At 43.5% G+C, this 107729-nt stretch overlaps 1 protein-coding gene across 9 annotated transcripts; it reads right to left on the bottom strand.

The window, feature by feature from the left end:
• Positions 1 to 11347: 11347 nt before the first annotated feature.
• On the bottom strand, positions 11348 to 104721 carry LOC133419418 (protein shisa-6). 9 transcript variants are annotated; one of them, XM_061708583.1, is made up of 10 exons: positions 104594 to 104721; positions 103383 to 104262; positions 101302 to 101462; positions 88095 to 88196; positions 41411 to 41449; positions 23023 to 23085; positions 21981 to 22001; positions 17814 to 17966; positions 15663 to 15766; positions 11348 to 13381 (listed from the first exon to the last, which is right to left on the bottom strand). In XM_061708583.1, exons 2-10 carry the CDS (start codon positions 103901 to 103903, stop codon positions 12515 to 12517), a joined length of 2031 nt encoding a protein of 676 aa, XP_061564567.1. In that variant the 5' UTR covers positions 103904 to 104262; positions 104594 to 104721; the 3' UTR covers positions 11348 to 12514. The 9 variants fall into 9 exon arrangements, with proteins under 9 accessions (XP_061564567.1, XP_061564568.1, XP_061564573.1 ...); XM_061708584.1 differs by having other exon boundaries at positions 15663 to 15763; XM_061708589.1 differs by lacking the exon at positions 17814 to 17966 and having other exon boundaries at positions 15663 to 15763.
• Between the last annotated feature and the right edge of the window lie 3008 nt (positions 104722 to 107729).

The raw sequence follows: 107729 nt of genomic DNA, 5'->3' as shown, positions 1-107729 counted from the left end.
CAAGACATAGCCGTAACAATGGCTACGCCTGCGTCAGGAGAAGAAAGACAATCCGCTGAGTCGTCTGAGTCTGATAACGAGCCGGACTCGGAGCAGGGACTTTCACTAAATCCTTGGCCGTATCTTAACTCAATGTTAAGTACCTTTAAAAGCAAGTACTTTTCTACTCTTACTCGAGTAATATTTTGACTGAGCTACTTTTACTTGTAACGGAGTAAATTTTGACCAGTAGTATTTGTACTCTTACTCAAGTACTGGGGTCGAGTACTCTGTCCACCTCTGGAAGCAGGGAGACTGTGAAGTCCTGGGAGGAGCCGCTACTGACAGGGACGGCAACCAAAATTACAGTTGTGATCTTCAAGCCCGGCACACCCCCCCCCCCCCCCCCCCCCCCCCTGTCCCACAGGACTGTCCTGATTACAACAATGGCCTCTTTCCAGACTTTCATTCTTCACAATAAGGTTACGTTGATCTCCGGCATTAACGTTAGCCTTTCGTAATCCGCGCTGTTGCCGGCGGTCCCAGGAAGCTTTGAGATCAGATTGCTCAGATCACATTCAAACCCGCCGCTACCCACAGCGTTTATGATCCGGATCAGGAACGTCTGCATGTTTCTTTACACAGAGAAGAATGTGAAAGACATTTAGGACATTTCTGTGGGAAAGGTGTTCAGCTTTTACAGTATTAAGGAAATGTGTCCTATTCCATTGAGTTTATCCCAACAGGTCCCCGGATAGTTCTGGGGAAAAAAAGACCAAAATCCGTCTCCAAGGTCAGATTCAAGGCCGACTCAGCTCATGCCCGACCTGTTGATAAACAATCATCCTGCTTCAGGCCGGACCGCTCCGTGTGTTATTGTTAGAAAAGTAAAATGGCTTTAAAACGGCTCCTGGTGCAGGATTTGACTTGATTTACTCCAGCAGCCAAGTCCAGCTCAATCACAGCGCAAATGCTCCCCTGAACGTTCAGAACCCTGACCTGGGTAAGGGGGGTTGACACTTCCTAACACCCAGAAAACAAGCTGAAAACACTCCCAGCAAGTCCAAGGCTGCCGCCTGTGGCGCTCGGTTGAAGATGCTGCGCTGGAGTTTTGTTCATTCAGAGTATTTAAAACAGTTCACGAGGCAATTACTTACAGTTCACAGCAGCATCTTAGAGAGTGCTACTGTAGATTATCTCCCTTAGATCCAATTAATTCCTGCTATTATGTCCGGGGGCAGGACTGTAAATCCCCCTTCACTCAACTTTATTTGTGTTTCACGTTAAACAGATTTTTTTTGTATGCAGACAGCCTCTCTACCTTAACGATTAGGCTTAAAACGTTCCTTTTTATAAAGCTTATAGCCGGTGAGTCACCCTGAACTTTCCCTGTGGCTACGCTGCTATAGGGCTGGTCTTTTTCCTCACTTTATTCTCTGCTGCTATTGTATTTACTGTTAATGAAACGTTCAGATTTGCAGGTAATGTGACATCACAGACCAGAACCACGAGCAATGTCTCGCTTCCTCTTATCAAGGAGCTATACTTTCTCTGTGGTATTGAACGATAGTGTCAACAGGAAACAAAAGCATCCCAATCTATCTGTTTTTCATCCTCTCTTGACCCATGTGTCCTCTGTCCATCTCAGAAGAGACGGTGGACTGCTGAGTCGTCCCCTGAGCAGCTGGCTCCACAGGCATCTCTGGAGTTGTTTAAGTCGCATCTTATGAGCGTGAATCTCTGTATCAGTCAGTAACCACTCAAGAGGCCTTTTGGATCAGTGTGTAAATGTCCTTAAGAGCCAAACAAACTTGCATCTTTCTCAAGGTGTTTCGTTTTACCGAGACCTGGAAGACTCAGGAACCGCATCATCAAAAGCTCGTTCGCAGTAGTTTAAGTCATTTAAGCAGAGCAGCCTTCTGAGGTGAAGTTGCTCTGCAATGGAGAGACGTGGGACGACGAGCTCTTACCTGCACGCTGCAAAAATAAGCCTAATATTCCTTGACCTCCTCCATTTTTTTGCTATATTTTGAGAAAGAAAACTTTTCCAGACTAAACTAAAACCAGGAAAATAGTCTAGCCGCTGCACCAAAAGTATGACTCATTTTTAGAAAAAGTTTTACTTTCTTAGAAATGTACTTTAGCAGGATGGGGCCAAACCATTATGTGACTTTATTAGAGATGAGAAGACGTTTTTCTTGAGATAAATGAGACAAATGCATGGATCAGTTTTTCCAGATATCAGATATGTTTTTGTTTTAATATATGTAGTTAAGTTATTTATAATGCACAGTGTGTTTGTGGGAAAAATCCTGCTAAAAAGTGCGAGACACTACAAGAGGAGATGTTATCAGAAGTGTGAGGCCGGGGGAATATCATGGAATAATATAAATATATTACCATCTGATGACTTTCCAGACTCCGGCTGAGTTCCAGTCATTAACATCAGCTGCACATTTATCTCCATGCGCCGTTATATAATCAGGTCCCAATTGATCACGCACCGTATAGGCTCTGAGATGTGGGCAAATATTTTACATTCAATTTCTCCCTTTTTTTCAGCAAAGTAGGACAATAAAGATGCTTTATCTCACCATTCCAGATTGTACTTGCGGTTTTATTTTCATATACTCTTCAATACTCCCATTTTACTGCCAACGCGCAGTCATTTCCCCTATCTCCGGCTTCCAGCCCCCCAGTCCAGCCTCCTCGCTCCCAAATCTTTTGACCAACTTTCTCGTCACTCTTCTCTCCATTCCTCCTCCACATTTGAGAGTGGAACCCCCCCAGCCCCCCCCTCCCCACTTTCCCCCCACCCACAAAAAAACCCATCTCCAAAGCAGAAAGCGGTGACTCTCATGGTTCTATCTCTCAGAGATGTGCACACATGTGTCGCCCGGGTTTTCCTGGTGCCTCTTTCATCTGGTTGCTGGAAATGTTTAACTGTGTGCTCTGAGACGCAGAGGAGGGATGAGGAGAGGGTGAAAGATAATAGGAAAAGGAAAACAATGACACGGGGACGGACAATTTATGTTGATCTGCCAAGCAACAGCTTCAGGTGGAATTATGATCATGCAGCTGCAGCACGGCTCGTCACAGCTCAATTATTTTGGGCTGATGGCAACCGCGGTGCTAAAGCTATGTTCTGCATATCCACGTCATTTGATCGACATTTATTAATTATTATCAATTATTACATCTGTTTCTCTTTTGCTATATGTTTCAAACCGTCCATTCTGAGCGTTTTTTACACGGGTGTATAAACACATGCTGATATTGTTCAGCCGATGTCCACGATGTGAGCGGCCGGTTCCTCGGCTCTCTGCAGCTGCAGGTGAGCAGACCTTTTCCATCTGACTCATCTTCAGTTTCAACGGAACATCTCGAGGGAACTAAAAACTCGGATGGCCCTAAACTTCCTCCGTTTTAATGAAAAGAAGACGGAAACCAGATCATAAACGTGGGTTTTAAGACTGGGCAGTCAGAGCCGTGCCCCGGTGACATCCATCTAAGACAGTTGGCAAAGATTTAAAACAGGGATTCATTACAACTCAGCTGGAATAATAGTAATTCTTTGTGAGTTGGAGTTCAGATTCAGATTCAGATTTAGATGACTTTATTAATCCCTTTGGGAGGATCCCTCAGGGAAATTGACATCTCCATCTCACTCACACAGCACTGTCATATACAAAGCAAACACCCCAAAAACCAAACACCCATATAAAGATACAAAATTAAAAATAAAGGTAAAAATAAAAACAAATAGTGCAGTGCCATAAAACAGAATAATATGGATAGAAAAGAAATAGGTGTCGTGTAATATTGCACAAAGTTATTGCACTGTCCCGGTGTGAGCTGGTCCTCCCTGTCTGTCTTCAGCTGGACCCTGGAAGACGGAGGACATTACTCCAGTCTTATCCTCCCTTTAGACTCCACTTTAAAATTCTTATATTTGCTTTTAAACCTCCGAGCTGCTGCATTTGCACTTCCCATCACGGTCTCTCAGACCAGCTGACCAGCAGCTCCTGGATGCCAAGGACACTGCGGAGGCTCAGGTGGGACAGGGCTTTTGCCGTTGCAGCTCCCAAACCGCGGTATTTGTTGCTGTTACACATTAGACAGAGCTCTTCATCTGCTGTTTTTAAATCGGCTCTCAAGACCCACCTGACGTTGATTTTATTTTGATTTTACTGTTTGCATCTATTCCTTTATTTTCCTCTGTACTTATATTATCCTAAAGTCAACAACAACACATGGCAGAGATTTAAGGAGTAAGTTTAAGTAATGACAAATGAGAAAAGAGAAGTGGCCGCATCACACATTTGACTCCCTCTTCTCTGCAATGATGCTTCAGCTCTTGATGTTTGCACGCAAATATACCTGAATATATATATACACAGATCTATCTATCTATCTATCTATCTATCTATCTATCTATCTATCTATCTATCTATCTATCTATCTATCTATCTATCTATCTATCTATCTATCTATCTATCTATCTATCTATCTATCTACATATGTACTGTATATATTCTGTGTACCCCAGTCATCCCTTCACAGTGTAAAAGGTAGACTGGATAGCTGTAGGCTGAACGTTTTTGGGGTTATTATTTTTTCTTTATACAGTAGATTTGCAGTTCTAATGTTTCCCAGTTGATCTTGTTGGTTGGGCTAACTGAACACGATGTATTTTTTTAATTATCATCCCAACTGTAACTTAACCGTGGAGCTGTGAGGAGGAGGAGGATGGACGTGTCCTTAGTTTGACGGTCGTTAATGCCAAAAGAAGCAAAAATGTTCTCCAGAGTCTTCCAGCTGCAGAGCATCTGCCCTCCCTCCGGAGCCATGAGCCGGGTCTGTGGGGTACGGCTGATACGGACCTCTGTTCTCATGAGGACAGAAACTAGATCACACTTCCTGTTTCATTCAGACGGTTCTAGCGTTCTCGGCATCCTGCCAAGCGGAAGATACCGATGTCAAGCCAGGAGGCGAGGTATCTACCAGCAGAACCTTTTAATCATCTCCTTGTGTGAGACCTCAGGCAGTTGCTAGGTTACCAGACAGTCTAGTGAAACTGATGTGAATGACATAGCGATGCCACGGTGTGTATGATAGTTACGAGAGAGTTTCACTTTAAGTGAAATGTCACAATGTTATGGCAGGACAGAGTCGTGAGAATCACCCTGGAGAAGCATCTGAAGCAGTTTGTTCTGCTGCTGCACGTGCTGTCGTCTGCCTGGCATGTTCAAACCATCCCGGAAACCTGAGTAATTATACCTGACAGCTGGGCTAATCATCCAAACGGCCATTTGGAGAAACATTGCTAGCATATTTTGCAGGGAAAACAAGAAAAATGTCTAGAAAAGGAAACTGTAGAGGGAGAGAGAATATTAAAACCTTTTATACTTTTGTGGTGCTGAATGAGAAAACAAAGGTAAAAAGTTTTGTGTCAGCCTATGAATTTGTCTGAGCCCCTCTCGTCGCAGCTGTGGCAGGGCAGCATTTAGTCCTCTCCGCCTGCAGAGCTTCCCTGCAAACCTGCATGGGCTCTGCAGACCTGCAGCGGCTCTGCAGACCTGCACCGGCTCTGCAGACCTGCAGCGGCTCTGCAGACCTGCACCGGCTCTGCAGACCTGCAGCGACTCTGCAGACCTGCACCGGCTCTGCAGACCTGCAGCGGCTCTGCAGAGCTTCCCTGCAAACCTGCGCCGGCTCTGCAGACCTGCAGCGGCTCTGCAGACCTGCAGCGGCTCTGCAGACCTGCAGCGAGCAGAGCCGGATTTTGGCGATGGCTGGAGACTCCAGTAATTAGCTTTGACTTAGCTGATGAGTTGCTAATTAAATGCTTATCCGACTCCGGCATCTGCCGTAAAACAAATGTCTGCTAGCCAGCTGCAATCTGCGGATTATCACAAATAACGTGAGGTTAGGTCCTGCACGCGGGGAGATAAGCGAGGGGCGGCCAGCCGTACCGGGCGACAGCCTGAGCAGTCGGCCAGAAAGCAAACACAGCAGCACCTAAAGCACGCTTGTTAGGAGCTTAATGGGACTCATAATGACAATAATTATCCCTGTCCCCATTCAAGCTGGCACTTATGTACAAACATTGAACTTTTTGCAACAAAATGTGTTAACTCTTATTGATTTTGTCTGCTTGTGAATTTCTAGTCCATTGAGATCATTTGAAGCTGTGTAATCAGTCTTATTATGGACACACACACACACACGCACACACGCACACACACACGTGTGAAAATATTTAAACTGCCATTTAAATATTTCATTGAATAAGAAAAAAAAAGAGTTACTGGCTCCTCAGAGCAGTCATCAAAAATGACTGATAATTAAGCAATTTTGTTTCATCTGAACATTTTAACAAGATGTTCAAAGCTACCAACAAAACAGTCTATAGTGAAACTGCTAATAATCTTTTGCACAACATTTAGCAAAACAATGGCAGGCTTTCAAACCTTTCCTGGATCCACCGGGAAACTTTTCTGTTCGCTAGATGACGCTCGTCGGTTCCTAGTGGTCAAGGTTTTTTAAGATTTGCAAGACTTATTTATATATTTATTTATTTTACAGTTCCATTTCCATTCTCTGCCGATACTTTAAATCAGATTGTGTCAATTGTAATTCCAGGCAAGAAGTCTTTTATTTTGGTCTTTTGGTTTTGCACTTTGGGATGCTGCCCTGCCGGAAAACAACCAAAAACAAAACAAGACCTCCATCTACTGTCACCTAAATCAGGAGTGTTTAATTCCTCTCCTGAAGCCGTTCTGCAGGTTTTTACATTTTTCCTTGTTCAAACACACCTGATTGGATCACCGTCAGCTTGTCATCCGGGTCTACAAAGTCTGTCTATGGTCCACTAATTTTTCCCAGGTTTGTTGAAAAGAAAAAAAAAAATCATAGAAAATAAAGGACCCTCTTTCAAATAAGGTTTTATTTATCAGAATGTTAAAAAAAAAATCATAAATTAGGTCCTAAATGGTGAAAATACCTCAGATGAACAGAAACTGACATATTTAACATTTTACAATGTGTCAAAATGAAGAATAACTTGTGAAAAACGTCCACGCCAGGATTCAGTAGCTTAAGGAACCACCTTTTGCAGATGTTTTGCAGATGTGGGGATGTTTTCAGGATAATTGTGTGGCTACGTGACCTAATTTAAGACAGCCTTCAGACGTGGGACAAATGGTCCCACAATCGTGGTCGTTTCTTTGACTGCAACGTAACCGGGACCTGTGGCTGGAAGCGAGCCCAGACCATCACCCCTCCACCACCGTGCTGAGCTGTCTCCATAGTTACTGAAGTCCTGTGCTTTGTCCTGTTTGTTCAGAAGTAGCTTTGCAAGCTTAAGCCATGCTGCCATTATTGTTTTAGGGAGAAGGGCGTTGCTCTAGCAACCGTTGGTGTCCTCTGTCACGTTAAAGAAACTCTCTTAGATGGTAAGAAGTGTGCAAGAGTCCCGGTTCGGGTTCAGTTTAGTTCATTTAACATATATTCCACAAAAAAACCTTTCCTTATAAAAGTTTATTAAAATCCTGTCTTTTTAATTAATAAATAAAGTGAGAGCTCTGTTGAAAATGCATTTTTCCATCTTTATTATACGTGTTTGTTCATTCAGTTGGAAGGATTGTGTGTGATTCGGTGTTTGCAAGTGTTTTTGAGGCTACAAACGAATTCTTGTTAAGGGTGACCAACAGAGATGAGACACTACCTGTACTTCCTGGTGATTAATTGATCAGCTGCACTTGTTTTGCAGCTCGTTGCTGGTGCTTGTCCTCTAAATTCCTCAGGAAATAGTCGACGTACCACACTCTCCTTCTGCACTTTAGATGTATCCAACCATTTTGGAAGATTAGAAATACTTTGAGAGGAAAACTGAGGTCCAAAATGAAAAAGTCCACTAAGACAACCTCCTTTAGTGTTTTCAGGATGTTCAAAACTGACACTTTAACCAGGGAATTAGCCATCAAGCTGCAGATTATGTTTTCAATAAAGCAGAACAGACGGATAAATGAAGGACATCATCCCGGAAACGTGTTCCACATTTAACGTTGACAGACGAGTTGAAAGCAGTTTTTATTTTATTGTCAACACCTCCACTTAGAGCTGAATGTGGCCGTCCCAATCTATCGCCACCATCTTTTTATCTCACGCTTAAGCTGCTCTCCCATTCATAGATTTCTTTTGATTGCGTTCTCATATTTTCATTTAAATGCTGATGGGCTTGTGCATCAGCGTAAATCGGAAACCCATACTTACTGGTACTGGGTCCCCACCCCCCTTATTTTTTCTATTTCGTGTGTTTGTAGAGGAGTGCAGTTGGAGGCGCCGATGTTTGCTTTGGGAATTCACACTGACGGATTTCCATGAATGTAAAGAAGGGCTGGAATTGGACTGACCAGCATTAAAACCGAGTATGATAATTCAGATGTCAAACGGAGGCTCAGGCCGCCCAGCGCTGCAGATCGGCCTGAAATCACGGGTTAACATTCGAGACTGTTGTGTGCAACGAGGTGTGTGCCCCCCCAACCCCCCCCCCCCTGCCACCTCGGTACAATCCACTCACAACATTTGGTGGATCGGCCTGAAAATGACAGAAACATTTTAAGAAGCAGAGCTGCTCGAAGGCAGGAATAATTGTATTTTTTTATGCAACACCTCAGTGGGCAAGAGCATAAATGTTTTTTTTAAACGGCACAAGCTTCAAAAGTGGGAAATTCATTCCAAACTATCATGAAAGAGGCCTCGTTAGGTAGATTACAGCAGCAGCTGTTCGTTTGAGCCGCTGACAACAACCACTTTTTATGATCCGCAATAAATCAAATGTCCTCAGTTTTCTCAAGCAGGGAAAAATAAATTCACGACTGATGATGCTTCTGAGTAAAAGAGGAGACTGGTGTCCTTTCTGGTAACAACCAACGGGAACGTTTTCAGAGCTGACGAAGTCGGAGAAGTCAGGAAAACTGCGGTTTATTGTGTGGCCACTAGAGGCTGGGGGGGGGGTAGTGACCTTCACCTCTGGCTACGACTGAGACCCCCGTTTACACGTAGCAAAAACCTTGGTGTTTTTTTGCGTTTTGGCCGTTCGTTTACACGAAAATGAAGCTCAAAGTCACCAAAAACGATCATTCCTGAAAACTCCGGCCAAAGTGGACATTTGCAAAAACTGTCTTCACGTTTGCTTGTAAACAGAGGGAATCGGACATTTAGGCTTCAGAACGTCACATTATGCGACAGAAACGTCACCAGTGTCACGTGTGCGACCTGTGTTTACAATTTGTTTGGCCTCTGTAGTTACTCGTGTCATTTGTTGATGTTTTTTTCCAGGATTCTGATTGGCTAGCATGACTTTATGCTTCTCGTTCCACTGCCGCCTGCAGGTTTGGTGCTCATAGCACCTTAAAGGAGCTTGAGGCCGGATTGTGGCAGGATTTATGAAAAAAATCCGTATACATTTTAAGTTTTCTAGTAATAATGTCAGATGAAGCGTTCCAAACCCAAAAGAATGAGCCCTCTAGTGTATCTCTCCTTTGCCTTGAACAGGCTGTGTGCTGCAAAATGTGCTGCAATTCGGTCCCGAATTTCCCGCGCTGTCCTGCGGATGTGACGTCACATGACGCTGCATGTGCGTTCTCCCCGTTCTCCCGTGCCGGCTTCACTGTTGGCTGCAGTACCCCCAACGGCCGTCGTGGTGAAGGGTGGCGCTAGAGAGTCTCATTTCTTAAAAGGAGCCTCAAGCTCCTTTAACAGTGTATTTATGCAGGTTTGTGTAAATGATGGTATTTTTCAAAACGTAGAGGGGGAAATATTTGTTTTTTGTAAATACCCGGCTATGTGTAAACGTGGCCTGAGTCGTAGGTCGTCCACCAGTCCGTGTCTCGGCTCTGGAAGTACTCGGTTTGGTTGTTAAGGCCATAGTGACGTCTAGAATGAGGACGGATGGACAGATTTGGTCAGAGTGAATCTACGGTAACGCTAGCAAGCGAAGATAACTGACTTGTGGCAGCTGAACTAAGTAAGGATGGTGTTTTACAAACTAAAATCAGTTTTCTGCCACGGTCAGCATCACCAGCCTTCTGATCACCAGTCCTGACACTACAACTCCCAGCATTCCTCAGTTCTCCTCATCATGGACCGCACCTGTGCCCTCGTCACCTTCATCCGCTCCACCTGGTCTCGTGCCTATTGTACCCTGCACCGTCCCCGCCTCTCCCTGTAGTGTTGTTGGTCCACGTTTCTCATGAGTTCAGGTCACACGTGTGATTTATTATTAAACCTTACTTTAGTCACGTCTGCGCATGTGAGTCCGCCTGCTGCCTGAAAATCTGTCTGTTTCGAACCTCAGAAAACCTGCCACCGAATCTTTGTCCAGTTCTTTCTATTCAATCTGTGTTTAAATTTAAATGCTGGTAGTTTTTCTGCCGTAATGGCAGTTTTTTTTTGTTTTTTTCCCCCCCTCAAATGAATCATGAATCTATGGAAAATAGGACTGAGACAAGAAAACCAAATGTGTTTGGTTTTACTTATTTCTTCCCCACTTTTATATCGTGCTTATTTCACCTTAACCTTCCATCCATCATAAACTCTTTTGAACACATTTGAGGTGAGAATTAAAAACACAAGCAACAAAGACTCAAAGCCTTCCATTTTTCATGATTGTAAAGCTAAACAACAATGACGTAAAAACCCAAAGTCAGGCTTGAAGTGCTGATACTTTTACAATTATGAGAAAATGAGGAGCGTTAACTCTTATTAGAGATGATAGTCAAAGCAGGTCTGAGTGAGAAAGAAATGTGTTTGCAGCAAAATGACAATTATTAGTCCTGAGCCCAACCCGAATTGCCCACACGTGGGACAATAAAGTGTATTTTAATCTTAAATATGCTTCTGCACCGTCATAAATATAAGACAGGCCGAGAGTTGATTTAACTCTATAACTTTAATTTATTTTATATGTATATGAAGACCTTTTTTTATTGGTTATTGATCCATCTTAAATGATGTGTGTTATTTATCCCAGTTGAAGCTATGAGGACACTCTGAACCTCGAGTTCACTGCAACCATAACGGGGTCTGTAATAAATAAATTAATAAATAAATAAATGAAAAATAAATAAATAAAAGTCCAACCTTTAAGGTTCTTAGACTCTGCTTCTTGTCAGTTTGGACCTCATGAAACTATTCAGGCCTTACGACTCCAGGAAGTGACCGTAGTGCCAGAAATGACGGTTATGAAGAGTGTTTCAGATGTTTTCAATCAAACACACAAGACAAACATTTCTCATGGGGCCGTGATGCATGTTTAGAAAAATATGAATGGTTTATTTTTAGCCTACTTCGACAAGCATTATAATCCATTTCCATGAGACTCAAGCGTCCTGACGACGATGGAACACAGTCTACATCCAAATATGACCCAAGGGTTTCCTGCCGCCAGCAACGTGCGCCTTCACTTCTCGTCCAAACAGTTTTGCAAACAACACACACAGTATAGTATTAATTGATCCTGTCAAAATACTCGGTTAAGTGGGTTTCTATTCTGATCTCACGAAACAGTGATGATTAATAGTTGTGTTTTTAAAGAATCTATCGAAAACAGACAGTCTAATACAAAGTCCATCCAGTACAGACTTGTCCATGGTACTGCTTCTACTATAGCTTATTTACAATTGTCTACTGGAAAACAAAGAAAAGAAGAAGAATCTGCCGTTGTTTTCAGAACAAAACCAAGCTAGCCATCACTATTCAAACTCAATGATAAAACCAGAACAGAATATTTTGTATCGATTGTGCTTTGTAACCCACAGAACCACTTCGTATTGAGAAATGGGGACACACCTGCCAGAGGCACAAATACAGGTGCTGATAACATCCACGTCAGCTTCTCCCACCGAGATCACTACAGCTATGAGGAGGACGGGCGTACACAGAGCCGCTTGTTTTTTTTTTTGGTTTTTCCATTTGTATTTTTTTAAATCTTTATTTCTGTCATTTATATATTTATAAAGTTTATTACAGGCTCACTTGAGGTCATCACCTGCGGTAGAAGTCACAGAGTCAGTTCTTGTGTGTAACCATGCAAAGCCCTTTGAGATTCGCCACAAACGTCCCAGGACGGATCTGTGGGACGGAAACGGGGGCTAATAAAGGCTTAAACGGACACTATCGGTGTTTCCCACTAGAACGGACACGGAACCAGGCTGTGGACGGATAAAATTACCAAGACAATGGAAACAATATTAGGCAAGTTAGCTGGATAATACCCTCCACCACCTCCTCTGGCTGCGGGTGTCGCTGGGTCTGTGTATGCGGTTGTACAGTGTTGCTCGTTGTTCCGGTCTCACGGTAAGCTAGCGGATGAACTGTCCGGGAAAGTTCGCCGGAGTTTCAGTCAAAGAGGAAATGGAACCGCCGCTATCTACTCTGACGGATGGACAGCGTACCCAGCCACCGCACTCAAGCCCACCCTGGTGCACCCTGGTGCTCCTCCGCTGCAGTTCAGCAGCCCCGGCTGGCGCTACACAGTCACCTCGGTCTTGCTGCCTGTGCGGTAGTGCTGCGGCTGCGGCGGCGGCGGCTGCTGGTGGTGCGGCGGGACGTAGTGGAGCTGCTCCACGGTGTGAGTCCGTCTGGAGGCGAACGCCTGCCTCTTATTCACCGTGTGGTTCATGGCTAACGTGTTGGAGTGCACGGCGGCCGCTACCGTCCCGGGCACCCCGCTGCCTCCTCCTCCGCCGCCGCTGCCGTTGTTGGAGGCGCTGGGGTGGGAGTGCATTTTGGTCATCTTGTAGCGATCCATGATGGGAGTGGTGGGTATGAACACGTCCGTGTGTGAGATGGCGCGCGACATGGACTTGTCGCTGCCGCGGAAGCCGCCGGAGTAGCTGCTGACCATGCCGCGCTTCAGCGACATCACCAGCTTGTCCGGCGAAAGCAGAGGATCCTGGGACAGGAGGCGGTCCTGTGAGTACAGGCGGTCTTGTGAATAGAGGCGCTCTTGGGAATAATGGCGGTCTTTAGAGTACAGGTGGTCCTGCGACAGGAGCCGGTCCTTGGAGTACATCCGGTCCTTGGAGTACAGGCGGTCCTGGGAGGTGTGGCGGTCCTGCGGCAGGAGGCGCTCCTGGGAGCGGAGGCGCTCGGCCGACAGCAGCTGTTCGTCGGAGAGGATCCTGCCTCCGTACGGGGACATGTCATTGGAGGACATGCTGTAGTCCGGGTGGGGGGCGCTCTGAGGGGACAGGACTCGGTCCTGGGACATGGCCCTCTGGACGCGCCGGGGCCTCTGCCTCTGCTGGGAGTCCCGCTGCGAGGACTGCGAGGGGCCCTGGGAGATGGAGGACTGGGGGGGCTGGCTCTGGAGCTGCAGCTGCTTTTCCCGGTGCTGGAGAGCAGAAGATAAATGTGTTCAGTTTATTCACAGTCTGAGGAGTAATGGGCTCCTGCAGAGTCACACAAAACAGCAGCTGCACATGGGACTTCTAAGTAAAGTTGCTTTCGTCAACGAAAATTATGACTAAATATTCTCGTCAACGAACCTTTAACACCTGAAGAAAACGAGACGAGACGCAACGAAAATGCTGGTCATGTGACGATAACGATAATTAAATATATAATGCAATATCGTAGACGAATAAAAACCAGATTAAAATTTAGATTACAAAATAAAAATGTTGACCGAGACGACATGAAATGTTCTAACAAAGATCCTCAATCTTCATGTTTTCAGTAGTTTCCTCTGGTCTAGTTCTGCTGCTGGTTGACGTCACGTCCTCCATCCCAGTCGCGGCCCGCGGGGAATCAGATCCAGAAGATGCAGCTGCAGGTTAGAGGCTGATGCCGTTAACGCAGAGCTCTAGGTTCACGTCAATTAAAAACAAAGTTACATAGAGAAAGGGGCCGATGGGCGGCCACGCAGGGATCTGCTCTGGGGCTGGGAGAAGAAGAAGATCCATCTTTGGATACACTTTCCTACATAGACGTGGAAAAGAAAACCCAATGTGTCGTGGAAAAAGAAAAAGATGGGGAGAAATTCGGAAAAATAAATATGTTGTAAACTCAAATTAGAGTCTTCTGCAGGGGCGCCACTAGGCCCTTTTTGGGGGGGCTTGAGCCCCCCCAAAAGAAGTCTCAGCCCCCCCAAAAAAATAGAGACATTTTTTTTTTTTTTTTTTTTTTTTTTTTTTTTTTTTTTCCCCTCTGGTGGTCATTACTAGCAGTTTCTGATTCCACTCAATGCGCTGTGTGTGAGTTCCCCCCTCTATGTTCTTAGGGTGTGCTGACAAACATTTAGGGGGGTTCATCCCACCAAGGGGGCCCTGACTCAGCCCACCCGAAAAGTTTCTAGAACCGCTACTGCCAGGCGCTCCCTCCTCCATCTATGTGCCTAATCCCTTCACTTCACACAGGTCACACACACACACACACACACAACGAAGTAGCCTTTTACAGTCAACAATCATTCTCCCCAGTCCCCACTCATGATGAGACTGTGAGGTGAGCATTGAGCAGTCAGAGTCGTTAGTTACTCAATTAGCGCATATTGATGTGCAAATTAGCGCATACCGTTGTAGTAGCTAAACAAAATAACTTGTCATGTGCCTGCCAGACAGGTGACGATTGGCAAGGCTACCATGACACACCAAGCCAGCCAGCCATCATGCTAGCTCGCAGTAAAGCGGGTCTAAATGGATGCAATGTCTTTTGAGAAACAATATGGGCATAAGTGAAGAACATATTTTCAAACGGGTCTCTTGTTTTCTGAATGAAATTAAGCCCTTCAGAATCGCAAGTGGCTGCTTTTCAACTAGTTGACTGCAAACTCCTGCTTTAGCTTACAGTATATTATTATCTTGTCGGAATATTATTCCAGCCATTAAGTTAGGAAGTTCCATTTGATTTGATTTAATTTTACTTTTGCCTACAAAGCAAAATATTACTTTACTTGAGTCTCCCCTGAAGTGATTTTGGTATTATTTATGCAAGCAAAATTCTACCATAACCTGTATGCAGAATATATATAGAGAAACAATTATTTTTTCATCGCTGTAAAACCACAGAACAGTAAAGAAGATATTGATGTGTATAGGTCTTCATAGATCTAGTCTCTTCATTTTGACCTCAAAGTGCACCAGATTGATCCATTTTTACTTAAAATCTACAAATTTTTCTTCCGGGGGGGCATGCCCCCGGACCCCCCTAGGGGTTCTGTGGTCCATGAACTTTGGTAGGCTGAGCCCCCCCAAAGCTCTGATGCTAAAATCGCCCCTGGTCTTCTGTATCTGGAATGAATGTATTCTTGAGTTTATAAGGTGACAATAATATAATAATAAGATAACCTTGTTTGAATTGTAAAATGGGTTTGGCTAAATACAATCTTTGACTAAAACTAGACTAAAATGGTCCTGGACAATTCTGACTAAAATAAGACTAAAATGCTCAGACTTTTAGTCGACTGAAACTTGACACGACTAAAAGGAGTATGAACGTGACTAAAACTAATAAAAACTAAAATGATAACTTGACCCAAAGACTAGACTAAAAGTAAAATTGAAACAGGCTGACAAAAACAACACTACTTCTAACAGATTCAGATCTGGAAACGCGGAGCTCAAAACAGCAGGGAACATGACCTTGTGTTTGAAGCTCACTGAGATGGAACCCACCTGCTCTTGAGTGATTTTCAGAACATGCATGGGAAGAGTGCTTCGTGCCGCCAGGTCGGGCAGGTGGCGCTTACGACTGTAATGGTCATCGCCTTCTTTATCTGCTGCAGAAGAGAGGAGAAAAACAGGGGGGGAAAGAGGTGAAGAGGGGGTAAATGAAGCAAAGGAAAGGGAAGCGCTGGTAGGCGTTTGAACGGGAGGAGGAGGATCAGACCAAGAGGAAGCGGAGAACATTGCGCACAATGCAGAGAGAGCAGTGCTGGCGGAGCCCATCGGCGCCTCACCTTCCCAAGCTCGTGGAGGGGAATAGAAAACAGAGGGTCACGTATTACATGCTGGACACACGACATTCACACATCCAGACCTCATCGGAGATTCTACAGGAAGCTCTGGCTGTGGGGGCAAACTTTTCAAAGGTCACCTGGAAGTACAAGACAAAGATCCTCAGACACTGAGGAGGGAAGCACACATGCTCGAACTGGAAAATCATTCTTCAGAGCTGCATTCTTCCGAGCTTTCATTTCCTTCAGTGGATGCTTTACCCTTACTCAGAAAACATGCAGATTAAAAAGACAGGAATACACTTTCCGAGACGACACAGTGTAACGGGGAATGTGGAATCAAAGTCATGCCACGCAACACAAACACATGCAAAGGAGACTCGTCCTTGAATACATCATCACACGCAAAATGGCACACATTTATAAAAGCTGTGTCACACGTCTTGTCGGAAAGACAGACGCATAAATGAATAAAAGTGGAAAACATCCATCATTCTGTGAATCGGCGTCCGTGGGTGTCGGCGCAGCCGGTTTAACCCCCAGTGGACACCAAGTGTCATGCTGGAGATGAGGTTCGGAGAGAAGTCCTACACGACGGTTAAAGGTGAGGCCTGTCCTCTCCTCCGCTTGTGAACATGCCACCTGTAAAGATTTGACTTTGCCAAACCCCCCTCCTTCGGAAATCCATTCATCATGAGAGATAACAAAAACAAGATGTTTGTTTCTCAAGCTTAATAATCCTCCAGATCCGGGCAGGGCGATGCGAGCTCATCAAGCATATTATCGCGGAGTGAATGAATAACTCATGAACACACTGTTCTGCGTTGCAGCCGGCAAAGTGCTTTTTCTTCAGTCTGATTCCAATTTGCATTAATAAGCAGAAGCATTCTTCTCTTTTATTTTCTTAACAATGAACCGGCTGCTCCATCTTCCCTTCAGCACAATCCGACACGATCTATCAGTGTGCAGGAAGTAGTTGAGCAGCAACAACGCAAACAGCAAAGACCTTTCGGCTATTTGCTGCAACAAATAATTTGCTTTGAAAGCAGAAAGTCAGTTAAGAAGAATGAAGGACATGTGCTGCAGGATATTTGTACATACATTTGCGGTGGGCTTCAATAGCCGACGATTGAATTCATTTGGGTTTGTTTTACTGCCCATCAGAAGCTATTAAGTTAATTTCCACAAGTGTTCTTGATGTAGAAAGATGATAAATGGCTCTGCATCGCGCTAACCTCTTTCACTGTTCGCTGTGCTAACGGTGACAGGACGAGTTGTAGATCTTCGTCCTACACTTTGACTGCATGCCAGCGGTGAAGTGGACCAGCCATGATGAAATTACACAAGCCCTGAGCAATATTTGCATTTCACTTAGAAAATATCATGAGATGAGACCTCATTACGCAGCACAAATCCAGCTTAGCGCCCCTAAAATCAATACCAAGCAGGGACTGGAGCAAGAAGCCACTCAGTGCACTTATACGCTCCGAGAGAAATAGTGGCTGCAGTCCTTAAAAGTGGAGACGGAGACGCATGGAATATCAATGAGGCTTTGTTTCTGTGAGATGACTGATTTAATGAGAAATAGATGCTTGCTGATTTTGAGTCGAAGCTCCCTTGATCTGCCTAAATATTTATTCAATCGGGAGCTGCCAAATCTGCAGAATAATGTGTATGAATGCTTTCTCGTTTGATGTCCTCAGTGCAGCAATCAAATCACTTTCACAGCGGAAACACTGGAGCCCCTCAGTACGTCCCAGTCAGGAGTCGGGGAGGCACACGTGATGCAGTTTTAAAAATATTCTCTTTCATGCAGGGCGCCGGGGCAGGGATGCCGACTCTTGCACGAGTGCAGTGAACTAAGACCTACTGAGTTTCTTCAGGGATGAGAACCGGCTGATGTCGGCTTTGACGACCGCCTCGTAGGAGGGCGGCAGGTGTGACAGGCTCTGGAAGGAGCGCGAGAAAGACAGGTCGTAGGGCTCCGTCTGCGACGTCAGGATGCCGCTTATCCGATTGTTTTCTAAAGACACATACGCACATATACAGACACAGAAGAGGAAATAATGGGCAGGCTGGCTTCTCCTCGCCCCCTCAAACCCCCCCAGCCCTTCAAAGACACCTAACAAAGATGAGACCGTATGTATCCACCACATCGGACCACCTGCTGGACCGTAGAGAAGAAGAGTGAGCTGGAGCACAAGCTGGGGTTTTAGTTATACAAATATTTCCCGGAGGCAGAGGTGCTCTATTATAATCTCATCTGTATTAAGTAATAATTCATGGCTGGACTCAGGAGCGCTCAATTATAATCGTGCATGTTAATTCAGTTAAGTAAGGAATGGTTTTATAATTTATCACGGCTGCCAGGGCCATCCAGGGCAACGAGTGTCTCATATTAGCTCCAGGAAATTAAAGATTCTAACAAACAAACCTGGGAGATTGGTAGAAACTTGAATTTTTAATGGGTTTTATTGTTCACTCCGGCAAAGTTCAGCTCAATCTGATCCGTTCGTGACCTCCTGAGGATGGCGAGTGATGAATGAAAATCTGCTCTCGCCCGAAAACATAGACATGACATTCATCGGCGTCATCGACAGTCATACGTCCCAGTTTTGGGGTATCTGAAGGCTTTTGTGGCGTCCACAAAATGAGTTGGTTGAGCGTTGGAGAACTTCCCTGACAGCGACGTATAGGAAGTTATCGTTGCAGGACTAGACTGTACGAAAGGTCTGGACCCGAACCGGACGGATCCTCTGAGATCACTCAGGTTTTCTGAAGAGCGGTTTTGGGGTTCTGGTCGATGCCCGGTTGGAGGTAGCCGACTCTTCCTGATCCTGGTTACGGCCCCAGGATCAGGTTACTGCCGCCCCCGCAAAAAAAAAACAAATATGGACAAATCGATGCAACAAATGAGCTTAGAAGTTGGTGTGGCCGTTCCCATTTTACCTCGGTCACCACAAGCCACGTACTAAGCTCATGACAACCTATGCTAACAACCGGTCCTTTTAGTTTCATCGGTCTACACAAGCCTTCGCTGGAGCCACCGGACTCAGCTACCAACAGTTGGCCTTGGTTTTCGGAGCTGGCAGCCAGTGTTGGTAATAATGGCGTTAAAAATAGCGGCGTTAAAAATAGCGATGTTACTAACGCCATTATTTTTTCCCAGTAATGGGTAATCGAACTAATTACTATTTCAAACGTTACAACGCCATTACCGTTACTGACAGTGAAATGTGGCGTGTTACTATACACTGACATGATATCTAATTGCTGTTATCTGATCTGACTCATTCTGAGAGAGTCAGTTTGAGGTGAGTCTGGTGAGTAGGAATGGGCGATATTTTACCGTTTACGATAAACCGTCAAAAAAATTCCTCACGATAAGAATTTGTCATCTCGCGGTAAAAACGATAAATTCCCGTTGATTATGTTTTTGTGTAAAGCTGATTTTTGGAAGGAAGGAAGGAAGGAAGGAAGGAAGGAAGGAAGGAAGGAAGGAAGGAAGGAAGGAAGGAAGGAAGGAAGGAAGGAAGGAAGGAAGGAAGGAAGGAAGGAAGGAAGGAAGGAAGGAAGGAAGGAAGGAAGGAAGGAAGGAAGGAAGGAAGGAAGGAAGGAAGGAAGGAAGGAAGGAAGGAAGGAAGGAAGGAAGGAAGGAAGGAAGTAGATTACCCGTTACTGGGAAAAAATAGCGGTGTTACTAACGCCGCTATTTTTAACGCCGCTATTTTTAACGCTGTTATTCCCAACTCTGGCTGCCAGCTAATAAGCTACTGGCTGTCTGATTAGCCATCTACTGCCTAGAACCAGAAAACAGTCTGTGGTCCGAAGCCTAGGTGGCTGCAGGTAACGGCCCTAGCCGAGCCATCTCCACCTGCAGATCCTCGCAGACCCACCTAAGAAAAGAAAGATGCATTTCTGGACCACCGATGTGATGTAATCAATCTTCAACTTCACATGTCATTAAAACTCCATCATTGGGACATTGGCTTATTGAGAATAAGGTCAATAATTAGATTATTGTTGTCCATGTAAAAGTGGTTGCTGTCTGTTGTCCTGAAGTAGGTGTTGGTAGTGAAATGCATGCTCAGGTCCATCTTTTACCTGCCTTGTAACGTTTTCACAGATCAATAGGAGGTGGCACCCGGGCGTCGATACGATGGGCTTACCGCGGAAAAAGTAATTGAGGCTGTGAAACAGAAAACATCCCCTTGAGTCAAATTTTCCATTTAAAAAAAGGACTCGACTCCAACTCGGCAATCTGGGGAAGGTGCTTGAGTTACTATCAATAAGCATCAATAAGCAAATGAGCCACAGTTTTTTGTTGGTTTGCAGATTAGATTTGAGGTTTGTGAAACCCTCTGAGAGCCTTCTCAGTTCTTGTTTTCTAGTTTCTCTCTGAGTCGGTGTCTGTCCCTCGGAAATGGTGGCATATCTATAACCCCAGCTCGCTGGTGGCGGTGACGGAGCTGTAAGGGCCGACACGTCCGTGAGCGCTCGCTCTGGGACTGACTTGACAGGTGGTATGGTGCTTTGACATGGGGAAACAACGGACGAGGAAAGAAAAGGCAGCGTGAGAGGGAGGGTGGGGGGGGGACAAGACAAGACAAGACACCAAACAACAGCTGTGTGCTGGAGAGTGACCCTGCTCGTGACAGCGCCGTGATGCGATCTGGGACGGGGCAGGCACAAATGCCTGGACTGGCTGTTGTTGAGGCGATGTGATGTGATGCCTCATGGAGGCTCACGGGCCGAGTGGGGGGGTGTGAGGGGGGCACGGGAGGAATTAAGTCCTCTCTTATTCTCACTCTCCTCTTTATCTCTCTTCCTCACACATGCATGCTCACAAACATCCGGAGTCTGTCCCATTCATCTCCGTCTCCCTACTCTGTCAATCTTATCTCTCCCTCCATGCTGCCACCCACTTTCCCTCGCTTCTTAAATCTTTCTCGTTCACTCAGTTGTCCCTTCTCTCTCATTCTCCTTCTCATATGTGCTCTAGCCTGCGTTCCCCTGCGAGCCGAGGCAGTGCAGAGGGCCGGCGTGGGCGCGGCGCCGGCCTGCCATCGGCGGACAGACAGAAATAGGGCTTTGGTAGCTGCTGCAGGATGGAGAGTAGAAGGGGGGAGGAGATAAGATCATTTACAAGGGTACAAGAAAAGGAGTATTTAATAGAAGAAGGAAGGAAGGTAAGACTGAACGTGGAGAGAGGAGTCACCGAGTAGGAGGGTAGCGGCGGGGGTTGGTCGACCACAGGGGGTCCTGGGAGCTGCCGGGAAGGGTCTGAAGGAAGTGAAGTGACCTGTGAGGGTCTCTCAGCCATCCTGCATCAATAAAGGGGTTCAGACTACGGCATGCTGTTAGCTCGATAGCAAACACGTTTCAGTGCTTCATCACGACAGACACAACCACACAGACCTGGCACAGATACTCAGAGTTAAGACACAGCATGTTTTAGAGAGGCATACCAATGATATTGTATTTTTACTGCCAACAAATCCAATGACGGATCAAAAAAAAGGGGATCGACAAAAAACAGGGACTGTGGTGGGAGACTTGTTGTGACCAAAATCTCAGGGTTATGAAAAGCTAATTTCAAGCCGAACCATGGGATTTCCTTACCCAGATGTTACCTAAATTTGAAGTAAATTGTTGGTTTATTTCAGATCGCCAAGGTGGTAGATTTAACATCTCTGGAAAAACCAAGGCTTAGTTTTCAGGGTTTTGATTGTGAAAGCTGATCTTATTACAGACAGAATTCATTAAAGGTTTGTTGACAATAAGAAAGAAGAAGAAGAAAACTGAACTTTAATAATATTTCTGTCCACCACATTAGGAATCACAGACATCCCTTCACGTTTCTTGTGTTAATACAGTTCAAACACACTGAAATCAGGTCTGAAACCACGTCAGCAGTGTGAGAGAGAGGAAGGAAGACGGGAACGTGAGGGTTGGTTTGTGACATGTGTGCAAACGTGTGCTAAAATGCAACGTACAAGCACTCACATTAAACCGCAGACATGTGTGGATGACTTACCGCGTCTCAACGACCGGTGAGCTACCAAACCCAGGCGAAAAAAAGCAAAACAAAACAAAAACATTTCAGAAACATGTTGATGGCGAGAGAGAGAGAGAGAGAGAGAGAGAGAGAAAGAGAGAGAGAGAGAGAGAGAGAGAGAGAGCACACACTGCACGCACAGCTTCTCCACATCCAGCATGAGAAGTGGGAAATAAAACAACAACAACAAGAAAAAACAAAAAACAATTATTCAAATGAAATCTCTTTCACTTCCGGAGGCTTGTGACGTGCACATCTGTGTACGATTGCATGTGTTCTGCTTGTGTCATGGCCCGGGATCCCGGTTGTTTCAGCGGTGGTGAACGGGGAGGGTGGCGGCTCCGGGTTTTATCTAGAAAATACACGGCACGCTGCAATTTGAGGGATTTCAGGCAGACCGTGATCAAAGTCTCTGTGTTAGATGTGTTGTTGAAATGGATTTTTCATGTCGTCCATAGATCTCCAGGCATTTGCTTATCTGTGTGTGTGTGTGTGAGCCATATGGTCAATTATGTTCATAAAGAAAGATCCTCTCTGGCTCCAGAATTCATCTGCAGCTCCTCAGTGCCTGAAATGTAGCAAGTCATTATTCTTTCTTGTGAATGAAAATAGCAAACTAATCAAACACCATGATCAGGGGGATTTGATGAACATAAAAGGCATCGAATATTCAGCTCGTGGCTTCCTTTTCATTCCTTTTTATGTCCTTTTTTTTTTCCTATCTTTGCAGCCGCCACCTTACATCATTACACAACCGCTGCACCGACGCGTCTGCCAGCCTGTGACCCTCGGTCGTCCCGGCGTTTGCAGACTGGCAGATGTTCAATGTTGATGACATAAGTGAAAGTGAAAGTGAAAAGATTCTCAAGGGAGAAAATTGAATTCAGGACCATGTCGATGGGTTTTTTCACACATCCATATCAAGCAGCGTCTCCTTCTCAGATCCAGACTGCTTTTCCAAACACTGGACTTAGCTGTGAAGCCACTGAAATATTTCCTCTCTCACTGCGGGTTTTCTTACCATTCTTAGGCGTGCGTGTAGGACTACCTAAAGCCACGTGGTTATAGCTGTGCTGATGGGTACCTGCAATGACAAAAGCAGTGGAAGATCGTTTCAGTGTCCACGACAAAAACTCTGTCAGCTCACAGACAGACAGCAGAGTAAAAGTGACCATTAAAGAGATAATTCACAGTAAAATAATAACTGTAAACTTGATATTTTGGTTCCATTTACAAAATATTTCAAGACAGGGTACCAGATTAACATTGATGTTGATAATGGGTGAAATATCCCTTTAACTTGATCAAATCAACAAAATGGACGGAGAGAGACCACTGGATGGATGGAGTCTGCTGTGACGTCAGTTGTACCTCAGAAATGTTGTTTTCATCAAACATCCAGAAAGTAAGAGCAAATAGTTGGAACATTAAGGAAGAAAAGAAAGAGGGGGGAAAACACAAGGCAGAGCTGGTATACAATATTTATCAGATCCTGTCCTGGAACATGCAGGCACTCTCATTCCTGGGAAATTGTATTATTTAACAGCAAGAGTGAGCCAGACACAGAAACCCCATGAATCTATGCAGTTATCATTAAAAAAGATAACTGAGCTGCAGAAACCAAGAGCATATTAATGAAACAGGAAGACTTGTTCACCATTTTGTAAAATACAGACATTGTATTCAGTAAAAAAAAACAACAAAACAAAACAAAATAAACCAGCAACAACTGAGTAAAACACAGGAATAAATGAGAAACACACATCAAAGAAGAAATACATAAAATTGCACCAAATACAGGAAGTGACATCGCTGAGGGATGCTTACTAGGCAAAAATGTTTACAACGTTTTTTTGTTGTTGTAATTAATTCAAGCAAAAACTCGGACGGACACAATTAACTTCTACAAGCAGTAAACCAAAACACTGATTGGAAAGGAACATGAAACATGTAGGTGGCCCCAGAATTGTGTGTAATAACACTAATCAACACATTTCGTTGTAAATAAAGCTAATTATATAACATGTCATACATCCAACTAAACCAGAACTGGTTGAAATCTGGAAAACAAGAAATTTGACGCACAGACAGATGTGGATGTATTTTATGGCACATTTTCAAACACATGGACCTCATTGCATGACATCTCGGAACAAACAAAAGAAATTAAAGCGTCAGAAAAGTGCAGTTCATATATGTGTACATTTTTTTTAGATGCCTAAAATGTCCCACGTTTATCCATTCAAGCAATAAAACACAAGTATAAAGAACATGGGAGCAAATGCCTTCTGCTTCCCACATAACAAACAAAATGAAATGTCTTATAAATTTGCAGGCTAAAACCAGGTGAATAGTACTCACATTAAAAAAGATTCTTTACCACACACCAAGAAAAACCTTCTGTTCCAAAACCACCATAAAATCGCCAGATTACAGTTTGCAGCTGTGCATGAGGACAAAGATCTTATTTCTTTGTGACATATGTTGTGATCCCAGGAGCTAAAATTGTTTGATCATAAAGGGCATTACTATGTTTGGAGGAAGAAAAGAGGGAAGCTTTCATGTCTCTATCCAGACAACTGTGAATTATGGAGGTGGCAGCTTTGCATTTTGAGGCTGCCGTGTTGCAGGAGGGAATGGTGCAGCCCACAAAACAGAGAGCATCACAAGAAGATTCTGCAGATATACTGAAGCAACATCTTCAGACATAACCCAACCAGTAAAAGCTTGGGCATTGATGGGTCTTATATGGACAAAGACCACAAGCATGCTGGCATATACTGTATTTATATCCAATCAGAGGCCTCGTTGAGGGTACGTCTGGTAACCCTATCATCCCTCATCTTATATGAGCTGACAGCACACATTAACCCTTGTTTTGCACACACTGAATAGTAATAATACTCTGTGTGCATAAACACTCCCCGATTAGCAGAAACACTCTTTTTTTTTTCTCGCCATCTGATGGAGCAGAATAGTTTAAATTTTCAAGTCGGAGAGTAAACACTTTTCAGCCAATCATCCATCCGTCCTCCCAGGCCAGGAGTGTTTTGCGGATGACGGGATGCGATGCGGTGGCACGATGCTTGGCTGGGCACTGCACTGTGGAGGTGCTTTAGTTGAATGATGGGACCTTTACTGAGCCTATTGTACTGGGAGAGTTGATGAATGACAGCTATTCTCAGCAGTGTGTAGGAATGTGTGTGAGAGCGGCTGTTTGTGTATCGCCCGCGAGGAGGAGGAGGAGGCAGCGATAGATGGAGGCTCTGTCCTAGCGTCGCCGTCGCAACACGTTCATTTGCTGTCTGCTGCTGTGCCTGCTTAAAAATGCATTAGAGCCAACTGCTGAAACATCCATTTACATCTGTCACAGAAGTCAAGGAGGGGAGCGAGGCCTGACGCACTCCCATCATGGTTTTCCATATTTGCTCAAGCTATGGAGATAGATGGGATGTGTCTTCCCTCTGTTCCTCCTTTCTCTTCATTCCTATCTCTGCTTAACAGCAACTCTCACCGAAAACATAACTCAAGGGCGGTAAATCCGCAGACTTCAGGGGCTGTTTTCCCTGCATATATTTAGTGACTTGCATAAATATACATCTGTTTAGTTATTATCTGTGGGATAACAAGACTAACCGATAACCACAGGATCAGTGCCGTTTATGAGGAGCATTTCACATCTGTTGATCATTTTCTGACAACATTTCTGTTTCAAGACGAGTTTGAAATGTTGCAGTTTTGTAAACAATAATGTGATGCTTGAGAAAAAACAACAAATATGAAGGTCTGTGGCTCAAATCCCCGCTAGGCCCTTTCTGTGGCGAGTTTGCGTAATCTTCCTGTGCCTACGTGGGTTTTCTCCGGATACTCTGGCTTCCTCCCACTGTTGAAAACATGCACGCTACATGGATTTGTGATTCAAAACCAAACTGGAGGTGTGAGTATGAGTGTGCATGAATAAATAAATAAATGATGCAGTGAGTCACATTTTAAAAGTTTGATGAGAAAATGTGCTCATTTCCGCAGCCTTCTGAGGATTAGTTTGTCATTTTGGTTTAAGACCATTTGAATGTCGGGAAAAAAAGGGGGGAAAGTTCAGCTCATGCAAACGTTTGGCCACCGCAGGACATTTGAGCTCCCACAGCGAAAACTAACAGTTCAGTCTTTGCTAAACTCGTTAAACTCATCAAGAAAGGACAGGTGAAGCCATTTTTTTTTAGGTTTCACGGATACCTTAAAATCTAAAACCTTAATCAGTTCTGGGACCAGCTCTCTGACAATTAAAGCAGCTGATGCCTACAAAACGGCAGAAGGCTGCTGAGCCATTTGCTCGATTCATAATGAGGTTAAGAAATAACAGTTAACTTCACAATGGAGGTCAAGTTGATGTTTGAAAGATCAAGTAAACCAGCGGAGAGAGACGCTTGTAGGACTGTTAAATAGACCCATAAAGCCTCTGTTTGACTGCAGAAGGCCTTCAGGAAGATTTAGCATTCTGGAGAGGAGGCGCGGCGTTCTGCTGTGCAGCACAAACATGACCTTCACAGAAAAGTCATCAGGAGAAAACCTTCCCTCCGCTCTGGCTACACAATTTAGCTTCACAAGTTTGAACGTGAAGACGAGTCGAATGGATCTCCAAAAAAAGTCAACACTGAACACTGTTCAAGTTTGTATTGTTTTTCTTTCTGCTTTAGACCCAAAGCTTGAAAATGTATCTGCAGCGTGAAGATAGTACGACAATCTAGTGTTTCTGGGCTAAAATCACAAATATTTCCTCTCTGCTCAATGCAATTGCAAAGTATTTAATGCTACTGAATTCCAGGTAGCAGCAATCTGGTCCAGACTTACAGTACGATGTCAGGGTCAAGAGCTGGAGCGCCAAGTCATCATGAGGGTCGTAAAAGCATGCAACCAAACAATCATCAACGCAGAAAGAAATGGAAAAGTAAAACAACAAATTTATAAAAACATTCAAGCTGCTTCATTATCTTTACAAATAATAATAAACAACCCTCGCGTTTGAGAAGTCCCTGAATGTTATGAAGATGCTATCAAGTGGCCAATGAATAATTCAAATAGATCTGCTCTGCTGGTAATAAATATATTGGCAGCAACTATAAAATAGGTATTTTCCACTCGTCTGCAACTATCTTGTAGGTTTATGCTCATAAAAGGCTTGGTTTAAGTTTGCCATAACTGTAGCGCAGTGTAGTTTGAGGTTTCAAGTTTTTACATCATTATAACAAAGCTACGTTTTTTAAAAGCTATAACCATGAACACGTGTTCCCCAAACGTAAGAGTGGTCGTCTCGTTTCGTAGTGCAAGTTAAAAGCAGTTAATTTTCAAATAACTACAATGGCTTCATTTACAGGGTTGCCATTGGCACAAAATATTTCTTTAGCAGCATGCCCTGTGTTCAGTTGTGGGTGTGTCATCACCAGTCACGAATCGCCACGTCGTGTGCATTCATACATAAAACATAGAACTTCATGTTTATGGGAGGGGAGGTGGTTTGTAATCCTGAAACTTTCTTTCTTTCTTTTAGTTTCTTCGCAGCTACGAAAACTTCACAAAAATGAGGACGCACTAGCAAGTGAGCACCCCGTCTTTGACTTAAAAGTACATTTAAGTACATTTAATTAACCTGGAGCAAAGTTAGAGTGTTCTTTGACTTAAAAGTACATTTAAGTACATTTAATTAACTTTGGAGCAAAGTTAGAGTTTTCTTCTCAGACTGCTGGTTCTGCACTCAAAGCCCAGTCTGAAGGGTCCCGGGAGACGCGCCGAGCTGAACAGCCTGTTGAGAAGAATCAGAGGACCGAGGCTCATTAGGAGTCACGTTCAGTGATCCCATCATAATTTGTGGACTAATTAGACCAATTCAAGAAACTACAGCACTCCTACTCCCAAACTCTCAGTTTATCAGCTTTTAACACCCCTCCACAGCACTGAGCTAATGTCATCGTACCCTCTACACACTATGCTTCTCTGAGGCAGCCCAAGAAACCTTTTGGTCAAAGGATACTCTTGAAGACATGTGAGACCTCCTAGTAGACACTGCTGTCCATTAATTTGGAGCCTTCATCTCCTTAAATCGACATATCAGAGCAGATTCAAAGCCAGTGGTGCTTTCTAATAATATGTGACTGGCATGCCAGGGCCCCTGTTCAAATTGCTAAGTGGCCGTTCTGCTGCCAGGGTGTGGATGACGCAGCTGTGTGTTCATCAGATGATGTCAGTCAAATCTAATGGCCAAATCACCACTATACACATCTATGATCAGCAGGCTGATGATACCAGCAATGAGACGTTTTCCTCTGGATAGAATCGCCTCCAACTCTGCGGGAAGATTACTCACATTAAATTTCCCTTGCTTATACAGTAAGTGTTCTCAGGAGAATAGCTCCTTGGCCAGTTTGTATAATAGAATCCAGATGGCACACAAGTGAGTCAGTAATCTGACATTTGGTGTGGCATTTTGTTTCACATCACACTTTGCATCACATCCATATAAAGCACTCAGGGGAGGCAAGGGAAGGTAGGCCGAGCCAACTGTAAAATACCTTGAACCCCACGCCATGGGTAGAAAGCATTTCCAAAACTGAATGCAGTCACATACTCTTATGCACATTGTGGAAACCACCATCGATTGGTGAAATGTGCATTCTCCAACACAACCAGCTAAGCAGTAACGTCACGGTATCCAGTCAGCTCTCTGTGGATGGGGTTTGTTTGCGTTGTTGGCCAAAGAGTCCTATACGGCTAAGAATAGCTAAGATCTGCACTGAACTAGATGAGTAAACTATAGCATCACTAAACAGTTGTCCATGTCAGATAATAACATGTAGGCAGAATAATTACCAAACAAACAAACCAGGTCATTGACTGAGCAACTGTGCATTTCAAGAGTTCAGCTGCATCTTATTAGACATAAGCGCCATGCTGGAAAACAAGCAGCAAGTACATACAGGCAACAGAGAGAGAATTCATTTAAAATAAAGTGCAGAAGCAGATGATATGCACATTTGTCTTTTCCAGCTAAGAAGCCCTTATTTTTTGTATTGTCTTTCATGTGTCACTTACAGAGCATATATTATACTTTTTCCCAACTTTCAAACATTCAAAACTGCCATATGTTCAGTTTTCAGGCCATCTGGTTGTCATTTTTAAAAGATGCACAGTTGATTAGGCAATAAATTAATGTTTTTTTTAAAGATCAACAACAACAGGAGCTTTCAGAGACTTACAACAACAACAGAAAGACATTCTGCTAAACAAGCGTTAATTAAATTTGCCCCATAAACTCAAAGTGGAGATAAGCTCCTCATCTATGTTCATGTGTGGTGCTGCAGATGTACGTTTGAAGTCTAATTCTACTGTAGGACGGCGTAGTTGATATTCTGTTATTTGGATATTTACTCCTGGCATTAGTATGTGATCTGTGTCAGAATACCTCTTTCTGGATAACAACTAGTAAACAACTAGTCATTTGAAAGCTGATTAGTTTCAAGGACTGTCTTCCAATTGATCTCTAAGCTCATAATGAGGTATAGCATCAACATGTGCAACTAATCAAGAAAGCAGACAATTCGACAGGGTCACGGAAAACTGAAGAGCACACAGTCATCTGTGTAGAGTTTCACACAAATCATCTGATGGCAATTTTATGTCAGAGGATACTCACCAGGTGAATTTGGGGGGGTACTCAGTTCAGAGAGGATTAAGCATAATGATCAATAAATCAATGTTCTCAACTGCACCAAAAGAAACATCTGTAACGATGTGTTAAACATGTAAAGTCATGTCATCCTAACAAGGTGTTGAACTTGATGAGACGTCAGATGAAGAACAACACATTACATATTAGTTGAGTCACATTTACTTTTAAAGCATGTTTGAAACAAGACATGGCCATCGCATTAGACACAAAATGTGTGTGTATATATATATATATATATATATATATATATATGTGTGTGTATATATATATATATAATAATAGTGAAACTAAAAGAGCACAATTTACAAGTGGGGTTAATCTGACTGAGAGGCAAGACATTACGCTTATCTTTTGATTAGCAATCACAGGCCTCAACCTTAGTAATGCATAATGATTAAGTCTTGAACATTTTTAAGTAGTTGACCTCATGCCATTGTCCTAAAAAAAGAAAAAAAGAAATGAGAGAACATGTTTTGGAAGACCCCTCCTTGAACCGCCACCTTACTGTGGTGGAGGGGTTTGTATTGCCCGAGTGATCTGTTAGGATTTCATGAAATTGTTGAAGCTCAAAACCGTCTGGGCTCTCTCTTCAAAGTAATCTCATTTTGATTAAGAGCCAAGGGTAGACAAAAAATTAGATTAGAAGTTAAATAAAAATACACATGGCATTGTTGGAGAGGAGACGGGGGAAAAGTGACACCTTAACGTGACCCCCCCTTGAACTGGCTCTTCCAATGAAATTAATTAGCAATACACATGCCATTTGTTGAGAGAAGACAATGGGGATTCGTGGAGGGGTTTGTATTGCCCGAGTAATCCTAGGAGCTATGTTGTCGGGGGCATTATGCCCCTGGTAGGATCTCCCATGGCAAACAGGTCCTACGTGACGGGCCAGACTAAGAGCGGTTCACAAGCTAATCATGGAGGAGAAAAATCAAAGGACCGTTACATCGCCTGGATCGGCGTCACCGGGGCCCCTCCCTGGAGCCAGGCCTGGGTTTGGGGCTCGTAGGCGAGCGCCTGGTGACCGGGTCTTTGCCCGTGGGACCCGGCCGGGCTCAGCCTGAAACGGCGACGTGGGCCCGCTTTCCCGTAGGCCCACCACCTGCAGGAAGGACCGTGAGAGGCTGGTGCCCTGTGGACTGGGTAGCAGTCGTGGCGGGGTGTCTCGACGACCTAATCCCTGGACCAAAACCCTCACAGTGGAGACATGGAATGTCACCTCGCTGGGGGGGAAGCGGAGCTTGTGTGTGAGGTTGAGAGATACCGACTAGAGATAGTCGGGCTCACCTCCACACATAGCTTGGGCTCTGGAACCCAGCTCCTTGAAAGGGGCTGGACCCTCCACTACTCTGGAGTTGCCCAGGGAGGCGGCGGGCTGGAGTGGGCTTGTTTATAGCCCCTCAGCTCAGTCGCCATGTGTTGGAGTTTACCCCAGTGAACGAGAGGGTCGCTTCCCTGCGCCTTCAGGTCGGGGAAACTGTCTCTCACTGTTGTTTGTGCCTACGGGACGAACAGCAGTGCGGAGTACCCGGCCTTCTTCCCTGGGTCCCTGGGAGGAGTACTGGAGTACTAGTGCTCCAACTGGAGACTCCATTGTTCTACTGGGGGACTTCAACCCTCACGTAGGCAATGCCAGTGATACCTGGAGAGGCGTGATTGGGAGGAACGGCCTCCCCGATCTGAACCCGAACGGTGCTTTGTTGTTGGACTTCTGTGCTAGTCAAAGTTTGTCCATAACAAACACCATGTTCAAGGCTAAGGGTGTCCATCAGTGCACGTGGCACCAGGACACCCTAGGCCGGAGGTCAATGATCGACTTTGTTGTCGTTTCATCTGACATTCGGTCGCATGTCTTGGACACTCGGGTGAAGAGAGGGGCTGAGCTGTCAACTGATCCCCACCTGGTGGTGAGTTGGGTGCGCTGGCGGAGGAGGAGGTTGGACAGACCGGCCAAACGGATTGTGAGGGTCTGTTGGGAACGTCTGGCTGAGCCTTCTGTCAGGGACATCTTCAACTCTCACCTCTGAGAGAGCTTCTCTCAGATCCCGGGGGAGGCGGGGGACATTGAGTCCGAGTGGACCATGTTCTCTGCCTCCATTGTCGACGCGGCAGCTCGGAGTTGCGGACGCAAGGTCTCCGGTGCCTGTCGTGGCAGCATCCTAGAACCCGGTGGTGGACACCGGAAGTAAAGGATGCTGTCAGACTGAAGAAGGAGTCTTACCGGGCTATGTTGGCCTGTGGGACTCCTGACGCAGTAGACAGGTCTGGGAGGAGTTTGGTGAGGCCATGGTGGAAGACTTTCGGTCGGCTTCGAGTTAATTCTGGCGGACCGTTCGGCGCCTCAGAAGGGGGAAGCAGTACTCTGCCGGCACCGTTTACGGTGCGGGTGGGGAGCTGTTGACCTCGACTGGGGACATCATCGGACGGTGGAAGGAATACTTCGAGGATGTCCTCAACCCGACTGACATGCCTTCCACTGAGGAAGCAGAGGGTGAGGACTCGGGGGCGTGCTCATCCATCACCCAAGCCGAGGTCGCTGAGGTAGTTTGTAAGCTCCTCAGTGGCAGGGCACCGGGGGTGGATGAGATTCGCCCTGAGTACCTCAAGTCTCTGGATGTCTTAGTGCTGTCTTGGTTTACACGCCTCTGCGACATTGCATGGAGGAAGGAGACAGTACCGCTGGAGTGGCAAACCGGGGTGGTGAAGAAGAATGTGAAGGAGAATGTGTTCCAACTATAGGGGGATCACACTTCTCAGCCTCCCCGGGAAAGTCTACGCCAGGGTACTGGAGAGGAGAATACGGCCGATAGTTGAACCTCGGATTCAGGAGGAACAATGCGGTTTTTGTCCCGGTCGCGGAACACTGGACCAGCTCTACACCCTCCGCAGAGTGTTCGAGGGTTCATGGGAATTTGCCCAACCAGTCTACATGTGTTTTGTGGATCTGGAGAAGGCATTTGACAGTGTCCCTCGTACCATTCTGTGGGGGGCGCTCAGTGAGTATGGAGTCCGGAGCCCTCTATTAAGGGCTGTCCGGTCTCTGTATGATCGGAGCAGGAGTCTGGTTCGTATTGCCGGCAGTAGATCAGACTTTTTCCCGGTGCATGTTGGACTCCGGCAGGGCTGATCTTTGTCACGGGTCCTGTTCATAATTTTTATGGACAGGATTTCTAGGTGCAGCCAGGGGCCGGAGGGGATCCGGTTTGGGAACAACAGGATTTCGTCTCTGCTTTTTGCGGATGACGTTGTCCTGTTGGCTTCATCGGACCGGGACCTTCAGAATGTGCTGGGGCGGTTTGAGGCCGAGTGCTACGCGGCAGGGATGAGAATCAGCACCTCCAAAACCAAGGCCATGGTTCTCCACCGGGAAAGGGTGATGTGACTTCTCCGGGAGGGTGGAGAAGTCCTGCCTCAGGTGGAGGAGTTCAAGTATCTCGGGGTCTTGTTCACGAGTGAGGGAACGATGGAGCGGGAGATTGACAGATGGATCGGTGCAGCGTCCGCGGTTATGCGGTCGATGTACCGGACCGTCGTGGTGAAGAAGAAGCTGAGTCGAAAGGCGAAGCTCTCGATTTACCGGTCAATCTACGCACCTACCCTCACCTATGGTCATGAACTTTGGATAGTGACCGAAAGGATGAGATCGCGGATACAAGCGGCCGAGATGAGTTTCCTCCGCAGGGTGGCTGGACGCTCCCTTAGAGATAGGGTGAGGAGTTCGGTCACCCGGGAGGAGCTCGGAGTCGAGCCGCTGCTCCTTCACATTGAGAGGAGTCAGCTGAGGTGGCTTGGGCATCTGTATCGGATGCCTCCTGGACGCCTCCCTAGGGAGGTGTTCCAGGCATGTCCCTCCGGGAGGAGACCCCGGGGAAGACCCAGGACACGCTGGAGAGACTATGTCTCTCGGCTGGCCTGGGAACGCCTCGGACTCCCCTCGGAAGAGCTGGAGGAAGTGTCTGGGGCATCTCTGTTGAGACTGCTGCTCCCGCAACCCGGGAACGGATAAGCGGCGGACGATGGATGGATGGATGGATGGATGTTTCGGAAGAATGTTGTTCATCTTTCAGAGGTGACACTTTATTGAGTATCAGAGGTTTTAGAAGAGCCAATTAAAACTAGGTTGTTGTTATTTTTCCTTTTTCAGTTGTTCATAAAAAGCCTTCATCTGCTCCCTGTGTAACTTGCGTATATGGCAAAAAAAACCATGGTGGACATAGTATAGCACAGTTTAATGGAAGGCCAAAAGGCTTGGCGTGTCTCAACAGCATGGGTGAGAATGGAGTGGATTAAAGGACAAGTAGATAAAAGCAGACAGAAATACTGTGGACATAGGATGAAGTGAGACAGAAAACAGATAAAAGAAGAATAAGTATGAAACATGAGACTTGTGGAGGGCGACTGCAATCAAAAGGGAAGGGAAACCAGCCACATGGGCAAGAGATTACGAGCCATTCATCCACCTTCCAGCCCTCCACCTCTGTACCACCCACCAATGATCTATTAGAGAGCCCTCCTCGCTTCTCCGCTTGGCTCCACTCGTGACGTCGCTCTCAGAGACCAGGCCATCTTGTTAGCCCTGTCCACCGGAGCCGCTAAAGTTATGACGGGCCCAAAATAATTGTGGTGGAAGAAGGGCTACAGGACGTACTCTGCATGTGTAGCTGCACATTTTGCGTGTGTGTGTGTGTGTGTGTGTGTGTGTGTGTGTGTGTGTGTGTGTGTGTGTGTGTGTGTGTGTGTGTGTGTGTGTGTGTGTGTGTGTGTGTGTGTGTGTGTGTGTGTGTGTGTGTGTGTGTGTGTGTGTGTGTGTGTGAGACAGGTATGAATGCAGATATTTCTGTCCCGTTGGCTCGACGGTCAGCCTGGCGTTACTAACACCTCCGCTGGCTGCAAAGTATGGAGAGAAAAAGGAAGCCACTGTGGGGTTGACATTTAACAACTGACAAAGAGTGTTCACATTTAATCGCTAAATGTTAACTGCCATAATAGCCCCACTTCACTCGATTAGTGGGGGACAAAGATTTAGGCCCCTGGATAGAAGTGGCTCCCACCTTCCCCATTGATTTTCCCGGCGCAGCGGGGAGCTTAACTCTGACCCAATTGCAGCAGGGGTGATAATACTAAACTTAAAGTTATATTAATAGGACCTCCGGCTCTGCTATTTTTGGCTTCCTTTCTTAACTGAGAGGCTACTGCAAGTCAGAGCTTGGAATTAAGCTAAAAGCGTGATTTTAACTTAAGCCTTAACCTGTAATTTCCGGCAACTATATCTACGATCTAAAACCGTAAGACACAAAGGGAGGAATGAAAATGTTATCAGCTGATATAACCGCACCTGTAGATGTTGTGTAACCTGCTTCAGAAATGTGGTCTTAACTGAGTCATCAGAGCTGAGTTTGAAAGATTTTAACTTGGAGTTTAACTTGGATTATATATATATATATATATATAAAAAAACGGATTGAAACCCATTCAGACGTCTCATGTCGGGGTCCTCGGGCCGAATGCGCTGACACGTATTTGGTTCTGTTTCTGTCAGTTCCAGACAAATTTTTAATGGATACCAGAATGTTGGGATGGCGTGTTCAGCTGCTTTACATCTGCTCTCTGGCCCCCAGCATCACGTCAGAATTTTATCAAGCACACATATGCGCAAAGGTAATGAATAACGAGACCTATCTATCTATCTATCTATCTATCTATCTATCTATCTATCTATCTATCTATCTATCTATCTATCTATCTATCTATCTATCTATCTATCTATCTATCTATCTATCTATCTATCTATCTATCTATCTATCTATCTATCTATGTTCAGTTTAGTGAATGGGTTCCTCAGCCGGGCCGCTTTTCATGAATTGGCATTAAATTAAGTTTGATTCTCGACTCTGCTGGAATCTGTCGGATTAACTGAATTACAATGAGTTAGATTGTAATGGAATATAATTGAAGTGAATTGGATTTGTCCTCTGTGTAAAGTGCCTTTCTGTTGTAGACTGGTGTCTGCGCCTGCTGGTACTGGTCCCTGGACGTGGAAGTGAAATCCAGAGGAGTCGGACTAATTCTCTGCATAAACGAGGGGCAGAGTTAGGATGGCTGGCCGGGCTCGTCGGTGGAAGTTCACTTTAGAACCAACTTTGACTAAAACCAATCTGACAGAGTCCATTATTCACTCTCTCTTTCGCTCTGTCGTCTGGCTTTTATAGCACGACCCCGCGGTGTTCAGCAGCCGGTGGTGGAAACGGAGAGTTACGAAGAAATCTCTGTAGGTTTGTCCTTTTTGACATTTTCATCATTGTACCCACTTTTCGTTTGATAAAACTTTATAGTGTCGCTTTGAATACCTCATTAGATAAAATAGGAACTTCACTGAAGGATAATCCTTCAGTTTCAGCAGGTTGTTGTTGTTAAAAAAAAAACAACAAAAAACTAGCAAAGGGGAATTTTAAAACACAAAACTAGATTACTTCAATGATAGCTTCCAGTGCAACTGTGATAAACCTTGGTGTTGTTTTCGATCAGGATTTGTCATTTAAACCATATGTTAATCAGGTTTGTAAAATAGCATTTTTCCATCTCCGTAATATTGCAAAGATTAGGAAAATCCGCTCGCAGAGTGATGAAGAAAAACTAGTTCATGCATTTGTATCTTCTACACTAGATTACTGTAATGTGTTATTAGCAGGATGTCCAAGTAATTTGCTGAATAGGCTCCATCTGATCCAAAATGCAGCAGCGCAAGTGCTGACAGGAATCAGCAGGAGAGACCACGTCTCTCCAGTGTTAGCGTCGCTCCATTGGCTACCCGTAAAATTCAGTTACTTGCATATAAAGCCCAAAATGGCTTAGCTCCGCATTATTTGCAAGACCTGATAGTGCCTTATGTTCCTGGCAGAGCTCTCCGTTCTTGGAGTGCAGGTTTACTCGTAGTTCTTAGAGTATCCAAATTTAGATTTGGAGGGCGGGCGTTCTGCTATCAGGCACCATTACTATGGAACCAACTTCCAATCTGGGTTAAGGAGGCTGTCACCACCTCCACCTTTAAAACTAAACTTAAAACCTTTCTGTTTAGTAAAGCCTATAGTTAGTGTTTAGTAAACCTCTAGCTGGTGTTGGTAAATCTCTAGGTAGTGTAAACTACCTTGAGATAGTTTAGGTAGAGATAGAGGTAGGTAAGGTCTGGCATTATCGACCACTACCACTGATTTAAAAGAATATTTCATTTTCAGATGAGCCATGCAAGTTAGTCTGTTAGGAGTTTGTTGGCCGGCAGAGGGCTCCGCATACCTGAGGATGTTGCGTAATAATGGCTCTGCTTGTTGGTTTATCAACCTCTCATATCAGCTAATGAATGAACATGCCTTTGGAATGAGTTCAAATTAAAAGCGGCACCAAAAAAAAGCAAAGAAACAACAAAGATAACCTCCAATATCATTGTGAGTTCAAGAATACCTCTAAGAGCTACAGATTTCACACATCCAATGTTCTTCCAAGTGCAATAAAACTCCTGTCCAGACTGTTTCCATCCGCACTGCCAGTAAGTATCACTCTTTAACTCATAACTCACAGTTATCCCCTGAGACACCAAAGGCCAAGTAGTTACTTGACATGTCACCGCCTCTCCTGCTTGACAAATGTGCCTTGATAGTCTCAGCAGGGACGAGGAAGGGCAGGAGGTTGAGATGGACTTCATATCCAGTTTATTGTGAAACCTGATGGACAGTGAACCTACTGTGGACTATAGTGTGTCAAAAGCAGTGAGAGATCCACTATTGGAGAGCTATAGGATGCTCCAGCAAAGCTGACCTGGTTTCCTGCTGTTCTCTCACCACAAACCGAAGCAACTCACAGCGTTTGAGGGTAATCTTTCCTGAAAATCAAACATGGTGGCATTTTCATTGCACGTCACATCAAAAGGAGAGACACTCCAATAAAAACCAGCCATTTTTATTTTTCTTCTCAACAGTTGATTGACATACCAACCGACTCCACTTGCAGGCTGTTGAAAAGCAGACTTCCTTTGACAGGAGGCGGAGGACGAGGAAGAGGTAGAGGCGGAAGAGGAGGGTCCGTATATCGTAAGCAAGGATAAGCACAGATTTTTCTGATGTCTTCTTAAAATAAAAGAAGTCACATCATCAAAACTGCCTTTATCCATGCCTTTATAGACCAGCCCTCCTCTCCACTGAGACGGACAGAGTCGAAGAGCACACACACCATCGAGGTTAGCACATTCAGTTCAGTAGAGAAGACAACACACAGAAAAGTGAAGCAGTTTGAAACATACATCTCAGAGGGCAGGAGTTAGAAGCGCAAAGTGAAATGAGACCAGTTGGTATTTAAGGCACAGCACAATAAAGAAGATAATACAATGTGGGCCGCCTGCAACAAACATCAGGAGTTACAGAAGAATCTTGTTTACATACAATATGGCCTAGTTAAGTCGGCTTTTTTCCCCCCCAATTAATTAGATCCAAACTCTGCTTATGGAGTGGACTTGTTAGTTAAAAATTGCTGTGCTCCTCTCTGCTGTGTTGTAGGCAGGCCCGTGGTTTCACGCCAAGGATCAGAACAAAACCAGATAAGGGTGTTTCGGTACGTGTGTTTGGGCTGAACTGTTATAGTTTACAGTCCATGTGTTTAATAATAATAATAATAAAATTTATGTGACATTTCAGAACCACAGTTATTGTCCGGCACCATTGATAACATGTCGTTGGTTAGAATTAAATGGGTTCACAACACTAAGTCTGTATAATTAACGTGGAAACACATTTTGATGAAGTCTAATTAGGTTATAGTTACATGTTCATGGATTATTAGGGCCTGAGCACTTACAGTGCGAAGGCCCTATTGTATCTATAGGAATTTTGTATTTTTTTTTTCTCTCGTTTTTATTTTTATTTTTCCGACGAAATGAGGGCCTTTTTGCCCCCCTAAACATGCCCCAAAAGTCACCAAATTTTGCACTCAAGCCAGGCCTGGCGAAAAATGTAATGGTTTGCATTAATGGGCGTGTTCTAATGGCTCAACAGCGCCCCCTAGAAAACGTCATGCCTCAAGCCCTACAATACGGTTTGACGTAGATGCACGAAAATCGGTACACACCTCTATCATGTCACGACTTAAAGAAAAGTATCTTAGCGCCATGGCCGAAACCGAACAGGAAGTCGGTAATTTATGACATTTCTTCGGCCGTTAATGCGCAACGACGCGCATTACTTTTCTCAGTCAAAACAGTTACCGTGGCGACGATAGACGCCAAAAAGCGTCTGATTGGTCCATATTGGATAGTGCCTACTTTCTGCCATAACTTTTTAATGGTTTGACATACAGAGTCGTGGGTGGTGTCATCGGACTCGGTTTTGACTCCTTCGCCTTAATTGGGGCAAATTAGCCCCGCCCCTTCTTCTGATTGGTCGATATTTGATAGTTCCTATTTTCTGCCATAACCTTTGAATGGTTTCACATAAAGAGCCATGGGTGGTGTCATCGGACTTCGTTTTGAGTCCTTGACCTTTATTGGTGGAAATTGCACGCGCGAGGGCCCGTTCATCGCTGCTTGCAGCTTTAATTTTCCATTGTAATTCCACTTTTAAAATCCACAGGAGGCTTTTCAAATTTAAAGGAGTAGGATTTTTTTTAAATACAACATAGATTTTCTGAAAAATGTCTCCAGAAGTGTAAATTGGTGCATTTTTCTTCTGCCTGTATTTTCCGTGTTTCTTCCTACTTTCATCTGGATGATTTTGGGCTGTGGGGAGTTTGCAGACAGCCATCAATGACAGCTGAAATGTGCGGACTCTGACTACACTGCAATCAGTTCAGATCGGCCCTCTGCTCCCCTGTGATATGGTTCTCACTCAACAGAACATCAAATCAGGCGATGCCGCGGCTTCCTTCACGTTTGTGCAGTGATGTGGATGAGTTCAACCGAGCTGCCGTGAACCCATCAGCGAGTAAGTTTTTATCTCTCTGATTTACTGTCTTGTTCAGCAAACAGTCTTTTACGTTCACTTCTGGCTGCTACCTTCACTAACCGTGCAGGACAGGAAGCTGAGTGCCAACTTTGCTAACAGAAATCAAAAATAGGAGCATCCCACATGTTCTTGGGTAGGCTCCATCTATGTTGGGTCTAAAGGTTTAATATCAGTCCGAATGTATTTATCTGTAAATGCTTTGTATGCTAAATGCATTTAGATTGAACTTAGATTGCACTTTAAAGCCACTTTGTGCAGCAAAAACACTACATGGGGGACACGTGGTCCCAAAAAAGTTTGTCAGCCCCTAGTGGGACAACATGGTATTACAGTCTTACTTTTTATGGCGCTATTGTCGGCAGCTCTTTTGTCAATACAGCAGTTCTATATGCGCCCATGTGGTCAGACGTGTATTGCTACAGAGCATGGCTTTAGAGATGAAACACACACCAGGTCAGGATTTGGCATCAAGTGAAGCTTTTAACTCCACTTCCAACTTGTTTAACTCAAACCTGAAAAATATGATGTCTTCTTTGAAAGTGAAATTTTGTCTTCAACTGTCCCGGACACAACTGGATATTACATAGATCCTCTGGGCTCGGGGCAGAAGATACTTGACTGAGAGATCATTTTTACAATTTGCATGAGATTAAACTGTCTGCCAAACAATTCTGGGCGGCTGCTGTTTTGGTTTTCTGGCAAATTATGCAAGAAATTAGAATTTCTTCTGCTTGTCACCAGTTTACGTTCAGTTAAAAAGTTGGGATGCGTAATATGTAAATTAACCCAATGCAATGTTAGGGAAATCTCATAAACCTGTATTTCATTCCCAGTAGAACATAAACAATATATCAGATGTTGAAACTGAGACTTTTTTACATTTCGTGGAAAATGTTGGTTGGCACATGATTTGTTTGTCAGACTTTGGCTCCTAAAGCACTAAATAAATATATAATAAATATATATATATCATTTAAAAAATGTATATAGTTCTTTACATATACCTTAGTGCCTTAATAACTATTTTATTATGAGTGTAATTGTTGAGACCTTAAGATAAGATAAGATAAAGTTAGTTATGGATACCTTTTAGGTGCCAGCTTTAAATGTTACGAACTTTGAGTATTCACATCCCTGTTGACTTTTCAACAGACCTGTAAACTTTTTGGATATTTTTCATCACATGCATGTCTACTAAAATAACAAAATATAGTAACGTGACCAGTGAATGGTTATTTCATGACATTTGGTGACTGATTGGACACTTATTACATACACTCTTTTAGATGTCTTCTAATTTTCATAAGATTGTTTGTCTTGCACCAACATTTTATTTTTAATGTCACTTTCACCAAATCAGGGATTTCTTTTTAAATATTTTTTCTACATCTGTACCGTAACACCCCTAAAACCAACACACAGTTCAGAAAGGGCACATGTACTCGTTACACACACAGGATAGCTAAATGTCAAGGGGAGAATACACCGGTTAGGAAGGTAAATAGAAAAAGAGAAAGAGGTCAACAGGAAGGCACTGCACTACAATTAACACTCAAGGTATGAGCTGCCTCCAAACACTCGTCAGAAGCTTGGTCGTTGCCAATATTGCCATTATTGATCATGAGCAGTTCATAAGACAGATACAAGAATCAGAAAGTGGTTAGAGGCAGCTTTGACCTTGGACAACGAACAGCCATCCCTACCATGGTGACTCTGGGAGCGGACCGGCCAATGTTTTTCTCCTAGAAAACAGAACCAAGTGGTTATTGAGGACTTTTGCCGTAATACAACAAAAATGTAGTCACGCTGAACAACTTATTTAGCAGTAACATTGTTTTTAAATCAGACATGTGTTTCACATCAACACTCTTTCTTGGAGAAGGCATCAACAATTTGTGTTACATTCCAACAATAGACAGTGAAAACAGTTGAATCTCATGATCAGTATGAGTCAAACAGTAGTTACAAGAGCAGATCTGAAAGGCTTCGAGAGCTGAGTGCAGTTTCAGTAGCCTCATATCGATTGTGTTGCTTTTTATCTTCCCATCAACGTCTGCCAGATGCCATCTGACACCATGACACCAGGTATCGAATCTTTTACTTACTGTAAACTCAAACACACACAAGCCAACACAGACGCACATAATTACTTCTAAGCGTAGGGGGAAGACGGATAGGACTTGGGATTTCATGATGAAAAGGGAGAATTGGGTGTTGGAAGGAAAGGAGGAGAAGATAATGAGAAGAGGAGAGGAGGCGTAAAAGCCACTGTTGTTCCCTGCACTCTGACACAGCAGGGCTCCAGCCATGTGGCACACCGATCCATCACTATCGATTTACCATCAGCGTCTCATCGCTGCTGCCTCCCACATAGCAACAGGGATGCGTTCCCCGGCTCTGGGTCCAGTGGCTGTCCTAGACAGTTTTGACCTTAAACCCACTTACCAAATGGACCTTTATAGTGTGGAGTGCAATGATTAGAAGAGGCAGGAGTGTCGCAGGAGACGCAATGTTGAGCAAGAACATGAGATTTCTCCACCTGAATGTACTGATAAGAGCAGGTTTACCTAGACGGAACTACCTCATATGAATGAGTCATGCAGTATTTACGGTTTTGTTGGTATCTTTTCTTCTGAATAGCAAGCACGATACTGCTGAACACATCCTTATAACTGAATAACATAGATTAGTCATCACTAGCTGATCTCACCCAACCCAGAAATATGTTAAAGCTGACAACATTACTAAGAGCGATTGTTATCTTGCGATGGGAACCTTTGTTGTGTCTTACACCAGGGGCTGCAACTTTCAGATCTACATCCTGCTTGTTAGTCTGTCATTTACACAGAAGTCATTAGACCTGCAGTTTCTAAAAAAAAACCCACTAGGGGCTGGCTCCAAAATTTAGTCAATCTCCAATGAACCAATATCCAACAATCCATCAATCCATGGATCATCTATACCTGCTTATTCCCATTCAGGGTCACGGGGATCCGCTGGAACCTATCCCACCGTTCTTCAGGCAAACAGCAGGATACACCTGTACAGGTCACCAGTAGATTCATTAATTTAATTTTTTTTTAAATATTTTTATCTCGATTTTTTCCCCCCATTATATCACTCAGTGCTCCTACCTAAGTGACAATCCTGGGCATTGCCATCCTCTACCAACCCTGCACTGAGCTCAGGTCTCCTCCTTAACCTGAGGAGTGAGCAGGCCGCATCTTTTCACCAGACAGGGTGGGGTTTCTCCAGCCAGACATAGCGCGTGGAAGGATCACGTTATTCCGGCCAGATCCTCCCCACCCAATCTGGCGCCCCGGTTGGCCAGAGGGGGCATGTTTAGCCCAGGACTGTGTGCATGTTTTTGTGAGGGTAGCTCACATTAGCTAGGTCACCAGTAGATTATGTCAGCAAATATATTTACAAATACATAAACGACTGTTCACTCCTATGGGCAACTTTTTTGGCTCTGGGTAGGTCTGGAAGGTTTAAGGGGAAAACTTAAAGGAGCTTGAGGCTCCTTTTAAGAAATGAGACTCTCTAGCGCCACCCTTCACCACGACGGCCGTTGGGGGTACTGCAGCCAACAGTGAAGCCGGCACGGGAGAACGGGAAGAACGCACATGCAGCGTCATGTGACGTCACATCCGCAGCCCAGCGCTGGAAATTCGGGACCGAATTGCAGCACATTTTGCAGCACACAGCCTGTTCAAGGCAAAGGAGAGATACACTAGAGGACTCATTCTTTTGGGTTTGGAACGCTTCATCTGACATTATTACTAGAAAACTTAAAATGTATACGGATTTTTTTCATAAATCTTGCCACAATCCGGCCTCAAGCTCCTTTAAGTGCAGTGGGAAGAAGCCACCTTCACCCCCTTAAAAGGCAGCTTACTAGGGCTAACGGGAGGACAGCCAGTTGGACAGCCTCATCGCTACCCTTTACAGCAGCCAAGTCCTCTAGTAAAGCCACCTTCATCTCCAGACCATTCCCGGATGCTTCCAGGTTGACTGACTAATTGTGCTCCACTAACCCCCCCTGGACGGCTCGGTGACTGGAAGACCGGGAGTCCTGCCACAGCCCCCTAAAAACTGGCCTTCAAACCAGCTCTATAGAAATCCTTCTGAAAGGTCACATTTTCTCTTTCTGACTATGTTATAAACAGGATTTGAGTCTGAAAACAATATTATTCACCCTGAACGAATACATGAAGGGGAATCTGACGTGTACTCTGACATTGAATAGAAAACCAGTGCACTAAAATTTACAAATTCACTGATAAGGTACAGAAAAAAAAGGAGACGTGACCTTGACTAAATGGTTTTATTTTATTAGCAGGAGACCTGCGCCCATAAAATCTGTACTGCTTCCACCTTTAAAGGAAGAAGGAAATAAATGAGTCTCTCCCTGAGCATTTTAAGCAGAGTTACTGGACATTTCGGCAAGATGACCCTGAGCTTCAATCCATAACAAATCATTGCACTGATAAATCCATCACACAGGTAATGCAAGCCGGATGTATTGATAGTTACAGAGGACACATGCCTTCATTCATACTGTTTTCCCTGTAGCGTGGGACATTGTGGACCCAGTGAACTACACACAGAATATATCGCTTCAACTTTCTTTGAAGTAATTCAGACATTTTTCTTTTCAGAGAGAGCTGCGAAAGGCCAGTCTGATCCATTACTGATCATTCCCACATCAATTTGCTGATATAAGTGTTCCTGCACTGTTATTTAGAAGCAAAATGTGACAAGAAACCTTGATGCCCAAGTTCCCCCAAACTCAACATATTTTAGTCAGAAACTTGTTAGGCAGACGAGTTGCAGAGGAGGATTCAGCATTTTCCCTCAGCGCTACACAAGCAAACAATTGTCTCATTTTACAGCGTCGCTGTGTAAAACAGTTATTTTGACGTTCAATTTTCTTGCAGCGCTGGGAGGAGAGATAAATAAAAATGCTTAAAGCTGACAGCCAAAGGATGAACTTCGTAAAAGTGAAACTTTGAAAGGAAGGTTAGAAATATAACCGGAGTTGGCAGCTGTGCTGGAATGGACCTGAGTTTTTCGGTGCAACTATAACAATTATTCAGCAGCAGAAGAAATTTCTGAGTTTCTGATGCTGCACAACTGAAGGGAAAAAAAAGAAAAGAGCGAATGAAAAGCTGAGGAGAAGTGGGAGCGCCGAGGAGGCCTCCGTCCTGAGGCAAATCTACCGCCAGCATGTTCACCATCAGCACTTAACAATGTTTGCTCAGATTTCCAGCTGAAGGTTAGCTGAGCCTCAAGGCTCGTGTACGTTTTCAGCCATTCCTGCTTTCAGAGGCCGTGACAATTCAGCACGGATGTTTCCCGACTCTCTACATATCATTTATCTGCAGTAGGCTCAGGCAGACGTCAGCTGACGAAAGTGTAGTGACTACACACAAGTTAAACTGGAGTTTTGCTACAAATTTGAATCACTGCACTCTTTTGTACGCAACAGTAATGAGTCATTATGTTTCGTTAGAGGGAAATATAATTTAAAAATGTCATAGAAATGAATATGTTTCACTAAAGTAAAAAAGAAGAAATCATCTAGCAATCACTGCTGTGTTTTTCAAAGATAGTTATGAACATTTCCGTGACATAGAGGCTACATAATGGCACCAGTGACTCCAGGGGCTGCTGCCATACTGTGATGTATGTTGCAATAAGACTAAATGTTTGTTTATGACTGCAAGACTTCAAATACTCTCGTGTTTCATATTAACACACAATGTAATGTGTGTAACGTTCATAAATCTGATAAACCTTGTTTGCTAATGATGCCGATGCAGCCTGGGAGCTGAAACCACATTCAAACAAAGTGATTGTTAATTCATTGCAGCAAATGAATCATTTTAATGTGCTAACTCTGAGCTTTCAGCGTACTTAACACGCTCTTTTGCTTCTTTACTCAGTCCGTCAACATGGAGGACACCAGTCCATGTCTGGCGTGTTAATCTGTCTTAATTTGCCATGTTTGGGACAGATTTCCTTGGATTTACATTTTCACCAGACAATTTGTGTCTCATGTTTATCAATGCTTTGTCAGAACATTTTTCACTAAATCCATCAGATAACTTTTAGCACAGAACCATCTGGACATGTCAGCATGTGAATATTACACTAGAAAACCCCATGGACCATTTCATCGGGGAGGGCTAGTTACAATCTGATTGGCTGATGCTCGCAGTGAAGCATGAAAAGTTGAAATTTCTATCTTTGATGGAGGCAACACTCCCTCTGCCATGTACAGAACCCACAACTCAGTTCAGTAATGCCTGACATCACCCCATTCAACGTTAATGGATGGCAGTGCTTAGAAAGCTTTCAGAGCGTGTGTGTGATTCCGCCGTTAACTGGTTTTCTAAAACCTAAACAATGCCTAGTATAAGATCCTAAATCCATAAGGGTTGAAAAGGAGACATTCCAGATAAAGGACAGGAGCCAAACGGTGAGGAAAAAAAATATACAAGCTCTGAATGAATGACGGAGACACACACGAGGCAAAGAGGCAGGAATATATTCTAAAACCCAACAACTCTGATGAGATTTCAGACCATGTGGACAGAAAGACACTGCAGAAAGATCACTGAGAGTAAAGGAGGAGGGATTGGAATACCTGTGAACAACAGATGGTATAATCCTGGACCTGTCACTGTGAAGGACATCTCTACATCCAAATATTTCACTATTGACTGTGAGTTTATGTCCATGTCGTCTACTGAGAGAATTCACCTGTATTACTTGTAAATATTGCATGTGACATCATCAGCTCAGTGGTTACCAAGCTACAAATACAACACTCCATTGCATTCACTGTATTCTCTGCAGGTTTCAGTTTTTGATGTTCCACAACTTAAACCACATCCCAGAGCTGATTGTTTCATCGGGATATTTTGCGTGACACACAACAGGCTACCATATCAATGCAGTGATGCACTGCAACTTCTTTGGCACCTTAAACAGCCTGATCACTGCCTTTAAAACTGCTGAACACGCGATCTTATGACAGAGGTTAGAAGACTGGGTGGGAGTCACTGGTACTGCTTTAAACTGGTTCAGGTCCTATCTCAAGGACAGGATATACTTTGTTGAAATTGGTAACTGTTCTCGGACCAAATGTCTATGACCTGCAAGGTTTCCCAGGGGTCTATCCTGGGACCCCTATTGTTCAATCTGTACATGCCTCCATTAGGCCAGCTAATATGCAGCTGTAATGTGTCCTACCACAACTATGGAGATGACAGTCAGATGTACATGTTAGTGACAGCGGGAGAACAATGGCCGTAGAGTTAAACTCAGACAAAACTGAAATCATTGTTTGGTCCACAGAAACAAAGATAAAGTGTTATCAGTTACCTTGCGACTTTCTCTCTAGAACCTAATAATCAGGTTAGAAATCTAGGGGTAACATTGCACTCAGATCTGAACTTTAACAGCCACATTAAATCAGTGATCAGCAGCTTTTTACCATCTAAAAAACATTCCCAGAATCAAAGGAAAAATGTCTAAACCAGGTTTAGAAGGGCCAATCCACGCATTTGTCTCCAGCAGGTTAGACTACTGTAACAACATGCTCACTGGACTCTACAAACGAGCTGTAAGAAAGCTGCAGTACATCCAGAAGGCTGCTACTCAAGTCCTGACTAGAACCAGGAAATACGACCATCCTAGTAGTCCAGTCCTCAGGTCTCTGCACTGGCATCCTGTCGGTCAGAGAATAAACTTTAAAACAGCTTTGCTTGTCTATAACTTCCTTCATGGCTTAGTGCCAAAGTACATCTCTGAAATGTTAGAGACATATGAACCAACTTGGACTCTGAGAACCGGGCCTCAACTCTGACAATCATTGCGTTTACATGGGAAGTTTAATTCCTCTTTAATTCAGAATTAAAATTAATTCCGATTTAAAATGAGTAAAAATGACCATGTAAACACCGAATTCCGAATGAAAATGGCCATTCCGAAATAAACTTAATTCTGAAGTAAGTGGCTGGTTTATTCTGATTTTAAATCCGAATAGAATAATTACGCGATCATGTATACACTGGCTCGAGTTTATATGAAAATAGTAATTCCGAATTAAGGTTCACATGGAAAACACGTTTGATCTCCTTTATCCAATTCCCCTTGAGGTCTGAGGGTTGGGAAGGGTTCTGATTGGATAGGGGGGCGGACCAGAAGTCACGTCTACCGGAAATTACGTCAACCGGAAGAAAAACAAACAAACCGCTTACAACTTTGAAAAGCTCACAATTTTTATGTTTTCTGCCATCTGTTCTTTTAATTATTTCCAAATCCTCCAAGCTATTTATTAAATAAATCGTCTCTGCTCTTGACCACTGTTTACTGCGTACTGCCATCTTGAAACTTTGGCTGCGTCCGAAATTCCATATTTTTTAGTGCATCCGAAACATTAGTACGTACACAATAGTATGCGCTATCCATACTCATTCCGGAGAAATGTATTAGTGTGGATTAATGGACACTAGCTAAGCAGAAACTTCCCACAATACAATGCAGCGGCGTTTGGTTGCTAAGTGCTGCGCAGATATGTATATGTCATAAGTATAATATTAAGTATACCGGTAATAATATTATTATATAATAATATTAATGACGTGTGCGCTCTGAGTAGTACGTCCAAATTAATGCATACTACTGATATTAACTCAAAACTGTGCCGAACTGAAGTATACTTTTTGAGTATACTGTTTAGTATGGCATTAAGGATGCACCGTTTGTTTCGGAAAAAAAGCCCAGCGCGGAATATAAGCGTCATGGCGACAGACGGGTAAGGGAACAAGCAGCGCAGAAAGGCCGGAATTAATTTGGAGATTAATAAGGGCACTGCAGGTAAGTTGTCATTTTTATTATTGTGAGAGTATTTATTACACAATTTAACTCATGCCGTTACATGATGCTGGTAGGCTCAGCTGGGAAAAAAGTGATTGTCTTGTAGATTATCAACCTGCCACTGTGGCAAATTGGCAAAAAGTTAATTTCCAATTGCAGGCAAACACTGAACTCACCCTGCCCGCCGATGTTCTTACCTGTAACTCAGTTTGAATGAAAGCATCATCTAAAAGCAATTCAATAAACTCTAAGTTTATTTGGCCTGAAAATATAAAACAGAACTCAAAGTTTGGTTTTGAAAACATCCATTTTATTTCTCATCTGCCACCTCGGTTGTGGATTTGTTTCAATCAACACCTCACTGTGGGAAGCAGCACTTGGTTTCTTGCATCGCTAATCACAGCACATTAGCATATTAACAAATTAATTGGCCCGAAGAAGTGAATCTCTCTGTACCTGTGGCAAAACACTGGGTGCAGTATTGTGCTACACACACACACACACACACACACACACACACACACACACACACACACACACACACACACACACACACACACACACACACACATGGCACGGCTCCCCTGCTGGGTGTGTTGGATTGCTATCAGTCCCAGTGAAAGCTGCTTACATAACCGTGCTGCCAGCACCAGCCCATGTCGGCCTCCATATTAGATGATAGCATCTTAAATGGCTTTTTGACAATGTTGCATCTCACTTTCAGTCACAACACAAGGCCACTTGCAGTGAAAATGTGTGAACGAGTGATAAAAAAGTGATAAAAAAACAAGAACAAGTTGTTGTGTAACCAAGCAAGAAAAAAAAAGAAAGAAATATTCTGCTGACATTGTTTCAGCTAACTTTAGAAGCCCAAAATTGTTTTGATTCATTTGTATAGCAACTTATGCCATTGTGTAAGGCATATTCTCCAGGGCTTGAAAATAATGATGTGAAATGTTCACGCTTAACTGGTTCAGGGGTTGAGATTGTAAACCATGAAAGCTGATCGTGATGCGATTAACAAACGGGGAGAACAAAGTTGCTGCAGTTTACCAGTCTTCTTGCAGGGGGGGGGGCTTTCTTCATTAACTCTCCATCTCATACTGCAATTCCCGAAGCTCAGATAGAGCAGGGTGAGCGAGCAAGGGAAAGATTATGAGCAGGAGAGTGAGAGCAAAGATTCGATAAAGAAGAGTCTTATTTCAGTGCTTCACACACTGCTGGATGATCAAAGTACAAAATGCTGTTTTAATTCCAAGAATCATATCTCATCTCCTCTGTACAAGCTCATTTTAGTGAATTATGCTGCAGGACAGAGGGGGAGGGAAGAACGAGCACTCTGATGAAGACTCCAACATACAAGAGCACTAGTACAGTTTATTTAAGCTGATGTTTCTGGACTAATGACGGCAAACAGCTGTCGACTGAAAAATGTCTACACCTCGTGAGAGGGGCGTTCAACCTTGAGGTTCCCTGATGGAGCTGGATGAAAACCCTGAGCAACATATCTGATGCGTGAACGAGTTGATGGAAAATATGGGGCAGAGGAAAAAAGAAAAGGTGCTCAGATTTTTCTGAATTATTTTAAAGCTTACTTAACATGGTCTTGTGGCACATAAGGTGAGACAGGAATGTCTGCTGTGAATCAGTTCTGACATACTGAGCGGGTCACATGGGCTTAACACCGCTTTGGAGATGTTTAAAGTTCCACTTCAGCTAGAAACACTGGGTTTGAAGGTTCTGCCCAGAAAAACTCCCTCATAGCCTTAAAACGGCTCGGCCATGACTCCAGGACTTGTCCTGACTGGTCATTCAACGGATCTCTGAAGACCTGGCCCATTTTTGCCCCCTCCCTGCAGACGTTGCTGACTTCCCGTGTGTTGTCAAACTCTGCTTAACACTGAGCGACTCTAAATGTAATTCAGAGGTAATTGTCGGCGCGAGAGAACGATTCTCAAGACGAGGAAGACAAAGCTGAACTAAGCTAGTCAAATATACATGGAAGTATCATCAAAACCAATATGTTCTCGTTCTATATTTCAATATCAAACATAACTTTAATATTACACATATCAAACAGTAAAATAATGTATAATATGAAACAATGTACTCACAATGTAATTATCAGGTAACTTGATGCTGATATTCGCTAGACCTTGTTCTCACCTCTATGATGTTTGGCAGCTCATATCGTAAAGACTGAGAACTAATAATAGCAGGGCTGCTATGCTGCTCGTCTTGGACATGGGATTCATGAGTCTTTCACAAGGTACACCTGAGGTACTTGAACTCAGTTCAGTTTGTAGTGAGACACGTGCAGGTTTCAGGTAGCCGGGTTGGGTTTCTGCCACAAGCTGCACTGAAACCCCAGAGCTGCCGCCTCATCTGCCCAGAGGCATCGCTCGAATGCACGACATGTGGACGGGATTGTGCCATTGTAAAAGCCCTCTTCTGCTGCTAATGGACAGGAAGTGCTTGTTTGGAAAAGTCAAAAACAGGAAGACCATCATCATGTTGGACAAGTGGACTGCTAAAACTTAAGCAACCTAAAAGTACCACTGCAATGGCACGTTGTTTTAAAATGAATAATGATTTATGAATGAGGAGGCCTGTGAATGCATGATTGACCAGTGTATGGATGACAGAGTGGACCCCTGCTGAATTGAGTGAAAGTGGCTTTTACGTCATATTTTGCAGATGACTTTTATCGAAAGTGACTTACAACAGATGAATACAGTCAAGCTACAGTAACATAGTAGATCAGAAACTAAGTGCAGCTAAAGCGACATTCAAGCGCTGTTAATTTTAAGTTTAAGAGAGCGTGAAGGTTCACACCAAAGAAGTTTTCTAGAGCTTCTTGAGCGTACAGAAGGATATTTTTTTTTGTAAAAGGACTTTGAGTAGTGTGGTGGACCAGTGAACGTCCTACATCAGTGCGGTCCTTTCTTCCTCTCGGTTTCTTGCCACCATGAGAATCAATGAAAATCTTGGTCCCATTTTAAAAATGGCCTTATTTACTTTTAATGCCGACCAGCGGATCAAGCAATGAGATACATTTATGTTGTAGCATTTCTGGGCACAAAATACTGGGTTTTCAGGGTGGTGCGGACGAGTCCCTGTTGAGATTTGTTTCCAAACACCAGCCGTCTGTGACATCACAGTTTCCTTGCATGGTGACTTTCTTCAGGCATTCTAGCATTCTAATTAATCAGCTCGCTTTGGTTTCCGAGACGTCTCCAAACAAATGTTTTTGATTCTGAGGACAAGTTGAATGACCCTTGCTCGGCGGGTGCAGTGTGTGGCCGTCTGTCGTTGTTGTTGTTTTTCCAACACTTCATGCAGTGCTTGTTTATGAACAATCCTCAGTATGTCATTTTATTTGCAGAAAGCTCCAGCCCAAGAAGCTTGTCAGCCTGTGTTTATCTGTGTTGTATTGTATTAACAAGTGGTGTTTATGTTAATCTTAGGGCAAACATCATGGGTACAGTGACTGCAGCCGCTGAGCTTCATGCAAAATTGAATTCATTTAAATGCATCTCATGAAAAAGAAAAACACATTTTGACTGATCACCAATCTAAATATTGAATCTGATTCTGGCTCAAAGGAAGGATTTGAGGTGCTGAGGTCATTTGCAGGAAATGTTAATGTCGATTTGTTGATATTTTGAAAAGGAAAGTCTGACTGGCCTTGCGTGCATTCATGAGCCACCAGCTCTGCAGATTGGCAACCCTCCAGCAGTTCAGCCAATCAAAAAATACAATACTAGAGTTTCTCCTTGTGATTTTCTGTCTGTCATTCCGAAATAATTGCAGGCTTTTGGAGTTATCCGGGGTGCAAAGCTACTCTAGTAGAGATTAAAATTAGCATAATATGGCCAGTATAATAAATGCATGGCCATCTATAGTGAGAAATTATAATACTAAGTAAATGTTCCTTAATAAGCCGCTCGCACTAATTCAGGGTGTACTGGATTAGTAAGGGCAGTATTTTGTGCCTCAACTTTACTGAGGCCAAAGCTTTGGCAGCTGATGCTTGCTTGATAGCAACTATTACAACAAAAGCAATCCCCTAAAGCAGATGAATTGCCACAGGATGACACCTGATGCCAAGTTGAACAGAAGCAACGAGCGCTGAGGTGTAACCGCCCTGAAAAACGACCCTCCCCAGCTATATTTTTACCCAACAAGCGTGTGGCAGACACAGATACCTGCCCACAGCGGGCACCTTCTTCCATACGGTACTTCTCCAGCTCCCTATTCAACAGCACAATCAGGCTCAGCAGAGACTTCAGTCTCCACTCATTACACACAGTTAATTCTAAACTCATTAACAATAGAGCCATAACAATAGCGTGCACAAATGCAGAAGGTGTGGGTGGACTGCCTTCATGCAGGAGCAGAAAAAAAGAGGTTTTCATAATCAACTGTCAGTCATTTGCTAAGATAAAGGCTTCTTTATGTCCGCATAGGGGACAGGAGCCCACTGTTGCAATTTAATTACCATTTTGCTGGAATTTTACAAAGGATACATAAGTATGCAGTGTCATGACTACGGAGGATTGGCTTCATGAATAGAAATGTCTCCCACAAAAGACAGTGCAAAGAGTTGAATTAAAACCTTGACTTATTCATTGAAAGTTGTGACTTTTCTGTCTCCTCAGGCCTCCGGGTTGAATGGGGAATAAAATGACAAAAGATTGGGATGAATATTAACAACCCCTCTCTGTACTATTGGTGACCCTTCGTGCCCTCTGGGATTTTTGTTTGGCTCTTCTGTTACAGTGTGCTAAAAATTGGATTTCTTTCCTCCATCTGGGACTGAACAAACACCTTCAAAGGCGTGCCAAATGCCTCGATGTGACAGAAATGCGTCCCGCTCCAACAGCTCAAAAGCTGATAATACTTCACAAGGTGTTCACAATTTGTTTGTGGCATGAACTGTGAATGAGTCAAATCTGAATATTGACTGAGATCATTTGATCCACCAAGGCATCTATTGATATGTCAGTCTTCCCGTTAAATCTAGTCAAGCATAGCAGTCTGGAGATCAGATCTGCGGCCAGAGGACACTGCTCTATTCTGTCGTGTTTTAATTGCTGTTACCATTGCACACCATGACTCATGGTAATGAGTTAATGAAGCGATTGAGGTTTAGAGGGCAGCCACCGGCTACGGACTTCCAGATGGGAATATTGCTTCGCTCTATATGGAGCCACTGGTCACATAAACTTCACTGATTATGGCAATGGGGATTAAATAGTAGGAGGATGCATTTCAGTTGCACGGAGGTGGCCGTGGTGTTACTGGAAAAGCGTTATGTCACCGTTGATGGCTTGGTTTGTCCGTGCGTTGACACTCGGAGCGTCTCTGGTGCAAAGTTTCAACGATGATGCACCATAAATTCTCATTTTGACCCTGTTCAGACATGATGTCATGTACACACACATATACACAGACGTGTCCAGACCCACATAAAGATCACAATATTAACAGAGAAGAAATACAGGAAACTCTCTTCTATGTTCACTTGTTTTAAAGGGAGAGTATGCAGTATCTACGTGACTTCTTGAATTTTATCTCACCATGGTCGTCCACTGAGGACAATATATACTAAAAAATAGCCCAAAAAACAGCCCAGATATTCATAGACAGCCCCCCTAAAAGTTAATAAACAACCGGACCAGTTACTTTGTTTATTATTTTCATGATAAGGCGCTGGAGGAAGTATACTATTATCATTTAGTATGTTCAACTATTTTCACAGCAGTTTTCGGTTTTAGTGTTTTACATATCAGTATATGATGAAAAATGATCTGGGTCTTAACAACTTTTAAATTTAGATAAATAAAATCCAAATATGATCTAAATAAGGCAGATTCTTTTATTTTCAGCCATTCTGATTTTCTGCTGTGTGCATGTTTTCAAGACGTGACCGATTTCTACACGACTTTATTAGTCTGTCAGAGCTTTTCCCACTAGAGGATTTGGATACGGTTGAGGTCTTGACTGTGACAAAGTTTTCCTGCCATTCTGTCATCGGTTTGCTTGGAGGGGTGGGTGTACAGTACTGGGTTTGTACATCCTTTGTACATCCTTTGCCCTCCTGGTGACCCTCCAACCAGAAGATTGGAGGGTCACCAGGTCCCCTGCCCCATCAAAGTGTTCCTGGGAAGGACAATGAACCCCAGATAACTCCATAACACCAGCCAGTCAGTGCTGGTTGCAAGTCCAGCTAAATGGAGAGAGTTGTTTCGGGAATGCATCTCATGTGAAACCTATGCAATAAATCAATATGCAGGACACAATGCACTGAGGTGATGCCCCTAGAAAGGAAAATGGCCAGAAGAATTACAGATTTACTGGTGCATTTGGGATTAGTGTCTATGACCTGAGCTTAGTGTCTATGACCTGATTTTTTTCAAACCTGCAAAGACAGAGACTGATGACGGTTGGCTTGCTGATTGGGTAACGTAGTGCGTCACCCATCGCATCACTTCCTGGTGTTGCGGTCTGTTGCCATTGCACGGCGTTTGCAGGCTCTGATCTCTCCCGACTTTTTTGTCTAAACTTAGATTGTTTTCTGGTAAAATAATACTATATCTGGTAAATTTCTGCCTTTATTTCAACACTCGCACATTTTTCTCTTCCGCAACTTTCATTGTCACCTATCACCGATACATTTTCTGTCTGTTAGCCTCTGTTAGCCTCTTAGCATGGCCTCCCCTTCTCCCACCGTTTCACCTCTTTGCTGCTCAGTGTGTGAAATGTTTAGCTATTCCTCTGCCTCCTTTAGCGAAGATGGTAAGTGCTTGAAGTGTAGTTTATTTGCAGGGTTGGAGGCGAGGCTCAGTGAGTTAGAGGTGCGGTTCCGCCAACTTGACCATAGTCCGATAGACTCGTCAGCTAGCCAGGCTAAGTTAGTGGCGAACCGGCCTGTAGTAGCTGCTGTTAGCCGCTCCCCTGCAGCTCCCGAGCAGCCGGCCAGGCAGGGCGGCTGGGTGACGGTTTGGTGGAAGCGTAGTCCTAAAAGGCGCACGGAACACCACCACTCACTTCATGTGTCTAACCGATTTTCCCCACTCAGCGACACACCCCACACCGCGACATTGAAGCAAATTTGAAGCTGCTGGCAAAGAGTAATCGTAAATTTGGTAAAGTTATCATCAATGTCGGAGCTAATGAATCCCGTCTTCGCCAGTCGGAAGTCACTAAAATTAATATTGTCTCGGTGTGTAACTACGCCAAAAGCATGTCGGACTCCGTAGGTTTCTCTGGTCCCCTCCCCAATCTGACCAGCGATGACATGTTTAGCCGCTCCACCGCTGGCTGTCGCGGTGGTGTTCAGAAAATGACGTGGCCTTCATTGACAATTGGAAGACGTTTTGGGGAAAGCCCGGTCTGATTAGAAGAGACGGCATTCATCCCACCCGGGATGGTGCAGCTCTTGTCTCTAGTAATTTGGCAAGTTTTATTAGACACTCCCCCTGACAATGCAGGGTCCAGGCCAAGATGCAGAGCTGCAGTCTTACACACTTCTCTGCTGCTTCTCAAGGACCAACGCCTGCCAATAAAACTGTAGGATTGCATTATGTAATTGGCGACTGTAAAACTGTAGGATTGCATTATGTAATTGGCGACTCTAACCAGGTGCCTAGCAAAATAGAAGTGGTTGCAGTTCCCCGCCCTCCAAAAGTTCACCAGGTGCGGCGTTATAGAGGCGTTAACCAAAATAACCTTGTAAAACTTAAAACCAATGCGCATTTGGTACCAATAAGAGACCGAAAAATTAGATGCGGACTACTAAATATAGGCTACGATCGTTAAGCTCCAAGTCTCTGTTAGTAAACGATATAATTACAGAGAGCAGGAGTGATATTTTCTGTTTAACAGAAACATGGCTACAGGAGGATGAGTATGTTAGTTTGAATGAATCAACTCCGCCCGGCTACTTTAATCATCACATTCCTAGAAGCACGGGCCGAGGCGGAGGAGTCGCAGCAATTTATAACTCCAGTCTGCAAACAAAAACTGAACCTAAGTGGAATTATAATACATTTGAAAGCCTCACGCTTAGTCTGAAATTTCCGAACTGGAAATCAGAGAAGCCAGTTTTCTTAGTGGTAGTGTACCGGCCCCCTGCTGGTGCATATCTAGAGTTTCTGTCTGAATTTTCAGATTTCCTATCTGGATTATTGATCAGTACAGATAAATTCATCATAGTGGGTGACTTTAATATTCATATGGATGTTGAAAGCGATAATCTTAAATTAGCTTTCAATTCTCTTCTAGAATCAATGGGTATCTCACAAAAAGTGGACAAACCGACGCACTGTTTTAATCATACCCTGGATCTCGTTCTCACCTACGGAGTTGAAACTGATGATCTGTTGGTGTCACCTGTAAACTCCCTTTTATCCGACCATTATTTAATAACGTTTGAATTTAATATTGTCGATGTTGAAGTGCAAAATAGGAGGTATTACTTTGTCTGATGAAGCTATTGCTAAATTTAAGGAGGCCATTGCTCATCTTACGACAGTGGAAAATAGTGAAGTAGTCGAGGCCAGTGACCTGGGTTCTACCTCTGAAGATGTTGATTTCCTTGCTAGTAACACTGCTGAGTTACTGCACTAAGCTTTAGATGAAGTTGCTCCTTTGAAAAGGAGGGTTTCTAGCCACAGGAGCTTAACTCCCTGGTATAATTCAGATATCTGCATGTTTAAACAAAACGTGCGTAAAATGGAAAGGAAGTGGTACTCGTGTAAGTCTGTAGACTCCTCGTGAATGGAAAGATATTCTAATAGTATATAAAAAAGCCATTTGCAAAGCCAGAACAGCTTATTATTCAACGTTGATAGAGGATAATAAAAGTAACCCACGTTTTCTGTTCAGCACTGTTGCCAGGCTGACAAAGAGTCACAACTCTGTTGAGCCGTGCATTCCTGAAGCTCTCAGTAGTGAAGACTTTATGAGCTTCTTTAACAGTAAAATCACGAGAATTAGAGAAGAAATCAACCAGCCGGTTGTGGGCGTTTCTTCAGCTTTAGAGGACTTCCCTAGGCTCTGACTTGACTCTAGACTGGACTAGATTTCGATCCTATAGACCTCAATCGTCAATGTATGTATGTACGTATGTTAGACCCCATCCCGACTCGACTATTCAAAAATGTTTTTTCTCTTATTGGTTACTGGATCCCTAAACTTAGGATATGTAACACAGGTTTTCATAGTTGCAGTAATTAAACCTTTACTTAAAAAAACCTTCTCTTGACCCAGACACCTTAGCTAATTATAGACCAATTTCCAACCTTCCATTTGTATCTAAAATTCTGGAAAAGGCAGTCTCAAGCCAGTTATGTGACTATTTGTATATAAATTATCTGTTTGAAGTCTTTCAGTCAGGGTTCAGAATGCATCATAGCACAGAGACAACACTGGTTCAAGTCACGAATGACCTTCTTATGGCCTCAGATAAGGGATTAGTGTCCATACTGGTTCTACTGGACCTCAGTGCTGCTTTTGACACTGTGGATCATGGCATTTTACTGCATAGGTTAGAGCATGTTGTTGGGATTAAAGGGACAGCTCTACGTTGGTTTAAATCATATCTATCTGACAGGTTACAGTTTGTTCATGTACATGAGGTTTCTTCAGAACAGTTGAAGGTCTGTTATGGTGTTCCACAGGGTTCAGTGCTAGAGCCAATCTTGTTCAGTTTATATATGCAGCCATTGGGAAGTATAATCCAGAATCACAGCATACACTTTCATTGTTATGCTGATGATACGCAGCTCTATTTGTCTATGAAGCCGGATGAAACAGAACCGTTAGTTAAACTTCAGGCATGTCTTAGGGACATCAAGGACTGGATGTCCGGAAATTTCTTGCTTCTAAATTCAGATAAAACAGAGGTTATCATTCTTGGTCCAGAGCATTTTAGGAAGGGATTAGATGGTGTTGCGATGGCTTCCAGTGCAACTGTGATAAAACTTGTTGGTGTTGTTTTCGATCAGGATTTGTCCTTTAAACCATATGTTAAACAGGTTTTTAAAATAGCATTTTTCCATCTCCATAATATTGCAAAGATTAGGAAAATCCTCTCGCAGAGTGATGCAGATAAACTAGTTCATGCGTTTGTATATTCTAGACTAGATTACTGTAATGTGTTAATAGCAGGATGTCCAAGTAATTTGCTGAATAGGCTCCAGCTGATCCAAAATGCAGCAGTGCGAGTGCTGACAGGAATCAGCAGGAGAGACCACGTCTCTCCAGTGTTAGCATCGCTCCATTGGCTACCCGTAAAATTCAGAATCCAATTTAAAATTGTATTACTTGCATATAAAGCCCAAAACGGCTTAGCTCTGCATTATTAGCAAGACCTGATAGTGCCTTATGTTCCTGGCAGAGCTCTCCGTTCTCGGAGTGCAGGTTTACTCGTAGTTCCTAGAGTATCCAAATGTAGATTTGGAGGGCGGGCGTTCTGCTATCAGGCACCATTACTATGGAACCAACTTCCAATCTGGGTTAAGGAGGCTGACACCACCTCCACCTTTAAAACTAAACTTAAAACCTTTCTGTTTAGTAACGCCTATAGTTATATTTAGTAAACCTCTAGCTGGTATTGGTAAATATCTAGGTAGTGTAAACTCTAGTGTGTTAGAGTCAGTAGTCATAGTTGCAGCTTTATACAAGACTATAATAGTTAGTCTCTAATATAGCTTTGTGGTAGATATGCTGCTATAGGCTTATGCTGCAGGGGGGCACCGACATGATCCACTGGGCGGTGGCTCTCACCCTTCTTCTCCTCTCCTCTTCCCTTCCTCTTTTCTCCATTTCTATTTGTATTTATTATAAGTATGTCATCACCATCATTTTTGTCCATCGTTTCTTGTTCTGGCCCCCCTTTTTTCTCTTTTGTGCATGTTTGCAGGCCAGAGCTCCGGGAGCTGCGTGCTGCCCCCCCCCCCCAATGCCCCGGTCATCCCGTTGCTGCTTCCACCTGCACGTGCCCCCCCACCCTCTGGTCATCCCGCTGGTGCTTCCACCTGCCTGCGGTCCCCCAACCCCCTCTGGGCATCCCGCAGCTGCTTCCACTTGCCTGCTGTGTGCTGCTGAATCCCCGACCCCCCCAGTCTGGCCTTCGGCAGAAGGGTCCCCCCTTATGAGCCTGTCCTGCTCAAGGTTTCTTCCCTCCTAAAGGGGAGTTTTTCCCTTGCCACTGTTTGGTTTAAGGCTTTTCTCCCGCTAGGGAAGTTGTTACCTGCCATTGTTTATGTAATAATTGCTCGGGGGTTTATGTTCATGTTCTGGGTCTCTGGAAATGGTCTAGAGACAACATCTGTTGTATTAGACGCTATACAAATAAAATTGAATTGAATTGAATTGAATAATTTTGCCGGTGCATGACCAAATTTCAGCCAAGCTTTAGCTGTTGGGCGGATGGTCGCACCTTTGACCCTACACTGCAGAGAACTGGTTCATGGTTGTACCAGTAACAGAAAGGTTCCCAGGTCCTGTGGATGAAGACAAACTCCAAATCATAACCCCTCCACCACTGTGCATGACAATTGGTGTTAGGTGTTTTCCTTGCTTATATGCTGCGTTCGATTTTCTCTGGACATCTATGATTTCCTGGGTTGCAGATTCTGGAGATTCAGTATATTGTGCAATTGTTGTTCTAAATTATTATGCACTATTATGCACTGATCGGCTCTGCTGAATTCACTTGAACTTTAAAATGGTAAAACCAGCAACGACACCAGTGGAAAATAAAGTAGAGCCCGCCTGTGGAGATAAATTACTGTGTTTGTTCAGATTTGTTGTCAGGTGATTGTTTAATTTTAGCAATCAGTATTTCAAATGTGGGCCCAGGCCCCAGCTGAGTGTCTCAGCTGGGGCCTGGGACATGTCTGATGGACCTTTCTGCTGCTAATTAGGTAATAAGCATCATTAAACTGGGCCTGATAGCTCAATGAGTTGAGCACATGCACCACATGCAGAGGCAGGTTCAAATCCCAGCTTGTTGCTCTTTACTGCACATCCTTCCCCGCTCTTGCGACCCATTTCCTGTCTAGCTACTTTCAAAATAAAGGCCACTAGAGCCACAAAAATGAAAAATAGCATCACTAAAGTGATAGAAAATATATTCATTTCCATAGATACAGTTGGGACAAATATTACTTTTACTTAGAACGTCCAAAATAATGAAAATAATGACATTAACCACTCTGTTTAACATTGGTGTTCATCTTACTTTGTTAAATTGACATGTTGACTGTGTCACTGTTTGGATGAATCTAATTCTGTGTAGTTTGTTTCCTCGTGGTTTAGTAAATCCAAGGATCTTTGTATAAATACTTTTCGCACCCTTTTAGGCCATCACCATGCTATGTAAAAAGGAGAACAATTGAGGAAGAAGAGGGTGGGAACAAGTGATTGGATTGGATTCCTGCAGTTGGACGGGACATTGTCCCACAGTGAAAATTAGCATCTGCAAAATCAAAGCTGCAACACAAGCATTTTTGAATATTCAAAATCGCTCAGGAATAGCGGAGCATCACTCCTGCTCATGCACACCAGTGCAAAGAATAGTTAGCCAAATATGTTTGCTTGTGGCATTTGTTTGCACAAAGTATATCAGTCTCCCTGACAAATTGTTATTTGATGGTATGCAAGTGAGGCATTTCTTTCCTCGTCCACCATTACTCTGTTGATATCATGTGGGGAAACAAATTGAAAGATGACTGAAGTGGAAAATGACTGTTGGCGTATTGTAACTCTCTATAAACTGGTGAAGCATTGTAATTATGCACTGGAGCTAGGCATGAAATGTTTACCCATGGAACCACTTTGGAATAGCGCAGCATGTTCATGTCAATATGTGAAATACAATGGGTCTTTATGGGTCTGTTTAATTATTACATTCTCCAGCTCAGGAGCCAAAGCGTTCCCTGTGCCTTTGACAAAGCATCATATTTCACGTTGGCATGCATTTCAGTCAAATGAGAGCGAGTCAGGTTGATGGATTGGGGGTCTGCAGAGATGATGCATTTCTACTGTGATTGCTTTCATAGCCATTACTCACAGCATGGGGTGATTAGTAGGCCGGCGGCTGACACCTCAGCTCACGCCTGCATGACGGAGCCTTCTTCTAGGAGGGTCCGGTTACCTTTGCCACCACACTGATCTTTAATTTTGGGGCTCACTCAAAGGGCCAAATAATGGATTAATGGATTTATGTGCATTTCTGTCCTTTGACCCATCAGTGGAAGGAAGTCATGAAGGACAGACAGCCGCCATTTTAATAGAAATTGGAAGACTTATATCTCTCAAATTTTGTCTCTTGGAAGTCATTGTTGTACCCGTTATAGGCATCTTGGGAGTAATATGTCTGTAAGAGCCTTGACTCGCCAGCAACAGCGATGAAATTAGAGCTTGACCTTTTGTCTGAGGTAACATTTATAACATCAGCCTGTGTGACAACCCTGACTGGGAAATGTAAGCACTTCCTATCAAAATGTTCAAAAAATAAACTCACTCAAGGTTGCATTTTGCTTGAATTAATTGGAAGGCAGTATTTTCTTAAACTAATTATTGAGTCAGTCAGCTGATTGACAAGCTAATGGAGTATGTGGAAGTGGCCCCGCTGTTTCTAAAAGTCCCTTTTTAGTACAACAAGTAGCTTTAAATTATAAACTTTTTTACAATCTGTGTGCTCATAAGCTAAGTAACTGGACACATCGGTTGGTACTGGCAGGGTGTCACACATTTAAATTCAGCGCACATCCCATTGTGTTTAAACACGCTCAATTCCAAGTTAAGATGCTTCTTTCAAAACAGAAACAAAAGAAAAACAGAACGTTTCAAATGTGGATCTGTAAGTTGTTATTACTGTGTTTTTGAATAACAATTTATGAAAACTGGTTCAGTTAGGTCACGTCTGTGGGGAGCAGCAAAGATTAGAAATGAGTCATGAACCATGTTTAAAATCAGAAAACTGTGATGGACTTACAACATGCATAAGCCTTAAAATAATAACCATAAAAGCATTAACCTGATGACCTATTCTGTTAAAATATTTAAGACTACTTTTTGGCTCAAACGAAACTAAGATAATAACGAATAAATTAAAGCTGCAAGCAGCGATGAACGGGCCCTTGCACTCATGGCCACCGCCTCCCATAAGCATATCAGAAATGACACCACCCATGACTTCCTATATCAAACCATTCAAAAGTTATGGCAGAAAATAGGAACTATGAAATATCGACCAATCAGAAGAAGGGGCGAGGCTAATTTGCACCAATTATGGTCAAGTACTCAATAACGAGTCAGATGACACCACCCACGAGTCTTTATGTCAAACCATTCCAAGGTTATGGCACAGAAAAGTTTTCTAGGGGGCGCTGTTCAGCCATCTTGCCACGGCCATTAATGCAAACCATGAAATATCAAATTTATCGCCAGGCCTGGCTTGCGTGCAAAATTTGATGACTTTTGGGGAACTATCAAATACTGACCAATCAGACCAAATCAGGCTTGTGAATATACACTTGGTGGTGGGTCATGGCATGTTTGCCATTTGGTATATTATATTACGCATACAGATGGTTTGAATCATCTCAAGTTTATTCCAAAGGGCAACATTCGGTTTTCGAGGCTGCAGCGAGTGAAAAATGCAGTTCGTCGAATGACTACGGGGTCTGACAGGATCTCCATGAACTAGATTTTACATCTGTAACAACTGCATGGGGGGCACAAGTCACAAATGCATACATACTCAGAGCTGTGATTGTTTTTAGGGACAGCTTCATTCAACATAAATCTATGATTTCAAACAGCTAGCTGTCACTTTTGCTGCTTTGGACTTTTGGTGGACATAATCATTGTTATTTTAAAGATAACATGGCTATAACTGTAGTAATAGACTACCATAATCAGTTTTGGGTTGAACGGCAAGCGTCTGGGGGGCAAGCTTAGCTAAGCAGCCAGCAGCAGCTGCCATCACCCCTTCACCTCAGGCTGGACCAAGTTCCAACGGAGCCCCGAGTGTCGGCTAGTTGAGTGTTGGCTAGTTGAGTGTCCAAATGAGTTTATATCGAGCGCTCACGGTCCTCATGTCAGCTCTGGTAGTACTCATCTCATTCCTAATGTTAACTAGCGTCATAGCAGCATGAGCTAATCCAAGCTAAAATAGCTCGCCTGTGGTGACTGGGGTTGGGTTGGACTTCTTCCAGTTACTGGGCTCGTTCACTCTGCCCATTTCTGTATTATGAACTCGGTGTTCAACGGTGTCAGTTCCTGGAAGATTCTGGTGAAAAACCCCAAACAAAATGGACTTCAAAAGCACTCTTCGGAAAAGCTATGACTGATATCACAGAGGATTTGTTATTCTTACTCTGCCTGTTATAACGTTCCTTTTCAGCGGGTACACGCCGACCATATCTACTTCTGAGACTCCAAATAAATGAACTCAAGTGAAGAATCTCTTCACTTGCTCACTCTGTGCACTCTGTGCTCACTCTCTCCTTACAACTGGGTTGCACATCTGTGTCTCAACCTCGCGGCAACTATTACAGCCATGTTAAGCACAAATTTAGGACAAGCATGTTTATGCCATGAATTAATAGCGCAATAGTCAGTGAATTCCTTGGAACAAAGCTCAGTAAATCTGTCTGCAAGATTCATGTAAAGCATCTACTCCTGCAGTTTTGTACTCTGACAGAGAATTACCCTTGAATTCATAAGCAACAGGCCTTTATCCACACCTTTCAGGCGCTGACCTACACTTGTATGCCACTTGTAACACCAACAGTGCCTTTTTAAAAGCAAAACAGGATGCAAACCATTAACTCTGGGCCCAATTCTGCATTTGGTTGCTGGTTGATTTAAATATGATGGAAAAATCGATTTCCATGGGCAGACATTCAGTTTTTCTTAGACAGGGTCTGAATTGAAAAATGTAATCACATTTTTTTTTTTTTCCAGCGATTTGAGACTCTATCCGCAGTCATCTGTTGGGAAAGCAGCGTCAGAGCCGGTGACTCAAAGAAAACAAACAATCCAAGGACTGAGTCTGTGCTGGGGGACGGCTCTGGAGCACATGCAGATAGCTCAACAAATAATGTCACAAAACATAATGGACAACACTGCATATCCTCCACACAACAACACTGAAACAAGAAGAGGCTTCTTCAGCTCATTCCTGCCTCCAGCTCTCGTCTTCATTATCTATTCATCATCATTTGTTTTGTAACGTTATCATTTACCTTCAATGAGTAACATATTATAGATTAGAATTGAATTTAATTTAAAATTCTTACCACTGAGGCTAATCTTCAACTCAATAATTATTCAAATATGCAAATACACCTAACCTATGCTGATAGTAAAGCTTTATTTACTTGTATTAAAAGAAAATGTTGATGGATATACACATTGGGTGCACAGCTGCATCTGCTCCAGTCAAACTGCATAGTCAATTTCAATTAGAACAAATTAGAGTGCATTAGTAATGGCCTATTAAATAATTAGGGGGGAGTAACTTCAAAGCGCACTTACATAAGACATGTTGTATAAATCTATCCTTTAGATCTACTGCCGTACAAACGTGTCCTGCAAAGTTGAAAGGAATATTTTATCTTAAGAGTACCCAAAAAAAATACATTTTTCTCATTTAGTGTTCTAAAATTAGAGCCCAAGATGGCAGCCTGGGGTCTTTACGATGGAGAAGATTGTTATCCAGTTGAGCTTCAATAACCGCAGAAGCAGTCTTTGCCCTCGGTTGGTCTTTTTGCTCCAGTGGCTAGGTCAAAACGTCCGACCTCAGCAGGGAGTCCCTCAAACATCTGCAGTGGCATGTGGATGGTTGTTAGATGCATCTCACAGCCACACATGAACCACGCTTTTGGTTTTAAAGTCACCTGTTCAGGGCATTAATTATTAGCAAGGTAGTGTAACATCAGCACAAGCACCACTCCCTCCACCAGAACCTGCAGAGTCTCTTATAGTTAAAAAGCTCATGATCTAGCTAAAAAACTTGAAGTCAATGAGCCAGCAGAGTAGATATCCTCCTCTCGAAAGGCTCTCCATTTTTTTTCCCCCACTATATTTCCCAAAGGGGGCGTTGTGGCAGCTGGATGGCTGATGCCTCCTGGTTTAATTTAATATCTTCATGCCTTCCTGGACGGCTGTGTCTGCCAGATAGACCAAGAAAGAGGAAACAATGAGAAGTCTGATGGCGCTTGGCCCAAAATCAGTCCCGACTGGCTAACAGGACAAAGCTAGACGCTCCACATTTCCTGGACCACTTAGGTGGCTTTCAGCACAGTGAAGTCATTCTTTAGATAATTATGTTCGACCTCCAACAAGCAAATATTGCTCTTGCAAACATTTAATCTCAATCCGATTTAAAGTGTTAAAAGGACCGAATATTAATTACTGGAGATGGCTAATTAATATTTGAGGTGATTAATAATGTATCAACTAATTTTTGGTTTCGCTTGTTGCATTTCTGAACTTCACTTTTTAACACAAAAGTAAAGAATTATTCTGCCTTTGCCAGAACATAAGAAAGAAATAGTTTAAACTCCTCAGCCGGAGAACGAAGACGGGATTGAATTTTAAAATGTCTTCCAGGATGGACTGGAGAAGAGAAAGTGTTCTGGGCTGTTTAAGCTAAACCTGATGCAGTATTGATGGCAATGGTCAGGCTGGAACAGACAATACTCCGAGCGGATGGATCAATGCCACATCATGGGACTACAGGCAGTTTTAGCAAAGGGAGCAAATAGGAGCTGGAGGCTGATCTGCTTTGGTTAAAAACAGCCTGAAACTGTGCAGTGCACTGTGTATGATCAGTTGAACAACAGCTTCTGCAGTGACGCTTAGCAGATATGATCCAGAGTTCGACTTTACATCCAACACGAGCGTATGTGGACATGCTGTGCTTTGCAGCGTCACAACATTTCACGTCAGTGTCATGTTGCTGCAAGTCTCCATGCACGCTTTACCCAAAGAAATCAGCTGACTATCAGAATTAAAAGACTACACAAGTAGACGAGGGCTTGGGTCGAAGGGAACAGACAGTTTTGTAGCATAGATATGAGGAGAGTTTTTAAACCAACACCTCACGAGGTTTGCTGTCAGCCTTTGCAGCTCATTGCCCACAGCTGCAGGCGTCGGCTCTCAGCACGATCCCTTTCCCTTTTTCCAATATCAACTGGCTGAGAGAAAAACCCTGCCTGGAAATTGCTTGGAAGATGTGCACAGTAATCTTATGTGGTCTGTCAAATTGGGTTTATTACATGTAAAGGAATATTTCCAGTAGATAATTTAATTTTAAAAACTGATTTAGACTGAATTATTCCTTGTACCTTTAAAATATTATGCTTTTCTATGTCTTTTTTAAGCTTATCTGTACTGTTACTATGATTATGTTTTGGTTGCGAGAGAAGTTGGTCGACCACGGTTCAGTGGATGCAGTTTGTTTTTCCGAGCAGTGATGGAGGGCTGTTTTATGAACAGGACTGGATTTGCAGAAAAACTAAAGATGCTGTTCTCCTGCCAGAAACAAGAATATACACTACGAGAGTAAACTGTTTTAGCGGTTGGCTCGTGCGGTATTTTGGTGGTACAGTGACCATAGCTGCTAAGTCCCACACAGAAATGTATTCATTTGATGCAAAAACGCAATCAAATCCACCATTATTGTGCCAAGACAGCCTCGATTCTGGGCAACTATGGAGTCAAAAGAACTTTGGCAACAGCCCCCTTACCTTTTCCTATTCCTTGGTTATTGACATTTTCTAATTTCGTTGGTTTCTCACTGCACTTTCCACATCCACACCGAGGAACATGGCCATGCAGTACAGAGACAGTGAGCGACAGAAAGCCCATAAAACCAAAATGTTACAGAAAAGCAAGTAATTTACTGAACACAGATGTCCATCTGTTATCCTTGTTCTGAGTGTTTTGTCATGTTGCCCATTTTGATGTCATTATTCCAATTATGGCTCAAACATGTTTGGGCTGATTTACAGACAATGTTAAATACGAAGTGTTAATAACATCTTGATCTGATGAAAATGTGTGTGTTTGACCAGCAACAGCAGCTGTGTGTGTGACTGAACCACTAACTCAGCCAACTGGACCAATCATAACGCACGGGAGCCAAAGCCACTCATTCTCAAGAGGAGCCTCTCCTTGTTAGCCTTTAAAAAGAATAATAATAATAATTACAGCCTTTTAGAGTTGTTTTTGGTTCTAAGATACCCTCGTTGTACAACTAATTTTAATTAGATGGCTGAAAATTGGCAGAAAATGGTCTCTTTAGCTGATGAGAGTCCGGTGGAGCTTCGACGCCTGCCAACAGAACTGTGTTTAGTTCTGAGTTGTTGAAGGACATCATCGGTGTGAAGATGTCTCGGTCTTGATGGTTGCCGCTTCTTTTAAACTCAGCAATGTCTGGACTATTGTGGATGTGAGTAACTCATCATCAGTGAATCATCAGGAACGTATGTTTTCAGAATCACACTGCTGGCCTCCTACTGACTGTTTTAATCAAATAAAACTTTATAAAGACACATAAAATCAGCCAGAAGGGCAGAAGGGGACAGTGGTGAAGTGTGTGTGTGTATGTGTGTGTGTGTGTGTGTATGTGTGTGTGTGTGTGTGTGTGTGTGGGGGGGGGTCATCTTGATGTCTGATGTATGTTATATTCTCTAGCTTCGTTCCTGCTGACCAGGACATTATATTCCCAGTGAGGCGTCTCCAACGCCGCCCTTTCTTCCCTCTATTACCGCCAGCGTTCCCTTGGTGATTTTGAGTCGAGTGCAAAAATGAAAGACACCAGCCAGAAGACTATATCTCCATCATAAAAAGAGACCAAGAGACTGGAGAGCGTCAACATCCTGAATATCTTCTGTTTCAACTCAACATGTAGATGTTTCAATCCTGCCATATGTGCCTGACGGGAATTCTCCCTTAAGCTAGCTCTTCCTCTTTCTTCTGCTCCTCCCTGGGGATCTCTGGCCCCCTCCACGACGGCTTCTGTCATGCCAGGCATGATAGCTGGGAGCCTTTACTCTGCTGCATCCTCCCTTGGCTTCTGTCACCAACCGCTGTCGGAGCGTCTCAGCTGAGTCCCTGTCTCCCTGCGGCCCCCGCTAGCGCTGCAGCGCACTCTGCCAAATGTGAGGTAATTAAGACACAGAAAACTCCTGCACTCAGCTGGGAAGAGGGTCGAGAAGCTCATATCTGTCAGCGGCGGCGGCGGCACGCGGCTAATTTTGCCTTATTTTTACAGCGCTCCGAGGGTGTGCCAATTACTATGTGGATATACAGTACTATAGGCAGTAACATGTGACTGGGATGCAGGAATGAGCAAGGACAGATTCGAAGATGGAAAAGTTCCCGTGCATCCACAGGATGCACCTGATTTGTTAAGATACACGGTGCACCACCTACACACGATGGTTTCCATTTACATCCTGCCATTGCAGATGAGAGACGTGTGTGATGTTTAACAGCGTAGCAGTCAATCAAGATGTCACAATGTCACGATGTCAACATCAAAACATGCAGCAATCGAGTTGACCAATTCTGTCAAAACATTCCTCTTAAAAACAACTTAGACACCCAGTGACATTTAAAAAAATATATTTCATTTTCGTAACCCAAAAAATCATCTCTCCAAAATATAAGGAATTGTTCATTTTTCAGTTTTAGGTTCACACCGACACCCAACACTTCGTGATTGCTCATTCATTCTGACTTAAACTATTTAGTTGTTCTCAAATCTGATAAAGATTGTTATGAAGTTCTGTGTCTTGCCAAAGGACACCGGACTTGCGTCACGGTCTGGGATCAAACGACCTTTTCCACCCCAGTGCTTCTCAAACTGTAGGGCAACATGACAGGGTGGGCATATGATCGCTGCCTGTTTTTTGTTGGCTTTTTTATTGCATTAAAAGTCAGGTCATAAATGGCGGCGAGGGTGTTCCCACCTGGCATTAAAGGTAATCCAATCTAACCATGAGACACACGTCATTTTCCTTTGCAAACACCAAACACTTTATTGATTTTAACTGCCAAATGCTGATTATGACTGCGCACCAAAAACGGATAGAAAAAAAGGGCTAGAAATGAAAAGCGAGATGAAAAAGATCTGCCACAATCTTTTTTTTCTGAACTCTACCCGACAAATGATATGTTCAAATGAAATCAGGATTTAAACCATGACAAGAGCTTTATTGTGGTCTTTTGACCACAAAAACAAACATCGTCCAGATGTATCCTCAGTGATTGGATCTGAATGCATCTTGGAGTGCGTTCACACATTGCATTTGAGTTGGCACCTTATGATCAGATTTCCCAGGATGTATTGTAATGTGAGGTCCAAACGTTGTCTTTGTTTCGATATTGGGTGACTCAGAACAGCCACTAAAACGCCCTTCCATGGTGATTAGGCCCATTAAACTCGCTTTTTTCTTGGCAATTTCAGGGTTTGCATGAAACAGAGGGAGAAGAGCTCTGTGTGCAACGGCTTGCTGGCATGGCGGATCACAGCACTCTTACCAACGGCGCTCCTGTCACCGTTGGCGTGCCGTCGGGATTCTCACGCAGCGGCACTGGACCGCCACCCTTCAGTATGAAGAGATATTCAAAGGGATATAGAGGCAGTTTAACCAGGATAGGTTTTTTTTAGTTTTTTTTTACCAATTTTACTTGATTGCTGTGTGGACAAAAAAGGGCTGCAGAGAGTGACAGAATAAGATGAAGAGAGCTGGAGGAGGAGCAGCCCCGTGTCAATTTGACAGGTATTTCCAACCTGACACATTGACTTTTCTGCTATCCCTTTCATGAAAACAAAGTGCAGATTTATGCTGAGCATGAAACATCAGTGAGTGAAAAGTGAGTAATAACCTGTGGTTCCATTTTGAAAAGATGTACAGAATAAAACAAGTTCAATGCAGCCACTAAAACTGTGATACAGTGACTGAAGTTTTTATATTTTATATTTCTTCCCTAATATCTGCACTTGTTTAGTTATTTTACTCTTTTAGTTGTAATTTTATAAAGCATTACATTGGAAAATGGCACATTGCTGTGGTTAATATTGTATATTAAGTACATTTTGGACTCCAAAGGGGAGCATGACAGAAAAAAAGTAAGTCTAAAATTTCACATAATGACGAAAATTGCACAGGAAGGGATTCAGTGATTCTGAAGGGACATTGTTGGCCACAGGTGGGTACTCGCTAAGACCAGTCAAGGTCTGGATAGTTGCTGCTTTTCCCGCTGTTTGTCATGGTTTGGGGTTTATTTTTTTTATTGTTTTATTTTGAAAGCTTGTGTCCTTGTGTTTGGTTAAAAGTTTGACTTTCCCATCTGCCCTGATTGTTTGCACCCGTGTCTCCTCAGTCCTGTGAGTATATCTTGTCTTGTCTTTCCCTTCCTCCCTGCTGATCTCTGTTTTGTTCTTCATGTGTGAAAAATAGATAGATTAGATTAGTAGAAAATAGATTAGTAAAGCTCTGCTACACTTATGCAGTAAACAAGGTCCAATACAGCCACCCAGAACAGGTTTTAAAACACCCTCTTCCTCAAGGGGTTTTATCAGTTCATTCATGTTCACCTGGTTGGCTTCTAAAAACTGACATGGTAATAAACCGTTATTTCCAGCTACAGTCAGATAAGACAAAGTGGTCATTGTCCTAGACGATGTGGTTCCACAACTCAGGCACCAAATTGTTTCATTGAGCTTCTCTGAGCAGTTGAGCCAGAGACTTATAGGTGTTGCTTTCCGTCAGTCGGTGTCTTTTAACTGTCATTCTGAGCTCCTGGTCAGAAATAGCTTTTTCCACTCAAGGGACATTTTTAAATTAAGCCTAAAATTGAGATGATCATCAGTTCTATTTATTTCATTTTTTTTCTAGAATACTGTAATTTTAGCTGTAACATTAGCTGTAACGAAAAAGTCCTTCAATTATCTTTGAATTTTAAAAACTATCACTGCACCTTACTAACATAGCCACTAATTATAAACAAACAACTTATGAAGAGCTAAAGATGTTGCAGCTAAGATGATAAATCTAGTGTTTCACAGGGAGGGTCGATATTTTTGTGAAATTTGAAATAGACAAGAATGAACAGAAAAATTATGCAGAAATGAACTATTTTACTTCTTAGATGCAGTAACAACGTACAAGAGAAAAAAACAGTGATACATTAAGGGTTTCTTTTTTGTTTGTTTTTTGAGTCACCATCAATGAAGCACAACAATCCTTTTTCCACTTTGGTTGTCGTGGTGATGGGTGGCAGTTATGGCCTCGGCCTCATAGAGAAACTCACGAGGTGGAGAGACGCACAATCACCTTCTCACTGTGTGGCACCAAACTGTAAACTGCAATGCCATAAAATATATATTCAAATCTTTCAAAAAGATTGCTAGCTGATTTGCCGTGAGGACGTGCAGAAGGTGGACTGTAATATATGTCGTATAAAGCCATTATGGCCCCATTAAATGTGCACCTGAGATTGGAATGTGGGTAAATAGTACCTCAGATAATACCACACTTACATCATGTTTAAACTTGTTCCAGTCGATTCATAATGAAGCATGGGTGACCCCCAGCACCCCCCTCACACACACACACACACACACACACACACACATATACTCACTGTTTCATATTCCCTCAGTGACTCACTCAGCGGGGGGCTAACAGGCAGACTGGATATATGTGAGAACACCCTCCTCCATCTGACACATTCCCCTTCCCAGCCTTAATGGCCCCTAGGGAAACTTCATTATTTATCGCTATTGAAGGGGCCTTTCAATTATAATACCTCAGCCTCCACTCCCGTCTATTACCCCACAGTCTGAACCAGTAGATTGAATACCTCTAGCCTCCATCGGTGGTAATTCAAGTGCCCACCAAGTTCACAGAACCAGTACTGACGACGAGGTGAAGGCAATTTGCTTTCTGGTCGGGCAGCGGTGGGAATGCTGCGTCGTGTTATGCAGAGGGAGACTGGAGTAAGGGACAGCTTTGAGATGTAGACATGGCTGCGCCTCTCTCTCTTCAACTCACCAAGAAGCTTCAGGAGTCCGACAAGACTCCTCTCAAAACGTTAAGTCTTTCTCCTCTCTTGTTGTTGCTGTTTAAACTGAGACCTAAAGCGATCTTTGACAGGATGCTGATCCCTCATCCTCCAGCATGTGTTGTGTGAAAACAGCGCAGTACGGACAAAACACTTGCATTGTGAAGAGACACGGAGATAGTTTGCAGAGATAATATTATTTAAAAAAAAAGGTCAATTTAAAGGTTTGGACACAGGGGTCCAGTGGATTGTATTATTCACTGAGAGCAATAAGCAAAGGGTGCCTCATAAGGGTTTATTATCTGTGAATGTGATATTAGGAAACTGTTTAGGTGCTTGGCAAACAATTGCCCGATGCAAATTGATAATGATTACTGATTACCACAACAACAGGAGTCATTTATCAGCCTCTACATGAGGAGCTGGCCTGCTGGTTGTTGCTGTGTCGACATTTGCATCTGGATGCGGGTTTCCATGTAAACATGTGCTCTTGCGCATCCATAATGGAACAAAACACTGTGGTTACAGTTTAGCTCTGAATAACTGGTGCTAGATTCAAATAAAGAATCTTAAAATGTGCATTTAATAGTGTAAGCGATGGAATTGATTAAAAACACGTTTTCGCAGTCTACAAACAAGTTTTGGAGTTAGCCTGTCCAAAATCAATAACAAAAAACAAGTAAGAACGACGGCGCAAATTAGCACCACACTCAAAGCTGCGCTCCCTTTTGCCTTTTCAATTTTTCATCTGCTGGAAATAGATTTTGAGATGGATGCCAACCCAGAGCTGATAAATTTTAATTTGATCCCTCACATGTATCATTATTCGCACAATGCAACTGGCAGTCATAGCTCGTGTGCTACGAATGGTAAGTCTACGTTCAGTTTCTACACTGAATACAAAGTTCCCCCTCTCCTATATAACAAAAGGCAATCATTCCATTTGTTTTCCCACACAATGGCCTCTGGATAATGACAGTAAGATGGTGGGGGTGGATGGAGGAAAAAGCGAACAAGTTTTCTGCCTTTCTCAGTCTCTGTCTCTGCCTCCTGGTTGTAAATAATAGATTACAGATGGGATCGGGACTCTGTGTTGTAGGGAGGTGGGTATAAAACTGCTTGAGGTCAGCATACCAGAGTCGAGATCAGTGCTGTACCAGTCTTAAATGAAATTCTTGGAAAACTATCCTTAAAATGCCCTTGGTCTATATATGCATTATCACTTAAGGCAACTCTGAAGGATGCAACTTTCCACTGAACAATGTTGCGCTTTATAAGATGATAAACAGCCCGATCCAGTTATTTTGGCTGCTTCAGTTGCTAAATGTTTGGTAACTCGGACTGTTTCAGACATTTTATTCCTTGTCCCCTGGGCTCAGCTGCCTTTACGAGTGCTTTGTTGGATTCTGAGCTGGTGGAGAGCTCATAAACAGGTCGGAGGTATCAAGGAACTAGAGAAGCCAAGTCACCGCTGCTAAGTGATTTAATAAAACAAGGCAAGACTTTGACGTATCCAAAGTAGGGGAGGGTTTTAAGGAAATGGTTGTTTGTTGAAAAAAAAAACAGCGTCCAGCTTTTGAATCAGTGGATGATTGAACAACTCAGATTTGGGACGTTGGTTCTGATCAGAGAGGGTACTCGTATTCACTAATAATAATAATTAAAAAAACAACACAAATTCTGTTCCCATCACTTACTTTGCAACAAAGAAGAAAAGAGAAAAATCGACCACTGTAAAGAGACTTGAAAGACTGGGGTCAGACCCAAACGTGTTTACACTATGAATTGGCTTTATGTGAATTTCAGATCTGGACTACACTGGAATGAATCGGATTAACTGAATTTAAATCAACTGAACTGAACTGGAATAAACCTGAACATAACTGGAATAAATCTGAACATAACTGGATTTTATGTCGCTTAATTGGACTACAAGTGCCTTGAGATGACTTGTTCGCAAACAAGTGCTAAATACCGTAAAGACCCTTTCAGGATCTCCGTCACGATGATTAACGCAACTCGCTGGAGGCAGAACAGAGGAAGCCTGGATGGAAATACAAACATTCACCACCGTTTAGTGAGCCATATAAAAGTTTTAAGATGTCATCTTGTTGTGTTGTTTGGTGCCAGAATGGTAAAAATATCACTAATGGCTCCAAATTAAAATTCTATCACATACCAGCTGCAACTCTCGTCAACAAAACAGAAAACAACTTTGCTTGAAGGCAATGCTGAACAAAAGGCTGAAGAGAGGCAATTATCAAAAATGCTCGTGTCTGCAGCGCACACTTCATATCAGCTAAGCTAAAGAAAAAATGCTTCTACTTTTATGGGTATAACATGGAACGTGGTGGTTGTCGTGCCCGTCTAATCAGAAATTAGATCAGTAATAAAGGTAATGATTAAATCATCCTTCCGCTGACTGATAACACACGGTTGGGCTAATGCATCTGCCAGGGTTAATTTCCCATAGCAACACTCACGGTCCCAGGGAGGAGGTAAACTAAGGTACTCAGACAAAGTCACTGGAGCGAACTCTGTGAGTATTATATTTATCCATAACTTTAAAACTAGTTAACCGATGGCTGCTAACGCTGTACGCAGGTAGCCTCCAGTTATGCCCCGCCCACCAATATAGATCATAGCCTACTGTTTAGTAATAAGAAAGGGGTCTATTAGTGAATTGAATGGAACGGCCCTGTTTAGACTTGGTATTGACATCCATCCCCAGTGATCCGATCACAAGTGGACGCCTCTAAGCGCTTCTGTTCACACCTAGCATTAACATGTGTCTCAATTGTCTTGAGTGACAACTTATGACCGGCTTCTACACAGATGACACCGGTGATGGAGGCAGCCCTTCAGTGTGGCGTTTACGCTAAAATAAGGTGGTCACATGTGACTCAGACCACCTTTGAATGAGGTTTGGGTGACCGGATCTTAATGCTTCCTCATATGCATCCTGGAAGCATTTACGCCTGTAATTGAGGCTGTCCACTTGTGACCCGATCACCGAGCGTGGATGTTGATACCAGGTCCGATCAAACGTTCATCTGCAAAAGTGTTCACAAATGTGGCAGCTGGTCCACAGGGGGTTGATATTTAGGGTGAAGTTCACAAGTTCATCTCTTTTTAAGTAATTTTATCATGCGCATCCACAAATGGGGGTAAAGGTGGAGGAGGAGGGTGTAAAGGGCATGGATTTAAAGGCTTTAAATGTTTTTCGGGGTTAGAGGATCACTCCCAGGGAGAGAGGTGGAGAGTACGCTTCCTAGACTGTTTGCCACATTAAAGGATGAAAAAGTCTCCTGTAAATGGACGTCAATGTTATCTGTCATTTACTTAACTCTAAAAGAAAAAGTCTTGTTAAACAACCGAGGGAGAGTGATATATTACACAATTTCATTAAACATAAATAAAACTCCTGAGCTTGCTAAATAAACTTGAGCATCACAGATGTGATGCTTCAGCACATGGCAGATACCAGTTTCATCAGGCGCTCTGCTTCCACCCGCCTTATTTGTTTACAGGACCCTGCTGATCAAAGATGATGAATAACTAATCTAAGGGGGGGAAATTAGCATGAAAAAGTCCTTGCATTCCAACCGATGCATAAAATATCCATGCTTACTTTAATGAATGCCGATAAAAGTTGCCATGCTATGCAGAGTGCAGCATCTTGATTGATGTTACACAGTAAGGGTACACTACCACAGCCAAGAGAACATCACAGCAGCCGTGTCAGCCTATTGTACCCCTCACCACCTGCTTACATGTACTTTCCATGTCTTCTTTTGCCATCTTACAAACTAAATCCCTTCTTCTTCTTAGCTCTATTCGCGTTTTTAAAACACTGAGATATTTAATCAGCGCTGCTTTTACTTGCATATTCTCATCTGCTGTCTCTCTCGGGAGATAAAAGCCTTCTTTTTCTTTCCCTCTAACATACCTCACCAGTAGACAAATAGCTCCACTTGTGCCAAAGTGGCCACAACAGAAGGACGATGATAAGAGAACTGTCTCCCGACTGTCATTTCCTCTGTCTGCCCCCACATCTCACATCACTGTAATTGACTGCTCTGTATCTGGAAGTGCTATTGCTCTTCAGGATACCCTGGAGTCTTGACTGGAATTCTGCGGAGGCTTGTCATTCACTGACCTTAGCACTTGTTCTCTGGTGGTATTTTCAAAAATGCTATCATGTGTTATCCACATGTGTAACTTTGACAAAACCTGAACAGAATCACTGATGTGTTCTTCGGCTAATGGAAACATAGATATCTACTAGCCTGTGTAAATTATGGCAATTGAAAAAACGTGGGTGCCCTACGTTGGCCTTGTACTCATAACTTCAGAGATCTCCTCCTCACACAACCGTCTGGTGTTAGACAAGAAGGGTCAGTAACTTGTTAAAATCAAAAGCTGAACATTTAAAAGAAACAAAGCCTTTTTTCGCAAGGAAACAACAGTGATACATCTTGAGGTATGTATATGTTAACTATCTGCACGTTTAAAGCTCGGGATGGAGTCAGCTACTCAATTTGACTCCACCCCCTTGTTTTGCAAGTTGTCCATCTTTTGATTTCATTGTTAGTTTGTCTTAAACTGGGTAGCGATGAACAAAGGGAAGTTGGTGTGATGTTACACTATCCTGCAAGTCCGAAAGGCTCACGTTTTCAGACTTACCGCTGGTGCGGGGACATCACGGCGCAGCAATTGTGAGACAATTCACATACGGCAGATTGAGCTAACGGGAAATCAGACAAAATAATTGCATAGAAAATATTGTCAATTTTCAAATTAAATATCAGAAGTGGACTCCGTGTTGGACATTAACGTTACGATACCCTGTGAAGTTCACAGATTAACTTTAAGTAAGAGGGTCTCAGAAAAGATTTCAACCATGTTGGTGGAAATATTCATTTTAGAAGTCAAAAAGCAACTTTTATTTGACACCTTATATTGTGTTTTATAGAGATGATTGGAGAAAAGCCAAGAAGTAGGCAGAGATTTTGAAGTGGAAGGTGAATAATACCTTAAAACGACCTCTGAACGAGCAGATTACCATGGTCTCAAAATGTTTAGATACAGTTGTACTCTCATAAAGTGGACCAAACCAGCGGCGCCTGAAAACAACAGTCCTCACTCCAGGTGGGCTGAACCACTTCCAGTCCTGGTGGGACTCTGATTCATTTGACACTTCAGAAAAACCTAATTTATCTGTTCACGCAAGGAAAAGTTTCTTTTCCTTTCCCAGGAAATGTCAATCTTCAGTCCACTTCAAGCTGTGATTGCTGCAGTTGAGGAAGAAAACAAGGACCGAACTTCCCTTTCTAGTCACTAGTGTTTCCGTATGCTGTCAAACCCCTGCAGTCAGGTAAAAGAGAACCACTGTAAACTGTCAAAATCTCACTTCCTAACATTACTTTCAAATATGTCATAGTAATAAAACATGATTTTTGTTGCTGAATCTCCTGTTTGTTTTATGTAGATGTGAATCAAATGTTTGAGGCCTTGATGATGACAAAATACCAGAAAATTCAACACATATACCCAAAAATGAATCAAGAATATCAGTCTTGCTCTCTATTGAACAGCTACACTAAACGCCCAAATAATCTATTCTCAGTGTCACAATCATTGTGATTGATTTCAAGCCAGCATAATCTGTAATTAACTAAAGGAAATTAAAAAACAATCTCCAATGTTAAATTTATTTAAGATCAGATAATTCAAACCACCATAATAACAAAATCTGTGACTGAATGTTCTCATTTACTCCTCGACTAGATCTGTAAAACTCCTCCAAACGGGCAGCTCTGCTGAAGTGTTTTTGAGTTGCGCAGACAGGATTTCCATTTGGGTACTAAAGTATTAAGCAAGTGAAAATAGGCATAAGTAAGCATAATACAGTTAGACGTACTAATGGCCTAGATAAAGCTTCAAAAGTCCCTGTGACCTGTGACGACCTTAGACTTATTTTATGTGTGTTTAGATATTATCTTTGAATTGACAAAAAAATGCAGGCTGTCTGCAATATAACTGTAGTTATATTTACCTCATTTTATATTAATGATATTCTCTTTCATGTGTTGGAAAAACACATCCAACACCTAACATCCATCAATCCTACCACTAAGCTGAAAGGTAAATAATAACAAGGTTTTTTGAACAAAAGTGTTTAATTGTGAAGACGCTCTGCGAGGCAGCTTCTGCATGGTTCCTCCAGCGTTTCAGAGCAACACTACGAACCTCTCTGAGCGGACACAGCGGTGTCAGTTATCCACTTAGGGAAACTTGACAGCCGGCCTTTCATTCAAAACGAGCACTTTTGATTTCTGACCACGTAAAGCAGCATGTCTTGGTGCAAAGCTCAGCGAAGCCCTTTTTACTGCCAAGTTTCTTTCCCACTCGGTTCAGCTCAAAGTGAATAATAAAACAGGCACGTCGCATACACTTTACCTCCTGAAACCCTGAGCAGCCAAAGCAAAAACACTGCACCTTTGTGCATAAGCGCATTTGTTCACCTTTGTCCTCGTCCTGGACCTTCCTGCATATTCAAGCTCCAAGGATGACGCGCAGGACAAATATAACCGGCCACCTCCACGTATTGTGTATAAGAGAAATCCGCCTTGATCCCTGTCCCCCGGCTAATGAGGGCCACGGCCCCGTTCCTGCCCTCTCCAGGACCTTATTAACACTTTCTTATTGGTGATTCTGCAGAATGCTTAGCCAGCAGGTCAGCCGTGCCACCTCCCCTGAACCCAACCGTCAATTTGTATGAGCCAAACGCTTTACCCCAACAGGAGAGGGCTGTCAATCAAAAGGATGAATGAAAGGGGAACAGGCGGACTGGGTTTTAAGCCGTTAAAAACTGATTAGAGGATACAGGTTGGTCCCTGAAGTGGAATCTGGCTTCGGAGGAAGAGGATTTTGTGTCAATGAAGGAAAAGAAGTTGTGCTGAGAAAGCAAGCAGTGACGTTCTTAACGGAAAATCGTTGCACCTTTTTTAAATCTGTCCGTTGAGACTTGAATATATGGAACACTTTTTTCCTATTGACTGCTTCGGTGAGACTCGTCTTAGTACACGCTGGAAATAAAATAATCAAAAGGTTTTTGGAGTATAAAAACCTTTCAGTCTTAATGTTTGGCTCATTTCTTCTGAAACTAAATGTTGTTGCATCAGGCAGTGAAGTTCTGCTTCGGCTGGCACCATTTACATTTACTGTACTTCATCTTCATTAAATACGTGTTCAGACCTTCCTTGCTCAGAGCAGCATTTACAACATTCAAATGTTTGGGTTTTTTATTTGGTCTTTTTAATCTGATTACAGTTCAGGGGATTAATAGATGGTGAGTTTCTTCATGGAGAATTATGAGTTCACGCTGCTGCATCTGAAACCACGTCTGAATCCTTAATTAGGGATGGGAAACGAGAACTGGGTCTCGAAGAGAGAACCAGCTCCCAGTAGTTAACCTGCCTGCCCAACGATCCCCTGAACAGTGCTGCCAACGTATGACGCATTTGATGACGCCATGTACACGCTGCGTATTTTGGCTCAGAATTTTTCCAACATGGCGTGGAGGCAGAAAACTACCAACGCCTGGTTATATTTCACTAAAAGGACAAAACCTGGGCCAGGTGCAACCCTAGACTTTATATAAAAATGGACGAAGCATTCGGTCACGTTATAATTCAGCCGAACCCCACCGACATATCTGCAGATCTGCCCTCAGACCTTTACAGCGGGATACACTGTTTTATATACTGACTCGACGGTGAAATCAAAAATGATGTCCCGTTTACCCGACGCTGGGTTCGTACAAACAGATAGTTGCCTGCCAAGGGTGGTAGCTCGACAATTACAGATAAGGAAGTGATAACGGCCAGCGATTGGCTGAGCCAACTGCCGCACAATCATATTAAAAATAAATATAATGCTTGATATAAACTCCTGGCGAGGTACAAACCAATCCCAGCAGCTTTTGAACCAGGATGTAAATGTTTATTTCTGCTTTAAAGTTGGACATTTTAACATTGGAGTCAATGGCGGTTGTATCGCTTCTGCAGCCGCCCGCTAGCGGTCAGTCGAGGAACATTGTCTGCATAAAAACTGATAAAGTGCAAAAGTTAGGGGCACAGTGGCGCAGCAGGTAGTGCAGGCGTCTCACAACAAGAAGGTCCTGGGTTCAATTCCCGCCGGGGACGCTGTGTGCGCTGAATGCGTGTTAAATTCCCCCATTCCACACCCTGGGTGGGGTTGGTGAAAGGGCCTTTCTGTGTGGAGTTTGCATGTTCTCCCCGTGTTCCCTTGGTTAGCTAATGTGAGCTACCCTCACAAAAACATGCAACAGTCCTGGGCTACACATGCCCCCTCTGGTCAGCCGGGGCGCCAGATGGGGTGGGGAGGATCTGGTCGGAATAACGTGATCCTTCCACGCGCTACGTCCGGCCAGACCCCACCCTGTCTGGTGAAAAGAAGCGGCTGCTCACTCCTCAAGTAAGGAGGAGACCTGAGGTTGGTAGAGGGGAGCAAGGCCCAGGACTGTCACTTAGGTAGGAGCACTGGGTGATGAAAATGGGGAAAGAATCAGGGATAAAAAATTAATTAAAAATGTGCAAAAGTTGATTATTCCGATTGTATTCATGTCACAATGTCCATTTAAAAAAGTTCTCGTTTTTCAGCTTAAGCCAGCTTTGACTTAGTTAAAATTGAGTGCAAAATGTTGGTGCATACTTTAAATTAATGCAACCAAAGAACCGAATCGTTAAGCGATATCGATAATGGAACCGTAATAGGTAAATTCCTAACAATTCCCATCCGTATCTTTAATCATTTAATTCTTTCAGTTATTAAATTCATTCTGTGTTCACCATGAAGCCACAATGTCTGCCAGCTGTTTGGTGTTGAGCAGGCGTGGTGGGGGAACAGACCTCCCTCCTCAGACATGTGAGGTTGATGTTAAGTCATGTTTAAGTTTTAAGCCTTAAAACCAGATATTTCTAAAGAGACTCACAAGCTCCTCTGCTGCACTGCAGTCTGACCCAGATCAAATGGAGGAACCGCATTATTTGAATATGTGGATATCATGCATAGATAAATGGCTTATTCTTCTGTTATTCATCCCTTTGTCTGTATGCATAGATCTCGTTGATAGTAAAAGTCCCTAAAAAACTAAATAGCATATAACCAAAGTCGTAACATTTTGCGATATCGGCCACAAAATTTGTTTAGTTACACAGTAATTTATAAAGGTCAGTGATTATTTGCTTATAAACATAAACCTAATGAGAAATTCTGATCAAATTTAATTAAAGAGATTAGCCAGGACCAGACTGGCGGGTCTGAGCAGAGCTCCCCGAGACCTTCATCTCCATATCAACCACATCAGAGATCTCATCTTCCAAATCTTAATGATTCGTGATCACCGCGTGATGCCGTCCCTGGCGTTCTTCTGTTTTTCCATGTACGTTAAACAACACTGAGTGTTTTCGCAGGCGGGTGTTTTCATCATCAGCCTTGGGTGTTGATTACACGGAGTAGGAACGATGATGCTGCCCTCGGGCGTTTCGTTCTGATTCATTCGGAGGAACAGGAGATGACTGCGTCCCAATCAGAGGTCGGTACTTAAGTTCATCACCAAAGGTAGATAAAAGAGAAACATTATCAGCATAATGTGGTTAGTACAGGCCATTCCTCGACTGTTTCTGCCTGCTCTCAGGGCCACGTTGTTGTGCAGAGAAGCTGAAGGGAATTAGTGATTCTTTCACTTGTTATTGCCCTGAAAATACACTGTAAATAAAAGTTCTCCCTCTAATGCCGCTGCTGCACCATCACTTTGGCACCGTATTAATAAAAACAATAATCTCCTGCTATGGAAACCAATTGACTTCCTCCACATGACAGAATTAAAAGTTGGGCTTAGCAAGGTAATGAATTATGGCATAAGCTAAGTCAAGGATGGAGGCTTTGTCTGAAATAATCACTTCCCCGGATGCTGTGGCTTGGCTGCGTTTCGTATCAACAAGAGTGACACGGGGAAAATAATTAAAATAGACGCATTCAGCCAATAACAGCTGCTATGGTGCCTTTTTAATAAACAATCAGATTTGCATGCTGGCTGTCAATCTCCTGCCAGAGGCAGAAAAAAAACAATCAATCAAGGTGTTGTAGTTGCAATCTAACTACATCAAAGGCCTGGATCCTGAATCGAAAGGGCTGTTTTCTCTTTAAACAGAGAAAATGATGCGACAGTGATTCACCGTGCAGACTGTAGTCGGTGACAGTGAATGAATATGAAAGTACGCTGCAGTTCTTCTGTGAAGAGAACAATTAATATAAGCCAGAGACTGCGCTTCAGTCAGAGCGTATTGGCCAGAAGCGATGATGTATTGTGGCGTTGCATCACCACCGCCAGCAAACACGGGGAAGCAAAGTTGCTCCCTCTTATCTATCTTCTGAGATTATGTTTCCAAAGAACTTTCATTCAACTTCTGGCATCTCTGACGCTTCAAAAACGAGTTTGGCAGTCTTTACATCCAAGGCGGTGTTACAGCATAGCCTCATCGGACAGCGGCACACACACACACACGCACAACAAATCAGTGAGCATCCTCATTAGTTTGGCTCAGTTTGACAGAAGCTTCCACCTCGCTGCCTCCTAATTTTGGACAAGAGGACAAGAGAATCTACAGGAGCAAAGGAATGTCGACGTGGTGCATCTATCTGGACAGATGGCCGAAGGGACAGAAGAAAGGTAAGCAGCTGTGCACACTGAATAAAGTTTAGCACGACGAAGAGATTGTCACCCTGGGAAAAGTCATGCTTTTTCAGCCCTTTAATGAGCATTTAGACACTTTTGGTCTAACAAAAGTAGGTGGATTCTGTCTGTAAAAAAAGGGTTTCTGCCAAACATTCAATGTGAGAACCTCTATAAGAGGATGGCGGTTTGTTGATCTGGAGCTTTCAGGTGTTGAGAGTGCCAAAGAGGAAAGACATCAGAATTGATCTTAGAGAAGCAACTGTTATAAGACCACTCCAAACCATGTGGAGTCAATGGTTCAAGACAGTTGGAGTCGATATCCAAGCAAGTTCGTCCTCAAATGTGTGAAAAAACACACACACAAGGGTTACACTTGAGATCCCACAGCCCTCTGTTAGTCTGCTAAATGTCCACGTTAAAGGCAGTACTATCAGGAAAAGACTGAGGATTGCACCAAACATTTAGAAAAATCTGGATAACCCAGACCGAGGGTGGAGATGTTTGAACGTCACAGAAAGCACCGTGTTTGGTGGAAACCAATCAAGGCGTATCAGTGCAAACCCCTCATAATATTCTCTGGAAAGCTTGTGCACACACAGGTCCTGCTTCCTGCAGTCACTGACTCGGTCATGATCTCCGCTGTATGAGCATTGTAGCCTCGACATTTTAAGAATAATTTTCCAGTGTGTCCCGATGTATAAAACCTTATAACTAAAAGTGAGTGTATTTTCTTTTTCACATGACTGTGCAGATTTTTTTTCATCAAACTAACAGTCCTCGTTGGCTGAACAAACAACATCTGCAGGTATCTCTGTCTCCTGATTAAATCTTCCATTTTATCTTTGGTGTACTCTGAGTTTTCTGTCTCCAAAGAACACAGATATAAAACGAGCACACTTTAATACTGCAGTTCTGCAATAAATCCTGCCGTTATGAATTCTCCGACAGCACTTCATTATGCAGGGAGTTTTTCTGTTTCTTGGGCTGTTCTCCTTGATGAAAGATTAATAGAAGCACAGCTTAGCGTAACGCCACACAGCGTCATGGATTACATCCTCTGAAATGTCAATAGACTGTCATCGAGGCATTTCTTTAACAGTAGAAGCAATAACGAGCATCACAGAGGAACCTCCATGAAGGAACCAGATTGATAACAGAAGTTGAGAATGTCAAACACATCATTAATGTTTCACAGCTGAGTGTGGCTCATCGTTTTCCCTGGGAATTGTGGGAAAATGTTGTAACTACTCAGACAGGGAGCTGTGAGCATCGGAGACCATTAAAGCCATGCTGGTAAAAACTGTTAGGACAATATTTAATGTCAGAGCTTGTTTTTTTGTCTTACCCTGATAATGTGATGCTTCTAATGAACTGCAGTGATACAAATCAAGCTTGCTGTTCTTCAGCTATGATAATTATAAATAATCTACTGACAGCCCCACAGAAAACAAGCTCTGAGTTTAGCAGTTTATTTTTCATTACAAAAGAAAAAAGAACTTTGCAACAATTAGAAACTGACACCATTTCCCGTAGCTGCATCCATTTATTGACTTATTGAATATACAACTTATTTGCAACATAGTGAATGTTTTGAGGGAAATGCAACTCTGTTACAAAGTCATCAACATGCTGACACGTGTATTTACACCCACTTGTTTGTATGCACAATTTCAATTTACATGTGTGGAAATGCCCTTTTTTAAAGGCAGTCTATGTAAGATTTAAACGTGAAAATATTTACAAAAAGAACCAACCAAATGACAAATGAGTGTTAGCAAATAAGAGAGCAGGAAATGGACGGAGAGTGTAATGAAGGGGATGCCACGGAGCAAGGTGCTAACACTGTAAGCTTTCACAAAACACAACTAGTTACATCACAGTTTGTACTGCTAACTACACTTAACTACAATTTTCTCAGAACATGATTATAATTTCAGCTGTATTCGTTTAAATCTTCTATCTTGCAGTTTAGTGGCTGCACCGCTGACAAACTAGCTTATGATTCCGTTTCGACACCTGAGAGGTTACGAAGAGTCCTGGTCTGACTGAGCAGACGAGACTGAATACGCAGCACACTTATTTATTTTAATCAGACCTTTGTGCCTTAACTGAACTTCTTAGACATATTGTAGCTGCTGACGGGAGCACGCTGCACCAACACAAGTCCCTCACCTGTCTTAGAGGGAAGCTGAAAGCTATTTAAGAGAATTTAGGACACCACTAATTACTAATGGGACTAATTAAACAGTGCGAGCGGGGGGGAAGATTGTATAACGAAAAGGTAAATTCAAGCAAAGCAGTTCTGTAAGTTTTGATATTCAGTTGCCTCCCAGCACTCGTGGCTGCTCTCATTTAGCATACGGTTGTTATGTATCCTGCCACGGAGATGGGAACCATCCAGCTGTTCTGACACACAGCTACACCCCCTGACCTCACCTGTCCCCCCCAAGGGAGGACTGCACACACGTTACGTGCCATAATTAACGACCAAACACCATTTCTGCCTGTTTTTAATTAAGTCTTGCAACAGACGCCAGGCCAGAGGAGCACATCATGACTGCAGAAACAAACGTGACAAAATAAAATTTCCTACTGACGAAAAAACAACCGCGATGCAGCGAGGAAGACAACATCTGTTTCCAGATTCAGGCGGAAGCAGAATTTTCTTCCGAAATGCCTGTGAACATGTATTTGTATTCGCTCGCCCCGTGTTGCTGCTCCCAGCCAGAGCAAACCAAGCTGTGCAAACCTCTACAAAAAAAAAAAATAACGAAGCTCGATCTGATTTCAGTTCCACCGGACTGTTTGCTCGTTGTTAACCTTAATGTGACCCGTCTCCTCCCCGTGATTCACGTCAGCCCACAGGCTCACCCTTCTGGACGTTCGGATAGATCCGCAGCCAGATCAACTCATGGACCGAGCGGTTTTCTGACAATCTGTAAATCATTACGCCATTCTCATGAGGGTGTGCTGTTAGAAATCCTGACTGAGCTGTAGATAGCAGAGTTTTATTTACTTCAAACAGTCAAGGATGGGAAATTATACATTGTGTACATAGCTGAAGCCAGCAGCTTTTGTATATTTGAAGATAGCTTTTAGGAGACTGAGAGAGCGGAGGCGGCTTGATTAAACTGTTCGCTTTCCTCCACTGCCCTGAAGTGATTTTGCAATACTGAACTGTTCGAGATAATACCGAGCAGCAACAATATTCAAACCGAATTTCAGACCAGTACTCTATTGATTTTTAGTTTTCAATCCAGAGTTAAAGCAGCCTCTGGGCACCGGGCAGCAGTTTTACATAGCTCCTCTTTTATTCCTTTTTTTTTTGGTTTGTTTGTTTAGTTTGGCGTTGCAGTAAGGGGGTCTGTCATATTTCATTTGTTTTTGCTGGAGACGACTCAAAGGCAGCTTGCTCTGAGAAAAAAAATACTAATTTACCCGCATAGATGCCCAGCCCTGAACTGCACCCCCCACCGCTGCTGTAAGTGTATAAGCAGGCATGTGGGAGTGCCGCTGTTGGGATGTTTGCACGGAAGGGGAAAATCTATTCAAGGGAATTAAGATTGGGAAATTGCAAAATTCATAAAACCTAACACTTCCTTTTTCTCATTAATCATCTCTGGTAGAGAAGTAGGAGGGAACTTTAGAGGATATAAGTGTTTTATTTATTTATTTATTTATTTTTTGTTCTAGCATGAAACCACTGTGAAACAGACCACCTCTGGGGATGAAAGCAAACAAAGCAAAAAGCGAAGAGGAAAACAACTAATTTCATGTCAACATAAATATAATGCATCCTCATTAGAAGTAAGAGCTGCCAGAAAAGTCCCGGCCCCTGCAGTTTTGCGCGCTCGCAAACAAAGGCATGGTGTCTGGTAAAAGATGATCCATTTCTGCTGGTGGGAAATCCACTCAGTCCTACCAAGCAGCGAATCAATCCAAGCTGGTGCCTATTAAAGCCACGGCAGCTCAGCAGCTGCTATGATTAGTATGATGAACAGGACATCAGCAGGTTTTGATGGCAAAGAGAAAGACAGAAAATGAATTAAAGTATACCTCAGAGGAGCCAAATTATATTTAAATCATGTAGATTTTTACTAAAGCAGTCATTTACAGTGAGACAGTACAAGCGTTCAATTAAATATTGGAAGGCGGTATCAGGTAAAAGAGGTCACCTCACAATCCCTGGGAGGTAACACACACACACACAGACACACACAGTCTGATTTGCTGGAGCTAAAATGAACCAGAATAACCTCCACTGCATACTAATTAGTGCATTTCTCATGGGAAAACTTTGCCCCCCTCACCCCACATCTACTTAATAGCATGTGTGTTGTGAATGTGTACATTTGAGATCACCTTCCTTACCCCTGCGTCGGCCATCAGTGGAAGTGTGTGTCTGCCTCTACTTAATTACAAAATGCAGAGGCAGGAGTTCACACTGCTCGGGGAGGGAAAGTGAATCTGGAAAACATTTCACCTCCGTCAAGTGTGTTGTTGTTCACCGGCGGTGTTGCGAGTGCGGCATCAAATGGGAATTAACATTCGGCGGGTATACATTAGTCTCGGGAGATAAGGAGAGGTTTCCTATCGGAGAATAGAGAAGGAGAGAGTCTGTGGTTTACCTTTCTGATGGCCTCGGCCCAGCGTCACGAAGCCGGAGGAGATGAAGTTGTGAAGGTCGCCGCCGCCGCTGCTCCGGATGCTCTCTTTCCCGTAGTGGAGACCTGGTCACGCACACAGATACAGGCATGCAGGACCAGCGGGCAGCAGCATGGACAACCATTCAGTCGGTACACACACAATCAGCCGGGCAGACAAACTCTATTAGTATTCTGTCCAATAAAGCCTATTGATCACTCTGCAGACAAAACAAGAGCTTTCTGGATGTTTGGATACTTCTCAAGAAGATTATTTACAAAAACACATTTCCTTCTGTTTCAGATCTAATTTCCTCACTGGTTCTCATAAAGTTACTAAAATGAACAAATACAGAAGCTTGGGCAGTTTCAGGCTCCAAAAACAATTTGAGCTCCTTCTTGGCTTCGTAAAGTCTAAAAATATAATTCGATGAGATACACAGATGCCACTTAAACCCAGAGTTATTGGCAAGAAGTTTTCACTTTAAAGTCACCTGTTACACACTGGTAATATGAGTTTTGAAAGAATGAGCATTTTTCAATAAAGCAGGTGACATTATGATTTGATTTGACTTTATATTGGAAGTGATCTTCATCCTCGTTTAATATTTACTTAAAAGATGTCGCTCCAGCTTCCTCCTACAGTCCAAAACCATATAGATCAGGTTCAATGAAAGAGCGGGATTCTTAATTGTCCAAAGAGTGGTAACCTGTCGATGGTGTACCTTCTCTTTTACCCAGAGCGCTGGCATCCCTTTAACCCTAGATAGCAGGGCCGGTCCCAGGATTTTGGTAGCCCAAATCAAGATTTTGTTTGCGGCTTCCAAAACATCCTAACCGCAAACACCAAATCACACACTCTGCTTACAACTGAGTAAACAGACACATGTAGGAGAGCTATCAACAAACCTCATACTGTATTTGAAAATATAAAATAAAAGGAATTAAACTTTATAAGGAAATGCTTTTGTGCATTTCACACAACAGCTGTGCCCCTAAGCTACCGTATACAGTTCTTAATGCCTAAGAACTGGATGTGTTAAATTGGTGTGAGCAAGTACAGTATAACTCATGAAAGGAGACTAGAAAAATAATAATGAGAAAATACTAGAGTCAGCATCATTTAAATGTTCTCTGACGTGCTGGACTGGCAGTTCAGACAACCATTCACACCTCATTCACATCAGAATGTACCTGAACATCACGTTAAATCGTCACAATGGAAGCTAAAGACTCCCATCTACAGAGTTGCGACTGTTTTTCATTATATTTTCATCTATATCAGTTTTAGCTGGTTTGTTAGATGTGATAAACCAGTTGAAGTAAAAAAGGCTTATTAAGTCTGTTAAAGTCCAAGGTGACGTCTTCAAATGTATTTGTTAGTCCACTTCAGTTATTCTTGGTTTCCCTGTTGATCAAAACTGGTCTCTTAGCAAAAAATTGAACTCACAATGATCAGTTAACGTTGCATAAATATGGGGGCGCATGCCTTTGAATAACATGCCAAGAACTATTCAAACAGTCAGTTGGTAAAAATAAGTGTTTTTAGGTGTGAGGAGTTTTTTCACTGTTCTTCTCAACATTGGATGGTGCCTTGGATTGCAGGACTAGTTCTAATGGTACTCTCCCTGGATAAAGGTGAATATCTGTATCGTTTGGAGGGGCAGCGCTCCACATACGAAACCCTTCAGACAGCCCCTCGAACTGTTTGGTACAAAAGCACCGTTTGTCAGTGTGGAAATAGAAATCCTTTGCCATGGCAGTTGTGAATGTTTCTGGATGACATCCCATCTGGACCAAGAAAACCAGTTGTTTTTTGCTTGATGCAGGTACCAGAAACCTTGCAATTAGATTTGATAAAAGATTTTTGAGATTGTTTACATGATGTTCTGGTTAGGTATTTTTTTACTATTTTGCAGGAACGTTGGGACAGAAACTTTCTACCAAGAAAAGGGAGGACTGATTATTTGTGGTTTTGCACAACATTAAGAGATATTAAATGTTTTAACCACATATTACAGTGTCAAAATCTTATTTTTAAGGTGTTTGTCAGTCAGTATGTCTACTCTTCAATAATATAGTCATCATAATCACCATATTTTTTTCATGCGTTTGGTAAGTTACATTTTTATTGGATTTACTGACATCCACTGACAGATAGTTTAGCCTTGATTTGCAGATTTAACTCTAAATAAAAGTAGGAAACTTGAGCTTATCAGTAAAAATGCCAGCCCACTATACACATCATTTAAATATTATGTAATAGCTAGGCCGGAGGTCAATGATCGACTTTGTTGTTGTTTCATCTGACCTTCGGCCGCATCTCTTGGACACTCGGGTGAAGAGAGGAGCTGAGCTGTCAACTGATCACCACCTGGTGGTGAGTTGGATGCGCTGGCGGAGGAGGAGGTTGGACAGACCGGGCAGACCCCACCGGATTGTGAGGGTCTGTTGGGAACGTCTGGCTGAGCCCTCTGTCAGGGATGTCTTCAACTCCCACCTCCGAGAGAACTTCTCTCAGATCCCGGGGGAGGCGGGGGACATCGAGTCAAGGTGGAACATGTTCTCTGCCTCCATTGTAGACGCGGCGGCTCGAAGTTGTGGTCGCAAGGTCTCCGGTGCCTGTCGTGGCGGCAATCCTAGAACCCGGTGGTGGACACCGGAAGTACAAGATGCCGTCAGACTGAAGAAGGAGTCCTACCGGGCTATGTTAGCCTGTGGGACTCCTGACGCAGTAGATGGGTACCGGCAGGCCAAGTGAGCCGTGGCTCGGGCGGTCCTGGAGGCAAAAACTCGGGTCTGGGAGGAGTTCGGTGAGGCCATGGAGGAAAACTTTCGGTCGGCCTCGAGGAAATTCTGGCGGACCGTTCGGCGCCTCAGAAGGGGGAAGCAGTACTCTGCCGGCACCGTTAATGGTGTGGGTGGGGAGCTGTTGACCTTGACTGGGGACATCGTCGGACCGTGGAAGGAATCCTTCGAGGATCTCCTCAACCCGACTGACATGCCTTCCATTGAGGAAGCAGAGAGTGGGGACTCGGAGACGTGCTCATCCATCACCCAAGCCGAGGTCACTGAGGTAGTTCGTAAGCTCCTCAGTGGCAGGGCACCGGGGGTGGATGAGATTCGCCCTGAGTACCTCAAGTCTCTGGATGTCGTAGGGCTGTCTTGGTTGACACGCCTCTGCGACATTGCATGGAGGAAGGGGACAGTACCGTTGGAGTGGCAAACCGGGGTGGTGATCCCTCTTTTTAAAAAGGGGGACGGGAGAGTGTGCTCCAACTATAGGGGGATCACACTTCTCAGCCTCCCCGGGAAAGTCTACGCCAAGGTACTGGAGAGGAGAATACGGCCGATAGTTGAACCACGGATTCAGGAGGAACAATGCGGTTTTCGTCCCGGTCGCGGAACACTGGACCAGCTCTACACCCTCCGCAGGGTGCTCGAGGGTTCATGGGAATTTACTCAACCAGTCTACCTGTGTTTTGTGGATCTGGAGAAGGCATTTGACCGTGTCCCTCGTGCCATTCTGTGGGGGGCGCTCGGTGAGTATGGAGTCCGGGTCCCTCTATTAAGGGCTGTCCGGTCTCTCTATGATCGGAGCAGGAGTCTGGTTCACATTGCAGTAGATCAGACTTGTTCCCGGTGCATGTTGGACTCCGGCAGGGCTGCCCTTTGTCACCGGTCCTGTTCATAATTTTTATGGATTTCCAGGCGCAGGATTTCGTCTCTGCTTTTTGCGGATGACGTTGTCCTGTTGGCTTCATCGAACCGGGACCTTCAGCATGTGCTGGGGCGGTTTGCGGCCGAGTGCGACGCGGCAGGGATGAGAATCAGCACCTCCAAAACCGCGGCCATGGTTCCCCACCGGGAAGTCCTGCCTCAGGTGGAGGAGTTCAAGTATCTCGGGGTCTTGTTCACGAGTGAGGGAACGATGGAGCAGGAGATTGACAGACGGATCGGTGCAGCGTCCGCAATTATGTGATCGATGTACCGGACCGTCGTGGTGAAGAAGGAGCTGAGTCGAAAGGCGAAGCTCTCGATTTACCAGTCAATCTACGCTCCCACCCTCACCTATGGTCATGAACTTTGGGTAGTGACCGAAAGGACGAGATCACGGATACAAGTGGCCGAGATGAGTTACCTCTGCAGGGTGGCTGGACGCTCCCTTAGAGATAGGGTGAGGAGTTCGGTCACCCGGGAGGAGCTCGGAGTCGAGCCGCTACTCCTTCACATTGAGAGGAGTCAGCTGAGGTGGCTTGGGCATCTGTACCGGATGCCCCCTGGACGCCTCCCTAGGGAGGTGTTCCAGGCATGTCCCTCCTCCCTAGGGAGGTATTCCAGGCATGTCCCTCCGGGAGGAGACCCCGGGGAAGACCCAGGACACGCTGGAGAGACTATGCCTCCCCTCCCCTCGGAAGAGCTGGAGGAAGTGTCTGGGGTGAAGGAAGTCTGGGCATCTCTGTTGAGACTGCTGCCCCTGCGACCCGGGAACGGATAAGCGGCGGATGATGGATGGATGGATGGTAATAGCTTAAATGTGGGCCAGACATGGCCCAGAGAGTCATATGTTGGGAAAACAAATGATGTTAGGGTCAGATACCCTATGGCTCAAAGAAAATGTAGATTTGGTAAATGTCTGCTGGATCTGTGGCTTGAGTCATCACCGCCAGTCGAAGTCAAATGTCGACCAAAGAAAAGTGCAGATGTGTCAGCTAGCCTGGATGCAAGTTAGCTTTGGCTCGCATCCAAACCTGCTCATGCATTCGCTTGGATCTAAGCTAGTGCGCAGAAAACAAACCTGCAACCTGAAACTAACAGCTTCAGTAGGACAAGTAGCGCAAGGTCCCTTCACGTTTGCTGGAAAGTGCAGCTCGTTGGTTCTGAAGACTAATCTATGCCTGACTAATACAGCCTGGGGGGGCTACAGACGTCTGAAGCGGCTCATACGTCCACACATGCAGTATTTTCTACTAAAACTGGGAGTCTTCAGTCCCCGCTGATGTCAACTCGTGTGACATTGAGGCAGATTATTAGACTCGTACAGCATTCCCTCTGGAGACTAACGGCTTTATGCTTTAAATACGTTTCACCATCACCTGGAAACAGACTCGGATGTGTAATCAGTTGACTTCCCCTTCAAGAAAGATTAATGTCACCAGACGGAGCAACGCATCAAACTAAACGCTGCAGCTGCAGCAAGTGAAATTGCATTTTCATTGACTTACTAATCAACCAATCGACCTGTTTTTGTTTTATTATTTAATATATTTTTGCTCAACATTTTTTAACCAGAAATATTTAACTGCGGGAGGGGTGAAGGGAGCTCTAATGTTAACAAACCACAAGGATGCAGACGTGGAAATACATCAAATGTGCATCAGCTCGTGTTCAGCAGGACAGTTGTTAAGAATAACCGATATTTTCACAGCTTCTGCTGTCAAGTGAACATTTTTTTCTCATGGTATAATTTCCTTCTGGCACAAATGGAGGGTAATGGCTTAAATGTGAGCCACACACATTCCTTCAACAACATAGCAATGCTCTTTGAACCCAATCACACTTCTCCTCACACGTCTTTCAAGGCTGCACATTGAGTGTCTGTGTTTTTTTTTCTTTCCCTCATTCAATCATATGAGCAATTTAGTGTGTGACACAAACACATGTGCCACGGCTGTCTCCCTTTGTCACCTTTTGTCATTGATAGGCCACCCCACAACCCACTGCGGCAGCCCTTCCATCTGCAAGACCCTTCAAGAGCAAGCATCCTCTTTCGCTCTCCTGCTCCTATCTCCAGCTCATTAAGGTGAGGTGGCGTGAAGAGCCTGCAGGGGGAAGGAAGGCTACGCATTATGAATTTATCGCCCTTGATATAAAGAAAAATCGTGACTTTCACCTCAGCAATGTGGCATGGAAATGAACAGGTGTCTGAGCTAGAGGGCACTGGGGATTCATAAGGTAATATTTCTTTAATCAACCATCACAGGACACCTACACCTCTGAATTACCGGTGAGAGCAGAGTTATGTGAGTGATAAGATAATTACATTGTGAAGCAATCTGGATGTGGTATTGTGTGAGTGAATTTGAAGACGTTATCCAAAGTCTGTCAAGCTTTTACACAGTTGGGCAGAGGTGGAAAAGTAAGTACCCCCCCCCCCCCCCCACTTTTAACCCTATTCTTTTTATGTATGTAATATATTTAGCAGTGGGTCTTATACATTAGGTTAGTACACCCTCAGACACACAGCAACCAAAAAGGGGGGAAAAAACCATGTGACCAATACTAAGTACCCCCCTTACTACCATAGGTGTTAAGAGGGTTAACCTGTTAATTATCAGCCCTTGATGCAGAGATCGTAAGCAGATGTGCAGACCTCTATAAAAGCAGATGTTTGCTTGTCTGGAACATTCAAGAGCGCAACAACAAAACACAAAGAGGGAAAGACGTAGGCAACAGTCTTAAAGAAGCAAATGTTGTCGCATGTAAATCTGCAAAAGGGTTTTAAAACCATTTCAAAACAATTTGGAGTTAAATAATGAATAAAAATTGGAAAGATCATTCACAAGTGGAAAGGACAGTTATTTATTTAGCTAAAAGTGGACGTTCCAGCAATAATACCACAACGTCAGACTGTGCAATGCTCAAAAAAACCAAGACCTACATCTTAGACCCTGCAGGACTCCCTGAGCGCGTTAAATATTGAAGTTTACAACGTCATTAGAAGAAGACTCAGCAAGTACAGTTTACAATTACACTTGCCAAGAGTAAATCTCTTCGGTGCAAAATGAACATGGAAGCTTGACTGAGATGAACAAAACTGCACCTGAACAAACAACAAGTTCTGGAACAATATCCTCCTTCATGCTCCGCTCAACATTTGGTGGAAACTAAACACAACATTTTGGCAGAAGCACCTCGTACCCTCTGTTAAACATGACGGGCGGGGGAGGGGGGCGCACACCACATGGGCACCTTGCAGTGAACTAACCATGAACTCTATGTACCAGAGTATTCTGGCGGCACATGTGAGGTCATCAGTCCATCACCAGAAGCTTGATCAAGTCATGCAACGGGACAAGGATCCAAAGTACAAAAGCAAATTTATATCAGAAAGGCTAAAAGATAAATCAATCGCAGTATAAGAATGAAATAGTCAAAGTGTGGCAGGAGCTTAAGAGAGCTGTGCAAAAACCCCAGTGGAAAAACCTCAATGAACTGAAACAGCGTCGTGAAGAACGGACCAGAATTTCAACACAACAATGCAAAAGACTGATAAAGTCGTGCAGGAAATAAACATTTCAAGTTACTGCAGCTAAATAAGAATTTATATGTGATGGCACCATGTTTGTAAGTACATTTTTGGGGTGTTTTTGTTAAATAAAGACGCCGGCGTGAGCGTCCAACCCTCCGCTTCGTCTTGGCAAAGCTGTTCAACTGGAGCTCACATATCTCCATCTCTTTACCTTCCCATCTCACTGTCTCTCTCATGCACGAGAGACGGTGAGAATAAAGGTAGAGCTTTTAAATGCCATACCTGCAAATACACGCTCCCCTCCTCTAAACCTTGCCCCTGCCCTCTTGTGAAACTAACGGTGCAGCGCAGCAAGTCCTGATCCGGACGGGGCCATAATTAACTGTATACTGTCGATGGCTCCCACCCATCACACTCGGAATACACTCCTACAAAACCCACACTCGTACGCTCAGAGGGCGAAAGGTGCATCTGTCTAATAAGGGCAAGTGATGAGCTGGAGGCCAGGGGACATTTAGGTGGGGTCTCACAGACGCTGAGGTTTAACCCTCGAGGTGGGGGGGGGGGGGGGCTATTAAACGTGTTGATGCACACAGCACGCACAAATGTTATTTATAACACGGGAGAGATGACGATTGCGGCCAATCGGGAACCAGAAAGATCACTTTTGACATGATGTTATAGCTGCAATATGCTGTGAGGAATAATTGGAGGGAGGTCGTGGAAAAAGGGAGGTTATTTACGTGTATGTGTCACGGAATATGATAATAAAAGTGCCTTTTGGCAGAAGAGACTAGTTGGACTAATTACTGTTTGTTATGTAGGCAGATTCTGGGGTTTGGGCAGGCAAATACAGAGAGTGGCCATGAAGGTCATGTCAAGCAGCTAAATCCCGAGAAATATTATTCTATCATCATGACCTCTCATTGTCCGAGGCAGCTGACCTTTAAGCTTGAGAGTTTGCCCATCTCAAACAAAATTAACTGACTGCTCCAATCCAGGGAGCGCCGTATACCGTAGGAGCCTCGTGCATATATAGAGAGATGCCGAGAGCTTTCCAACATCCACGCTGACATACTCATTCTGCGTATACTCCGATGTTTGTGATGCAGCAAATGCAGCCTCACAACTCAGATTCCAATTTACCTATTTTTCTATTACAGAGCTGCTGTATAGGGGCCATTCTTTATTGTTTTTTTCTCCTTTTCCTACGGTTTCTGTTGAGTATACCGAGGCAGAGGGAAAAAGCTACTCTTTGCACTACCTGGAAACTATATTTCATCATTTTGCACATTAAGAAAATGTCAAAGAGGAAACCAAGCAACATGTTTCAAAAAACCAAAACGAAAGGCAAATCTCTGCCCGCAGTGTGTGGTAAATAAATCAACTTCATCTGAAGAGAGCCATGGGCCAAACTGCATTACTCAGTGTGCGGTTATTGTTTACTTTAACCAAAGGCGAACTACTGTAAAAGTGTCTACTCTTCCTTTTCAAGGTCTGCTCCTTGTTGTGGCCGGGGGGCTGCTCTGTGTTTACACTCCGACCTGAAAGAAAATCTGAGCCCCACAACAATGCAGAGTGGATTCAAATAAAAATAGCAACACTTGTGCCGGGATCATATTATGCTGTCTGTACTGTTTTTTCATAAAGGTCCCGTTTTTTTATTTATTTGTTTTCCAAAGTAAAATGTTCTAAAAATGCAGGGGAGTTTGCTGTGCACCAAGGGCGCCGCATCGCCATGCACGGCCTGCAATATGGAAAAAATAAGTCTGCATGTATTTTTAGAACTCGAGAGGACGAGAGGAAAATTTAAAAATGCATATATATTGGTAAGAAAGTGATTACTGCTGCTTCTCATGCCGAGGATAAAAGAACAAAAATGGATGTTATTCCCACACTAGAACTAACTTGATAAGATCCTCTTGGGCCCTTTAGCCACTTGCTTTATGAGGCCTCTCCAAGTGGTTTAAAAGTGTCTCAAAAAGCCTCTGGATGTAAAGTGCCAAGCGCATCATCCATGACCCCATCCAAGGATCCTCTTCTTAAGAGGCCCGCCTCCCGTTGCAGTGCCAAATGCCCATTTAAGTGCACATGAATATGCATTTTTTTATGAGCACAAGTGGGAACAGCAGAGCTCCTGATTTATATGCGCACATTAACCACACTTTCACCTGCGCTGTCACTGTCTTTCATGGCCAGCCCCGCTGGGACTGCGGCCACTGATGGACGGAGCATGGGGGGCCTGGCAGGAGTGAGCTGAGCTTTCCCGGAGTCGTGTTCTCTTCGCAGTGATTGTCTGCAAGCAGGGCAAAATTCCCGCATCCAAGCAGAGTGACAGATAGACGGATGAAGCAACGCTTGACCTTTACTGACTATATATATGCATGCAAGGTTGAACTAAAGGCAGCCAGCCACGTGCAACTGCACACCAGCCGTGTCCCCTGCAAGGCCGGGGCAAGTGACTATTAGCAATAGACGGATGTGGCGACTGAACAGGGGGGGGGGGGCACCAAGGGAACGGACGCAGACCACGTTCTCAACAAACACTGTGCTGCAAGAAAAATGCTCCCTGCTATTATTTGATAGATGTGGAAGTGGCAGAACGAGGCCAAGTTAGCATGACAAACAAGAGGCTGCAAATTCAAATGAAGCAAAGAGATTGCGCAATCTTTTATTTAGAAAAACCAAGGCAAAGACATTGATGTTGTTGCACAAATCAGACAGAACTATGTGTCAGGTGACATGTGCATGTGCCGCTCTGTCATAATGATCAGTGACAGTTATGTTCAAGGCCCATCCTAAGTCCAGCTATTGAGGCATATCACCCACAATCCTGTCTTCCTGACACTCTGCAAGTGATCAGATCCGATCTGTGTGTCCTTGATAGCGAACAAGAGACTGTGGGGTTACTATGGTAGCCTATAGGCATGGAACAGATGTAAACAAACAAAATGGAGGGTGGTGAACTGGCTTTTCAGCCGTCAAGTGTGGTTACGTGGAGCTGCGGTGCAAATATTCAAGGAGAGACTGACTGCAGACTGTCTGGATTTCACACTGCAAACATCTGTGGGTTGTATGCTTCCGGTCTGAGTGCCGCTTTACACTGGAAACATGTGCTGTCTTTGCCTGATAGTTTATCCTAACCACTGGAGGGGGAACTCACCTGCTTCTGGTCTAGAGTGGAGCACTTTCTCCACATTCTGCAGCCAAATCCTCTTAGCATTTTTTAAGTGCCAGAGATGGGGGAAGCTACTGAGTTCTGCTTTATTGCATCTGTCATGTTCTTTGTGCACCGTGTTAAAAACCACAGGTCAGAACACAGTGAACGGTTGTTTTGACATTCTGGACCCTTCACTCCCATCACTCTGGTGGCGTAGAGCCGGTTTGTGCCATGTTGCAGATGGCACAAGAGACTGTTTGAGTGACCGGACCATTCTTCTGTGAATGTCAGGCATGAATTGCATTTGAAACCACCTCTGTATGTGATTTGAATCAGATATGGGGGGGAGGAAACTTATTTTAATGTAGTTTTTGATTAAAAATGTCAAAAAATCGATCTAGTTTGGATCTGGCTATGATAAATTAGGGGTTGGGCTAACAGCCTGAACGAAGCATCACAGATTACATGTTTTCTGAACTGACAGAGGGTTTTTTTGACCACCCCTTTCATACATTTGTACACATTTTACTCTAATGCATTTTATGTTGTATCACCTTGGACAAAATGCCATCTTCATTTCCATGGAACCGTCTGGAGAGCGACTGATGGTCATGGGCACAAAAAGCACACCCAAATGTTCAAAAGGAACCAAAAACTCAACATTTATCCGTATAATATAATGATTCAGGAACATTGGAATTGTTTTTCAGTTTCAGTGCACCCATTTTTCAGATGTTCTACTATTTTTCTGTTGTTTATGTTATAAAGTAAGTGCTGTTCCTTTTTAGTCATGTTAAAATTACAGGTCACCCTGGCTGAATATAGTTGTTTTTTCCAATCTTCTTCCAGCTTGGTCCACATGTGGTACATCCAGGCTTTAATATCTGGATGACGAGTGTGGGCAGAGGGCCAACTAAAAACAATCACAGTTGTACTTTAACAGCTGCTAAATCAACACCTACGGTTTTTGACTCTGTATATTTCTTTGCCCATTCTGCACACTGAGGCTTGACACATTTTTCCCTTTCTTTTCATCTCACCAACTCCTTTGTAATATCTAATTATTTTCCATCTGTGTTCCTCTCCCCCAAGTGTCTTTCCCTCCCTGCATCTGATAACACCTGCCTCGCCTGAGAACCTGCCGCCGCTGAATGGCGTCCTCGACTCCCGTTTTCTCAATGCGCGCTTTTTGGGCTGTTTTTTACGGATTTATGCTCTCTGTTCTCAGAATTGCGAGGGTAAATCACGCTGTGCATTCTGGGTGTGATTCACCCGCTGTCTGAGTGAGAGGTCGTCACTTCCAGCCCGTCAGTCTGCGGGGCTGCGCCACCTTGCCAGCCCATAATTATCTCCAATAACAGGCCCTCTTCTTTTTTCCCCCCTCTGTCACTCTTTTCGCTTCACACTTCTTTTCCACTCAAATAGGATGATTACAGGATGTTACCGTTGGAGATTATGCTGCTGAAAGGGTGCGCACAGTGGGTGCAGAGATCATGAACGCTTGCTGGAAATGCATTATATAAACTAACTCTGACGAATGTGAGCTAGGGGTTAAACCTGACTTAAATCATGCAGTACTGTGCAAAAGTCTTACCCCTATATTTGCTGTTTTATCACAACTTCAACAATGATATATATTTTCCATTCTATGTAGGACATGAAAGGAAAATACAGGAACCCGGCTCTCTAAAACCTAAATAAAATGGAATCCTACTAAATATCATTGCTGACATCTGGATGGGAGTCTCTTTAAAAGGAGTTAAACTTGCTTGGGTCCGATGGAGGTCACACTAATAACTGACTCTTTCCTGTACAGTCGGTTCTTTTCGGGGCTTTTCTGAGGCCGGTGACGATTATGTGGCGACCCCTTGAGAGCTAGTTCACAGAGATGTCTCAAGCAGGAGTTTTATGCTCCTTCCCACCCTGATCGCATGGTTCGTTCCAATTACTTCCCTTTTAGGTCTATTTAAGGAATGAGAGGTACTTGTCTTTCACATGCCTTTTTCGGGTCTCTTGCCCTTCAAGCTCGCTGTTACTCTCACAATCCCACCTCCTACCCAGCTCAACCTCCGTCCATGCGAGGGGTTCAGTTATGTTCATCACCCCCAATATTTTAATACATGCCTTAATTAGAGTCGAGCCAAGACAACAAAACTCAAGTATTTATCTGTAAGAAAGCATTTAAAGATAAAAATTAATTGTAAGAGCAGACTGAAAGTATAAAAAGGCTTATTAATTGGTATGAATCCATCGGCCAATTTATTGTAATTTCCTGGTTGTATCTTAATAAAGAGGTGGAAAATACATGTGGATTGTTGTGGAGATTTTTGTTTTGTTTTATTCTTTCCTGCCTTGCTGGGGTCTTACTAGTGTCGGTGCTCAGTTGTTTTCGCTGTGCCAGCATCAGTGCCAAGTTGTCTGGCACCGAACGGCCGTCAGCTGTGTTATCTCCGATTTTCCTCTGACTTTCTTTGTTTAAAGCATTGCTTATCCCTTGCTCTAGGTCACACTTTGGCAGGCTGTTGGCGCCTTCACTGTGTCAGATTGTTGACCATTTTTTTGCAAGAAGAAATTTAAAAAGACAGTTTTTCATTCTTTTTTTTTTTTTTTTTTACTTCTCATTGCGTTTCCATTTTTTTTTCATAATCAATAATCATTTAAACTTCGCTGAAACAAGCCTTGGGTGCCTAAGACTCTTGCACCGTGTGAAGTCATCAAACATAAAAAGCTGAATGCCTGTGAGCTTGGAGTGGTGAGTGGAGACAGAGGAGAGCTCTTACCGTGGTTGGATTTGGAGGCGTGAACAGGGGTGTAGTGGTTCTTGGATGAGGTTCTGACTGGTGTGTTGTCTTTGGGCGAGCCGTTCATAGCTGCGAAATTTTCACAGTCATATTGCGAAATGGGGATGGGCCCCTGCTGCCTCAGAATGTCTGCAAGGGCCCTGACAAGAAAGGAAAACACAGGAGAAGCTGTTAGTACAACACCGACAAAGATGCTCACCCTCCCAGCACAGTTTGTCTCACAGTGGGCCTAAACTGAACTGATGGCATGTTTTCTGCTCACCGAATGGTTGCTAATTATTGAGACAGTGTTGTGCTGGTCAGGACTGCTCGGTTACTTCTACTTCTCTGCTCCACTTCGCTTCCTCTCGTTTATTTTTTTATTTATTTATTTTTTACATCTGGGAATATGACTGTTTATTTGAGAGAAACAACATTGGAAGTGTGTGCATCTTGCCTAATTGGGTTGAATTTGAATGTTTTTCAGACCGCACCAGGTGCATGTGGAAGGCTGGAGATCTCGAGGGGGGTAGGGGGGTGGAAGAGAGGGAGAGAAGTAATCATGATGAAAGAAAGTTCAAAAAGTGTTTGTTTGCTTTTTCTGGCATCGCTTTTGAACGGGGAAATCAAATTACTTTTGCTGTGCTGAAGCTCAGAGTTTTTTGCATGACAAATGTATCAGGAGTGTAACCTTTGCTTTTAAATTAATATTTTACCGTCAGCCCTCCCCGCCATCTTCCTCCTGTTCCTTATTAAATGTGCAGCAGTGCATGCATGTCGCACACCCTTGATACGGCCTTAACACTATCCATTATTCACAGTCTTAAGATTGCTCGAGTGTTGAATAATGCATCAGATAAAAAGCAAAATATTCATTCTTGAGAGGAAAAAAAATGTGTGTCAGCATTTGTTCATGAATGTGGCCACAGTGTGTGACATGTGATCCACTTGTGGGGGGGCGGGGCTCATAGAGCAAAGCCTTGGGAGGATGCAGGAGCGAGCTGTGGACGTAAAAAGGTAAGCGTTCCTGTCAAAATCGCCACCTGAGCGCACCAAACAGCCATGTGCGGACGTGCAGAGGGTGGGGGTGGAGGCTAGGGGCTGAATTATGATGTTTGACAGCTGGGCGCCTGGACTTATTTGCCTCATAAACTAAATATCTAGGCTGGTGTTTGGTTCAAACTTCTGAGGTGCATCTTTTTAAATCTGTAACAAAACAAGCGTATGCTACATCCAATATCCAGCACTGTGTAAAAGTTTCACCCCTATTCACCCCCTAGTCTTACCACTACCATGGTATTGTTTTATTACAAGTGTAACTGACCAGCAATATCTGTTTTTCAGTTAAAATTAAGATATCAGCAGAAAATACAATGATACTATAAGATTGATTGGTTATTGTTCACTTATTAATCAGCATATTAAGTCTTAGTGTGTTAACCTTCAGAGCAAAGCACAGATGTTGAACTCTCTTTAGACTGTCCCATACAGATTAGGATTCCCTTTTTTCTTTTTATGTTACAGACAGACAGATTCATGTATTTTCTGTTTAGTCAAAGACTAGAAAATAAGAACGGATATCATTAAAATTCTGAAGAAATAACAGGACTAAGGCTGCTTCCGATTTTTGCATGGTGCCATAAATGTTAGGCATTGGTCTTTCTCACTCCCCCACATAGGATATTCACACACCTTCTTTCTCCGGTCTGCTGCAATCAATGTAACAGCGCTCTTTCAACTCATTTCAGGCTTTTGATTCTTTTGGATTTTGAAATCTGCTGCATATTTGATAGAATCTTTAGACAGAAATTGCTCTCGGAGTTCAAACAAATTGCCAGCTCCATTTTCACTCCATTACTTCAAACATACAGACATATGGGTGTATATTGAAAAAAAAGACAGCAGCTGGCAACACTATAAGCCTGTATCTTTGGCCTTTGCCACCTGTCTCTTTGCTTTGCTCTGCCCATACACATGACGATATAAATGATAAGAAGAAATTCTTGATTTATCAAAGAAATTGGCCTGTGACTAAATAATCTTTTGCAGAAACATTACAGAATAGTCTACCTCCAACTCACCTGTGTATATTCATTTCCTGAGGCGGTTCTGTGGCTTTATCATACGCAACTTTGACCGACACTCCCAGCACTATGATGAAGGCTATGATCCCACAGGTGATGTAGACGGCGGTGTTGGTCTGATCCATGCTGGGATCGTACGTGTCACCGGTCGGGATGGGCGACGGCGAGGCCGTCTGCACCCAGTCGGGCGTCTGGTAGTTCCTGCAGGATTTCTGCTCCAGCCGGTCTTTCTTGTACTCGCAGCAGAAGCGCAGGTAACACGAGCCGCAGCAGAAGCGGTGGTCCGTGTTGTTGCACTCGAACATGGTGTCGTACTGGCCGCTCACGTCGTAGTAGCCCAGGCAGGTGTCGTGGGTGAAGGACGGCTGCGTGCTGGGCTGCGGGGCGGCCGTCGTCACCGCATTGGCTTTGGGATTCTTCCGCGCAGCCTGCTTGGGTTTCTTCCCACTGTTGGGGGCGCCCAGCACACACAGCGGGTCCAAGTATATAAGCAGCAACAGAAGGTGGCTTATCCCCATGGTAGTGCGAATAAGTCTTATGTGTTGGTAGAGACACTTTAAACTATTTTTTTTTTTTTTTTTTCAAAGAAAGGCTCAGTCTAGTTTGGCCACAAAGTCTTCCCCTACTCCCTCAGCAGTCATAATGGACACAACTCAGTGTGGACATTTGTCAAGGGCATGCTCTGCTGTTATTATGCAATGGATAGGCTAAAGCCCATTGCGGCGCGCTGAGGAGCGATGCCGAGGAACCGCATCCCTGGACCGGGCAGAGCTCCGCTGCTGGCCGGGACCCGCGTCTCTCCTCCGGCGGAGCCGCGGCGCTGTCCGAGGTGCTGATCGCGGAGCGCCCGCTCTCTTCTGCTGTAGTCAAAGTTAGTCTGCAGGGACACATTATCCAAAACAGCTCATTAGTTATGGTCCCCACGCCAGAGGTACGTCATTAATTAATCAGAATTCCTCTATTTGTCTAAATAACTTAGCAGGTTTTAGACATTTTACTCATTCCTGTAGTTGGAGCGACGCATATAACTGGATTATACATCACGGCACAGCACAGCACAGCACGGTGCCTTACAAATGAATGCTGAGAACTTAACCAGACTACAAGACAATATCTGATCAGGTTTTAAGCATTGCTTAAATTAAGTTGCTGCCATTTATGTGTCAGTGTAATATTCATAGTGGGAGGATAAAAAAAAGCCAGCCTACCTCTGTTATGAGCCCCGCTGGGGACTTGCTTTCAGTCTGGGTCTCCGAAACTAAGGATAATATCAGAGCTCTGAGCCCCCCTCTCATTCTCGCTCTCCCTCTCCGTGTGTCTCTGTCTCTCTACTTCTTCTCTCCTACTGGCTTTACTCCCTCCCTCCTCTCTTACATCACTTCAGTATTGGCGTCAGAACTCAGCCAAGTATCGGCAAATTGCACCCCTCCCCCTTCTTCTTCTCTTCTTCCTCCTCTTCCTCCCCCTTCTCCTTCATTAAAGCAAAAAAGCAAGCAAGCTTGGTTAATGGCGTTAACACTTCCAAATTAAAGGCTACACAACCCCCTGTTTACAGAATATGGTGGCTGGTGGTCTTGCCTCTGCCCGTTTTGCCTGTTGTCTTCTTTTCAACTCCTATGTCGCATCGTTTTCACTTGATATGCCTGTAAACAATCAGCTTTCAGGATGACACTGGAAGAAGCTGGGTTCATTTCGTTTATGCACTCATTATTGCTGATAAGGTCATTCATGTTGGGTGTATAGACAAGCCAAGGCACCGAGGGGATTGTGCAGAACGATAGGGCTCAATTACCAGTGAGGACTGTTTCAACAATGCAGCACTAAGATGAGCCAAAGCTGTGAGAAACACTCCTCCACACAACATTTCCTTTTGTTTTTCTCCCATGTCTATAGTCACCAATGAAAAAAAATGAAATAAAATCAACATCCATTAATCATATGCAACATTCCAAATAAAAACATTCACTAATTAATACACATCTAACTAGCCCAGAACATGGCCCGATAAGACGGAGACCTGCACACATTGCTCTCAGCTGCACAGGGAGAGTTTTGTCACAAACCATATTTACACTTAATACTCATCACAGAGCTGAAGGTGTCTGAATAAGAGCGGCAATAGAGATGTGTGGAAGCTGCAAGATTGGAGTGGAACCTTAAATTGCAGTTATCCTCCTTGGTTGGGAATGCATGCCGCGTGCTGAGAATACAGAACATTGTTAATGGGTAGTGTTTCTGGCAGGCAGGAGGCTGTAATGATGTGGGCCAAAGGAACACAAGTAAAGATCAGAGGAGGGAGTATTATACGTCCCCAGGGAGATAGCCGGGAGGAAAAACAACTAAAAGAAGATTTCAGAAATTACGTTTTTCTATCTTTAAGCACAGTAAACAATTAATTACAGTTCTATGTGGAAATGTTGTTCAGTGTGGTATTGCACACAGACTTCAAGAATGAACAGATATCTGCTAAATGTGTGTGTCAACATGATTAATATCAAATGTTTTAACATATATGAAAAAAAAACTTGTTTTCAATTTTATGAGAACATATCTTGGAAAAAAAAGTTGGGACATGGGCAGCAAAAAGGTAAGTGGTACTAAAGAGAAACACCTGAAAGGAGATGTTGCAACTAGTCATATTAATTGGAAACAGGTCAGTAACATAACTGTGTATAAAAACAGCATCTTCAAGAGGAAGAGTCGTTTATAAAATAAATATGGGCAGAGCTTCACCCTCCACAAATTGTGCCATCCACAAATCCAGGTTAAAGCGCTATCATGCATAGCATAAACCATATGTTGACATGATCCACCTTCTCATCTGGGTCAAAGCTCATTTAAAAGGACTGAGGTAAGATAGAAATTCTTTTTAGAAACCACGAATGCCATATATTTTATACTTTATAGAAAAGGGACCATCAGGGTTGTTTTCAGCACTCAGTTTAAAAGCATGGAGTTCTCATGATATGGGGGTGCATTAGTGTCCATGTCTGGAGAGGAAACATCAATGCTAAAAGATATGTATGAGCTTGATATGCTCCCATCCAAACAATGTCTTTTTCAGGGAAGGCCTTGCTTCTTTCTGTAAGAAAAACACAAGAAAGATTTTTGAAATGGATGCAGTAAGCGGTTTAGTATACTACACCCATTACTAAAGCATGACTACATAGCAGAATAGTCGCGGTGTTGAACTGGCTTGACTGCAGTCCAGAATACTCACAAAATAGTTCAGAAGATGTTTGACTTTTAAGCAGCTACACTTCCACATCAAACAAGACAACATTCTCCAAAACTCCAAAAACTAGCATCTTCATTTCCAAGACTTATAAATTCAAAATTATCTACATTTTTTTTTCTTAAGATGACACATTTCTTAAGTTTAAGCATTTTATGTGTTCTATGCGGTTTGGGTATTTGAATATGGGTTTATGACATTCATAAATCATTGGATTTTGTTTTTAATTTATATTTTACAGTGCCTGAACCTTTTTGGAGCTGTGGTTGTGTTTGCTTGGGTTTGGATGGTTTAGTTGCACATTAGCCACTGCAGAGGACATCAGGGAGTCATTTCACATCCATTTAGTGAAATTCATTTTTTTTAAATGGCCATGTAATGCATTATTATTATGCATTATTTTGCTTCTGAAAACTTAAATCCATGTTATCCACCTAAGTGGATGTGCACACAGCTGAAGTTGAATGTGAAGCCCATGATAAACAACCGGTAAAACTTTTGATTCCATCAAGACAATAAACAAACTTCATCGTTTCTGAAAAGATTGCATGATATGTCCAGGAGTGGACACATCAGTAACCTGCTGAGAAATTACTTAAATAGGGCAAAAACAAATAATAAACATATATTTTTATATGCCCTTAGAAGTAAAAAAAAAAAAATACACTTTTTTATCCTAGTTGATGCACAAAAGGGAAATGTATTGTTACCATGATGTACAGCAGTGCAAGTTTTATGAAATACAGAGATACAAGGGTGAAATACAGGGGTGAAATACAGAATAAGGGATGCTGAGGGAAAGAGAATCAAAGGTAACATTTTTACAGCTTAATGTGGAGTCCGTTCTGATCCTCTTTTTTCCTTCTTGAAACACATGAGGCGAACATGTTTACTCCAAGCAACAAAACTCCTGAAAAATATCATGAACTTCCCCACAGTAGTTAGTAATTTACCACCAAAAAAAAGAAAAAATTAAAGATTTCTGGTGTATCACAGCTTGTTCTGCTGCCCTCAAGTGTCCAAAAAACTTAAGCTGATCTGTCTTTCTGTGCTCGATAACGACTTTAGAGAACTCCTCGGAGTAATGACGACACCAGACGCCTGACAAT

The sequence above is a fragment of the Cololabis saira genome, chromosome 19 (genome assembly GCF_033807715.1).
Source record: "Cololabis saira isolate AMF1-May2022 chromosome 19, fColSai1.1, whole genome shotgun sequence".
NCBI classification, from domain to species: Eukaryota; Metazoa; Chordata; class Actinopteri; order Beloniformes; family Belonidae; genus Cololabis; species Cololabis saira.
The sequence above is the reverse complement of the archived record's forward strand: the minus strand, read 5'-3'. Positions and strand labels throughout refer to the sequence as shown.

Bases quoted from the DNA above. Each gene is read 5' to 3' on its own strand.
- LOC133419418 (XM_061708583.1), bottom strand. From the start codon at position 103,903: ATGGGGATAAGCCACCTTCTGTTGCTGCTTATATACTTGGACCCGCTG. The intron at 22,002-23,022 runs GTAAGAAAACCC...TGGGTTTGGTAG, and splicing joins TACACGCACGCCTAAGAATG to CTCACCGGTCGTTGAGACGC. The intron at 13,382-15,662 runs GTGGGTTCCATC...TCTGCTCTCCAG, and splicing joins TGAAAATCACTCAAGAGCAG to CACCGGGAAAAGCAGCTGCA.